This window comes from Oncorhynchus clarkii, chromosome 20 (assembly GCF_045791955.1).
Source record: "Oncorhynchus clarkii lewisi isolate Uvic-CL-2024 chromosome 20, UVic_Ocla_1.0, whole genome shotgun sequence".
NCBI lineage: Eukaryota > Metazoa > Chordata > Actinopteri > Salmoniformes > Salmonidae > Oncorhynchus > Oncorhynchus clarkii.
In genome coordinates, this window is record NC_092166.1 from 48647194 (window position 1) to 48791372 (window position 144179).

Below are 144179 nucleotides of genomic sequence, written 5' to 3' on the forward strand. Positions count from 1 at the left end.
TGACTGTGCCTTTAAACAGCTTGGAAAATTCCAGAAAATGATGTCATGGCTTTAGAAGCTTCTGATAGGCTAATTGAGTCAATTGGAGGTGTATCTGTGGATGTATTTCAAGCCCTACCTTCAAACTCAGTGCCTCTTTGCTTGACATCATGGGAAAATCCAAAGAAATCAGCTAAGACCTCAGAAACAAATTGTAGACCTCCACAAGTCTGGTTCATCCTTGGGAGCAATTTGCAAATGCCTGAAGATACCACGTTCATCTGTACAATCAATTGTACGCAGGTATAAACACCATGGGACACGCAGCCGTTATACCGCTCAGGAAGGAGACGCATTCTGTCTCCTAGAGATGAACGTACTTTGGTGTGAAAAGTGCAAATCAATCCCAGAACAACAGCAAAGGACCTTGTGAAGATGCTGGAGGAAACCGGTACAAAAGTATCTATATCCACAGTAAAACGAGTCCTATATCGATATAACCTGAAAGGCCGCTCTGCAAGGAAGAAGCCACTGCTCCAAAACCAGACTACGCAGTGCTAGCTGTGCCACCAGAGACTCTGGGTTTGTGCCCAGGCTCTGTCGCAGCTGGCCGCGACCGGGAGGTCCATGGGGCGACACACAATTGGCCTAGCGTCGTCCGGGTTAGTGAGGGTTTGGCCGGTAGGGATATCCTTGTCTCATCGCGCACTATCGACTCCTGTGGCGGGCTGGGCGCAGTGCACGCTAACCAAGGTCGCCAGGTGCACAGTGTTTCCTCCGACACATTGGTGCGGCTGGCTTCCGGGTTGGATACACGCTGTGTTAAGAAGCAGTGCGGCTTGGTTGGGTTGTGTTTCGGAGGACGCATGGCTTTCGACCTTCGTCTCTCCCGAGCCCGTATGGGAGTTGTAGCGATAAGACAATATAGTAACTACTAACAATTGGATACCACGAAATTGGGGAGATAAGGGGGTAAAATAAAAAAATATATATATATATTTTTTTTTAAAGACAGACTACGGTTTGCAACTGCACACGGGGACAAAGATTGTACTTTTTGGAGGAATGTCCTATGGTCTGAAGAAACAAAAATAGAACTGTTTGGCCATAATGACCATCGTTATGTTTGGAGGAAAAAGGGGGAGGCTTGCACGCCGAGGAACACCATCCCAATCGTGAAGAACGGGGGTGGCAGCATCATGTTGTGGGGGTGCTTTGCTGCAGGAGGGACTAGTGCACTTCACAAAATAAATTGCATCAGAGGTAGGAAAATAATGTGGATATATTGAAACAACATCTCAAGACATCAGTCAGGAAATTAAAGCTTGGTCGCAAATGGGTCTTCCAAATGGACAATGACCTCAAGCATACTTCCAAAGTTGTGGCAAAATGGCTTAAGGACAACAAAGTCAAGGTATTGGAGTGGCCATCACAAAGCCCTAACCTCAATCCTATTGAAAATTTGTTGGCAGAACTGAAAAAGCGTGTGCGAGCAAGGAGGCCTACAAACCTGATTCAGTTACACAAGCTCTGTCAGGAGGAATGTGTCACAATTCACCCAACTGATTGTGGGAAGCTTGTGGAAGGCTACCCGAAACGTTTGACCCAAGTTAAAAAATGTAAAGGCAATGCTACTAAATAATAATTGACCGTATGTGAACTTCTGACCCACTGAGTATGTGATGAAAGAAATATAAGTCAAAATAAATCGCTACTATTATTCTGACATTTCACAGGTTGGATGGGGAGCATCGCTGCACAGCTAATTTCAGGTCTCTCCTGAGATGTTCGATTGGGCTGGGCCAATCAAGGACATTCAGAGACTTGTCCCAAAGCCACTCCTTTGATGTTGTGGCTGTGTGCTTACGGTCATTTTCCAATTGGAAGGTGTACGTTCGCCCCGGTCTGAGGTCCTGATAGCTTGGAGCAGGTTTTCCTCAAGGATCTCTCTCTACTTTGCTCTGTTCACCTTTATCTTGAACCTGACTAGTCTCCCAGTCCCTGCTGGAGGGACTGCTCCCAGACCCTTCAGCTCTAGGAAGAGTCTCGGTGGTTCCTGACATCTTCCATTTATGGATAATGGAGGCCACTTTGTTTTTGGGGACCTTCAATGCTGCAGAAATGTTTTGTTACCCTTCCCCAGATCTGTGCCTCGTCACAATCCTGTCTCAGAGCTCTACTGACAATTCATTCAACTTCATGGTTTGGTTTTTGATCTGAAATCCACTATCAACTGTGGAACCTTATATAGACAGGTGTGTGCCTTTCCAAATCATGTCCAATGAACTGAATTTACCACAGATATTCTCCAGTCAACTTGTAGAAACATTTCAAGGATGATCAATGGAAGGATCATCCTTGAGGATCGCCCTGAGCTCAATTCCGAGTCTCATTGCAAAAGGTCTGGATATATTTTTTAAATATTTGCTAAAATGTTTAAAAACCTGTTTCGATTTGTCATGATAGGGTACTGTGTGTGTATATTGAGGGAAAAATGAATTTAATCAATTGTAGAAGGCTGGAACGTAACAAAATGTGAAAAAAGTCAGGGGTCTGAATAATTTCTGAAAGGAACTCTATACACATTAACAGTCAAATGTTTGGACACACCTACTCATTCAAGGGTTTCTTTCTACACTGTAGAATAATAGTGAAGACGGCAAAACTATGAAGTAATCAAAAAAGTCTCTAATAAATCAAAATATTTGACATTTGACATTCTTCAAAATAGCCAACCTTTGCCTTGATGACAGCTTTGCACACTCCTGGCATTCTCTCAACCAGCTTCATGAGGTCGTCACCTGAAATGCATTTCAATTAACAGGTGTGCCTTGTTGTAAGTGTATTTGTGGAATTTCTTTCCTTCTTAATGAGTTTGAGACAATCAGTTATTTTGTGACAAGGTATGGGTGGTATACAGAAGATAGCCCTTTTTGGTGGAAAAACCAAGTCCATTAAGAAGGAAAGAAATTCCACAAATGTGACCTGTTTGAGGAAACTAGACATATGTCGTGGTTCACTACTTCACAGGAGACTTTTGTACTCAAAACACGTTTTTTTGGCAGAAATGCCTTCTCAAACATGTGAACTTTAATGTGCCTTAATAACACACTTGTAAGCCATTTGTAAATAGAAATAAAATGGTTAAATTACGAGCCTAGTTGGTTTAGACACAGAAAAAGTGAACAACCTTCCTGGTAGCCTAGATTGGCTGAGGTAATGAGTGGGCTGGAAATGCCGAGCGATGAGTTTGGATTGGTCTGCCATATAGCACTTTTCTGTCTGTATGAGCTGTTCAGTATGTGTAATGCAGCTTTTTTTTAAATGTATCATGTAGTAAATCTGAATAAGTGTTGCTCTCCACTTTCTGGAGGACCGAGTTTTCGAGTATTATAGCTAAGGAGATGGAGAAAACACCTGGATTACATCTTCAAACTAAGGTCAACCATGGCATCCGACAGGAGACACGTCTATCCATGAATGATATATACAGGTAAGATAGTCTAGCTAGCTACATTTTCACATATTACACGTTTCTAATTCTGACAGAAAGTGGTTTAATTTCAAGTTAAAGTGTATTAGTAGCTAGCTAGCTAACATTAGCTGGCTGGATCGCTAGCTAACAATATGTGTATGATTTTATTATTCGTACCTCAGAGACATTTGCTTGGCTAGCTATTGCCTAATGTTAGCTAGCTAACATTGAACCTGGTTGGTTAGCTACCTGCAGATTCATGCAGGGTAGTAACGTCATGAGTTGGGATTATGGTTCATTGTTTACCTAGCTATCTATCTGCATGTCTTAACAAAAGACTCTACTATGCATGTAACTATTTTGGGTCCGTTCGTAACTTCAGTCTCGCCATCTACTCCAATTTCAGAAAACTCTCATCTGAGTGTGCCAGAGTGCAAAATAACTGATCTATGAGCAAGGTAGGCAATGTTAGCCAGTTAGCTTGGGTGCTTGACTGCCAGGTCAGAACTTTCGGATCAACCCAACTCATCGGCCAGAGTGTCCAGTGTGCGCTTTGAACGCGAAACGCTCTGAATATACGAACGGAGAACCTGACAGCATAGTTGCAGTCACCAACGCTCTGGATAACATAACAGCCTAACCAGCTCTGCTAGGGTGAGTAATGTTCAGTGAGCTGTTCTCTCATTTGTGTCTGGAAGTAACCAGCAAGTTAGCTTGGGGGCTGCGCTGCTGTTGTTAGTACAGAACGCTCGGATCAATTAATTAAAGAGATGGGTGGGGCTAAAGATTGAGATGGTGTGAATGATGCTGAATGTGTCTAGACAAAGAAGGGCTCTCCAGTAGTAGTACCAAACATTCATAGGCCATTTTCTCAAAAGTGAGTTTAGAAGTTTATTAACTTTCAAAGCAGAATTACTTTCCCATTGTCCCTCAACTATAGTGTATGATATACCATTTTGTAGCTCCGAGTCTCTACTTTTATTTAATGTAAAAAACACAACTTCAAATTTTGCTACATAAGTCCAATTTGAGCCGGTCGGTCACAAATTAACTTTGAACAAGGCACACCTTTTAATTTAAATGCATTCCACTACCCCATGAAGCTGGTTGAGAGAATGCCAAGAGTGTGTAAAGCTGTCATCAAGGCAAAGGTTGGCTACTTTGAAGAAACTCATATATAAAATATATGGTTACTGCATGATTCCATTTGTGTTATTTTATAGTTTTGATGTCTTCACTATTATTCTAAAATGTAGAAAATAGTAAAAAGAAAGAAAAACCCTTGAATGTTCCCAAACTTTTTACTGGTACTGTATATACATTTATACACCGGACTCCGACATTGCTCGTCCTAATACTTATTATTTTACTTTTAGATCTGTGTGTATTGTTGTGAATTGTTAGATATTACTTCACTGCTGGAGCTAGGAACACAGGCATTTCACTACACCCGTAATAACATCTGTGTTGTTATTTTGCTGAACACTTGATGGTTACATTTTTTTTGGGGCAGTGAAACAAGGCTACTCAGGCGAGAAAAAATCTCACCCAAATGTATAGCCCCGTTGGAAAATATGAATGGACTGTTTGAAAATGTGAATATTTTTGTTGTTGTTGTTAAGTACTAAATATTTTTTTTCATTTTTTAAAATGTGAATCACATTTTTATTTCACCTACCCCAGTTTGGGAATACCTGGTCTAGATCAATCAGTGCAGAATTGATTACATCACAGAGTTTTCCAAATGTGCCATTTCATTTCACCAAAACGCCTTGACCTCAAGATGCATAGTTATCTCACCATGCAATTGTTTTTATTGTGTACATTAGAAGCTTCTAAGCACCAGCTAGGCGATTGCCTAAAGTATAGCATTTTACCCCACTAACCCCATGTTTTATCTTTTCTATATCTCAACTGTCTGAGGGGGCCCTCTTCCCAACACCTGAATGTATGAGGCCACCCCCTCCCACCTGCTGCTTCTTCTTCTTCTTCTTCTTCTTTAGAGATTGGCAACCAACTTTAAGACACATTACCACCACTAACTGGATTGGAGTGTGAACCGAAATCCTACCTAATATTCTTCTCTCCCTAAGGAAACTAAATACATAATTAAGTATTTTATCCCCTGAAGATTTCCCCAGCAGTTCCCTTAATCCTGGCTCTTCAACACCATTATTCCTCAAATCTAATAACATTCACTCCCTTTCCCTCGCATATTTCTGGCACTGAAATATAACGTTTCACTGTCCCTGTCTCCTCCTGACAATGATCACATCTCCCAGTCGGATGTGTCCCCACCAACATCAGTGTACTATTGAACATTGTGTGTCCCAGTCTCAGCCTTGTGATTACAATTTCCTCCCTTCTCTCTCGGACTGAGGGCCTCCCTGCCTCCACTTTTTCCTGGATCTTATACAGGTGTCTTCCCTTTCTCTCCCTGTTCCACAACTTTTGCCATTTGCTTTTATTAAACCCTTGGATTCTGCTTTACTAATTGATAATTCCATCTTAACATTAGCATGTTCAGGAACCTGCTTGGTGATAAAATCCACCTCCCCTTTCCCCTCTACTTCCACATGAGCTGGTACCCAGAGGAACATCACAAATACCCCTACCAGTTTCACCCTATACAAGCACTGCTCTGAGACACACATGAATTTAAGCTCGTCAGTGCTGCACAGGAGTCAGAGCAGAAGACTACTCTGTCTGGCCTCACCTCCTCCACCCACTCCGCAGCCAATAGTATGGCCAACAACTCCATTGTGTAAACAGATACATTATCAGTTGCTCTTTTCGTCACTGCCACCTTACACTCAGGAACAATAAAAGCTGCACCTGTCCTCCCTGTTTAACGGTCCTTAGATCCATCTGTGAATATATTCAAGAAAGAACAGTATTGTATTCTTAAATGTTCACTTACAACTAAATATACTCCTTCCTCAACATCTCTTACCCTCTCAAGCAACCCTAGATCTACCACTGCAGGCCTTTCTAATCGACCTGGGAGGATATTGACCTCATCAAGGCAGTAGAGGATGCCTGGTCGTTCTTTAAAAGTCATTTCCTCACCATCTTAAATAAGAATGCCCCGTTCAAAAAATGTTGAAGTAAGAACAGATATAGCCCTTGGTTCACTCCAGACCTGACTGCCCTCAACCAGCACAAAAACATCCTGTGGAGGACTGCAATAGCATCAAATAGTCCCAGCGATATTCAACTTTTCAGGGAAGTCAGGAACCAATACTCGCAGTCAGTCAGGAAAGCAAAGGCTAGCTTTTTCAAACAGAAATTTGCATTCTGTAGCTCTTAACTCCAAAATGTTTTTGGACACTGTAAAGTCCATGGAGAATAAGAGCACCTCCTCCTAGCTGCCAACTGCACCGAGGCTAGGAAACACTGTCACCAACCGATAAATCCACTATAATTGAGAATTTCAATAAGCATTTTTCTACGGCTGGCCATGCTTTCCACCTGGCTACCCCAACCCCGGTCAATTGCCCTGCACCCCCCACAGCAAGCCCCAAGGTTCCCCATTTCTCCTTCACCCAAATCCAGATAGTAGATATTCTGAAAGAGCTGCAAAATCTGTACCCCTACAAATCAGCCGGGCAAGACAATCTGGACCCTTTCTTTCTAAAATGATCTGCCAATATTGTTTCAACACATGTTAGGAGCCTTTTCAACCTCTTTTCGTATTTTTTGAGATTCCCAAAGATTGGAAAGCTGCTGCGTTCATCCCCCGCTTCAAAGTGGTAGACACTCTAGACCCAAACTGCTACAGACCTATATCTATCCTATCCTGCCCTTCTAAGGTCTTTGAAAGCCAAGTTAACAAACAGATCACCGATCATTTCGAATCCCACCGTACCTTCTCCGCTATGCAATCTGGTTTCAGAGCTGGTCACGGGTGCACCTCAGCCACGCTCAAGGTCCTAAATGATATCATAACCACCATCGATAAGATACATTACTGTGCAGCCGTATTCATCGACCTGGCCAAGGCTTTCGACTCTGTCAATCACCACAAACTTTTCGGCAGACTCAACTGTCAGAGCAGCTCACAGATCACTGCACCTGTACATAGCCCATCTGTAAATTTCCCATCCAACTACCTCATCCCAATACTGTATTTATTTATTCATCTTGCTCCTTTGCACCCCAGTAGTTGGCACATCCATCACTCCATTGTTTAATTCGTATATTGTAATTACTTCACCACCAAGGCATATGTTTTGCTTTACCTCCCTTATCTTACCTCATTTGCACACACTGTATATAGACTTTTTCTACTGTATGTTTGTTTATTCCATGTGTAACTCTTTGTGTTTTATGTGTTGAACTGCTTTGCTTTATCTTGGCCAGGCCGCAGTTGTAAATGAGAACATGTTCTCAACTAGCCTACCTGGTTAAATAAAGATGATATATATGTATTTTTTTAAATGCTGCCCCTCTTCTGTCAGCTTTTATGAGCTGTGAACCTTCACAAATGCCTGGACTAACATCTATGCCTTCTTCATAACTCTTACAGCAACAATCTCCCAACTTTTCAGAACAGGGAGACCCCAATCTCATCTGACCCCACTCACCCTCTTAATCATCCCCATACCTCTCCCACAGAACCGGCATCAATACACAATCTTAGCTGTCCTAATGATCCTCCTCACTACTGCTTGTGCTTGTAAATACTGAATCATGTGCTGGTAATTATGGGACCTTTTCAGCATTCTGTAAGTCCTGATCCTACACTTCACTGCTTCTCTACACTCTACAGTCCACCAGAGAAATGCGTTACTCTTTCTCCCCCCTGTACCCATACAAATCACCTACCTTGTGGCCAATACTATTGCTCATCATTCCCTGTTTCTATATCTGAATTGCAATCAACCTAAAACAGCTCCTGTTCATGCAACTCCTGAAACTGATGTATGTATGATGGAGCTGAAGAACATGGCTGACGTTTTACATTCTCCCAACCATTTGTGCTATCTTATTTTTTTCCTTATTGTGTACATAATGTTGCTTCTACCATCTCTTATGACCGAAAATAACTTCTGGACATAAGAACAGCTATTACTAATAGCTGGAAGAAACTTTTTCCTTTAACAAGTCCGACGAGAAGGATATCCTGCTTTCACTGGAACAGATCCAGATCCCGGCCTTTTGTGTGAAGAAAAGATGCAGGAAAAGGGGCCGCAGATCAGGCATCCTTCTGACAATCCGTAGGCGAGCGAGTAAACTCCCACTGCCATACTTTCTTCTTGCTAACGTGCATTCATTATAAAATCAAATTGATGATCTACGGTTAGATTATCCTACCAACGAAACATTAAAAACTGTAACATCTTATGTTTCACCGAGAAGTGGCTGAAAGACGATACGGACAACATAGAGCTAGCGGGATTTTCCATTACCTCTGGTAAGACGAGGGGTAGGGGTGTGTGTCTATTTGTCAATAACAGCTGGTGCGCAAGCAAAAACTAAAGCAGGATGTACCAGTGACTGGCTCAATACGGAAGTGGTCAGATGATGCGGATGCTACAATACAGGACTGTTTTGCAAGCACAGACTGGAATATGTTCCCGGGATTCATCCAATGGCATTGAGAAGTGCACCACCTCAGTCATCGGCTTCATCAAAAAGTGCATTGACGACGTCGTCCCCACAATGACTGTATGTACATATCCCAACCAGAAGCCATGGATTACAGGCAACATCTGCATCGAGCTAAAGGCTAGAGCTGCCGCTTTCAAGGAGCGGGAGACTAATCCGGAAGCTTACAAGAAATCCTGCTATGCCCTCAGACAAACCATCAAACAAGCAAGGCGTCAATACAGGATAAAGATTGAATCCTACTACACCGGCTCTGACGCTCGTTGGCTGTGGCAGGGCTTGAAAACTATTTCGGACAACAAAGGGAAAATCAGACGCTATCTGCCAAGTGACGCGAGCCTACCAGACAAGCTAATTGCCTTTAATGCTCGCTTCAAGTCAAGCAACACTGAAGCATGCACAAGGGCACCAGCTGTTCTGGATGACTGTGATATCGCTCTCGGTAGCTGATGTGAACAAAACCTTTAAACAGGTCAACATTCACAAAGACCAACTGTCAAGTGTCTTCACTGACATTTTCAACCTCTCCCTGACTAAGTCTGTAATATCTACATGTTTCAAGCAGACCACCATAGTCCCTGTGCCCAAGCAAGCGAAGGTAATCTGCCTAAATGATTATCGCCCCGTGGCACTCACGTCGGTAGCCATGAAGTGCTTTGAAAGGCTGGTCATGGCTCACATCAACAGCATCCTCCCAGACACCCTAGACCCACTCCAATTCGCATACCGCCCCAACACATCCACAGATGACGCAATCTCAAATCGCACACCACACTGCCATTTCTCACCTGGACAAAAGGAACACCTATGTGAGAATGCTGTTCCTTGACTACCGCCAACGTTCAACACCATAGTGCCCACGAAGCTCATCACTAAGCTAAGGACTCTGGGACTAAACACCTCCCTCTGCAACTGGATCCTGGACTTCCTGACGGGCCGCACCCAGGTGGTAAGAGAAGGCAAGAACACATCTGCCACACTAATCCTTAACACTGGGGCCCCTCAGGGGTGTGTACTTATTCCCCTCCTGTATTCCCTGTTTATCCACGACTGTGTGGTCAAACATGACTCCAACAGCATCATTGAGTTTGCTGACGACACATCAGTGGTAGGCCTGATCACTGACAATGATGAGATGGCCTTAGGGAGGAGGTCAGAGAACTGGCAGTGTGGTGCCAGGACAAGAACCTCTCCCTCAATGTGAGCAAGACAAAGGAGCTGATTGTGAACTACAGGAAAAGGCATACCAAACAGGCCCCCATTAACATTGACGGGGCTGTAGCGGAGAGGGTTGAGAGTTTCAAGTTCCTTGGTGTCCACATCACCAACGACTTATCATTGTCCAAACATACCAAGAGAGTTGTGAAAATGGCACGACAAAACCTATTCCCCCCCAGGAGACTGAAAAGATTTGGCATAGGTCCTCAGATTCTCAAAAGGATCTACAGCTGCACCATCGAGAGCATCCTGACTGGTTGCATCACTGCCTGGTATGGCAACTGCTCAGCCTTCAACCGCAAGGCACTACAGACGGTAGTGCGTACGGCCCAGGACCAGCACTGGGGCCAAGGTTCCTGCCATCCAGGAAGTCTGTACCAGGCGGTGTCAGAGGAAGTCCCCATTGTGAAATACTACAGCCACAATAGTCATAGACTGTTCTCTCGGCTTCAACGTGGCAAGCGGTACTGGAGTGCCACGAGGCTTCTAAGAGGCTTCTAAACAGCTTCTATCCCCAAGCCATAAGACTCCTGAACATCTAATCAAATGGCTACCCAGACTATTTGCATTGCCCCCCCCCCCCTTGACACTGCTGCTACTCTCTGTTATAATCTATGCATAGTCACTTTAATAACTTTACCTCCATGTACATATTACCTCAATTACCTAGACTAACTGGTGTGCCCGCACATTGACTCTGTATCGGTACCCCCTGTATATATAGTGGGGAGAACAAGTATTTGATACACTGCCGATTTTGCAGGTTTTCCTACTTACAAAGCATGTAGAGGTCTGTAATTTTTTATCATAGGTACACTTCAACTGTGAGAGACGGAATCTAAAACAAAAATCCAGAAAATCACATTGTATGATTTTTAAGTAATTAAAAATCATACAACAAAGTACGATCTTTGTCCCCATGTGCAGTTGCAAACCGTAGTCTGGCTTTTCCTTGGCGGTTTTGGAGCAGTGGCTTCTTCCTTGCTGAGCGGCCTTTCAGGTCATGTCGATAAAGGACTCGTTTTACTGTGGATATAGATACTTTTGTACCGGTTTCCTCCAGCATCTTCACAAAGTACTCTCCTGTTGTTCTGGTATTAATTTGCACTTTTCGCACCAAAGTACGTTCATCTCTATGAGACAGAACGCGTCTACTACAAGTCTGGTTCATCCACCAGACTTGTGGAGGTCTACAATTTTGTTTCTGAGGTCTTGGCTGATTTCCCCATGATGTCAAGCAAGGAGGCATGGAGTTTAAAGGTATGCCTTGAAATACATCCACAGGTACACCTCCAATTGACTCAAATTATGTCAATTAGTCTATTAGAAGCTTCTAAAGCCATAAGCCATAATTTTCTGGAATTTTCCAGGCTGTTTAAAGGCACAGTCAACTTAATGTATGTAAACTTCTTACCCACTGGAATTGTGATAAAGTGAATTATAAATTAAATAATCTGACTGTAAACAATCATTGGAAAAATTACTTTTGTCATCCACAAAGTAGATGTCCTAACCGACTTGCCAAAACGATAGTTTGTTAACAAGAAATTATGTGGAGTGGTTGAAAAACAAGTTTTAATGATTCCAACCTACGTGTATGTAAACTTCCGACCTCAACTGTAGATCAATTCTCTAGTAAGAGGTGCTGCCCAGCCTGTAGTTTTTTTCTGATAGTGGATATAACGTTGAAGATTTGACGTTGTTTCAAAAAGGTACAAATTCAACATATTTTATACAAGGTTTGTCTATGTTGAAAAATTGGTTACAATGATGACATAATCCTGTGATTGAAAAAACAATTTATGTTGATGACGTTTTCAAATCCAATGTAGATTCCACATCACAATATGTTGACCAATTACGTTGATTCAACCAATTTGTGCCCAGTGGGAACCTGATACGAGGGAAGGATCAAAAGAAAAATCAAGAACACATCAAGTAACTGTTCCTGTTGACCTTCCATAGGAAGGATTACATAACCTTATTTGGAAGAGGAATTATAATGTGGATCAAAACATTTCAAACACTTAGTTTCCATCCATTATACAGGTATTTTTTAATTACAGCTTTTACAATCATTATCATTGTTATATTACTTTCAATTATCATCACTACTCTTCATTAATTTAAATCATAAGTTGTTTTTAAAATGTACATATACAAGTATATCTTAAATGTCCATAATTTAAAATGCATTTACTTTTTAAACAAAAATTACAGTCAGTCTCAACTAAGTACGATATTAACATACAGTTCAGACACACACACCATAAAAAAATGATACAAATAAAACACACACAATTTACAAATTACCCGTACCCAAGGTTTCATCATTGCATGATTGATATCATTAATCTCACTCTAAAATGGTTTTGTTTTGGCATGCATATTAACAAATTTGTTGTTGGAACAGGATTTTGTCATAATGCACTTCACTCATTGTCCTTCTCATTGTGCACCTCATGGTGTATGTTATGGCTTAAGAACATGATTCCATTCCCTCACACACTCTCCCTTCATAACCCTTATAACTTATTTCGTAACCTCCCTCTCCCTCTGTCCTAACACAGTGTTCCTCAAACCTCTGGTCCATGGACCGACCAGTTCCTTGGATGATGCTGACTGGTCCCTCAGATGGTTAGCTGTACCTGATTTAGTCAGTTCTCAAGTGCTCATTTTAATGTAAATGGTTCCCCAAGAGAGAAGGACCATAACTTGTGGGTCCTTAGTAAAGGAAAGACCTTATCTTGCCTGTCCACATTACAAAAAGGTTGAGAAACACGATCTCAATACCCTGTTCTGAAATTTTAACAGATAGGGTATGCATGTTCTCTCGACAGTCCAAAACAATCTGGGTTATCATTCTCTTGATCAGAATGGGAATGCAGTTTTACGTCTCAAAGAAAAACAAGAAGAGTCATTATGTCGTCTTTTCACACTCACAACTGAAGATGAACTTAACAATGGGCGATGGAGTCACTTTCTACAGCATCAAACAACTTCATGCCACAACTGTGGACAGAGACAGAGGCAGAGAGACAGAGAGAGAGATGGACATTCACTCTATTTTAGCATCTTTTCATTCTCTCACATTGCCCTTGTTTCTTGAAGGATTCCAGTTGAATTCTTGTTGTTTGTGTTCTATTCTCCATTTTGTTGATGATCTTCATCTTATTGTTCTAAAAACTGTGTAGATTTTTTTTGGAATCTAAAACAAACACAGGGTTGATATATAATGAAGCAACCAAAAAATAACTACAATTCAGTATGGGTCAGCTCTTTTCTGAAATGTGTTTGGATGACTGAGATGACTGAAATGACAAATGGGTTCTGATGACAGTACTGAATGTTTAGTGAGTCTGCCAGATCAGAGGCAGTAGGGATGACCGGGGATGTTCTCTTGATAAGTGTGTGAATTAGACAATTTTCCTGTCCTGCTAATAAGCATTCCAAATGTAGTGTGTACTTTCAGGTGTCAGGGAAAACGTACTGAGTAAAAAGTACATACTTTCGATAAGAATGTAGTGAAATAAAAGTTGTCAAAAATATAAATAGTAAAGTACAGATACCCCAAAAAACTACTTAAGTAGTACTTGCAAGTATTTTTACTTCAGTACTACACAACTATTTACAACTTTGTACACGTTTATGATATTTTTTTGGCAATTAAGTACTTTTCTCACCTGGTGTGCTTATTTCTAGCAGGAATATGTTCTCACTGACCCTGACTCACCCCTGGGCCCGGAGTTCACTGAAACAGATAGCATTACGATTTTAAAACACCAGTCAATGACACTAGATTTCCAGTCAATAACACTGAAATTATTGGTCAGCATGGAATCAATGACTCAAATAGCAGGTACCCAGGGGGAAGGAGATGAAAGAAACGACCACCTCACCTTCACTTTGGACTTTCCTCAGGGTGACGGAGGGCGTAGAGATGGCGGAGGCACGGAAGTTGGCGGGTAACGTTTCCGAGGAATCAGAGGTCACGCCCCGGAGGTCCTTCTCTCTGAACATCTTTCTCCACGAGGGTGAGCGAGTGAACGTCTTAGTGCCATCCTATCAAAGAGACAATATTGTATGATGATATTCATAAGGTTTACCAAGTGCTAGTTAAAGTTGAAGTCAGAAGTTTACATACACCTTAGCCAAAAAAATTTTAACTCAGTTTTTCATAATTCCTAATATTTAATCCAAGTAAAAATTCCCTGTCTTGGGTCAGTTAGGATCAACACTTTATTTTAAGAATGTGAACTGTCAGAATAATAGTAGAGAATTACTTATTTCAGCTTCTATTTCTTTCATCACATTCCCAGTGGGTCAGAAGTTTGCATACACTCAATTAGTATTTGGTAGCATTGTCTTTAAATTGTTTAACTTGGGTCAGATGTTTTGGGTAGCCTTCCACAAGCTTGCCACAATAAGGTGGGTGAATTTTGGCCCATTCCCACTGATAGAGCTGGTGTAACCGAGTCAGGTTTGTAGGCCTCCTTGCTCGCATGCACTTTTTCAGTTCTGCCCACACATTTTATATGGGAATGAGGTCAGGGCTTTGTGATGGTCACTCCAATATCTTGACTTTGTTGTCCTTAAGCATTTTGCAACAAATATGGAAGTATGATTGGGGTCATTGTCCATTTGGAAGACCCATTTGCGACCAACCGATAACTTCCTGACTGATGTCTTGAGATGTTGCTTGAATATATCCTCATGATGCCATCTATTTTGTGAAGTGCACCAGGCCCTCCTGCAGCAAAGCACCCCAACAACATAATGCTGCCACCGCCGTGCTTCACGGTTGGGATGGTTTTCTTTGGCTTGCAAGCCTCCCCCTTTTTCGTCCAAACATAACAATGGTCATTATGGCCAAACTGTTCTATTTTTGTTTCATCAGACGAAGACATTTCTCCAAAAAGTACGATCTTTGTCCAATGTGCAGTTGCAAACCGTAGTCTGGCTTTTCATGGCGGTTTTGGAGCAGTGGCTTCTTCCTTGCTGAGCGGCCTCTCAGGTTATGTCGATATAGGACTCGTTTTACTGTGGATATAGATACTGTTGTACCAGTTTCCTCCAGCATCTTCACAAGGTCCTTTGCTGTTGTTCTGGGTACGTTCATCTCTAGGAGACAACGTTCAAAGTACGTTCATCTCTAGGAGTGTCGTGGAAATGTCCTCTATTTACCAAATCATGAGCACAAACCACACACAAGTCAGAGTTATTTATCAAAGTTCATTTTTTAATTATATGAGCTCTATCACAACCCTGTGACTCTCAGGCAATTCAGTGTCTAACCATGAATTCTCTGAGAGCCCCCTTTCATTGCAGCTGAGTTCCTTTAATAGCAAAAAACACACATAGTCAGACAGCATAGACATAATAAATCGTTCAGCTTTGTCTCCTTACTCAAACCCAGAAACATAAACCAATCCTCCATATCAACAAGCATATATCAAATTGTCATTTAGATACAACCAACTCTAAATACAACCAATCCTGGACAAGCTCACGGAGAGGATAGAATGATTCCAGACACTGCCATTCTCCTTTCCCCGATGGGAAAAGTAGGGTGTGACTGGCACACAGACACAGTGGAGCAAAAGATATGTTTACACATGATGACACTTTGACCTCTCCCCGGACCATACAACTTAGTCTTGACATAGAACAGATAACTGCAACCCCGCCACAGTATTATACAAAAATAACATTCTGATGAGCAGTAACTTACAAACATATGATGAATATAAAACATCTTACCTATGTTACCAACCAATTCTGATTATTCCACAACAGGAGACAGAACGCATCTCCTTCCTGAGCAGTATATGACGGCTGCGTGGTCCCATGGTGTTTATACTTGCATACTATTGTTTGTACAGATGAATGTGGTACCTTCAGGTGTTTGGAAATTGCTCCCAAGGATGAACCAGACTTGTGGAGGTCTACAATTTTGTTTCTGAGGACTTGGCTGATTTCCTTTGGTTTTCACCTGGTGTCAAGCAAAGGGGCACTGAGTTTGAAGGTAAGCCTTGAAATACATCCACAGGAACACCTCCAATTGACTTACATTATGTCAATTAGCCTATCAGAAACTTCTAAAGCCATGACAATTTTCTGGAATTTTCCATGCTTTTTAAAGGCACAGTCAACTTAGTGTATGTCAACTTCTGACCCACTGGGATTGTGATACAGGGAATTATAATTGAAATAATCTGTCTGTAAACAACTGTTGGAAAAATTCCTTGTGTCATGCACAAAGTAGATGTCTTAACCAACTTGCCAAAACTATATATAGTTAACAAGAAATTTGTGGAGTGGTTGAAAAATGAGTTTTAATGACTCCAACCTAAGTGTATGTAAACTTCCGACTTCAACTGTAGGTATACTATAGAACAGCATGTGGGAAAAATACATGCACATGGTTCCCAGTTAATGTTCGTAGAAACAAACTGCCTTTCTTCATGATCAATAGCCTTCGGCAGGCAACTATCCACCTACCATTTCATTAAGATTGTAACGCTTGCTTGTACGAGTCATTAACATTGGGCATAACTTTATTGATGTTGTTTTCATTGGCATTCTTTTATTATTATTTCTACCTCATCTGGTCTTCTCTCAGTTCCCATGGTGATGAGAGCATTGTACTCCTTCTCCAGCATCTGCCTCGCCTGGGAGAGAAAGAATGAGTGTATTAAGATTATAATTAAGATTATCGAGGGAATTTATTGATTACATTGAATTACAAAACAGTTGTAAATTAAGTGGGTTGGTGATTGTGGTGAATGATGGTTGTTCTGATTAGACTATGATAGTAGAATGGGGAATGCCTGTCCTCTGATTGGATAGTGGTCAGCCCGTCGGCATGGCTGGATTTTAGAGAACCTTTTAGAGGACCCCATCTTGGCGGTGTAGAGACTTTTTTTTTTTAATTTAAGGAAATTTTTTGCAATTCTACAAGTTTCTAAATGGAGTTGAAATAAATTGTGTCACTTTTAAAGGTGTGATATGCAGAACTCGCATCGCCATTTCCTGGTTAAATTTTTTTAAATTGTTTGCCTAATTTAAATTTGTGTGACAAAATAAGCAACAAAAACAAGTAGAGAATCATGGTACCATTTACTGTAAATCGTTGTGAAATATATTTTTACGAAAAATATTGTATTTTCAGCTTGTTTGAAGTTGGTGTACAAAAGTATCAAAGTACAAGAGTAAAAGATACGCTCACATCTACCGCTTCTTAGACTTGCTTTCAATGAGAATGACAGATCTATAACCCACATATGAATTTGGTCAGGTCACCCATAAAGTTACATATTGCAGCTTTAAAGTAAATATCTTAGCTTTTATTTTTCAGACTGTTCAGATATTATTACAATATATAGGTCTGTTATTATCTTTATGTCTGGTTTTAGTCATTTAAGTTTACACCGAAAGCATTTTTCCATCATAAAATAAATATGAAAAAAAACTTAGACGGCCCGTCCAAGGATTTCCATGACAGAAAAATCCCTGGTGGTGAGCATGTTCTGATTGGACTACAGTACACAGAAATATGCTGGGTTGTTTGGATGATCCAACTGCTGGGTTGCAGGCATTGGGCCACTTAGTTGGGTTGTTAACTTTAAAAAGAGCAAGGTTGGGTTGTTGATGCTGATAGACCGTAGGCGTGGCTTAGTAGGGGCGTGGCTTTCAGGTAGTTTTTGGCGTGCAAATGTCATTCCGATTAATCTGTTCTGTTGTTGTATTGTTATCACATGAAGGTTGAACGCTAATGATTTTATAGCTTTAATAAGGGTTATTCAAGTGTATGAGTCAAAAGCCTATGCATATCCAAATGTTGGGATATATACCACTTTGTTACAATATTAAAAATACTATTGTTATTCATTTCATATTAGAATATGGAAAGATTTAAAATATTAAAGGAAAATTTAAATTTGCAGTGTACAAACTTAACATGATGAACAGGAATGACATTTACTCTCACGGGTGGGCAAAAATAACTATCTGAAAGCCACGCCTGCAAATTACCTATGGATTAGAATAAAAAAGTGTTTGTGCTATCCTTGGGATGTCCCTACCCTAAACCCTACCCTATCCCTACCCTTAACTGTTTTAAATTTCAACTTCAACGGGGTGATGTCACCTTGGGATGTCCCAAGGATTCCTGATAGCAAAGGTCAATAAAAATGTGAATAGCAGCAGTCTTACCCCTAACCTGATCAATTCTGCCATTGTGGTTTTTTTTACACTCTTTTTTTGTACATAATGTCTCCACCATCATTTCCTATGACCAAAAACAGCTTATAATTCACTGTGTATTTATTCCTCGAGTCTATTTTAAATTCTCTTTTTTATCTTTAACTCTGCATTGTAGGAAAATAACCGTAAGTAAGCATTTTATGGTTAGTCTACATCTGTTGTTTACAAAGCTTGTGACAAATACAATTTGATTTGAATGGATAAAGCCATCGTGACACCATTCATCGTGACACCATTCATTCCTATGTGAAAACTCAATAGTGCATTGAAGCCAAATGAAGTCGGTTAAGATGGCGTCTCGGAGACATACCATGCACAGTTTGAGCTTCTCCAGGAAGTGATGTTGCAGACACTGACAGGCCAGTTTATTAGGTACACCATCCACGGTCACGGAAATGATTATTTTTACAGACAGTGAGTGACGTGGCTGTGTCTGGCTATACAAAGCAGGCAGATAGGCATCGAGCCATTCAGTTACTGTTCAATTGAATGGGCAAAATTAGTGATCTAAGCGACTTTGAGCGTGGTATGATCGACGATGCCAGGAGTGCCAGATCCAGTATCTCAGAAACAGCCACCCTCCTGGGCTTTTCAAGCACAACAGTGTCTAAGGTTTACAGAGAATGGTGTGACAAACAAATAAATAAACATCCAGTCAGCGGCAGTCCTGTGGGCGAAAACAGATCATTGATGAGTGAGGTCGAAAGAGAATGGCAAGAATTGTGCAAGCTAACAGGTGGGCCACGAACAGGCAGGCAAATAAATGAGCAACACAACAGTGGTTGGCAGAACGACATGTCAGAACGCACAACTGGTCGATCCTTTCTATGGATCAGCTATTGCAGCAGACGACCACAACGGGTTTCACCACTACCAGCTAAAAACAAGAAGAAGTGGCTCCAGTGGCCACACCATCACCAACACTGGACAATTGGACGGTTTCTGTTGTGTCATGTTGATGACAGAGTCATGTCTTGGCGTAAGCAGCATGAGTCCATTGTGTACCGGTGTGGGGAATGTTTTCCTGGAAGACATTAGGTCCCTTGATACCAATTGAGCAACGAATGTTTCCAACACATTGTAGAATCCATGCACCGAAGATTTCAGGCTATTCTGGAGGCAAAGGGTGATCTGACCCGGAAGCAGACGGGTGTACTTAATACACTGTCAGGTGACTGTAAATCTGGTCTATTGGAAGCTGTTATTGGTATCATGATTGTGTTCACAAACATTTACCACGAAGATTGCAATTTTTCCATTCACTATAACGAGGGATCCTGTTTCCTGCTAACAATTCCTGCAGTACCGCGGTTGGCTTTCAACTTGCGTGGCTTCAATGCGAGGGGGCAGTCATTCACCCCTGGGTCAACGCAGCATGAAAGTGATGGTTAAATGATGGTTAAATTAGCCAATGTTTGTGTAAGCCAAACAACCAAACATATTGGGTTATTCACACAACACAACTGGCTGGGCCAAAATAACCCTGTGTGTGTTCTGTCCAATATTTACCCGAATATCCGAACCGACATTATTATTCGATTACCTGTGAGAGTATATCATTTTTTATTTAAAAAATGTATTATACTTTTTATTTTGTATTAAAAGGCTTTGACTAAAATTGTATTATCTATGTGCCATTGCTACATGCAAGGACCATGACATTAAACATGTTTATAAAACAGTTTTATGACAGTTTTGATGACAGTTTTCATGAGTGTGCCCATAAAAAAAAGACTTACCGGCAGCCTACACACTTTTCACGCGTGTAGCTTGTTTTTGTCAGTCAATCAAAACAGCTTCACTGTCAGAGGCTCTATGTGTAGCAGTGACGTGGGAGAGTAGGCTACAATGATCATCCAATAGGTAGGCTGTTGTTTAATATGAATGGAGTTGTTGGACGGGGAGAGCAGCAAAATAGCCTCAATTAGCCTTGCTAGCTAGCTTCTTTACTTCAATTTGATGCAGATGTCATGATAAACTTGTTGCTGCAATAGGTTGTCTAACCGAGTTGGTCTGTCTACTTTCTCTCTCCCCCTCCATGTCAGACACTGTCCCTCCCACACCGTTCTGTGCGGAAACAGGCAGAGTACACCCCTTGAGTCGCACGAGCAAGTCCCCATTGAAGTTTCAAATGTATTTAGACTATCCGGACACCATGATGTTATTCGAATAGTGAAATTATTTCAAAAGCACATCCCTAGCGTTGGGTTAGCAAACCGGGTCGTTTTTAACCCAGCATTTCTTGGGAGTGTAGCAGGAAGGGAAGGTACCTGTGTGTACTGATTGGGCATCTGGAGGAGCAGGGCTAGGTCGGTGTAATCAAACGTGTCGTCCAGGGCTAGGAGGGCCCCATGGACCCCACTCTCTGTGAGATTATCTGCAAACTCCTTTAGCCCAATGGCCTGGACCCAACACATCACTCGATCATTGGACCATACCATCACATCTAGGGAGCGGGCAGAAAGAGGCAGCTACTGTAGTACAATCGTGTGGGGTTACAAATACAGTGAACATTTGCATTTGAGAGACAAAGAATATGGCGATGTTATAGCCCAAGTTACCCGGTTTATTTGCAAGACAAGTTACCTGTACGTATGCTCACCTTGGTTCTGATGTTGGTTCTCATCCCTCCTCCTTTCAAGCTCCTTCCTGTCATAGTTCAAACGCTTCAAGCACATGATGCCATAATGTAGACTGACCCTGAGAGAGAGAGAGAGAGAGAGAGAGAGAGAGAGAGAGAGAGAGAGAGAGAGAGAGAGAGAATCACACAGAGGAGACCTGTGATACTGGGAGAGGGGCTGGTGATGTCCTCACAACCAAACACATTAAAAACCCTGATGCAGAGAAACTGGAGAAAATAAAACTATTGAGTAGGGGAGACCAGGGTTGGTTGTCACAGTGCTAATTACTCCCAATCTAAATGGCACTCTGTCATATTTTTAAGGTTAAAATATGTGAATTCTTTGAAAGAACTCAGACACCTGGTCAACATGACATGCATCCATCCGGGGAGGGTGCAAACACTCACAAATGTCCTAAAAAGGTACTTTGTTATTCTCATGGCCTAAAATGCTGTTAGGAATATCATTCGAACAAAGAAAGGCTATTTTTTGTATGCTATATTGCTTTATTTCCTGTAGCAAAAGGTATACGCTTCTAGCAAAAACCAACCCCATACTGTGTGACATCCATCCCACAATGGGGCTGGTTGTCACAAGTGGACAGAGTGTTTGATGGCTTATGGAATAAGATATGAGGATAAAAATGGTCCCCATTTCAAACCAAGTCCTTGGTCTTTCTCCTGATATTGAAAAAATGATTGTAAGATACACTACATAACCAAAAGTATGTGGACACCTGCTTGCCGATAGATCTCATTCCAAAATATCATTCCACTAGATGTTGGAACATTGCTGCGGGGACTTGCTTCAATTCAGCCACAAGAGCATTAGTGAAGTCGGGCACTGATGTTGGGAAATTAGGACTGTCTCACAGTTGCCGTTCCAATTCATCCCAAAGGTGTTTAATGAGGTTGAGGGCAGGGCTCTGTGCAGGCCAGTCAAGTTCTTCCACACCAATCTCAACAAATCATTTCTGTATGGACCTCGCTTAGTGCACGGGGGCATTGTCATGCTGAAAGAGGACTGGGCCTTCCCCAAACTGTTGGCACAAAGATGGAAGCACAGAATCATCTAGAATGTCATTATATGCTGTAGCGTTAAGATTTCCCTTCACTGGAACTAAGGTGCCTGGCCCGAAACATGAAGAATAGCTGCTCCAGAGTTCAATGGCGACAAGCTTTACACAACTCCAGCCGACGCTTGGCATTGTGCATGGTGAGGCTTTTTCATGAAAACCCATTTCATGATGCTCCCGACGAACAGTTCTTGTGCTGACGTTCCAAACTGCCTCTGGAAGTAACTCGGTAGTGAGTGTTGCAACCGAGGACAGACCATTTAAACGCGTTACGCACTTCAGCACTCGGGCAGTCCCATTCTGTGAGCTTGTCTGGCCTATCACTTCTCTGCAAAGCCATTGTTGCTCCTAGACATTTACACTTCACAATACCAACACAGTTGACCGGGGCAGCAGAAATTTGACGAACTGACTTGTTGGAAAGGTGGCATCCTATGACGGTGCCACGTTGAAAGTCAATGAGCTCTTCAGTAAGGCCATTCTACTGCCAATGTTTGTCTATGGAGATTGCATGGCAGTGTGCTCAATTTTATACACCTGTCAGCAAAAGGTTTGGCTGAAGTAGCCGAATCCACTAATTTGAAGGGTGTGTCCACATACGTTTGTATATATAGTGTATACTGGTGCTAAGAAATACACACAAGAGTAAAACGTGTGACAACCAACCCCTTCTCCTCTAGAGAAGAGGAACGAAAGAGATGATGATAAGAAATACATGTAAAAACCATTGAAATATGTAACTAAGCAGAGGACACTAGATAAGATGCCCTTTGGTACTGTACATTTAATATTCCCATCCCACTACTCCTCTTTGCTGTTGATGATCAGTATTTTATTTGTTTTCATGCAGCACATAAATTAAGGAAGCAGATTTGTGCCAAATCAATACCAAGATTTTGGCATGAATCTGCTTCCATACATGGAATGCCCTTCGATGACAGCAAATATTGATTGAAACTATTTGAATCCAACCTATGGAAGCTGTCCACCATTTTAAGCTGTCCCCTAAGCTCCTTCTTGGTGAGGTGGTCCAGCATGCGAGCATCCACCAGAGACTCCATGAAGTAGGAACGGTACTGGGGCAGACCCAGGCTAGGCAACCACTCATTCCCTACCCACTCATGATTCATGTCCCCGTAGGCCAGGATCTAGATGGGGGGGAAAGAGGGAGGGAGAGAGGAGGGGTGTTGGGATACAAAACATAGGGGGGAAAGAGGGAGGTGGGATATAAAAACGAGAGAAAAAGTGTGTGAAAGAGCACTAGACAGTGAGAATCGATGTCCTCTGAGAGACAATTTATTTCAATTTCCTAAATTTCCTTCCAAAATCTTCTCTGAGAATAGATCAAATAATTTAAAGGAACATTTGGATTTGGGATATACAGTTGAAGTCAAAGTTTATATACACTTAGGTTGGAGTCATTAAAACTCATTTTTCAACCACTCCACCAATTTCTTGTTAACAAACTATAGTTTTGGCAACTCCACTTCGTGCATGACAAGTAATTTTCCCAAAAATTGTTTACAGACAGATTTATTTAATTTATAATTCACTGTATCACAATTCCAGTGGGTCAGAAGTTTACATACACACAGTTGACTGTGCCTTTAAACAGTTTGGAAAATTCCAAAAATGATGTCATGGCTTTAGAAGCTTCTGATAGGCTAATTGACATCATTTGAGTCAATTGGAGGTGTACCTGTGGATGTATTTCAAAGCCTACCTAAAAAACTCGGGATCTCTTTGCTTGACATTATGGGAAAATCAAAAGAAATCAGCCAGGACTTCAGAAAAAAAAATTGTAGACCTCCACAAGTCTGGTTCATCCTTGGGAGCAATTTCCAAATGCCTGAAGGTACCACGTTCATCTGTACAAACAATAGTACGCAAGTATAAACACCATAGGACCTCGCAGCCATCATACCGTTCAGGAAGGAGACACATTCTGTCTCCTAGAGATGAACGTACTTTGGTGCAAAAAGTGCAAATCAATCCCAGAACAACAACAAAGGATCTGGTGAAGATGCTGGAGGAAACAAGTACAAAAGTATCTACATCCACAGTAAAACGAGTCCTATATCGACATAAGCTGAAAGGCCGCTCAGCAAGGAAGAAGTCACTGCTCCAAAACCGCCATAACAAAAGCCAGACTACGGTTTGCAACTGCACATGGGGACAAAGATGGTACTTTTTGGAGAAATGTCCTCTGGTCTGATGAAACAAAAAATAAATCTGTTTGGCCATAATGACCAGGAGGAAAAAGGAGGAGGAAAAAGGAGGAGGCTTGCAAGCCCAAGAACACCATCCCAACCATGAAGCATCGGGGGTGGCAGCATCATGTTGTGGGGGTGCTTTACTGCAGGAGGGACTGGTGCACTTCACAAAATAGATGGCATCATGAGCTAGGAAAATTATGTGGATATATTGAAGCAACATCTCAAGACATCAGTCAGGAAGTTAAAGCTTGGTCGCAAATGGATCTTCTAAATGGATAATGACCCCAAGCATACTTCCAAAGTTGTGGCAAAATGGCTTAAGGACAACAAAGTCAAGGTATTGGAGTGGCCATCACAAAACCCTGACCTCAATCCTATAGAAAAATTGTGGGCAGAGCTGAAAAAGCATGTGCGAGCAAGGAGGCCTACAAACCTGACTCAGTTACACCAGCTCTGTCAGAAGTAATGGGCCAAAAATCACCCAACTTATTGTGGGAAGCTTGTGGAAGGCTACCCAAAACGTTTGACCCAAGTTAAATAATTTAAAGGCAATGCTACCAAATACTAATTGAGTGTATGTAAACTTCTGACCAACTGGGAATGTGATCAAATAAATAAAAGCTGAAATAAATCATTCTCTCTACTATTATTCTGACATTTCACATTCTTAAAATAAAGTGGTCATCCTAACTGACCTAAAACAGGGCATTTTTACATGGATTAAATGTCAGGAATTGTGAAAAACTGAGTTTAAATGTTTTTGGCTCAGGTGTATATAAACTTCAGACTTCAACTGTATGGTCTGTTTGCAATGTGATATAATCACTTGTCACGCCCTGACCTGAGATAGCTCTGTTTTCTTTATATTTTGGTTAGGTCAGGGTGTGACTACGGTGGGTACACTAGTTTTGTTTTGTCTAGGGAGTTTGTATGTCTAGGGTTTCGTAGGTCTAGGGATTTTTGTAATTCTATGTTGGCCTGATATGGTTCCCAATCAGAGACAGCTGTTTATCGTTGTCTCTGATTGGGGATCATATTTAGGTATCCATTTCCCTTTGGTGTCTGTGGGATCTTGTTCTATATTTAGTTGCCTGTCTGCACTCTTCATTATAGTTGCCCGTTTCGTTTGTGCTTGTTTGTTTTGTTTTGCTGAGTTTAGATTTTATTATAAACATGTGGAACTCCACTCACGCTGAGCCTTGGTCTCATTTTTATAACGAACGTGGCAGAAGATCCCACCAACAAAGGACCAAGCAGCATGTTCAGGAGGAATGGACCTGGGAAGAGATTCTGGATGAAGCAGGACCCTGGACGCAGGCGGGGGAGTATCGCCGTCCGAAAGAAGAAATCGAGGCAGCGAAAGCGGAACGGAGATATTACGAGGAGTTATACAAACGAGGTGAGCACCAGAGGCAACACCCCCAAAATATTGGAGGGTGCACACGGGGAGATTGGCTGAGTCAGGTTGGAGACCTGAGCCAACTCCTCGTGCTTACTGTGGGGAGCGTGTGACTGGTCAGACACCGGGTTACCCAGTGATGCGCACGGTGTCTCCAGTTCACATTCATAGCCCGGTGCGCTCTAATTCCAGCTCCTCGCATTTGCCGGGCTAGAATGGGCATCCAGCCAGGATGGATGGTGCCGGCTCACGCTCCTGGTCTCCAGTACACCTCCTTGGGCCAGGATATCCTGCGCAGGCTCTGCGTACTGTGTCTCCGGTGCGTCTGCACAGCCCAGTGCGTCCTGTGCAGGCGCCCCGCACTTGCCGGGCTCAAGTGAGCTTCCAGCCAGGACGCATTGTGCCAGCTCTACGCTCCAGATATCCAGTGTGCCTCCACAGTCCAGTACGTCCTGTGCCTGCTCCCCGCACTTGCCCTGAGGTGCGTGTCACCAGCCTGGTACCACCAGTGCCGGCACCACGCATCAGACCTCCAGTGTGCCTCCACAGTCCAGAGCTTTCGGCGACAGTTCCCAGTCCGGAACCTCCAACGACGGGCCGCAGTCCGGGGTCTCCGGCGACGGGCCGCAGTCCGGGGTCTCCGGCGACGGGCCGCAGTCCGGGGTCTCCGGCGACGGGCCGCAGTCCGGGGTCTCCGGCGACGGGCCGCAGTCCGGGGTCTCCGGCGACGGGCCGCAGTCCGGGGTCTCCGGCGACGGGCCGCAGTCCGGGGTCTCCGGCGACGGGCCGCAGTCCGGGGTCTCCGGCGACGGGCCGCAGTCCGGGGTCTCCGGCGACATTTCGCAGTCCGGGGTCTCCGGCGACGTTTCGCAGTCCAGAGCCTCCAGCGATGATCCACGGTCTGGTTTGACAAAGGTGGAGGGATCAGTGTAAAGAGGGGCGGGGCTGCTTCCAGAACCGGAGCCGCCACCGAGGGTAGATGCCCACCCAGACCCTCCCATATAGGTTCAGATTTGCGGCCTGGAGTCCGCACCTTTGGAGGGGGGGGGCGTGGTATGTCACGCCCTGACCTGAGATCTCTGTTTTCCTTATATTTTGGTTAGGTCAGGGTGTGACTAGGGTGGGTACGCTAGTTTTTGTATTGTCTAGGGTTTTTGTATGTCAAGTGTTTGTAGGTCTAGGGGGTTTTGTAATTCTATGTTGGCCTGATATGATTCCCATTCAGAGACAGCTGTTTATTGTTGTCTCTAATTGAGACAGCTGTTTATCGTTGTCTCTGATTGGGGATCATATTTAGGTAGCCATTTCCCTTTGGTGTTTGTGGGATCTTGTTCTATGTTTAGTTGCCTGTCTGCATTATTCATTACAGCTGCACATTTCTTTTGTTCTGCTGAGTTTTGGTTTTATTATAAGCATGTGGAACTCTACTCACGCTGCGCCTTGGTCTGATCTTTATAACGAACATGACATCAATATAGTTTTCCCGATCATTACAATAATATTAATGACAAAAAACAAGTCACCTGGTCCCAGCTGAACTCCTTCACTTCCTTCAGTAGAGGCAAAGGAAAGGGAAAGAGGAAAAAAAGGATAGATATGGAGGGAGAAGGAACGATTGCCAGAACGGTAAATGGCAGGAGGCATTATGGAGAGGAGAAGATATAAGGAAGGAGGGGCAGAAGGAGGAACAGTTTGTTGGTGAAGGAAAATTAGTTGGAGAAACACTACATTCAAAGAGAAATTGGGGGAGTAGTGGGGGAAAGGTGCAGCAATACATGCCTAATCAGAGACAAAGACAAAGAAAACAAATGATAAATGGCATTTCATTCAGCATAGTCTCAAGTTGCCAGACGATTTTAAGCCAATTAAATGTGTACCATACAATCTTATACAGTTTCAAATTAATACACTATCGTTAGACAATTGAGTTGCACGAAATGTCTTTTAATTTGCTGAAAAAAGATTTAATCACTTTTGAAATAAGATACTTTCTAGGAGAACTTAAAGCAAATAGAAACAGCTTACTGGTTTTATGGCAGCGGTCAGTGACTCCATTTCTGCATGAGTCATCCAGATATTACTGGTCGACTGTGATGTCATTGAGGACGATTAGAATTTGGAAAAGAATAAATAATTACAGTTGGAACACATTTTCACTCAGACACATTCAAACTTCTGGATGTGTGGCAAGTATGTTACTGAACATATGCTAATGTTTGTGTGCAGGTTATTACGTATTGTTTCACTTACAGAGTGTGTGCTGGCCGGTGCCGAGGGGCTGGTGAGGGACACCATCTCCTGAATGGCCAGGCGTAGTTTAAGGCGATGCAGGGGGTTACTGATGCCAATCTCCCGCTGGATCTCTGTGTCCGACAGGTTGGCCATAATGGCACCGCTCTTCACATTGGCACGACACGCAGCCACATACCAGGCAGGCATGCCCACCCACAACTAAGACGAGGGAGACCGAATATGGAATATGGGAATATTTACACACATTACCTGCCAATAAGGCTGAATTGAATTAAAGAATATCATTATGTACAATAACAGTAAAGAAGTTGACACCTACTCATTCAGTGGTTTTTCTTTATTTTTACTATTTTCCACACTGCAGAATTATAGTGAAGACATCAAAACTATGAAATAACACATATGGAATCATGTAGTAACCTAAAAGGCATTAAGTAAAAAAGTAGCCACCCTTGGGCCAAAATACCAGCAACAGTGTGTGTGAAAACCTTGTGAAGACTTACAGAAAACGTTTGACCTCTGTCATTGGCAACAAAGGGTATATGACAAAGTATTGAGATAAACTTTTGTTATTGACCAAATACTTATTCTCCACCATAATTTGCAAATAAATTCATTAAAAATCCTACAATGTGATTTTCTGGATTTTTTTTCTCATTTTGTCTGTCATAGTTGAAGTGTACTTATGATGAAAATTACAGGCCTCTCTCATCTTTTTAAGTGGGAGAACATTCACAATTGGTGGCTGACAAAATACTTTTTTGCCCCACTGTATATGTCAAGGCTAAGAAATGCTTGTTCTTCCAACAATTGTCTCCTTCCTAGGGCATCAGATTTCCACGCCAGGAGTGGAGATGGAGAGAGACCGCATTGCAGCCGTGCGTAATTGGCCGACTCCCACCACGGTAAAGGAGGTGCAGCGATTCTTAGGGTTTGCCAACTACTACCGGAGGTTTATCCCATTACCTCACTGCTAAATGGGGGCCCGGTGCGCTTGCTGTGGTCGGTTGAGGTGAACAGGGCGTTTAGGCACAGGAAGGCTCTGTTTACCTCGGTTCCTGTGTTGGCTCATCCGGATCCCTCTTTGCCATTCATAGTGGAGGTGGACCCATCCGAAGCTGGGATAGGAGCAGTGCTCTCTCAGCGCTCGGGTACGCCACTGAAGCTCGAAACTATGATGCGGGGGACCGGGATTTGTTGGCTCTCGTAAAAGCCTTGAAGGTGTGGAGACATTAGCTTGAGGGGGCTAAACACCCTTTTCTCATCTGGACTGACCATCGCAATCTGTAGTACAGCCGGGAGGCAAGGTGGGCCATGTTTTTCACTCGTTTTGTGTTTACTCTCTCTTACAGACAGGCTCCCAGAACGTTAAGGCAGACGCATTGTCCCGGCTGTATGACACAGAGGAGCAGTCCATGGATCCCACTCCCATACTCCCAGCTTCTTGTTTGGTGGCGCCGGTAGTGTGGGAGCTGGCCGCGGACATTGAGCGGGCGTCACGTGCAGTTCCCTCTCCCCCTCAGTGTCCAGCTGGGTGTCTGTACGTTCCGTCTGCTGTCCGTGACCGACTGATCTATTGGGCCAGCACGTCACCCTCCTCTTGTCATCCTGGGATAGGTCGGACGGTGCACTGTCTTGATGGGAGGTACTGGTGGCCCACTTTAGCTAAGGACGTGAGGTTTTATGTTTCCTCCTGCTCAGTGTGCGCCCAGTGCAAAGCTCCTAGACACCTGCCCAGAGGCAAGTTACAACCCTTACCCGTTCCACAACGGCCGTGGTCGCACCTGTCGGTGGATTTCAGGAAACAGCAAAGGGAACAGCCCCCTATCCACATCGACGGGACAGTAGTGGAGAAGGTGGAAAGCTTTAAGTTCTTCGGCGTACACATTACGGACAAACTGAAATGGTCCACCCACACAGACAGCGTGGTGAAGAAGGCGCAGCAGCGCCTCTTCAACCTCAGCAGGCTGAAGAAATTTGGCTTGTCACCAAAAACATTCAAACTTTTACAGATGCACAATCAAGAGCATCCTGTCGGGCTGTATCACCGCCTGTTACGGCAACTGCTCCGCCCACAACCGTAAGGCTCTCCAGAGGGTAGTGAGGTCTGCACAACGCATCATCGGGGGCAAACTACCTGCCCTCCAGGACACCTACACCACCCGATGTCACAGGAAGGCCAAAAAGATCATCAAGAACAACAACCACCCGAGCCACTGCCTGTTCATCCCACTATCATCCAGAAGGCGAGGTCAGTGCAGGTGCATCAAAGCGGGGACCGAGAGACTGAAAAATAGCTTCTATCTCAAGGCCATCAGACTGTTTAACAGCCATCACTGACTCTGAGTGGCTGCTGCCAACATACTGACTCATCTCTAGCCACTTTAATAATTAAAAATGGATGTAATAAATGTATCACTAGCCACTTTAAACAATGCCACTTTATATAATGTTTACATACCCTACATTACTCATCTCATATGTATATACTGTTATATACTATACTCTTGCCTATGCCGTTTGGCCATCGCTCATTCATATATCTATGTACATATTCTTATTCATTCCTGTACACTTGTGTGTATAAGGTAGTTGTTGTGAAATTGTTAGATTATTGTTTGATATTACTGCATGGTCGGAACTAGAAGCACAAGCATTTCGCAACACTCGCATTAACATCTGCTAACTATGTGTATGTAACAAATTTGATTTGATTTGTCCCTCAGATATGCAAGGAGAGCTTCCCATATAATTGGTGCTCAACAAATATGTCTACATGAGTGTTCAGAAATGTTACACGTGAGATTATTTAGTAAGTATGTGCCAAACCTCCATCTTCTTGAGGGTGGCTGTGCTCTACTGACTGGTACTGAAGCCAGCCGGGCAGAATGATCTGATTGTCACGAATCCCGCTTCCTGAGTCTGTGTTTGCCTGTGTTTCTGTCCTGGAGTGTGTTTCCGGTGTCCTGGAACGCACCCTGTCTGGTTGCCGGGCGAATTAGCTTGTTGGGAGATCGATGTTCACCCGCAGCTGTATCCCATCAGTAATCTGCACACCTGTCCTGATCATCACCTCTCCCCTTCAAAAGCTCTGACCTGACATCCATTCCCTGCCGGATCGTTAGCCATGAACAGTATGTTGTGCCATAGTATCAGCCTCAAGTTGGATAGAATTTGTTTTGTTGTTTTTTACGTATTGCTTGCCTTAAACTTACCTCCGTTTGTTCTGTCTTCAGTTACTCACCCGGATCATTTACCCCATTCCCGCCTGGTCGTCGGAAAATTCTGCTACCCCATTGGATCCACCTATTTACTCCCATCAACTCACCACCGCTGCCCGCTACGCCACCTGGATATATCTACCCATTCACATTCACTTGTAAATAAATACTCACCTTCTTCCTACTCGCCTTGTCCTGGTCTGCTTCTGGGTTCGATTTTGAAAGAACGTGACAGAACGATCCGGCCAAGGATGAACCCAGCGAACCTGGACTCCGTTTGCCATGCCATTACCCAGCAGGGGAAGACATTGGGACAACACAAGACGGCGCTACAGGCGATAGCGGGTTCAATCCAGAACTTATCTGCTAGCTTGACACAAATCCAGGATCAGCTCAGTTTGCCGGCGATTCATTCACCACCTGTTTCACCCATCTCACCTGCCGTGTCTGGTGCGGTTTCCTTCCGTGAACCCAAGGTACCGATGCCTGATAAATATGAAGGGGATTTGGGAAGATGCCGTTCTTTTCTTATGCAGTGTGGGTTAGTGTTTGATCTGCAGCCCCATTCTTACGCCACTGACAAGGCTAGGATAGCCTTTGTTATTGAACTGCTGTGTGGAAGAGCTCTGGAATGGGCTTCAGCCGTTTGGGAACGACAGGAGACCTGCATGGCTTCATACCAGGAGTTCACGGGAGAGATGAGAAAGCTTTTTGACCATCCAGTCCGAGGTAAGGACGCAGCTAAACGTTTGTTCACTCTTCGCCAAGGAGCTCGCAGTGTGGCAGACTTTATGATCGAGTTCAGGACATTGTCTGTGGAGAGTGGTTGGAATGAGGAGTCACTACAAGTGGCTTTTTACCAGGGGTTGTCGGAGCAACTCAAGGACGAGCTGATATCCTATCCAGATTCTAGTGATCTAGACAGCTTGGTCACCTTAGCTATTCGGGTAGATAATAGAGTCCGAGAGAGAAGGAGAGAGAAGCAGTGGGGTCCATCTAATCAATCTGAGACTCGGTTACCATTCGGGTCAGGAAGTGGACCAGAACGGGTTGATCATTTTCCTTCACACGGGATTAGTGGAGGAGTCCTGCCGCCAGATCCTGAACCTATGCAAGTGGGGCGGCTCGGGTTAACTAAGGACGAGCGCCAATGTAGACGTGAGACCAACAGCTGCCTCTACTGGGGTAGCTCGGGACATTACATCTCCGTTTGTCCTCAGCGCCCGTTAAACTGCTCGGCTCGTTAAGTTTGGGAGGTTTGTTAGCGAGCCAGTTTCAACCTCTCAGGAGCCCTGTCATACCTCGTTTTCCTGCTACCCTCATAAATAAGAATCAGAGTTTAGCGATTAACGCTTTCATCGATTCAGGTGCCGATGACAGCTTCATTGATGCCGACTTAGTGGAACAGCTGGGGCTTTCCAAGGAGCAATTACCGGAAGCCATTGAAGCAACCACTCTGAACGGCAGTATTCTGGCATGGATCACTATGAGGACTGAACCGGTTAAGATGTTGTTGTCGGGGAATCATTCAGAGGTTTTTTCTTTTTTCATTTTGCCTTCCCCCCATGTTCCTCTGGTTCTTGGATACCCCTGGCTAAGAGAACACAATCCTTTGTTCGATTGGGTGACTGGTAAGGCAATTAGTTGGAGCATAGAGTGCCATGCTAACTGCCTCAGGACTGCCTGTTCTCATGCTGTCCCCAGTCGGGTCAGTGAGTCTGCTCCTCCTGATTTGTCCTTGGTTCCTGAAACATATCACGAGTTGGGTGAGGTGTTCAGTAAGCAGAAAGCTCAGTCACTTCCTCCCCACCGACCTTATGATTGTACAATTAAGCTGTTCCCTGGAGCTGCCTTTCCCAAGGGACGGTTATACAGTATTTTTCGACCTGAGCGGGAAGCCCTGGAGACCTACATAAAGGAGTCTCTTGCTGCAGGTCTCATTCGTCCCTCGTCATCACCCCTGGGAGCTGGATTTTTTTTTTGGAGTAAGAAGGATGGCTCTCTTCGACCGTGTATTGATTATCGGGGGTTGGATGAGATTACGGTCAAGAACAAGTACCCCTTGCCCTTGATGAGCTCCGCTTTCGATTCTTTACAGGGTGCTACTGTGTTTACGAAGCTTGATCTACGCAATGCGTATCATCTGGTTCGGATCAAAGAGGGGGACGAGTGGTTGACTGGATTTAATACACCTATGGGACATTTCGAGTACCAGGTGATGCCGTTTGGACTTTCTGATTTTCTCCAAGGAGCTTTCCAGCCACATCCAGCATGTTAAGCAGGTCCTGCAGCGGTTATCGGAGAACCGTCTGTTTGTGAAGGCAGAGAAGTGTGATTTTCACGCCCACACTACATCCTTCCTCGGGTACATCATCTCCAGGGGTGAGATCAAGATGGACCAAGAGAAGGTTCGGGCGGTTCGGGATTGGGCCCGGCCCGGTACGAGATTGCAGCTCCAGAGATTCCTGGGATTTGCGAACTTCTATCGGAGGTTTATCCGTGATTACAGCCGGGCGGCCGCCCCTTTAACTGCTCTGACGTCTTGCACCAGAATTTTCTGTTGGACTCCTGAGGCAGACCGAGCATTTCTGAACTTGAAGAGCCGATTCACCAACGCGCCGATTCTCTCTCAACCTGACACTTCCCGTCAGTTTGTTGTTGAGGTGGACGCGTCTGATGTGGGGGTGGGCGCCATCCTGTCCCAGCGTAGCTCCACTGACGGTAAACTCCATCCCTGCGCCTTCTACTCTTGTCGTCTTTCACCAGCTGAGAGAAACTACGATGTGGGTAACCGGGAGCTTCTCGCTGTGAAGCTTGCCTTGGAGGAGTGGCGTCACTGGTTGGAGGGAGCGGAGCAACCGTTTGTGGTCTGGACTGACCACAAGAATCTGGCTTACGTGCAATCGGCTAAACGTCTCAACTCCCGTCAGGCCAGGTGGGCTTTGTTTTTTGGACGCTTCAATATTTCCCTGACATTCCAACCTGGGTCGAAGAACGGCAAAGCGGACGCCTTGTCCCGGATGTTCTCCAAGACGGATGAGAGTGGGGCCAAGACTGAGACGATTCTTCCCCAGAACCTTGTCGTGGGAGCCGTTACATGGAGGATTGAGGAGGATGTGATGGCGGCCCTTCGGACGCAGCCCGGCCCCAGTAACGGTCCACCCGGTCGGTTGTTCGTGCCTGAGTCGGTCCGTTCTGCTGTTCTTCAGTGGTCCCACGCCAGCAAGATAGCTTGTCACCCTGGCGTTGCTCGGACTATGGCGCTACTGCGCAGACGATTTTGGTGGCCTGCCATGGGAGAAGATACCCGGAGGTTTGTTGCCGCATGTCCTGTTTGTGCTCAGAACAAAAGTACCAATCGGCCCAGCTCTGGGCTTCTTCACCCCCTACCTATTCCTCGGCGACCTTGGTCGCATCTGACCCTGGATTTTGTCACGGGATTGCCCCCTTCTGTTGGGAACACGGTCATTCTGACCATTGTGGACAGATTCAGCAAGTTTGCTCATTTTGTCCCTCTCTCCAAGCTTCCATCTGCCACGGAGACGTCCGAGATCCTGGTTAGGGAGGTTTTCAGGGTCCACGGATTGCCCAGTGACATTGTTTCTGACCGTGGTCCTCAGTTTACCTCTGCTGTCTGGAGATCCTTCTGTTTGGCCATTGGAGCTACAGTCAGTCTCACTTCTGGATTTCACCCACAATCTAATGGTCAGGCGGAGAGAGCCAACCAGAAGATGGAGTCCACGCTGCATTGTCTTGTCTCCTCTGATCCCACCTCTTGGTCATCTCAATTACCCTGGGTTGAGTATGCTCATAATACCCTTCCTTCATCTGCCACTGGGATGTCCCCGTTCCAATGCCTGTACGGATACCAACCTCCCTTGTTTCCTTCTCAGGAGAGGGATCTTTCTGTTCCTTCTGTCCAGGTCCACATTCGTCGTTGCCACCGGACCTGGCATCGGGCCAGGAAGGTCCTCCTTAGAGTTTCTGACCGGTATCAGATCCAGGCGAATCGTCGCCGTATTCCTGCTCCCGCTTATACCATCGGAGATAAGGTTTGGTTGGCTACACGGGATCTTCCTCTACGGACTGATTCGAGGAAACTGTCACCAAAGTTCATTGGTCCGTTTGTGATGGAGAGAATCATTAACCCTGTTGTGGTCCGACTCAAATTGCCGACAACGCTTCGAGTACACCCCACCTTTCATGTCTCCTGCCTCAAGACGGTTCTCCTCAGTCCTCTGTTGCCCCCTCCTCCTCGTCCTCCTCCTCGGATGATCAGAGGTGGTCCTGCCTACACGGTGCGCCGCATAATGGATTCCAGACGGCGGGGTCGAGGTTTCCAATATCTCGTGGATTGGGAAGGATATGGTCCAGAGGAGAGGAGTTGGATTCCTCGGCGTCAGATCCTTGATGACGACCTGCTTCGTGACTTCTACCGCCTCCACCCTGGCGCTCCAGGTAGTCCGCCCGGTGGCGTTCGTCGGAGGGGGGGTACTGTCACGAATCCCGCTTCCTGAGTCTGTGTTTGCCTGTGTTTCTGTCCTGGAGTGTGTTTCCGGTGTCCTGGAACGCACCCTGTCTGGTTGCCGGGCGAATTAGCTTGTTGGGAGATCGATGTTGACCCGCAGCTGTATCAGTAATCTGCACACCTGTCCTGATCATCACCTCTCCCCTTCAAAAGCTCTGACCTGACATCCATTCCCTGCCGGATCGTTAGCCATGAACAGTATGTTGTGCCATAGTATCAGCCTCAAGTTGGATAGAATTTGTTTTGTTGTTTTTTACGTATTGCTTGCCTTAAACTTACCTCCGTTTGTTCTGTCTTCAGTTACTCACCCGGATCATTTACCCCATTCCCGCCTGGTCGTCGGAGGATTCTGCTACCCCATTGGATCCACCTATTTACTCCCATCAACTCACCACCGCTGCCCGCTACGCCACCTGGATATATCTACCCATTCACATTCACTTGTAAATAAATACTCACCTTCTTCCTACTCTCCTTGTCCTGGTCTGCTTCTGGGTTCGATTTTGAAAGAATGTGACACTGATATACACCTTGGTAAGTACTTACAGCCAGTAGTTAAACTTCCCTTGGCTGCAGGAAAAATAAATAAGTAAATTCTATAGTAACTGTTATGGACAGGGGAGTAAAATTAGTATTCTTGAACCTTTCAGTTGTGAAATCTCCATGTCTACAAGTCCAAAATGTTTCATTTCTGCCTTTTAACATTTTAGCTGCCTGTGTGAGGTTGATATTATTAGAGGAAGATCTATCACTGGAAGGGTCCAGGTTAACATACTCTGATGATGGGCATGTTAACTTCAAAAAGATGTCTTGGTCAAATTTAGGCCCATACACATTCACAATGGTAATGGGCTCAGTGTTACTGAAACCTTGAAATGGTCACAAACCTACCCCCTTGGTCTTTAATCTGAGATTGTATCTGAAAGGGGCAATGCTTATGGCCACCCCTCCTCCCGAGAGGTGAAAGATGAATAGTACACTTGACCCACCCACTCTCTCTTCAGTTTATCATGCTCAGAGTCCCAGGTGTGTCTCCTGAAGAAGATCTATATCAACCTTACGCTGCTTTAGATCATTCAGAATGTGTTTGCGCTTGACTGGGCATTTAGTACCCATAATGTTAAGTGACTGGGCATTTAGTACCCATAATGTTAAGTGGCATAAATGTATAGTTATTAGGTGCCGACATCTTTAAAGAAAATAAGAAATAGGGAAAAGGAAAGAAACAAAATTGCGTTGAGTGTATACAACTTGGACAAAATGAAATTATGAAAGTATAAAGTAGTAAACATCTCATTAACTAATAGCCTGACCCTACCACAAACCCACCCAACCCCCTCCCCAACTGAGGGAGTTAAAGAACCCATATCCTTAGACACTAGTCTTTAAACTAGATGTACCTGCTATGCATATGCATAGAATTGGTCGAATTATTAATTAATTCTAAATTATATGTATATGGAATTAGAAGTACACTGCTCAAAAAAATAAAGGGAACACTAAAATAACACATCCTAGACCTGAATGAGTGAAATATTCTTATTAAATACTTTTTTCTTTACATAGTTGAATGTGCTGACAACAAAATCACACAAAAATTATCAATGTATATCAAATGTATCAACCCATGGAGGTCTGGATTTGGCGTCACACTCAAAATTAAAGTGAAAAACCACACTACAGGCTGATCCAACTTTGATGTAATGTCCTTAAAACAAGTCAAAATGAGGCTCAGTAGTGTGTGTGGCCTCCACGTGCCTGTATGACCTCGCTACAACGCCTGGGCATGCTCCTGATGAGGTGGCGGATGGTCTCCTTAGGGATCTCCTCCCAGACCTAGACTAAAGCATCCGCCAACTCCTGGACAGTCTGTGGTGCAACGTGGCGTTGGTGGATGGAGCGAGACATGATGTCCCAGATCAATTGGATTCAGGTTTTGGGAACAGGCGGACCAGTCCATAGCATCAATGCCTTCCTCTTGCAGGAACTGCTGACACACTCCAGCCACATGAGGTCTAGCATTGTCTTGCATTAGGAGGAATCCAGGGCCAACCGCACCAGCATATGGTCTCACAAGTGGTCTGAGGATCTCATCTCAGTACCTAATGGCAGTCAGGCTACCTCTGGCGAGCACATGGAGGGCTGTGCGGCCCCCCAAAGAAATGCCACCCCACACCATGACTGACCCACCGCCAAACCGGTCATGCTGAAGGATGTTGCAGGCAGCAGAACGTTCTCCACGGCGTCTCCAGACTCTGTCACGTCTGTCACGTGCTCAGAGTGAACCTGCTTTCATCTGTGAAGAGCACAGGGCGCCAGTGACAAATTTGCCAATCTTGGTGTTCTCTGGCAAATGCCAAACGTCCTGCACGGTGTTGGGCTGTAAGCACAACCCCCACCTGTGGACGTCGGGCCCTCATACCACCCTCATGGAGTCTGTTTCTGACCGTTTGAGCAGAAACATGCACATTTGTGGCCTGCTGGAGGTAATTTTGCAGGGCTCTGGCAGTGCTCCTCCTGCTCCTCCTTGCACAAAGGCGGAGGTAGCGGTCCTGCTGCTTGGTTGTTGCCCTCCTACGGCCTCCTCCAAGTCTCCTGATGTACTGGCCTGTCTCCTGGTAGCGCCTCCATGCTCTGGACACTACGCTGACAGACACAGCAAACCTTCTTGCCACAGCTCGCATTGATGTGCCATCCTGGATGAGCTGCACTACCTGAGCCACTTTTGTGGGTTGTAGACTCCGTCTCATGCTACCACTAGAGTGAAAGCACCGCCAGCATTCAAAAGTGACCAAAACATCAGCCAGGAAGCATAGGAACTGAGAAGTGGTCTGTGGTCCCCACCTGCAGAACGACTCCTTTATTGGGGGCGTCTTGCTAATTGCCTATAATTTCCACCTGTTGTCTATTCCATTTGCACAACAGCATGTGAAATGTATTGTCAATCAGTGTTGCTTCCTAAGTGGGCAGTTTGATTTCACAGAAGTGTGATTGACTTGGGGTTACATTGTGTTGTTTAAGTGTTCCCTTTATTTTTTTGAGCAGTGTACATTGACTGTTCCTTGTAGCATGAAAATATTGTTTGTCAAGTAAGAAAAGACAATTTGATTACAACAATAATGACCGTAATATTTAACCCCACTTGAGCATGTCTCAACAACAACAAAAAACTTGGGTGCATCCATAGTCACCAACAGAGCCTACCCTGCCTCAGTATCACTAGCATACATCTCTAACAGTAAACAAGCAAACGTAATAGTAGCTAAAATTCCCCAAAGTAATAACATAGTTTGGCTTGAAACCCAGTCAAAAGCCACATAACTATTTAACGAAATCCGACCTCTCTGCGTAAAATAAAAGTGTACAGCAAAAATGTAACTACCTGGCATAGTGTGGATGTTTAGTAGTTATAGTTACACCCTTGTAAACCTAGCGAGCTGGCTAAATAGCACAGCCAGCATTAGCTATGATCCAACTTTACCTCTTCAGTCAATATCACGCTAGCCATCTAGCCAGCCGTTTCCTGGAGGGGGTAGATCCAGAATTTTGGGAATCCATTCCTGTAGAAAGGAGATTGCTTCTCTTCCCTCCACGGCCTCCGGGAAACCTTGAAGTCTCGTAAAAATAAAATGTGTCCTCGAGTTTAGAGATGGCGTCTTCCAACCTCTTGTATTTTTAGTCCATTTCCTCGCGGACGTCCAGATTGGCAGCCTGGTGGTCAGCATGGTCTTTTTCTAACTTTGTCACTCGTCCCTTTGTGACTTTCTGGTCTTCGTGGAGTTTATCGACCAGTACATCAATTTCGCTGAGGCGTTCAGAAAGTGCCTCTTGGATTTTTCTTTTACCTTTGTCCATCTCCATTCTGAAGCTGGTGCTTCTTCCAAGCTAGCATCCTCTGAGGCCAAAGAAGGGCTGTCAGAGAGAGGCATTTTTCCATGCTTCATCTGAGGCTTTGACATATTGGGCATCTTTTGCTTTGGCGATACAGTAGATGTTTTAACTTCCAACTCACTATTAACGAACAGGGAAACCGTGTCAAAATGCCTTCATTTTTTGAAAGTTCGAGGACGCTACGCAGACACGTCTTGTTAGAGCTTCGCCATTTCGTCGGAAGTCCCATGAAGACACAGTCTTGAAAATCTGTGTCATCGCATGTCACTGAAATTGCGCACCTGCTAAAATTGGTTTCCTATTGAACATACTTCTTTCCGAAAGATTTATTATAGTTTGATTTCATTTTAGGGTTTCTGAGGAGTAAATACAAATGTCTTTTGACTTGTTGAAACTAAGTTCAGGGGTAGATTTTTGGATTTCTTTCTCTGCATGTTGAACGAGTGGATTACTCAAATTGATGGCGCCAACTATACAGACTTTTTGGGATATAAAAAATAATTTTATCTAACAGAACAACACTACATGTTATCTCTGGATTTTTTTTTTATGTGGGGCGCCATCCTCAAACAATCGCATGGCATGTTTTCACTGTAATAGCTACTGTATATTGAACAGTGCAGTTAGATTAACAAACTTTCAGCCTATATAAGACACTTATGTACCTAAATGTTTAACCGCTATAATAACTATTAGAATTTATTTGAGCCAGTGGTACACTAATCCCGATTTTTTTTTTTTAAACATCTGCTAACCATGTGTATGTGACCAATAACATTTTATTTGATTTGGCATTAACTGTTCAGATGAGACGTAAATCAGGCCATAATGGTCAAATCGCTGCAACAACAAAAAAACTACTAAAGGACACCAATAATAAGAAGATTACTTCTTAATCTGTCTTTGGTCTGATGAGTCCAAATCTGAGATTGTTGGTTTCAACCGCCATGTCTTAGTGAGATGCAGAGTAGGTGAACGGATGATCTCTGCATGTGTGGTTCCCACCGTGAAGCATGGAGGAGGTGGTGTGATGGTGTGGGGGTGCTTTGCGGGTGACACTGTCTGTGATTTATTTAGAATTCATGGCACACTTAACCAGCATGGCTACCACAGCATTCTGCAGCGATAATAAATAGTAAAAAATAGATAAAAAATAGTAAAAAAATAAAGAAGAACCCTTGACTGAAAAGGTGTGTCCAAACTTTTGACTGGTACTGTACTCATAATTAAATGGAACACCTTCAGGTAAAACACTGCACATCATTAATGATTTCCTCCCAGATAATTAACCAACGTACCTCAAGCCATGTGACCACGGTGGGGCCATCCCATGAGGCAAAAGGCAGACCCTGACGACAGGCTTGTTCTAGCAGGTCTTGTTTCTTCCTGCTGCGGCGATCTTTCTCCACGGTGCCAGTTCCCATCTTGGCAAGGCCCAGGGGGTCGGCTGATCCCAGGTCATCAGAGGGCGTGGAGGCTGAGGTCAAAGGTCACTGCTTAAACCACAGGTGTCAACTCATTCCACGGAGGGCAGAGTGTCTGGGTTTTCACTCCTCCCTTGTACTTGATTGATGAATTAAGGTCACTAATTAGTAAGGAACTCCCCACACCTGGTTATCTAGGGCTTAGTTGAAAGGAAAAAACCTACAGACACTAGGCCCTCCATTGAATTAATGAGTTTGACACTGGCTTAAACCACCTCTGTCTAGGACAATGTTCACCATCCCTGTTCCTGGAGAGCTACCCTCCTGTAGGTTTTCGCTCCAACCCCAGTTGTAACTCTCCTGATTCAGCTTATCAACCAGCTAATTATTAGAATCAGGTGTGCTATATTAGGGTGGAGTGAAAACCTACAGGACTGTAGCTCTAAAGGAAAAGGGTTGGAGACCATGTCTAGGAATACTCCACATGATTACTGGAAAATCGGTTTTGCCATCGGTTTTTCTTCTCAAAACTGAAAGTAGCTGACCTTGTTGTATATGTCTTTAGGGTAAATGATATTACTGTTATATTGTGAATAATAGTGTATACTGTATAAGTGTGCAGGCAACCTTACATTGTTTCTAACCCTCATAATACACACATGGTTAACACTCTATATTTACTTACCCAGAGAGGCAGACTGACTCCCAGGTCCTCCAATCCTCCCTTTCTCCTTCTTTCCAAACAGGCGTCCAATGGAGGACTTGATGCTCTTCTTCTTGCTGGCTTTGTGGAGAGAGTCCTGACTACTGGTGGTTGGACCATCAGCAGACAGACGGACAAATTAATCTCAGAACATCACTGGTGACACATTACTGATCTAGTTGGTAATCTATTCTATATGTATTCTATTGGCTAGCTATTTTATATATATATTTTTTTCTTTATTTCAACGGGAAGTGAATTATATTACCTAGCTTCCTAACAAACACCACACTAAAGTCATTTCTGTACCTGCAGAATTCGCGGTGATCATCCAGCCCTGCACCTGGGTGTGTGTGAGTCATTCTGTCTAATCGTAGAGCGCAAGGAACTGGAGGGGTAGAGTCAATCAGGGCAAGCGCCCGGCAGTCGTCGCTCTCTTTGCTGTTCTGTATTGACAGAGAATGAGTTCAATTGAGTCACTGTAGACAACTCTAATACATTTTAATTGCTGTAGGAATATGTGTTCATTCAAGTAACTGTGCTAGTTTAATTCATTTGGAACCCTATAGACAGTTCAACCCATTTAAATCACATTAGAAAACTATTTTTATTTGTTGTACTGTAAACAATTCAGCTCATTTAAGTCACAGCACACTTGAGACTTGCAGCAACAATAATACCAGATTGACATAATTGTTTTTCTCGTGCAGCCACATGAGAATATATTTAGAAGACCAAACACACAAACAAACACAGTGTAGAAATAAAGAAGAGGCTCCTTTACCCAGCGGGTAAAACTATTGAAATGATGTTACAACTAGGCTATAACCAGTTCTGATTGTAAACTGACATATGTCATTTCAACTAGCCTGACCCGTTGGGGAGCAACAACCAATAAGCGCACATTGAAATGCTAGATGTGTCCAAACACAGACAGCCACCAGCAGTACGGTACTGTACCTGTCTGTCTGACTCTCGGGCAGGGGAATGTGACAGTTGGGGGGTGGAATGTCCAGAGCTAGGGGGAGACGGGGAGGCCAAGGTGGAGGAAGTGAGGGAGGAGGCCATGTAGCCCCTCCCCACACTCTCCCTGCCCCCGCCCAGTGAGGAGGGGGGGAGAGGGTTGGAGTCCATGGCCACGCTGCTCACCCGGCTCTCAATCTCCTCCGCCCTCAGCTCAGTGCTCTCCTTCTCCTCCTGGATCAGCCTGAGAGGAGAGTGGAGGAGAAAGGGGAGGAAAGGAAGAGTGATGAGACAGAAAGGGGCAAGTGGAGGGCATTGGAGAAGTGAGGAAATGAGAAAAGAGGAGAAGAAAGAGAAGGGAGAAAAATAGGAAAATTACTTCTGAGGATAGCTCAAAGAGATGTTTGCGGTATCACTATTTTATAATATGCATGTGCAATAAACCTCTAGCTTGAGTAAAGCAAGGGAGTGTGAGTTTTTCCATCTGTATCGGTGTTATTATTCACTCCTGGTTTAGACAAAGCAGAGTGGAAAAGCAAAGAGAGGTCGATATTTAGAAATTGTTTTGACCTCTGGATCACCCATTGAATGGGACAGAGGATATAGTAAGAGTGTAGTTTATTGACGTATTTCTGAGGCAATTTTAGGTCCGTTAGGAATTCAGTCAAATCCTGTTTGTGTTGTACCAGAAGACTTACTTGATCTCCTTGTTGATGGCCTCCAGTTGCTCCTGCAGCATGATGGCGAGGGTCTGCACATCCGTCTGTCCACTGGGCGAGAGCAGCTCCGAGCCAAACAGGGTCTCCCTGTCCTCCTCGTCGTCTGAGCAGACCCCCTCAGTTCCCCCCTCAAACCTGGGACCCAGCATGGTGCCACTGTCCCTTTCTCCATACTGCAGAGAGATCGAGGAGGAGAGAAAAAGAAAGAAAGAAAGAAAGGGAAAAGAAGAGATGACTTGGAATGCTGTTAGCTACACTGTAAAATATTTATTGTAAAATGTACAGTAAGACAGGGTTTCCCAAACAAAGCTGATGAGTTGGTTATTTGAAAACCCGCTGTGAAACGTTTCACTTAAATTGGCACAGGACTCTCACTAACGGGTGCAACAAATATAGCCACTTCAAGGCATGCCTTAAAATATGTTAATGAGCCAGCGATTATTTCCCTCCCACAATGCACCATAATTTACATTACGCTACATCAAATATACAGCAAAACAGTACTTTATTGTTGAATTGCATTGAAAAACTATTCATAAATTGCTGATAGGGAATATGTAATTATATATTACAGCATGCCAATTGATATTTGGTGTTTTATATCACTTGCACTTTAGGCCTCAACAAAGGCTTCTAAACTGACAAGTGATTACAGGGCAAAACAGATCAAAAGGACATGGCTAGCCAATCAACCATTAACGGTTTGAGACTAGACGCCACACTGATCTGTCCCCTATATTACTTAAATTATTAGGGACCCACTTCCACATATCAGCTAAATTCCAAAAACATTCTCACTAACAGGTACAACAAATATAGCCTCTTACAAGACACCCCTAAAAATATGTTAATGAGTCAGAAACAACAATACTATGCACCCACTAGTGTACAAATGGTTTTTGGAGCTCCAAAAATACATTATTGTACTGTATTCTGAATTATTGTAAATTACTGGCAGAAAATAGTAAGTTACTGAAAATATTTGTAGAAATTCTTCTAATACAGTCTATTACTGTATTCTGTGGGGGTACTGTCACATTCCCCTGCCCGAGAGTCAGACAGGTACAGTACCGTACTGCTGGTGGCTGTCTGTTAATTCTGTAAAACACATTTATGGTATTTTACTGTGCATTCAACAGTGTTTTACTGTTGAAATTAAATGTCTTACAGTGTACTTTTATCCTTGCATGTCAAATCAAGACTCAAACGAAATGACCCCAATGTGTAGGAGTGACAGGTCACTCAGTCAATCATAAATCAATAAAACACAAAATTGGGCGCCACCCAGAGAGCTAGACTGATCCAAGACTGTACATTGTGGGACAGGAGTTGAAACCCTTACAAAGGCAGCAAAGCTGTTGAAATGTTGGTATTTATTTAATTGCATTGGACCACATACAGTGCCTTCGGAAAGTATTCAGACCCCTTGACATTTCCCACATTTTATTACGTTAAAACCTTATTCTGAAATGTATTAAATAGTTTTTTCCCCTCATCAATATACACACAATAGCCGATACTGACGAAGCAAAAACAAATATTTTTTAACATTTTTGCTAATGAATAAAAAAAAAATGAAATATAGAATTTACACAAGTATTCAGACCCTTTATTCAGTACTTTGTTGAATCACCTTTGGCAGCGATTATAGCATTGAGTCTTCTTGGGTATGACGCTACAAGCTTGGTACACCTATATTTGGGGAGTTTCTTCCATTCTTCTCTGCGAATCCTCTCAAGCTTTATCACAGCTGCTGCACAGCTATTTTCCGCTCTCTCCAGAGATGTTCGATCAGGTTGAGGTGCAGGCTCTGGCTTGGGCCACTCAAGGCATTCAGAGTCTTGTCCCAAAGCCACTCCTGCATTGTCTTGGCTGTGTGTTTAGGGTCGTTGTCCTGTTGGAAGGTGAATCGTTACGCCAGTCTGGGGCCCTGAGCACTTTAGAGCAGGTTTTCATGAATGATCTCTCTGTACTTGGCTACGTTCATCTTTGCCTCGATGCTTACTAGTCTCCCAGTCCCTGAAAAACATCCCCAAGCATGTTGCTGTCACTACCATGCTTCACTGTAGGGATGGTGGCAGGTCTCTTCCAGACGTGACGCTTGGCATTCAGGCCAAAGAGTTCAATCTTGGTTTCATCAGACCAGAGAATCTTGTTTCTCATGGGATGAGTGTCCTTTAGGTGCCTTTTGGCAAACTCCAAGCGGGCTGTCATGTGCCTTTTACTGAAAAGTGGCTTCTGTCTGGCAACTCTACCATAAAGGCCTGATTGGTGGAGTGCTGCAGAGATGGGTGTCCTTCTGGAAGGTTCTCCCATCTCCACAGAGGGCGGCCAGCTCCAGAAAGACTCTTGGTGGTTCCAAATGTCTTCCATTCAAGAATGATGGAGGCCACACTGTGTTCTTGTGTACCTTCAATGCTGCAGAAATTTTTTGGTACCCCTTCCCAGATCTGTGCCTCAACACAATCTAGTCTCGGAGCTCTACGGACAGTTCCTTCGACCTTATGCCTTGGTTTTTGCTCTGACATGCACTGTCAACTGTGGGACCTTACATTGACAGATGTGTGCCTTTCCAAATCATGTCAAATCAATTGAGTTTACCACAGGTGGACTCCAATCAAGTTGTAGAAACATCTCAAGGATGATCAACGGAAACAGGAGGCACCGGAGCTCAATTTCGAGTCTCATAGCAAAGGGTCTGAATAATAATGTAAATAAGGTGTTTCAGTTTTTTTATTTAGCAGAAATGTAAAAAAAAACAGTTTTCGCTTTGTTATTATGGGGTATTGTGTGTAGATTGCTGAGAATTGTTATTTATTTAATCCATTTTAGAATAAGGCTGTAACTTAACAAAATGTGGAAAAAGTCAAGGTCTGAATACTTTACGAAGGCACTGTAAATGCGCAGCCTTTCTTTTCTAGGAGTTGGCTATAGCCAATACGTTATGGGACCAGGCTACTAGGGAGCTACAGTACTGTAGATAGTCCATGAGATCCTCACCTTGTTGCTTTCATCCCTAGGGGAAGCCCATCGGCCACGGTGTGCCCTCCAGACCACCACACCACAGGAGGAGCTGCCATAGCCGGCTGGGAGGGAGCCACCACCCTGGGGGTACCGGAGCTCTGAGGCACTCCCTGAAAGAGATCTTCAAAATAGATTGGAAGGAAGTGAGCTCACATTGCTCGCCCTACAGCATTGGTCACAAACAGTCGATCGCAATAGAATGGTCGATCTCCAAGGCATTCCTAGTTAATGGAGAAGCATTTCTATAATAAAGCCTTGCATTCCTACTTTTTTCTGTCTTGCGTTGTTGGCAGTAGGTGCATTTGTTTCCGTTGCCCTGAACACCGGGTAGGTGAAGTATTCCCATTTTGAACCATTTCATGTGTCTGAAGGTACAAACTCTGCCTACTCGGCATGCTCGGAGAGCAAATCAAGTGCACCTATAGACTTTCTTGTTGATACTGTGATTCCAAAATATCTAAAACCATGACTAGAAAGAGACTGCCAACAAATACAGCAGTGCTGTTTTTTATGAGTGAGTTCATGTTTGTTTCATTCAGCACAGTCAATACTTTTTATTCAACACTTTATAAGCCATGAAAGGCGCTGCTCCACTTGCGCTGCAACCAGTACTGCAGCTTCAATTAATGAGTAGCAAAGTGTATCGATAGGCTTGCGTAGTTATTATTAGCGGGTGTGTTTTTTAATATCGTGGAATATTTCAATATTTTTTATGGATAAAAATGCTAAAAATGTTTTTTTTTTCTCTCATGTCAAACTACCAGGAAGTCTGAAAAGACAGGTTGAGTGGGCGGGAGCTAGTAGGATGTTAGGGTGGGGGGGAGCTCACCTTGACTGGCGATTCTTTGAAAACATCTACAGTACAGTACCAGTCAAAAGTTTGGACACACCCACTCATTCAAGGGTTTTTCTTATTTTTACTATTTTTTACATTGTAGAATAATAGTGAAGACATCAAAACTATGAAATAACACATATGGAATCATGTAGTAACCAAAAAAGTGTTAAACAAATCAAAATATATATTATATTTGTGACCCGATTCAGGAAACTAGGTGTATGTCTCAAGTCACAACTTCACAGGAGAGCCGGTTGATGGTAAAAAAATATATATTTTTATCAAAATACGTTTTTTGGCAGAAATGCCTTCTCGAACATGTGAACTTTCCTGTGCCTTAAAAAAACGTGTATGCCATCTGTAAATACGAATAAAATTGTGAAATTACGAGCCTTGTTGGTTAAGCCACATAAAAAGATAGCAATTTTTCCACTAGCCATGATTGGCTGAGATAATGAGTGGGCTGGACATGCTGAGAGAGGACTTCGGATTGGCCATATTCAAGATTTATGTCTATTTTAGCTCATCAGTCTGTGTTGGTAATCCAGTCGAACACGGCATTTAAAAAATATATATTGTGTAGTGGAGCTGCATAAGTGTTGTTCTCCACTTTCTGGAGGATCAAGTTTTGAAATCAGTGGAATTTGAGTCTGATAGCTAAAGAGATGGCGATAACACCTGTCTCCGGATTAAATCTTCAAACTAAGGGCAACCGTGGCATGGCATTCCTGACAGGTAGACACGTCCATCATGCATAATGATGTATACAGGTAAGATAGTCTAGCGTTAATTAGCTCCATTTTCACATATTATACGTTTCTAATTTTGACAGAAAGTGGTTTTATTTCAAGCTAAAGTGTACTGTTAGCTAGCTAGCTAATGTTAGCTGGCTGGCTCCCTAGCTGATATTATTATTTGTTTCCCAGAGCCGCTTGCTTTTCTAGTTAGAGCCTAGAGTTAGCTAGCTAACATTGAACCTGGTTGGTTAGCTCCCAGCACTGTGGTATTGTTGTAACTTTGTTTATTGTTGTTTAACTAGCTAATGATAGCTAGCTGGCTCGTTAGCTAACGTTACGTGACATGTGTGATCTTAAATGTTGTTTACCTTGCTAGCTATATGTCTTAAACTGAAGTGTACTGTTAGCTACCTAGCTACCATTAGCTGGCTGGCTCCTTAGTGGAGGTTATAATTCGTTTCTCAGAGCTGTTTGCTTTTCTAGTTAGAGCCTAACATTAGACATTGTTGGGACTTTGTTCATTGTCGTTAAACTAGCTAACGTTAGCTGGCTGGCTCGTTAGCTAACGATACGTGACGTGTGTACAACACCCGTTGAATATCGCGGGTGTCAGTAAACGTCTGCAAAAAAGAGTAATGAAAATGTTGCCAGCAGAGCTGGTTAGGCTGTTTTCATGTTATCCATAGGCAAACAAATCATCGGCCAGAACGTCAAGTGTGCGCTCCGAGAGCGAAAGGAGATGGGTGGGGCTAAAGCTTAAGAGGGTGTGAACGATGCTGAATGGGTGTAGATAAAGAAGAGCTCTTCACTAGATACCAAAACATTTAAGTGCATTTTTCTCAAAAGTGAGTTTACAAGTTGATCAACTTTCAAAGAAGAGTTACTTTCCCATTGTTCCTCAAATGCAGTGTATGATATGCCATTTTGTAGCTCTTGAGTTTCTACTTTTATCCAATGTAAAAAATAACATTTCCCATTTTGCTACATAAGAACGAATCCAAGTTGTAGAAACATCTCAAGGATGATCAATGGAAACAGGATGCACCTGAGCTCAATTTTGAGTCTCATAGCAAAGAGTCCCGAATACTTATGTAAATAAGGTGTTTCTGTTTTTTTTAAATTACACATTTGCAAACATTTCTAAAAAAACTGTTTTTTGCTTTGTCATTATGGGTTATTGTGTGTGTGTGTGTATTGATGAGGACAATAATTAATTTAATCCATTTTAGAATAACATTACATAACATTACAAATACTTTCCGAATGGCTTGTATGTAAACCACGCCCCTCAGCAAACCTTTGTCCTGCGATGTTGGTTACAAGGTTTAACTTATTTAAATTCGGTAAGAGAATAAGATTTTACCATTGATGTATTCAAATGAGTATTTTTGTGATGTCACAAAAAGCCCTTAATAATCTTGCCTCCATCCAGCCTCCTGACTCCAAGTGTTTGACATGGGGGAGGGGACCAGTAACTTTATGATACAATTTTATCAATGTAGAAGCAACAGTCATTTTTCATACTTTGGTAGTCCTACTTTGATCTGGTTTCATCCAATTATCATCCAATTTCATGAAAAACATGATTTTGACTGTTCAGGATCTTAAAAATCAGTGACTTGTCACCAACCATTATTTTCGTTGGTTTTGAGGGTATTAGGACAAAACATATTGATAATATCTCTGCTCTAAACTCTTTGCTTTGGTCGTCTTAGCAAAATGATAAACAAATGTAGAAAGTCTATCATTTAGGAGTGGTAACGTGTTCATAACATGATCCTCTGACAAGGGGTGGATTACTTTTCCCTCGAGAGAACAAATGTGTTTATTTTATGCTTTTATCAAATGTATTTATAAATACCCTTGCAGCTCAATTGTGGCTAACCTGGAATAAGAAGAGCCAGGCCTCCCCCTCAGTTGATCCACCTCCAGCTGAATCCTCTCCAGCTCGGCTATGAGCTGGTCCTGGGAGAGAGAGATGGGAGCACAGTACAGGATAACATTATATTCCAGTAAAGAAAAGTGCGTACTTGTTTACATGCATCTATTTCCATACTAAAATAACAAAACAAAGAACACATAAGAATAACTAAAGAACAGACAGAACTGACAAAACTACAAGATCACAGAAGTCTTTGTCTGTTGGCAAAACCAACATATTGTTATCAGTGCAGAGCAGTGTGACTGGTCTCCAGTTCTCACAGCGAAACAGACAAACCCTTGCGATGATAGATTCAATGGCATATTGAGACTGGGGAGGGTAAACTATCCACACTAGTATCCCAAAAAGGGTTTGCAAAAGTCAGTGTATAGCCCTAAAAACAACCGATGAGTAAGACCCGAGTCCAAAGTTCTAAATCAGTATAAAGTACTGCTGATGTCCTCATTCCATGTATCAACAGATGTAAAATACAACAACAATGTACATATTGAAATCTGATCAACTGGATACAATAAGGGGAAGATATGTACCTTGTTCGCTAAAAGATCATCTTGGACTTTCTTCATGTTTGCTAACTCCTCTGACAGTGCATTCTAGAAGAGTAGAGGAGTGATTATGCCACGTTTACTCATGTTTGCCATTCATTGTGTTGATAAAAAAATACTTAGGATTATTGATGGCAATATTAGCTAAATTTAGCATATGGTTAACAATGCTTTATAGTACCTTCTCCTCTAGGGCAGCCATTCTCTCTTTGAGGTGAAGCTGCAGTCGCTCGTTGGACTCAGACAGTAGCTTGTTCACCGTATCCGAGAGGCGTTTGTTGTGTTCGTCATTCATTTTCTCTCTCTGCCTTGCCTGAAACAGATGAAATGACGTAGTGAGGGTCAAGGTAGAGAAGAGAAAAAGCTGAAGAAACCGTGAGCTTTTGGGTAAGAGGTCATACAGTTCATAAAATTGATTGGCCAAAATGAAGGGTAAGGAACACTTGTAACACATGACCACTTTAGCAGGTAAAGTATAGCAGGTATAATGCTTTGTAACTTGTTATAAGCATGTATGAGACTTCATAATAGACCACTGTAAACCCCAAGGCATTTTTTTATCAAATAATTATAGTAAGTTGAACTCAAAGTTAAGTTGTGATAACAAATGAACTTTTTTTCCCAGCTTGTTCTACTGCAGGTGAATTTTCTAAAATGGTTTTTAATACCTGTGTTTTGCATGTACATTGAGTGATTGATTAATCTTATGCTACACAGAACATAAATAACATACATTTAGTTAGAATGTTTGCCCCCTTGACTGAAATGTATGTTCCAGTTTAAAAGGCTTATGCAATCTCCTCTCACTGTTCCTAACCCTGGCAGTCATTATGAATGCAGGTTGCTGCTGAATTAAAATGTCAACTGATATCTTAACTCTGGCTGAATTCCAATAGGAATTGCACATCACTTTGCAAGCCATCATAATGTGGCCTGCAGGTAGTGTTGTAGTGATGGGAAACTAACGCTTTCGGAAGGCTTCGGGGCTTTCACCAAATTGTGCCAAAAAACGGTTCATTAGTCAGAGCTTCATTATCTGTTCACAATGCACATAAGTGACATCTGCTGGTTAGCAATAAAAAGCAGCGTGTTGTAGTGAAACGCCAAATGGATCTCCCTCCTGTCCCTCTCCCATTACCCCGCCCACCCATAGCCATGGTCGAACTGACTGCACCTCAAGAGCTACCTGATTGGGCGACATCATCAGATGACGAATCAACCCAACCAACTGCTGAGAATGAATGGCACCAGGAAGAACCAGCCTCTGTTGCCAGCGATGCTTCTGATTGGGATCAATTGCTAGAGTCATTGCTGTTAGAGTGAGAGCACCGCCATAAGCGGATGCCCATATACAGTGCCTTGCAAAAGTATTCGGCCCCCTTGAACTTTGCGACCTTTTGCCACATTTCAGGCTTCAAACATAAAGATACAAAACTGTATTTTTTGTGAAGAATCAACAACAAGTGGGACACAATCAATTCTTTCCACAAATTTTCGATTGGATTCAGGTCTGGACTTTGACTTGGCCATTCTAACACCTGGATATGTTTATTTTTGAACCATTCCATTGTAGATTTTTTAAACAACACTTTTTATGGATATCTTTAAGAAATGGCTTTAAGAAATGGCTTTCTTCTTGCCACTCTTCCATAAAGGCCAGATTTGTGCAATATACGACTGATTGTTGTCCTATGGACAGAGTCTCCCACCTCAGCTGTAGATCTCTGCAGTTCATCCAGAGTGATCATGGGCCTCTTGGCTGCATCTCTGATCAGTCTTCTCCTTGTATGAGCTGAAAGTTTAGAGGGACGGCCAGGTCTTGGTAGATTTGCAGTGGTCTGATACTCCTTCCATTTCAATATTATCGCTTGCACAGTGCTCCTTGGGATGTTTAAAGCTTGGGAAATCTTTTTGTATCCAAATCCGGCTTTAAACTTCTTCACAACAGTATCTCGGACCTGCCTGGTGTGTTCCATGTTCTTCATGATGCTCTCTGCGCTTTTAACGGACCTCTGAGACTATCACAGTGCAGGTGCATTTATACGGAGACTTGATTACACACAGGTGGATTGTATTTATCATCATTAGTCATTTAGGTCAACATTGGATCATTCAGAGATCCTCACTGAACTTCTGGAGAGAGTTTGCTGCACTGAAAGTAAAGGGTCTGAATAATTTTGCACGCCCAATTTTTCAGTTTTTGATTTGTTAAAAAAGTTTGAAATATCCAATAAATGTCGTTCCACTTCATGATTGTGTCCCACTTGTTGTTGATTCTTCACAAAAAAATACAGTTTTATATCTTTATGTTTGAAGCCTGAAATGTGGCAAAAGGTCGCAAAGTTCAAGGGGGCCGAATACTTTCGCAAGGCACTGTATGTACTGACAAGAAATGTTTCCTGTTTTAGTAAAGCAGAATGTGTTTCCTGTTATAGCTCAGCAAGGGAGATTTCCTGTTGCTGAGATTTCCTGTTTCTATGGCTGAGGACACCTAGGAGATTTTGGACGGTGAAAAAGGTATAAATAGGGAAATTGCCGATACTTCGGCGCTGACTTCTTGAATTCTGAATTCATAGAGACAACCATTTGAACCAGGTATTGGTGCCTGACTCAAATCTTCTAAGATTCTAACATTGACTAACATCTGACTAAAGGAACTCTTGCATAGGCCTTTGATTTTTGGTGTATTCTATTGACTGCCAACCACTTTGTCGTTGACTGTGTGAAACTCCTGAGGAAACTTCAGTTAACTCTGACGTTATTCTTCTTGTAGGATTAACTCTCAGTCCCTTCAATTTAGTTGTGTACCATAGAACCTCCTGTAGATCATCAGGGCCAGAGATCTCTCTAGTACTCTCATCCAGTATAAACTTGAATCGAAATTTAGTGAACAAACGACTCCAATTCAACCTCTCGGCAGTTAGAGGGGAGTCGCTAAATAACTAAATTATCAATATCTGAACGATTAAACACCGCTCCTGATCTCGTGGGTCTCCCTGTCATCTTTTAAAGGTAATTAAGTTGAAATATTATATTTTATTAGCGATAAGTGTTATCATTGTACCAGGCATTAAGAACATAAGGCATTTGCATGTTTTGAGTAACGCTGTATGTAACCGAGTAACAAATTGTGTAAATTGATGTTGTTGATTGTAAAAGACAAAAAACAGAGTGTTTCAAAATCAACAGTAGTTTATTTTGTTTCGAGTACCCGCCCTCTTAAGGCAGTTAACGGCACGGGAGATAACAACTTTGACACTCCCCTCTACCGGGACATTGCAAACAGAGACCAATACTCTATAACAGAATAGCTACCACTAAAAGACAAGTTATTGTGTCCGGTGTGAACATTAATGTCTTATAGATCTATCTAGTTTTATTATCCAAGAGACAATTCTCACTTAGATACATCACAGGAAGGAAATACTCAACCATATTAAGGGAATAATAGATCCTAGTAGAGTTAGGCATAATACCAACCAGGAACAATAGCGGGTAAATAGTCTACGAGGAAAAAGTGGGGTTCGCACATCTCTGCTAGAGTTAGGCCAGTGGGAGTGACAAGGCAAAAGGCTTCTCTACGCGGACAACCATTGATAAAGAAAGAGAAGCAGGGCTACGCGAGCGGTCCTGATTATACCGACATAATCTAAAGCATCTATAGTGCCCTGCCTATCCAGGGAACGGAGCGCTAGCACCCCGCTGCCGGCCAAGGGGCGGGGCTGAAGGTTTCGTATCGCGACACTGTGATTATCAGAAAAAAAGTTTTTCTCTCCACTGTTTTCATCTAAGCGTCTTGATGCAATGGTAAGTTGCTGGCTATAATAGCCTATAATCAGTTGGAATGTTTCCTTGTTTTTCCTTCAAGTTTACTATCTTTCAAAAACTGTATCTATGGCACTATATAGGATTCTTAACACAGATGCACACGATACTAAATAGAAAAACAAATATTTTAACTACAGTGCAGAAATTGTGGTTTCACCTAAATCAAATCAAATGTTATTGGTCACATACACGTGTCTAGTAGATGTTATTGCCGGTGTAGCGAAATGCTTGTGCAGCGAAATTCAACTTCATTCGACCTCATACCCCTCACATCCCTGAATGTTCCATAGTTCACTACTCTACCTGCTAAGCTACCGGTCAGGTGACTACACTGAAGAAAAATATAAATGCAACAATTTTGAAGGGTACTTGCTTCCATTCAGTCACGAGCATTAGTTAGAACTGGGCACTGATGGGCAATTAGGCCTGACTTGTAGTTGGTGCTCCAATGCATCCCAAAGGTGTTCAATTGGGTTGAGGTCAGGGCTCTTTGCAGGCCAGTCAAGTTCTTCCACACCGATCTCAACAAACCATGTCTCTATGGACCTCGCTTTGTGCACGGGGACATTGTCATGCCGAAACAGGAAAGGACATTCCCCGAACTGTTAGCATAAAGTGGAAGCACAGAATCATCTACAATATCATTGTATGCTGTAGCGTTAAGATTTCCCTTCACTGGAACTAAGAGGCCTAGCCCGAACCATGAAAAACAGCCTGTACAGTTGCCACTATGCATTCGGGTAGGTAGCGTTCTCCTGGTATCCGCCAAATCCAGATTCGTCCGTTGGACTGCAAGATGGTGAAGCGTGATTCATCACTCCAGAGAACTAATTTCCACTGCTCAAATCAAATGTTATTTGTTACATGCGCCGAATACAACAGGTGTTGTGAAAAGCTTACTTACAAGCCCTTAACCAACAATGCAGTTAAGGAAAACAAATATTTACTAAAATATATATTTACTAAAATAAACTGTTGTAAAAAATACAAAAACACAATTCAAAAGAGAAAAATAACAAATAATTAAGGAGCAACAATAACATAACAGTAGCGAGGTTATATACTGGGGGTACCGGTACAGAGTCAATGTGCGGGGGCAATGATTAGTCGAGGTAATTGAGGTAATATGTACAGTACCAGTCAAAAGTTTGGACACACCTACTCATTCAAGGTTTTATCTTTATTTTTACTATTTTCTACATTGTAGAATAATAGTGAAGACATAAACTATAAAATAGCACATAAGGAATCATGTAGTAAACAAAAAATTGTTAAACAAATCAAAATATATTTTAGATTCTTCAAAGTAGCCACCCTTTTCCTTGAAGACAGCTTTGCACACTTTTGGCATTCTCTCAACGAGCTTCCCCTGGAATGCTTTGCCAACAGTTTTGAAGGAGTTCCCACATATGCTGAGCACTTGTTGGCTGCTTTTCCTTCACTCTGCGGTCCAACTCATCCCAATCCATCTCAATTGGGTTGAGACCAGGTGATTATGGAGGCCAGGTCATCTGATGCAGCACTCCATCACTCTCCTTCTTGGTCAAATAGCCCTTACACAGCCTGGAGGTGTGTTGGATCATTGTCCTGTTGAAAACAAATTATAGTCCCATTAAGAGCAAACCAGATGGGATGACATATCGCTGCAGAATGCTGTGGTATTCTGGTATGCTGTAGCTTAACCATGCTGGTTAAGTGTGCCTTGAATTCTAAATAAATCACAGACAGTGTCACCAGCAAAAAGCACCCCCACACCATCACGCCTCCTCCTCCATGCTTCACCGTGGGAACCACATGGGTGGAGATCATTCCATTCACCTACTCTGCATCTCACAGACACAGCGGTTAGAACTAAAAATAAACAATTTGGACTCATCAGACCAAAGGACAGCTTTCCGGTGGCCCAATGTCCATTGCTTGAGTTTCTTGGCCCAAGAAAGTCTCTTCTTATTATTTGCTAGTGGTTTCTTTGCAGCAATTCAACCATGAAGGCCTGATTCACGCAGTCTCCTCTGAACAGTTGATTTTGAGATGTCTCTGTGAAGCATTTATTTGAGCTGCAATCTGAGGCTGGTAACTACTGAATTTATCCTCTGAAGCAGAGGTAACTCTGGGTCTTCCTTTCCTGTTGACGGTCCTCATGAGAGCCAGTTTCATCATAGCGCTTGATGGTTTTTGCGACTGCACTTGAAGAAACTGTCAAAGCACTTGAAGAAACTGTCAAAGCACTTGAAGAAACTGTCAAACTGTCAAAGACCTTCATGTCTTAAAGGAGTGATGGACTGTCGTTTCTCGTTGCTTATTTGAGCTGTTCTTGCCATAATATGGAATTGGTCTTTTAGCAAATAGGGCTATATTCTGTATGCCACCCCTACTTTATTACAACACAACTGATTCACTCAAACACATTAAGAAGGAAAGAAATTCACAAATTAACTTTTAACAAGGCACACATGTTAATTTAAATTATTCCAGGTGACTACCTCATGACGCTGTCTGAGAGAATGCCAAGAGTGTACAAAGTTGTCATCAAGGCAGAGGGTGTCTACCTTGAAGAATCTCAAATACTAAACATATTTTGATTTGGTAAATACTTTCTTGGTTACTACATGATTCCATATGTGTTATTTCATAGTTTTGATGTCTTCAGGTATTCTACCATGTAGAAAATAGTAAAAGTTAAGAAAAACTCTGGAATGAGTAAGTGTGTACAAACTTTTGACTGGGACTGTACATGTATGTAGAGGGGCGGCAGGTAGCCAAGTGGTTGGAGCATTGGGCCAGTAACCAAAATGTTGCTAGTTCTAAATCCCCTAGCTGACAAGGTAAGAATCTGTCATGCTGCCTCTGAACAAGGCAGTTAACCCACTGTTCCTAGGCCATCATTGTAAATAAGAATTTGTTCTTAAATGCCTTGCCAACTTAAATAAAAAACAAAAAAAGAAATAGAGGTAAAGTGACTATGCATGTATAATAAACAAAGAGTAGCAGCAGTGTAAAAATGCCTTCAGCTCAGTGCGGATGTTGCCTGTAATCCATGGCTTCTGGTTGGGGTATGTACGTACGGTCACTGTGGGGATGACGTCATCGATGCACTTATTGATGACGCCAGTGACTGATGTGGTGTGCTCCTCACTGCCATTGGAAGAATCCTGGAACATATTCCAGTCTGTGCTAGCAAAACAGTCCTGTAGCTTAGCATCTGCTTCATCTGACCACTGGTACTTCCTGCTTTAGTTTTTGCTTGTTAGCAGGAATAAGGAGGATAGAGTTATGGTCAGATTTGCCAAATGGATGGCGAGGAAGAGCTTTGTACGCGTGTAGAATAAAGGTGGTCTAGAGTTTCCACCCCTCTGGTTGCATGTTTAACATGCTGGTAGAAATGAGGTAAAACGGATTTAAGTTTCCCTACATTAAAGTCCCTGGCCACTAGGAGCACCGCCTCTGGATGAGCATTTTCTTGTTTGCTTTTGGCCTTATAGAGCTCTTTGAGTGCCATCTTAGTGCCAGTATCAGTTTGTGGTGGTAGATAGACAGCTACAAAAAAATACAGATGAAAACTCTCTTGGGATACTCTACCTTAGGCTAGCAAAACCTTGAGACTTCCTTAATATTAGATTTTGTACACCAGCTGTTATTGACAAATAGACACAGACCGCCACCCCATGTCTTACCGGAGGCAGCTGTTCTGTCTTGCCGATGGACCGAAAACCCCGCCAGCTGTATGTTATCCATGCCGTTGTTCAGCCACGACTCGGTGAAACATAAGATATTACAATTTTTAATGTCCTGTTGGTAGGATAGCCTTGATCGGAGCTCATCCATTTTGTTATTCAATGATTACACGTTCGCTAATAGGACTGACGGTAGAGGGGGATTACTCACTCGTCGTTGAATCCTTACAAGGCCCCCCGACTTGTTGGAAAGGTTGCATCCTATGACGGTGCAACGTTGAATGTCACTGAGCTCTTCAGTATGGGCCATTCTACTGCCAATGCTTGTCTATGGAGATTGCATGGCTGTGTACTCGATTTTATACACCTGTCAGAGATGGGTGTGGCTGAAATAGCCAAATCCACTAATATGAAGGACTTTTGGCTTTAGCAGCGCGGATCAGAAAACCAGTCAGTATCTGGTGTGACCACCATTTGCATCATGCAGCTCGACACATCTTCTTCACGTAGAGTTGATCAGGCTGTTGATTGTGGCCTGTGGAATGTTGTCCCACTCCTCCTCAATGGCTGTGCGAAATAGCTGGATATTGGCAGGAACTGAAACCCGCTGTCGATGCAGAGCACCCCAAACATGCTCTGTCTGGTAAGTATGCAGGCCATGGCAGAACTGGGACATTTTTAGCTTCCAGGAATTGTGTACAGATCCTTGCGACATGGGGCCGTGAATTATCATGCTGAAACACGAGGCGATGGCGGTGGATGAATGGCACGACAATGGGCCTAAATCTTTTGATTTTTATTTAACCTTTATTTAACAAGGCAAGTCAGTTAATTAAGAACAAATTATTATTTACAATGACGGCCTACCCCAGACAAACCCTAACCTTGACGATGCTGAGCCAATTGTGCTCCGCCCTATGGGACTCCCAATCACGGCCGGTTGTGATAATGCCTGGAATCGAACCAGGGTCTGTAGTAACGCCTCTAGCACTGAGATGCAGTGCCTTAGACCGCCACTTGGGAGCCCCCCTTTCAGCTTATTTCAGCTCATGAAGCATGAGACCAACACTTCACATGTTGCGCTTATATTTTTGTTCTGTGTATATTTGTAAGTACGGTGTCCATTGGAGGTCTGTGTTTGAAAGTAGCTTGGAATCGAAGAAAGCACCGGAACCAAGGCAAAATCAGTGTGATCTCACATTTTGCAACACATGGTTTGAAAAAGAACGTGATCAATTGAAGCTTCAGATGTCATTGATGATGTACTTCTGATAAAGTGATACATGCATCGGCAAACTGCTTCGACGTTAGCTGCTTAGCGATTGCTACGCATACCTCTGAGCTCCGGTATCAAACGTAACATCATTAGTACATTTCCCTGGTTTTCCCGGAATCCCAGTTGGAAGATTCCAGGAATCCCAGTTGGAGGATTCCAGGAAACCCCTCAAACAGTATATGTATTTTTTTAAATCTGGGAATTTTATTAAAGTTACCAGTTTTGCAACCCCACTTGCAGGCGTGATGTAGCCGGTAAGCAATGATTTTCAGGCTATTGTATTAGGGTAAAGCTAGGCCTTATGAGATATGTATTTTCATAAAGAATTATAACATTCACGTAAAAACTATCGTGGTGAAGGCCACAGGACTGAAAATGAACGAATTCAACAACATGGGGCTCCCGAGTGGCACAGCGGTCTAAGGCACTGAATCTCAGTGCTAGAGGCGTCACTACAGACACCCTGGTTTGAATCCAAGTTGTATCACAACCGGCTGTGATTGGGAGTCCCATAGGGCGGCGCACAATTGGCTAAGAATTTGTTCTTAACTGACTTGCCTAGTTAAATAATGGTTAAATAAAATAAAAAATGTCTGTCACTAACAATAAGTGGTAATTCTGCAATACACTCGAAAGGGCAAGCTGATTACCGTCCAACTCATATCTGGATCCCCCTATAGCATGTGTCAAACTCATTCCACGGAGAGTCAAGTGTCGGCGGGTTTTCCTTCCTCCATTGTACTTGGTTGATGAATTAGGTCACTGATTAGCAAGAACCCTACCTCACATGGTTGTCTAGGTCTTACCTGAAAGGAATAACCTAAAATCAGCAGACACTAGGCCCTCCATGGAATGAGTTTGACACCCCTGCCCTACAGGGTCACATCGACTCTATCGATTTGAGTAATGACTCCAAAATCACTTTAAGTAACTGTACTCAGATATATTTAGTGCAACAGGTTTCCTGAACATTTTTGAATAATGACAGCACATTCGGGTTTACAGTGTACAAACAAATACTGCATTATTACCCTCTGCAACTCCTGATTTTTCTCTTCAAGTTGTCCCTCGATCTGTCGTAGTCGCTCCTCAAAGTTTCCATGGCGTTCCTCTGCCTAAATAGAAAAGATAGCGTTTGTATATGAGATCAAATATAAACTCAGACTAACACACGGACAGATAGTTGGTTTGCCAATAGGAGGACAACTCAGGTCTTACAGACGGACCGACGGTAGAAAGTGGAAAGAGACAGACAGACACAACCAAGCAGTTTCACAGACAGTCAGAAATATCCACATGAGTAAACAGAGCAAACAGAATGCATCCAGTACAGTACCTTGTTGAGGGCAGCCATTCTCTGGGCGAGCTGGGCCTCAATCTCGGGCAGTGTTTCGGCCCGCTGCAGGGTCTGCTGGAGCTTCTGCTTGGCGTCCTCCAGACGCTCCTGGAACTGCCTGTTCTTCTCTTCACTCTGACAGCACACAGGACGAGAAAGAGGGAAGAAAGCAGATGAAGTCAGGGATATTTTTATAAAATCCAGGTCTGAGCCCGAGGGATGGTTTTCTGGACTCAGATTAAGCCTGGTCTTGGACTAACACACTTTTAATGGAGATACTCCATTGAGAATGACTTCAATCTAGGTACAGGAAATTGGCCGTAAGAATCTGGCCCTAAGTATTAAAAGACAATGCTACTCTGGATATAACCTACTCATTTTTACAGGGTTATTGTACATCTATGTAAGCCACCCTTGTAGTCGTGTGTTAACCATTACCTGTCTGTGCAGTGACTCCTTGCTGACCAGCTCATTCTCCAGCTTATCTTTGATGTCATGTAGAGAGGTTGCTTCCCTCTGAGCACTAAGGTACCTGCAAACAACATGGACACATTGTGATGTGATGGTAACAAAGGTGGATAACACCAACGGTGAACGTTGGTCGGGCCGATGACCGACAGCGAGTAATGTCAATGTTAACGCTAACAAAGCTTATTTGGCACAATAGGAGTGTAAATATTTTCTAAACAAAGTTTATGTTCATTTATGCTCCACTACATCCCTGACATTAGTTATGCACATCCACTCTTCACTGTATGTACAGTATGCAGACACAAGCCAACTATTGCAGTGTGCTGTAACGATTGAAAATACCCAGGCATTGAGATAAAGACGAAAGGTGTTGTGACACCTAGGTGATTGCTTTTCAGATAATGAGGGAAAAACCTGGTAGTTTGGCACCATTGTACTCGGTGTAAAAAATGGGAAATGAATAATCACACGAGTCAGTATCATTCTGCAAATAGAGGGTTACCTGCGTTCTAATGTAGTGATCCTCTCCTCCATATCCTCCCTCTGGCACAGAGCCTGAACGATGCAGAAATGTAGTAAAGCATGGTTAATCATCCAAATAACACATTACACATTGTGAATATCACAAACTGTATAAAATGGTAACCAAAACATTTGACAGAGAAATGTACACATTTACAGTGGGGCAAAAAAGTATTTAGTCGTCCACCAATTGTGCAAGTTCTCCCACTTAAAAAGATGAGAGAGGCCTGTAATTTTCATCATAGGTACACTTCAACTATGACAGACAAAATGAGAAAGAAAATCCAGAAAATCATATTGTAGGATTTTTAATGAATTTATTTGCAAATGATAATTATTTGGTCAATAACAAAAGTTTATCTTAATACTTTGACAATACCTTTTGTTGGCAATGACAGAGGTCAAACGTTTTCTGTAAGTCTTCACAAGGTTTTCACACACTGTTGCTGGTATTTTGGCCCATTCCTCCATGCAGATCTCCTCTAGAGCAGTGATGTTTTGGATCTGGAGACTGGCTAGGCCACTCCAGGACCTTGAAATTCTTCTTACGAAGCCACTCCTTCGTTGCCAGGGCGGTGTGTTTGGGATCATTGTCATGCTGAAAGACCCAGCCACGTTTCATCTTCAATGCCCTTGCTGATGGAAGGAGGTTTTCACTCAAAATCTCACGATACATGGCCCCATTCATTCTTTCCTTTACACAGATCAGTCGTCCTGGTCCCTTTGCAGAAAAACAGCCCCAAAGCATGATGTTTCCACCCCCATGCTTCACAGTAGGTATGGTGTTCTTTGGATGCAACTCAACATTCTTTGTCCTCCAAACACGACGAGCTGAGTTTTTACCAAAAAGTTATATTTTGGTTTCATCTGACCATATGACATTCCCCCAATTTTCTTCTGGATCATCCAAATGCTCTCTAGAAAACTTCAGACGGGCCTGGACATGTACTGACTTAAGCAGGGGGACACGTCTGGCACTGCAGGATTTGAGTCCCTGGCGGCGTAGTGTGTTACTGATAGTAGGCTTTGTTACTTTGGTCCCAGCTCTCTGCAGGTCATTCACTAAGTCCCCCCGTGTGGTTCTCGGATTTTTGCTCACCGTTCTTGTGATCATTTTGACCCCACGGGGTGAGATCTTGCCCCAGATCGAGGGAGATTATCAGTGTTCTTGTATGTCTTCCATTTCCTAATAATTGCTCCCACAGTTGATTTCTTCAAACCAAGCTGCTTACCTATTGCAGATTCAGTCTTCCCAGCCTGGTGCAGGTCTACAATTTTGTTTCTGGTGTCCTTTGACAGCTCTTTGGTCTTGGCCATAGTGGAGTTTGGAGTGTGACTGTTTGAGGTTGTGGACAGGTGTCTTTTATACTGATAACAAGTTCAAACAGGTGCCATTAATACAGGTAACGAGTGGAGGACAGAGGAGACTCTTAAAGAAGAAATTACAGGTCTGCGAGAGCCAGAAATCTTGCTTGTTTGTAGGTGACCAAATACTTATTTTCCACCATAATTTGCAAATAAATTCATTACAAATCCTACAATGTGATTTTCTGGATGTTTTTTTTCTAATTTTGTCTGTTATAGTTGAAGTGTACCTATGATGAAAATTACAGGCCTCTCTCATCTTTTTAAGTGGGAGAACTTGCACAATTGTTGGCTGACTAAATACTTTTTTGCCCCACTGTATATGAATTGACTATTCATTATCACATTTGTTCAGTCATTTAACATGTGCACAGCTCCTCTAGTCTTTCTTGTCACCTAGGGCTCGTCTTATAGCTACTCTTTCTTTCATATTCAATATTAATTTACATGTTTTAATAATATTATAAACTTTGTAGGGATAGCCCCCATTTTTTCATTTTTTGCTTAAATCTACCTGCCTGTAGCTCAGGCTCTGAAGCAAGTATATGCATATTCTTAGCACCGTTTGAAAGGAAACACTTTGAAGTGTAGATCTGGTAGATCAAATACAAAGAAAAAAACAGCCAGTTTTTTTTCTACCACCATCTTTGAAATGCAAGAGAAAGGTCCCAGTTCTAGCCATCACTCTGGTTGTAATTCTGATAGTGTCCACAAGATAGCAGCAGTGCACATGCAACGTTTCAGACGGATAACTTTAACTATGAGTGAATTACAAGACTTTTAGTGTGAAGTCCCCGGGTACATTTGGGCAAATCGTGAATACTATGAGGCTCCTGGTCGCAGTGCTTTAGACTGCTGCGCCACTCAGGAGCCACTCGGAAGCTAAATGATATATTGCAACTGATTCATGATAAATATAACTCATTAATGCATATTTTCCCGTAATTCATACTAGGCATTCTTATGCTCTGTGCTTTGAGATATTTGCATTGGCTGCACATAATGGGATAGAAAAGCAGCTTGAACAGAGAGGCTTCGGGAACTGATAGAATGTAAGGCATGGGGTGGGCAGCCTAATTACAATTTTTTTATGTGTGTGTGTAAAAATCGATGCTCCAGGCCTTACGTAAAAATAGATGCCCCAGGCCTTAGTTGAGCGTCTAAAACTGGATAGAAAGTACTGTATGTAGAAATTATAATTGACCTATATAATTTTGAAATAGCGGTCCTTTTTCTGTCACGCAAATTGATTTTGACAAACAAATAGGTTAAAAAAATTACTTCAGCCCTTCGTTGAATTTCGTAATACCGATGTGGCCCTCGAGCGAAAAAGGTTTCCCACCCCTGACCAAAGGCCTTGGCCAGGAACAGATTGGCCTGACTGACCTCCTTCACGTCCCTCTGGAGCTTCTGATTGGCCTCCTCCGACTTTGTCAACTCCCTCCTGGCGGCTGCAAGCTGTTCCTCTATTTCCCCAACCTGAAATGACACGAGGAAGAGCAATCAGATGATAAGGGACAATAAAGGACTATAACAGGATAGAGGGCCTTTATGTGTGAAGCCATCAAGCACTGGTTTGGGTAGAGGCAGGTTTATGGCAAATATATAGAAAAGAGTGTCATGTACAATGATCAGGCTGTGTGGGTTTTGTCAAACAGATGAAATGTTATGACTGTCCCCAACCTAATCTATTTTTCTTTATACTTCTTCTGTTTTCTCTCTCTTTCACTCTTGTTCTCTTTCACACTCTCACACAATAGTGTTGGGAATGGTTCATAACAGTATAGGTTGCATTAAGCCCATATTATTTAACGGGTGGGTCAAATCCTGAATGCTGATTGGTTAAAAACGCATTCCAGCTGGTGTCTATTCCACAAGTTACCACCAGCTAAATGACATTAAAATGCATATTTACTCTGTTCCATCTGACTGCGCAATCCACTGTCTCATCAGCCCAGGCAGGGAAGTTATAAACTTGATCTTCACTATAAAAATCATGCAGACATTCTCACATTCTTTTAGACTAACATTTAGTTTTCAACAGCAGAGATTTGTATAAACCTTGCGACATTTGCAACATTGTTTCAATATTAAAATATTCAGCTGTCCCATAGTAATGAACGTGTAGGGATCGGAAGTCAGGACGAGAGAGGCAGGCAGCGTTTCTCAGACAGTCGAAATCATGAATCAGCTGGCATATTTATGGATACATACAAAGAAATGTCAATTGAAAAAGGGTAAAACTAAAAGACGTGAGGCTAGCTTGTAGTCTTTCCAGCTTTAGTTTGAAGTTATTGTGATAGCTGTGTTGATGGCTAGCTCCTCTGAACAACAGTGTCCTGACGAGAGAGCACATTTTCTATGCCAGGTGAAATTGCACCTCATTAGCTCAATGTTATGGATGTATTCAAATAAATGTCACCAGAAAACAGCTTCAATAAATGCAGCTGCTGTTGTTATTCTGTCTGCACTGTTTGACGTGACTGTAAATTAGCCGTAGTTGGCTAGCAAGCAAGTCATAACGTTGCCAGCCAGTATGGCAATGGAACAAAAACACTGAACGACTGGGTCACGTCCATAGATACAGAACAAAAAGACTGAACGACTGGGTCACGTCCATAGACACAGAACAAAAAGACTGAACGACTGGGTCACGTCCATAGATACTGAACAAAAAGACTGAACGACTGGGTCACGTCCATAGATACAGAACAAAAAGACTGAACGACTGGGTCACGTCCATAGACACAGAACAAAAAGACTGAACGACTGGGTCACGTCCATAGATACTGAACAAAAAGACTGAACGACTGGGCCACGTCCATAGATACTGAACAAAAAGACTGAACGACTGGGTCACGTCCATAGATACAGAACAAAAAGACTGAACGACTGGATCACGTCCATAGATACAGATCAAAAAGACTGAACGACTGGGTCACGTCTCTGGCAACCGAACCAATAAAACGAACGACCAGCCGGCTTGGGTAGCAACCCTAGATTTGTTTCGGGACTATATCTTGTGGAAGGATTAAATAGTATGAATACATTCATCAAAATAACGTTTTTAATGAAAATATGTAAATTATTATTTGAATATGTTGGTTACCCGTTGTAGGGCATTGGTTACCCCTCGAAGGGCATTATATATCATCCAAACACCGGCTTCTTGGGCATTATCACTTAAATAAACTACACTGTAAAACTTTTAATGTAAATTTACAGTAACATTCTGGCAGCAATTGGCCAGTAAGTCACTTTCATTTATTTTACAGTACAGCTACTGTAATCCATTTTACGGTACCACAAATATGACTGTAATCTAATTTACAGAACCAATTACAATGACAGAATATTACTGTAATTACCCAGTGACATATTAACCAGTGGTCCAGTATTTCAGAAACGTCCGGCCTCCTGGGCTTTTCACGTACGACAGTGTCTATCTAGGGTTTACCAAGAATGGTGTGACAAACGCAAAACATCCAGTCAGTGGCAGTGCTGTGGGTGAAAACAGCTCGTTGATGAGAGGTCGAAGGAGAATGGCAAGAATTGTGCAAGCTAACAGGTTTGTCCACAAATGGCACAGTACAACCGTGGTGTGTAGAACGGCATCTCGGAACGCACAACTCGTCGGTCCTTTACACAGATGGGCTATTATAGCAGACCACACCGGGTTCCACTTCTATCAGCTAAAAACAGAAAGAAGCGGCTCCAGTGGGCACGAGATCACCAACACTGGATAATTGAGGAGTGGAAAAACATTGCCAGGTCTGACGAATCCAGGTTTCTGTTGTGTCATGCTGATGGCAGAGTCAGGATTTGGCGTAAGCAACTTGAGTCCATGGCCCCATCCGGCCTGGTGTCAACAGTACAGGCTAGTAGCGGTAATAGTGTGGGGAATGTTCTCCTGAAACATGTTAGGTCCCTTAATACCAATTCAGCAACGTTTCCATTCACCAAATAATTCAGGCTGTTCTGGAGGCAAAGGGGTGTCCGACTCAGTACCAGGTGGGTTTACTTTCCAACACACTAACTGATATGTGTTGCTTTATATCACTTGCACTCTGATCTGTTTCCTACATACATTTAATTGTTAGGGAACCACTACCACATATTAGCTATATTTGTACAGCATTCTCACTAACAGGTGCAACAAATATAACCTCTTACAAGACACCCCTCAGAATATATTAATGAGACACTAGTGTTCAAATGGTTTTTGTCGCTCAAAAAATAAAGTATGGTACTGTGTTCTGAATTACAGAAAATTACTAGCAGTGATATTCAGGACAAGGTTTGTAGAAATCCTTAAAATACAGTATATTACTGTTTTCTGTTGGGGTACAGCACTCTCACAGATACAACAAATATAGCCTCTTACAAGGCACGTCTTAAAATACATTAATGAGCCAGAGACTCTTTCATCGCCCACAACATTTTTCCCACAATGCACCATAATTCATTCTGTAAAACACATTTAAGGTATTTTACTGTGCATTCTACAGTGTTTTACAGTTGAAATGACAGAAAAGTCTTACAGAGTGCTGTAAAACACATTTACAGTATTTTACTGTGCATTTTAAACATGTTTACTGTTGAAATGACAGAAACATCTTACAGTGTAGGCAGTGCATACATGTACCAAAACATGTAGGGTAGGCTACATTCTCTCCTTCTCTAACCCACCTGTCGACACATCAGGGCCAGTCTCTCTTTCAGCTGGCAGAGCTCAGCTCTTAGGCGCTCTATCTCTGTTTCTCTCTGTCTGCCGATCTCCCCGTCCAATCCAGAAGACGGTCCATTGGGTAGGCGCTGATGTCACGGGCAACGATGGTTTTTGAGAGAGGAGAGGGACGGGAAATGAGATCAATTAGACCCATGTTGAATATCAAAGAGACACATCATAATACCCATATACTATGTACTGTTATTAACGTTTGGACGGTAACAAACTTAAATACTGGAACCAACGTGCATAAATCTTACATCTTTCCCGCCGTCCATCCCCTTTTGCCGTCTTTTAATTTGGTCTCTTAAAGAGATTACCTGCAAGAGAGGTAAATGACAAAAAAATAGTGAATGCATTTGTATCTTTCTTATTGTCAAGAAATTGAGATATAACATGCTCTAATAAAACATCTGTATCCCGTATGGCTTTTACCTCTTGTGCTGTTGCTTGTAGTTGATCCTCCAAAAGAGTCACTCTCTCAAGGGCCACCCGGAGTCGCTCTCGAACCTTAGGGCCAAAAATGAGAAATGAAAGAGAAACGCTGAGAAATGTGTCTGTCTGGATCCCTTCATCAAAACAATAAAGCGACTGTTGAGAGAAAGCTACAGTAGCTGCTTATGAGTGGGATGGAGACCCAAAATGGGAGCCTGGTGGCCTGGTCGCCCACCTTCTCATCCAAAGCCTTGTGGTGTTCAAACAGGGACTTGAGGGCCTTGAGGACCTCCACTTCACTGGAGACCCCTGCTGGGGACTGGGCCTGTCTCTTCACCACTGTCATCCTCAGACTGCGCTCGTGACGGGACACAAGACACTCCAGGTGCTCTAGTAACAACTATATATTGGAAGGGAGAGGGAAAGATGGAAAGAGAGAGAGAAGGGGGAAGAGTAGGAGAAAGAGACAGCCAGAAAGAGGCATATATAGAGATTGAGGTAGAGGGAGAGAGAGGCAGAAGAGTTAGAGACGCACAGAAGGAGATGGAGAGAGGCAAAGGAAAGGAGAGACAGGCAGAGTAGGAGGTGGAGAGGAAGGAAAAAGGAGGACAGAAGGTAAGAGAGGCACAGGAGGGGAGAGAGGGGGAGAGAGAGAGACAAGATGGCAGAATGACAGAGTTTATAGGGAGTAGACAGGAGTGGAAGAGCATAAGATAGCAGAAAGGGGGAGAAACATGGAGAAAAAGGAGAGGGACGGTAGGAGAAAATGTGAAAGTGTGTACTAGGGAGGAGAAGAGGGAGTAATATAATTAATCAATACCACAACTACAATGGGTGAGAAAGAACAAACACAACTGCTGGGGAAGTGCTAAGGAGTAAAATGGCTGATAAACATCTTACACGTGTGTTATTTCTCTCTGCCTTGAGCTCAGAAATCTCCTCTTCCCTCTCCAGTAGCTGCTCCCGGCAAACATTTAGTTCCTTAGACAGCACAGCAAACTCCTGCAAAACCCCCAAGCAACATAACATAACATTCGTGAACAATATGGACGACTTGTAACATGCTCACATATACTCAATCAATGTAGACACAATATTACAGGAAATATACTGTAATCAGCTAGGTGTGCAACCAACTCTGAAAACACACACGCATGTACAGTACACACATACGCATGTACACACGCATGCACACACACAGACAGACAAACAGGCACGCACACACACGCACACACGCACGCACGCACAGACATTGAAGCAGTAAGCAAGCATAATAATCATGTACTGATCCACTGACACAGATTACGCTGCAGTGACACTATCAGGCTCAGAGCCGCCTATGTCAACTGGTCTTCAAGGATTAAATCACTGAGTTACACCATGATACTGCACTGAAAGGTGAGAAACACAGCATTGATATGTCACTTACAATACTAACTCTAAACACTGTCAACAACAGTGTGAGTAAAATATCTGGCCATCAGAAGGTAATACAACATGCAACACTTTTGTAATTATTCCTTATGATCTGTACCCTTCCAAAAAAATTGAAAATTATCCCTATTATTTGGAAGAAAAAGGAAACCCCCAAATGAAGCTTGGTTTTGGCAGCACCATCTTTATAATGTTCATTTTGGAGGCACAAGCTTAGAACCTTTGTTTTTTCACTTGACTACCTTCAGACTGGAGGACTACAATGACAATGTAAATGCTGCAATGTAAGCCATAACAATTGCTGTCGTCAACATGGCCTAAGACACACAGAAACATACAGCATGAAATGCAATGGGACAGCGATGGGAGTCAGAGATAAGAGAAGGAGAGTATACAGATGGTGACACAGTAGGACTGTTGGCACTTTGCTTTCTGGGGTTGGTCCTTGTTCAGAATTTCACTTGGCATCACGGGTCATTTATTTTTATTCCATCTCTCTCTCATTCTCACTGTCTGTATGATCAAGGAGAGACGTTGGGCTCCATTCAGTAGAACTCTTATTTAAAGAGTAGCATACAAACATACCCTTTATCACACGGTCCAATTAGTAGTTGTGTGCTATATACTGTACAGTTCACGTTTGCTTTGTTTATTGTACAGAGTGTTTGTTGTGTACTTGTATGTACACTTACTAATTCTAATCTAAAATCACAGAATGGTACTGGGGTACCGTTCAAAAATCTTGTTTTCAGAATAAGCTGTGTGTGTGCAGTTGAGGCCCCGTAAACCAAGCATACATTTATTAAACTAAATAATAATAAAAACAAAACATAAACTGTGGCTGTCTGTAGGATCAGTAGTGTATGTAGTGTGTGGATGAGTGGAGAGGTTGTATGGTGAAAACAGATTTAAAAAACAAAGGTGGTGGAAGCCAGCCTGCCAGTCAGGGAAGACATTGTGTTGGCTGATGTGGCCACCCTTTATAGCCCACCTGCGCCACATCAGCTGACGATCCTCCCAGCTCTGCCCACTGGCCTCCTGCAACAAGCGAACTACCACACAGGAGATCACAGCAGACAGAGTGGGAGGGACATCACAAGCGCATAGATGCGATAAGGAATTATACAACAAGCAAAGTGATGATGCTGTTTGTATGTGGCTGCTATGAAAGTGAACTGTGTGTGCGTCACAGGAGATTGGTGGCACCTTAATTGGGGAGAACGGGCTCATGGTAATGGCTGGAGCAGAATTTGTGGAATGGTATCAAATGTTTTCCAGAAGTTTAATGCCATTCCATTTATTCCATTCCAGCCATTGTTATGAACCATCCTCCCCTAAGCAGCCTCCACTGGTGTTCGGGTGATCAGGGGTGTAGTCATTCCACCAATTCTGTTGAAAAACGTTTCTTAATAAAAGGAAGCTAACGGAATGAAATGGGAATAAGCCTACCTAAACTCTCATTTGCAACTGTCTGGACTAATGATTACACCTTAGATCAGCTAGATCAGGTGTGCCCAACATTCTTTGACATGAGATCTACTTTTTCATTTGCCAGCCTGATGAGATCTACCAGTCTCTAAATCTAAACCAACCAACAAAATGTATGAAACGCAACCCACCACTGAGTATGGACCTGCTGCTATGATACCTATTTGAAACCCAAATATAATGTGGACCGATAACATGTTTTCCACAAATAAGTGCAACTCATTTAATTTCCTACCTTAGTGTGACTTTTGGCATAGGGTGGAGGCAAGTCGTTTTTCATAGTCTGGGCTGCAGCAGCTTGTTGCAGGTCTCATGCAGGCCACAAGGTGGTCATCAGTCATAACAGATCTGTACTTCATGTGAGAAAAAGCTGACTCACAGTGGTAGGCTTATCCTAAAAGGGCTGATACGTTGAGAGGACGTCTTCTTATGTCGGGATACTTCTCCTCTAGCAGTAGCTCCCAGAACTCTTCCTTCATCTCAGTGGTTGCCCTGGAGTTCAGCCGAATGTCATTTTGAAGGGTGAGAATTTCCGTTTCTGCTATAGTTTTGTCCAACTGCAAAAGTGATCCCATTTTGGAGGCAATGACTTCCACATTTATGTCTGTGCCAAACGGAAAGCACATATAAGTGGCAATAGGCTCAAGTGATGCAAAGTCAGTGAAACGACTGTCAAACTCAGATAAGATGCTCTGGACTTGCTCCACGTAAGGTGCACTGTCAAGCAAGCTGTGCTGTATCCTTGCCCTGACGTTCAAGTTCTGAATGAATCGTGTTGACAGAAGTGCAGGTCCTTACGTTGCAGCTTTCTTGTGAGCAGTTGTAGTTTGCATTTAATAGTGTTCACAGAGCTGATCATTTCAATTACATGTTTGCCTTTTCCTTGCAGTTCTACATTCAGTTCATTAAGCATGTAAGTTAGGTCAGTGAGAAAAGATAAATCCAGGAGCCACTGTGTGTCCTGTAGGTGTACATATTCTGCATGTTTCGAGACCTTGAGAAACTCATTGATTTCAGGCAACAACTCACTGAAAAATGTTCCTCGGCTCAGCCACAACACATCCATGTGCAGCAGCAGGTCTGTGTGCTCCGCTTCAGTCTCGTCTAAGTGAGCACGAAATAGTCTCCCTGTAGGCTTCTTGCTCAAATAGAACACACAATCTTCATCGCAACATCCATCACCTCTTCCATGTTTAACATCTTTCCACACAAAGCTTGCCGCTGAATTACGCAGTGATAACTAAACTCAGCAAAAAAATAAATGTCCTCTCACTGTCAACTGCGTTTATTTTCATATTTGTATGAACATAACAAGATTCAACAACTGAGACATGAACTAAACAAGTTCCACAGACATGTGAATAACAGAAATGGAATAATGTGTCCCTGAACAAAGGGTGGTCAAAATCAAAAGTAACAGTCCGTATCTGGTGTGGCCACAAGCTGCATTAAGTACTGCAGTGCATCTCCTCCTCATGGACTGCACCAGATTTGCCAGTTCTTTCTGTGAGATGTTACCCCACTCTTCCACCAAGGCACCTGCAAGTTCCCAGACATTTCTGGGGGAATGACCCTACACCTCACCTTCCGATCCAACAGGCCCCAGACGTGCTCAATGGGATTGAGATACGGACTCTTCGCTGGCCATGGCAGAACACTGACATTCCTGTCTTGCAGGTAATCACGCACAGAACGAGCAGTATGGCTGGTGACATTGTCATGCTGGAGGGTCATGTCAGGATGAGCCTGCAGGAAGGGTACCACATGAGGGAGGAGGATGTCTTCCCTGTAACGCTCAGCGTTGAGATTTCCTGCAATGACAACAGGCTCAGTCCGATGATGCTGTGACACACATCCCCAGACCATGACGGACCCTCCACCTCCAAATCGATCCCGCTCCAAAGTACAGGCCTCGGTGTAATGCTCATTCCTTCGACGATAAACACGAATCCGACCATCACCCCTGGTGAGACAAAACCGTGACTCGTCAGTGAAGAACACTTTTTGCCAGTCCTGTCTGGTCCAGCGGCGGTGGGTTTGTGCCCATAGGCGACGTTGTTGCCGGTGATGTCTGGTAAGGACCTGCATTACAACAGGCCTACAATCCCTCAGTCCAGCCTCTCTCAGCCTATTGCGGACAGTCTGAGCACTGATGGAGGGATTGGGCGTTCCTGGTGTAACTCGGGCAGTTGTTGTTGCCATCCTGTACCTGTAGTGCAGGTGTGATGTTCGGATGTACCGATCCGGTGCAGGTGTTGTTACACGTGGTCTGCCACTGTGAGGACGATTAGCTGTCTGTCCTGTCTCCCTGTAGTGCTGTCTTAGACGTCTCACAGTACGGACATTGCAGATTATTGCCCTGGCCACATATGCAGTCCTCATGCCTCCTTGCAGCATTCCTAAGGCACGTTCACACAGATGAGCAGGGACCCTGGGCGTCTTTCTTTTGGTGTTTTTCAGTCAGTAGAAAGGCCTCTTTAGTGTCCTAAGTTTTAATAACTGTGACCTTAATTGCCTACCATTTGTAAGCTGTTAGTGTCTTAACGACCGTTCCACAGGTGCATGTTCATTAAATGTTTATGGTTCATTGAACAAGCATGGGAAACAGTGTTTAACCCATTCACAATTAAGATCTGTGAAGTTATTTGGATTTTTACAAATGATCTTTGAACGACAGGGCCCTGAAAAAGGACGTTTCTTTTTTTGCTTAGTTTAAGATAAGATAAGATAAGATGCTATGGTTGTCGCCTTCCCTTTGGTCACAGGCCTGTGAAAATTGACTGCTGCGCTTCCAGTAGATATTTTAGTTCTTGTACTTTCTCTTCTTCGTAATTCAGTCGTTGCTGGAAAATCTCTTTCCTGGGTTTTGTGTGTGGTTTTGAAATGTCGTTCTATGTTACCTTTCTTTGGGATAGCGATGCTATTATGGCAGATGAGGCACACACATTTTGAGTTTGACATGATGAAAAAATGATCCTCCTCCCATTCCTTGTGGAAATGATACGTTTTCTGTATCCTTCCCTTCACTCATTATTGCTTCTGTCGACCACACAACTTAAGAACAATTTAAGAGCGAATCTCAGTCTACAAAGTTAGTATATATACCCACTGAAGTAGATTAGCCTTCACCTACGGTGGCCATGAAGGTCAATCTAATGAAAAATATGAACACAGTACTACTGTATAATGTCCTTTCAGATCCATAGGCTATTACACCTATTACCAATGACTGTATGGTAATTACAGTGCTAAAAACAAACAAATGTTTCCCTCAATCTGAGATGAAAAATTCCTAAAAGAAAATGCAGACAGTAAGGGAGCAAAAAGACAAAAGGGAACACAAGCACAAATCCTCTCCATGTGTAAGTACAACACCGGTAATTCTAAAGAGGCAGGAATGGAATTAATTGATGTCCCGCTCTACAGTTGATAGTTTTTCTCTATATTGGGGAGCACACTGATCTGCCACTGCAGGGATTTATTGTGAGCCAGCTTTGCTCTGCAACTGACGCATACACAGACAAACACGCGCATGCATGAACACATGCGCACACACATGCAGTCGCACACACGCACACCTGCACCACACACACACACGCGTACGCACAAACACACAAATACACACTCAGACATGCCAATCACACCGACATACTCACTCACATGAAAATAGATTGACTGTACCGCCACTCATACATACTGTACCCCCCCCCCCACGCAAGCACGGGCACACACACACACTACTGTACCTGTGGCAGGGCGATGGACAATTGTCTCGAGAGGGAGTCCTTCTCATGGCCTAGCTCTCTGAGGCGTAGCTGGGCCGTCCCAAGGCTGTCCTGGGTCTCCTTCAGGCTCTCCAGCAGCCTCTCCCTCTCGGTCAGCATGTTTACCATCAGGGACTCCAGATTCCCTGTGCTGCCTCCCTCATCACCCCCACCCCTTGATTCTCCTCGGCCACCATAGTCCCCTTCCCCTATGGCACCACCAGGGCCCCCAGCCCCAACCCCAACCCCAGGAGAGGAGAGGCCTCCACCACGCCCGTCCTCCGAAATGGTGGGCATCACTTCGCACATCATCATGAGACTGGAGAGTGTCTGGCGGGTTCTGAGAGAAAACGTCTATGTTCGGAGTTTGTGTTTACCCAAAAGCCCTGTGTGCAGGTGGGTCAAAGTGTGTGTACGTGTGATTCGTTGACAGAATGTCTGTTACTTGAACGAGATCTTCTGTTTGAGTCTGTTCATCTCTGACTGAAATGACAGTGTATAAAAAAATATCAATTGTTCCTTTATTTCTTTGTAAAAAAAATAGCTTTCAATCACGTTTGACGCTTCCATTTCACTCCTTCTGATGCCATCTATTGCATTACTTCTTCTCTCCAAAACAACACTAACAAATAGACTTAGTGCACTTTTCTCTCTCGCTGCTTTTTTCTTTCTGTGCAACAACCTGGGTTTTGTTTACTAGGAAGGATATATGTCAGGGTTCCGCAACTGGAGGCCTGAGGGGCCGGGACAAATTTGGCCCTCTGGTGATATTATTTGGCCCCCCCAAGTTTGCCGAGCAAAGAAAATATTTATTTATTTATTTATTTTTGGACATAAAAGACTGTAAAAACACCAGCAAAACAGCTACGAGTGATTTTAATTTTGAAAATCTGTTCCAAAGTATTCTCACGCATAATAGAGAGATATATGTGATCATATACAAATGCAAGAAAGATTTGAAATGATTATGTTTTAGTCAAATGTTATATCTGTATGGGCTTCTTGCGGTCAGTTCCGGCCCCCTGACCATCCACTTAAGAAAAAAATCAGCCCGCAGTTGAATCTAGTTGATAATCCCTGATCTATATGCTCTTGAATGACCGAAGGAGGAAGTATCTTTGTGAAACTGGGCTGTGGTGGGAGTCTAGCATTGGCTGAGGAAAGGGAGGGGAGGAATGGATAGTGGAAGGCCCACCTTCCGACTGGATCCACAGGTTGGGTCTTCACAACACCCGGAGCGATAGCTGAAAGAAATAAAGATAGACAAAGCGTCACACTAGGCCCACCTCAGTTAATGCATTGTATACAACATAGGAAAAGACAAGCTAGGCCAGTACTACAACTACTGTAAGACAATTCCACAACATAAACCTGTACTGTAACTTGATGTACTGTAAGTGTAGTAATCTCAAGCATCTCAAACATGGACAGATAATGATACGAAATATGTAATGAAATATAGGTGTGGGACCTGGGCCCTGTTCAGCAGGGCACGTGTTTGTTTTGTTTTCCAGTGTTAAACATTTGCAATCTGTGTTCTTATTGGTAGTACCTCCCCATTACTATATGTTTTCTCCCTACTGAACATGACCCAGATATTGACCACATCTCGTGTGTTATACATTTTAGTGGATTCTCTGTGATTAAACAAACAAAGCGTGTGCAAGCTTTTTTTCTTGCAGCCCAGCACTAACACACCTGATTCAGCTAATCAAGTTTGGGAAAAATGGCTGATTATTTGATTCAATCCTGGTCCTGGTGAGACACAGAGTGTGCAGGCTTTTGAGACCACACAGACCTATGTAACCTAATCTAAATGCTGAAGACCCTCACCTCTCCAGATTGGGGAGCAGACCGGCACATAGTGGCTCTGTAGTCTTTTCTAGAGAGACTACTAGTGGTACAGTAACAACAAAGGGCTGCCCGGGAAGACTACAACTCCCAGCCTGTGTCCCAAGACTTTACAAACCCTTCCTTCCCTTATATTTATCTAATGATCACAGATCAATAAGGTGACTGGATGAAAAAGCTTGTTTCCCACACCTGTCCAATTTGTGAACAGAGAGGATAGGCCTAAAATAGAGATCTAAGGAAAGATCAGTGTTTTTCTTCAAGCCTGGTCCCGGGCACCCACAGGCTGTGCAGGCATTTGTCCCTGCCCCTTGTTAACACATACTTGATTTAAGAAATCGGGGTCTGGAAACTGGTGTGTTAGTGCTGTAATAGATGAAAAGCCTGGACACCATGTGAGTCCCCAGTCAGGACCAGTAAGGAATACCACTGGTCTAGGTGTTACATTTTATTACATGATGTGGTGGCTGTAGATAGGGCAAGTCAGGCCATCAGAACCATGAGTCAGTCTGGGTAACCACTATAGCATTCCCTCCATGACCTGCCAGGAAGAGGATGTCTGGCAAACTGTAACCCACCCAGCACCTACTGCACCTGGGTTACTCCTGCTGCTCTACCAGCATCTTCCATCTCATCCAGGAGAGCTAAGGAGGACCACCGAGGCTGTCTCTCATGCCATCCTTCTACTGGTACGGGCAGTGGTCTCCAACCCTGGTCCTGAAGAGCTACTAGGTGTGCAGGCTTTTGTTCCAGCCCAGCACTGACACACCTGATTCAGCTCTGAGGTAGGGGTACTTAGTGATGGCCAGTGTGCCTGTTCAGGGGACTAGAGATATTTACAGAAACACATTCAAAAGCAATGCAGAACACTGCCATATGATCAAAGCACAAACAGACTGGACAACCAGGCAATGTGACTCTTTAGTCCCTGCACTTCAGGACAAGTGCTAGATGTGGCCCAAGCCTTTCCACAAAATATAATACCAATAGTAATGCAGTAGTGTTTTCATTATCCTTGTGGGGTAGGCTATTCAAACATGTTAATGACAATACAAACAGTTGACACGAGGATACAAAGGCGACAAACCTCTCAAGACAAGCAAAGTTCCAAATTATAGACAAATTATTATATAGAGTCAAAGATGATTGGGCTTGTGATAACAATTCCACACGGACTAATATGCAATGGCTAATACTGCATCATTGAACAGCTACAAAATGATCTCTGTATACTATTTATCATCATACTTGCCATCACCCTCATCATCTCTGTCAACACCCCATAGCTGTCACATTCCTAGCATGGTTGTGGTTGTTCTTTCCAGCCCAGAGTAGTAGGCTATCTCATGGTTGCTCTCTATATGGCCAATTAGGAGCAGGCATCAATCTTGTACAGTATTGGGTTACTAAAATAGCAGCTATCCACAAATGGGGGTCTAATAAGGAAAATATGAAATGTTTGAGAGAGAGAGAGAGATTGATGAGGAAGGAAGGAACAAGGCAGCCTACACAGCGCTGTTCACCAGACATTGGGGCGGGGAGGGGAGTGTGGCTAAGCCTTTCGCTATTACCAACATTGGAAGAAAGTGGGGCATGATCTGTTCACCATAAATGCTGTCTTATATAGGCTACTCAGCATTTACGCACAAATTCAATTATTTATTTGACTACCGTCTCAGTCATTAATGATGACTGAGACGGCAGCGGTTTGTCCTGTTAGCCTATTTCCATCCATCTCATATCATGAAACGCATCATTGAAATCAATAACTGATTGTCGGCAGCTGGGCAGAGTGAGACAGAATCAAAGGAACGAAAGCCAATCAAACATGCCTTTAATCGCATCCCCAACAGTGTTTCAGTGCTGAAAACGAGGCGTTTGGAGATGGCATTTATAGTCTACTTCCATGTTTTAATGTATGGAAAGAAAAATATAATTTGATAAAGCACACACACAGCCCCACACAACTACAAACATTCCTGAATGTTCATAAAGACATCCACAGTTTGCAGGAAGATATCTCGGATGGTTAACTCTCATCATGCCATAGGATATAGGCTACTCATTTTATGGAGAACAGCACGTCAGAAATACACGGAACGGGATCCAAAATACATGTCACGCATTTTGGATACAATTTACTCCAGAGACAAACGAGATAAAATCATTAAAATAACGGTTATTCTTGGAAATCGTTGCTTAATAACAGTAGTTTATATGCTAGTGTATTAGTTTATTATAGGCGTATAATAACTTGGCAATGCATAGGCTACATATACCGTTATTTGTAGGCTACATTCTCTCTCTCTCTCGTGAGCGCCCTAAATAAATCGAGGTGTGTGTTGCTAACGCACCTGTAGGTTAAGTAATGTACAGGTGTCACGTTTATTTTATTGCATCGTTTATTGTATGTATTTACCTCCCTCCTATATTCCCCCTCCCTTCCTGACAACACAATAAACATAGGCTAACTGGTTATCGGCTACACACAAACCCACACATTTCCCCAGACTCTTCTCGTTTCATGCCATAAGAAAATGGGTTGCGAGGGGCGGTGGAAGTTACATCCTTACCACAGTCATCGCGCGATGCTCACACTGTCCAAATCTGACGTTAAATATTTTTCGGACACATCTCCGCGGATTATGCCTCCGTGTCTGTGCTGCTTTCAAATCCCCAGATATGTGGTTCCCCCTATCTCTCTCCTTTGCACATGTAAACGGCATAAGGGAGCGAGCGGGGAGCGGCGCTACACCACCTTACCATAGCCTCCCCCTCTGTCGGATTGGGAGGTAATGGGTCTTAAAGAAACATCCTCTCAGCATTCTCCACATCTCTCTGTGATTTCCGCGTGCGCGCACACACACACACACACACACACACTTACTAACTATACCTGATTTATAATGCGATTTACTTTCCTCATGAGAATGGAGAAAGACTATACCATATAGACATACTGACAAGCTGAATAAAATATATATATATATATATATATATATATATATATATATATATATATATATATATATATATATATATATATATATTTCACCTTTATTTAACCAGGTAGGCTAGTTTAGAACAAGTTCTCATTTACAACTGCGACCTGGCCAAGATAAAGAAAAGCAGTGCGACACAAACAACAACACAGAGTTACACATGGAATAAACAAGCATACAGTAAATTATACAATAGAGAAAGTCTATATATAGTGTGTGCAAATGAGGTAGGATAAGGGGGGTGAGGCAATAAATAGGCCATTGTGGTGAAATTATTTCAGTATGGCAAATTAAACACTGGGGTGATAGATGTGCAGAAGATGAGTGTGCAAGTAGCGGTACTGGGGTGCAAAGGAGCAAAATAAATAATAAATGAATGAATAAAACAAACTAAGTGACGAGGCTTCTAATGTTAACATGCATGAAACCAAGGCTTTTACGGTTACAGAAGTCAACAAATGAGAGCGCCTGGGGAGTGGGAGTGGAGCTAGGCACTGCAGGGCCTGGATTAATCTCCACATCACCAGAGAAAGAGAGGAGGAGTAGGATAAGGGTACGGCTAAAGGCTAAAAGAACTGGTCGTCTAGTACGTTCAGAACAGAGAGTAAATGGAGCAGATTTTTGGGCACGGTAGAATGGATTCAAGGCATAATATACAGACAAAGGTATGGTAGGATGTGGGTACAGTGGGGGTAAACCTGTGCATAGAGTGACGATGATACGATGATATCATTTAAACCAGGTGATGTCAGCGCATGTGTGGTAGTGTTAACTAAGGCGTATTGAGCAGGGCTAGAGGCTCTACAGTGAAATAAGGCAATAATTACTAACCAAAACAGCAATGGACAAGGCATGTTGACGTTAGGGAGAAGCATGCGTAGCCGAGTGATCATAGGAGTCCAGTGAGTGGCTTCAGGCAGCTAGCGGGTCCGGGCTAGCAAGCTAGCAGACGGAAGAAAGTCTGTTGCGGCCCCCTCGTGCTGTTACGTCGGCAGACAGATCAGCAGGGCTCCGTGTGGTAAACCAGGCCAATTGGAAAAATAGGTATAGTGGCCAAAGAATTTGTCCGATGGGCCTCTTAAGCTAACAGTCCAATGTGCTCTAGACAGCTAGCGTAATGTAAGGGAATGTGTGTACAATGTGCTTTGTACAGTTATACCAGCTCCAGTAAAGAGATCAGAGACTCGTTGACTTCTACATCCTTACTAGATTTGATTTGATTTGATTAGATTTTAGGATCTCTTTTAGTCCCCATTTGGACTAATCTTCCAAGAGTCCTTAACATTAAAATACAATTTATAATACAAACACACTTTCACATATAACACACTATTACAAACATACATAATACACTAGCATAATGTCCCAATAAATACTCAATCTAAAAAAATATTGATTCTTCATCTACTATAGTCCCACAACATTTCTATATACTATATTTAAATTGTTTTTAAATAATGTTTTTTTATTTATTTTTTTTATTTCACCTTTATTTAACCAGGTAGGCTAGTTGAGAACAAGTTCTCATTTGCAACTGCGACCTGGCCAAGATAAGGCATAGCAGTGTGAACAGACAACACAGAGTTACACATGGAGTAAACAATTAACAAGTCAATAACACAGTAGAAAAAAGGGGAGTCTATATATGCATTGTGTGCAAAAGGCATGAGAAGGTAGGCAGATAATTACAATTATGCAGATTAACACTGGAGTGATAAATGATCAGATGGTTATGTACAGGTAGAGATATTGGTGTGCAAAAGAGCAGAAAAATAAATAAATAAAAACAGTATGGGGATGAGGTAGGTGAAAATGGGTGGGCTATTTACCAATGGACTATGTACAGCTGCAGCGATCGGTTAGCTGCTCAGATAGCAGATGTTTGAAGTTGGTGAGGGAGATAAAAGTCTCCAACTTCAGCGATTTTTGCAATTCGTTCCAGTCACAGGCAGCAGAGAACTGGAACGAAAGGCGGCCAAAAGAGGTGTTGGCTTTAGGGATGATCAGTGAGATACACCTGCTGGAGCGCGTGCTACGGATGGGTGTTGCCATCGTAACCAGTGAACTGAGATAAGGCGGAGCTTTACCTAGCATGGACTTGTAGATGACCTGGAGCCAGTGGGTCTGGCGACGAATATGTAGCGAGGGCCAGCCGACTAGAGCATACAAGTCCCAGTGGTGGGTGGTATAAGGTGCTTTAGTGACAAAACGGATGGCACTGTGATAAACTGCATCCAGTTTGCTGAGTAGAGTGTTGGAAGCAATTTTGTAGATGACATCGCCGAAGTCGAGGATCGGTAGGATAGTCAGTTTTACTAGGGTAAGTTTGGCGGCGTGAGTGAAGGAGGCTTTGTTGCGGAATAGAAAGCCGACTCTTGATTTGATTTTCGATTGGAGATGTTTGATATGGGTCTGGAAGGAGAATTTAGAGTCTAGCCAGACACCTAGGTACTTATAGATGTCCACATATTCAAGGTCGGAACCATCCAGGGTGGTGATGCTGGTCAGGCGTGCGGGTGCAGGCAGCGAACGGTTGAAAAGCATGCATTTGGTTTTACTAGCGTTTAAGAGCAGTTGGAGGCCACGGAAGGAGTGCTGTATGGCATTGAAGCTCGTTTGGAGGTTAGATAGCACAGTGTCCAAGGACGGGCCGGAAGTATATAGAATGGTGTCGTCTGCGTAGAGGTGGATCAGGGAATCGCCCGCAGCATGAGAAATATCATTGATATATACAGAGAAAAGAGTCGGCCCGAGAATTGAACCCTGTGGCACCCCCATAGAGACTGCCAGAGGACCGGACAGCATGCCCTCCGATTTGACACACTGAACTCTGTCTGCAAAGTAATTGGTGAACCAGGCAAGGCAGTCATCCGAAAAACCGAGGCTACTGAGTCTGCCGATAAGAATACGGTGATTGACAGAGTCGAAAGCCTTGGCAAGGTCTATGAAGACGGCTGCACAGTACTGTCTTTTATCGATGGCGGTTATGATATCGTTTATTACCTTGAGCGTGGCTGAGGTACACCCGTGACCGGCTCGGAAACCAGATTGCACAGCGGAGAAGGTACGGTGGGATTCGAGATGGTCAGTGACCTGTTTGTTGACTTGGCTTTCGAAGACCTTAGATAGGCAGGGCAGGATGGATATAGGTCTGTAACAGTTTGGGTCCAGGGTGTCGCCCCCTTTGAAGAGGGGGATGACTGCGGCAGCTTTCCAATCCTTGGGGATCTCAGACGATATGAAAGAGAGGTTGAACAGGCTGGTAATAGGGGTTGCGACAATGGCGGCGGATAGTTTCAGGAATAGAGGGTCCAGATTGTCAAGCCCAGCTGATTTGTACGGGTCCAGTTTTTGCAGCTCTTTCAGAACATCTGCTATCTGGATTTGGGTAAAGGAGAACCTGGAGAGGCTTGGGCGAGTAGCTGCGGGGGGGGGGGGGGGAGCTGTTGGCCGAGGTTGGAGTAGCCAGGCGGAAGGCATGGCCAGCCGTTGAGAAATGCTTGTTGAAGTTTTCGATAATCATGGATTTATCGGTGGTGACCGTGTTACCTAGCCTCAGTGCAGTGGGCAGCTGGGAGGAGGTGCTCTTGTTCTCCATGGACTTCACAGTGTCCCAGAACTTTTTGGAGTTGGAGCTACAGGATGCAAACTTCTGCCTGAAGAAGTTGGCTTTAGCTTTCCTGACTGACTGTGTGTATTGGTTCCTGACTTCCCTGAACAGTTGCATATCGCGGGGACTATTCGATGTTAGTGCAGTCCGCCACAGGATGTTTTTGTGCTGGTCGAGGGCAGTCAGGTCTGGAGTGAACCAGGGGCTATATCTGTTCTTAGTTCTGCATTTTTTGAACGGAGCATGCTTATCTAAAATGGTGAGGAAGTTACTTTTAAAGAAAGACCAGGCATCCTCAACTGACGGGATGAGGTCAATGTCCTTCCAGGATACCCGGGCCAGGTCGATTAGAAAGGCCTGCTCACAGAAGTGTTTTAGGGAGCGTTTGACAGTGATGAGGGGTGGTCGTTTGACTGCGGCTCCGTAGCGGATACAGGCAATGAGGCAGTGATCGCTGAGATCCTGGTTGAAGACAGCGGAGGTGTATTTGGAGGGCCAGTTGGTCAGGATGACGTCTATGAGGGTGCCCTTGTTTACAGAGTTAGGGTTGTACCTGGTGGGTTCCTTGATGATTTGAGTGAGATTGAGGGCATCTAGCTTAGATTGTAGGACTGCCGGGGTGTTAAGCATATCCCGGTTTAGGTCACCTAACAGAACAAACTATGAAGCTAGATGGGGGGCGATCAATTCACAAATGGTGTCCAGGGCACAGCTGGGAGCTGAGGGGGGTCGGTAGCAGGCGGCAACAGTGAGAGACTTATTTCTGGAGAGAGTAATTTTCAAAATTAGTAGTTCGAACTGTTTGGGTACGGACCTGGAAAGTATGACATTACTTTGCAGGATATCTCTGCAGTAGACTGCAACTCCTCCCCCTTTGGCAGTTCTATCTTGACGGAAGATGTTATAGTTGGGTATGGAAATCTCAGAATTTTTGGTGGCCTTCCTGAGCCAGGATTCAGACACGGCAAGGACATCAGGGTTAGCAGAGTGTGCTAGAGCAGTGAGTAAGACAAACTTAGGGAGGAGGCTTCTGATGTTGACATGCATGAAACCAAGGCTTTTTCGATCACAGAAGTCATGAGTATGAGGGTGCGGCTGAAGGCTATCAAAACTGGTCGCCTAGGGCGTTGGGGACAGAGAATAAGAGGAGCAGGTTTCTGGGCATGGTAGAATATATTCAGGGCATAATGCGCAAACAGGGGTATGGTGGGGTGCGGGTACAGCGGAGGTAAGCCCAGGCACTGGGTGATGATGAGAGAGGTTGTATCTCTGGACATGCTGGTTGTAATGGGTGAGGTCACCGCATGTGTGGGGGGTGGGACAAAGGAGGTATCAGGGGTATAAAGAGTGGAACTAGGGGCTCCATTGTAAACTAAAACTATGATAACTAACCTGCACAACAGTATACAAGGCATATTGACATTTGAGAGAGACACACAGCGAGGCATACAGTAATCACAGGTGTTGAATTGGGAGAGCTAGCTTAAACTTATATATTGAAAGGTTTCTAGTTTGCTCAGTTAATTTATTCAATTTCTTTATTGCTCTAAATCGAAATGTTCTTTTGCCCATTTCTTTTTTCTGTCTGGTTAGCAATTAACACAGCAGACAAAAACAAGGTTTGACCTCTCCTCAAAAATGGCTTCACTCCTGCTCCTCAAAAGAGGCAAAGACAGTTATTTTCTTGTTGTCATCTGCCTCCACATAGAACATCTCATAATCTCTCTGAAACAGGAATGGTTCCTTGAGGAGAATATTTTCCTCTTCATCCAGGCCATCATACAACCGTAGTTCTTTAAGGGTTGTAATGCGGTCTTCCCCGTCCATCCCAATTACACTAGGGAGGGAAACGGTGCCTTTAAATGTTTGGAGTTCACACCACCTTGCTGCCTCTAGGGTGTCCCTGGGAAGAATATCTGCTTCCTTGAAGAAAAATAAATATTAAGAGTATTGCCTCGTTGGGGTGATCAAGTCAAATTACACCCCGCTTTCACAAAACCACCATGCAAACAAAAGCCACTACTACTAAAGGGGTTTTCAGTGATATCTATAACTACTCAACAAGTCATCACAACTAGTATATCTTGCCATGCATCAAGCCTTCAGCATTACACACAGTAGACTACATACCCAGTTCACAGCTCCCAGTTCGCCGTGCATTTTGTTTTCTGTATCGTCTAGAAAGAAAACAGATTGTGGTCATTAAGTAATGTAAGGGAACCTCTAGGGATGTATGTACAAGAATGCACTTTTAGCTAATAGCCTATACAGTACCTGATCCCGCGGAGCTGGGATGGGGGGCATGAAATATATTGGAGAAGTCTAAACATTGGTTTAAGACTATACCACTCATCATATGACACCTCCAACCTGTAGTGTGTTTTGTTTTTGCTTCCTTTTTTGATCTTTCAACCTCTCTTCTTCAGACCTTAGTGAATGAATGATATACATTCAATATGAAAATATATTCAGGTCAGTCTGGCTACAGTGAAACAAATGATTTTAAGGATGCGAATGAAAAGTTTTTATGATGTTCAAGACTTACTGCATGGGAAAGTTCTGCAGGAGAACTGGGTACCACCATCACCTAATTTGCTGCATGATTTCCTTTGAAAAAGAAAATCACACAATCGGATGGGTATCCAAAAAAACATTGTATCCACTAGTGATGAGAATTTCATAATTTATGCATACCACTGTGCTTCCATTGCAATGTACAGAGCGTACTGTAAGTTAATAAATAGTAGGTTGTTAGGTTTGATAGTTATGACGACAACAATAATGATAATAGTAAATCATAATAATAATAATAACCCGCCAGGAATATATTTCAGGATGTAGAAGACATCCCCTCCCCCAAGAAGTCACAGCATGTCACATCAGCATCCAGCTCTGCAGGAGTTTGATGTATGAATTGTGTATGTAGCGTAAAAACTGTAAGAAATTGGTCCCCAAAAGTGTCAAGAATAATAAACAATAAAAAGTATGAGCAATATCGACAGTGTGCTCTGCATGCTGCAAGCACAGAAATAATAATAACTTTTATCAATAACGATAGTGTGCTCTGCATGCTGCAAGCACAGAAATAATAATAACTTTTATCAATAACGACAGTGTGCTCTGCCTGCTGCAAGCACAGAAATAATAATCACTTTTATCAATAACGATAGTGTGCTCTGCATGCTGCAAGCACAGAAATAATAATAACTTTTATCAATAACGATAGTGTGCTCTGCATGCTGCAAGACCAGAAATAATAATAACTTTTATCAATAACGACAGTGTGCTCTGCATGCTGCAAGCACAGAAATAATAATCACTTTTATCAATAACGATAGTTTGCTCTGCATGCTGCAAGCACAGAAATAATAATAACTTTTATCAATAACGATAGTGTGCTCTGTATGCTGGATGCACATAAATAATAATAACTTTTATCAATAACGATAGTGTGCTCTGCATGCTGCAAGCACAGAAATAATAATAACTTTTTTCAATAACGACAGTGTGCTCTGCCTGCTGCAAGCACAGAAATAATAATAAGTTTTATCATTAACGATAGTGTGCTCTGCATGCTGCAAGCACAGAAATAAGAATAACTTTTATCAATAACGACAGTGTACTCTGCCTGCTGCAAGCACAGAAATAATAATAACTTTTATCAATAACGACAGTGTGCTCTGCATGCTGCAAGCACAGAAATTATAATCACTTTTATCAATAACGATAGTGTGCTCTGAATGCTGCAAGCACAGAAATAATACATTATTTTATCAATAACGATAGTGTGCTCTGCCTGCTGCAAGCACAGAAATAATAATAACTTTTATCAATAACGAGTGTGCTCTGCATGCTGCAAGCACAGAAATAATAATAACTTTTATCAATAACGACAGTGTGCTCTGCCTGCTGCAAGCACAGAAATAATAATAACTTTTATCAATAACGAGTGTGCTCTGCATGCTGCAAGCCCAGAAATAATAATAACTTTTATCAATAACGACAGTGTGCTCTGCCTGCTGCAAGCACAGAAATAATAATAACTTTAATCAATAACGATAGTGTGCTCTGCATGCTGCAAGCCCAGAAATAATAATAACTTTTATCAATAACGACAGTGTGCTCTGCCTGCTGCAAGCACAGAAATAATAAATTTTATCAATAACGATAGTTTGCTCTGCATGCTGCAAGCACAGAAATAATAATAACTTTTATCAATAACGACAGTGTGCTCTGCCTGCTGCAAGCACAGAAATAATAATAACTTTTATCAATAACGACAGTGTGCTCTGCATGCTGCAAGCACAGAAATAATAATAACTTGTATCAATAACGATAGTGTGCTCTGCATGCTGCAAGCAGAGAAATAATAATAACTTTTATCAATAACGACAGTGTGCTCTGCCTGCTGCAAGCAGAGAAATAATAATAACTTTTATCAATAACGACAGTGTGCTCTGCATGCTGCAAGCACAGAAATAATAATAACTTTTATCAATAACGACAGTGTGCTCTGCATGCTGCAAGCCCAGAAATAATAATAACTTTTATCAATAACGATAGTGTGCTCTGCATGCTGCAAGCCCAGAAATAATAATAACTTTTATCAATAACGATAGTGTGCTCTGCATGCTGCAAGCCCAGAAATAATAATAACTTTTATCAATAACGACAGTGTGCTCTGCCTGCTGCAAGCACAGATATAATAATAACTTTTATCAATAACGATAGAGTGCTCTGCATGCTGCAAGCACAGAAATAATAATAACTTTTATCAATAACGACAGTGTGCTCTGCATGCTGCAAGCACAGAAATAATAATAACTTTTATCAATAACGATAGTGTGCTCTGCATGCTGCAAGCAGAGAAATAATAATAACTTTTATCAATAACGACAGTGTGGTCTGCCTGCTGCAAGCAGAGAAATAATAATAACTTTTATCAATAACGACAGTGTGCTCTGCATGCTGCAAGCACAGAAATAATAATAACTTTTATCAATAACGACAGTGTGCTCTGCATGCTGCAAGCCCAGAAATAATAATAACTTTTATCAATAACGATAGTGTGCTCTGCATGCTGCAAACCCAGAAATAATAATAACTTTTATCAATAACGACAGTGTGCTCTGCATGCTGCAAGCCCAGAAATAATAATAACTTTTATCAATAACGACAGTGTGCTCTGCCTGCTGCAAGCACAGAAATAATAATAACTTTTATCAATAACGATAGAGTGCTCTGCATGCTGCAAGCACAGAAATAATAATAACTTTTATCAATAACGACAGTGTGCTCTGCATGCTGCAAGCACAGAAATAATAATAACTTTTATCAATAAAGATAGTGTGCTCTGCCTGCTGCAAGCACAGAAATAATAATAACTTTTATCAAAAACGATAGTGTGCTCTGCATGCTGCAAGCACAGAAATAATAAAAACGTTTCATATGTTATAACAGAAAAGAGGACAATATAATATACTGAATAGCATCTTACCATCAAAATAAACACTCCACAGTTGTTTGATAAACCTTGCTTTTCGAGGCCCTATGGTGTGTACAAGGTGCAATCGTCAATAAAGGAATGGCAATCAAATGGTACAGTTCAGTGGAATAATTTAAATGAATATCTAACCTGAACATCATCCACACCAAAAGTCCTCAAAGGTCCAGGGGACAAGATCACAGCAATGTTTCTGTGAACACAGTGTATGTGAAAGTAGAGAAAAGTAAAATTCAACAGCTTTTTACACTCCAGCATGCAAAACAGTTTTGATCACAGTTGGAACTGAATTAGCACAAATATTTTTCACAACATGTATGGGTGTTGCTGGACCAGAAAATGTATTTTCGACTGCAAACACACCATCTCACATCAATGCACTCACATGCCAAAAACCGTTCCTCGGACACTGTTCCAAAGCAATGTGTTTGCTTTCTTCGTAGATGTGTTTTGAAGTTTTTCTTTTTTACCTTCAGTTTGCAGTGTGGACAAGTTACAATGACTTTTCTTGACTTGCCATGTATGTTGGGACCAGGTGATTTAATTATTGTATATATTATGTGTAGGCTGTGTAGACTCGCTATGTGTAACTAAGGGAATGACATCAACGATACACATTTAGAGCAAAACACAACAAGGCATACATTGAAGAAACACAGAAAATCAACTATCAAATTGATTACATAACTGTACATGTAAACCTAGGCTTACTGCTCAAGAGGCAAATTTGTCCAAATAAGATTCCCTCATTGTGAGCAATTAGATAACTCACGTGCAAATAGGTGCTAATTAACGCTATGCTAACATTGGTGCGGTAGTTGGTCATATAAAAATGTACCACTGGTATAACATGAATATTACAAAGTACATTATGAATAATAACAGTCTCACCTACTTCCATGGTTTATATTTTTACCCATGTAGATTAGGTTTGATTAAGATTCGCGTTCGTTGACGTTGATACCTTAGACGTTTACCTCAACTTGGGTGACCTTGAAGGAGACGGGACGGGTTCGTGTTAAGCGCGCTTGACTCCGCCCACATTGAGCCCGGCCCCGGCGTTCGACTCTGCCCACATTGTGCCCGGCCCCGAACTGCACACTGAGGTCAGGAGCTTCTCTGAGAGACAGCTAGGCCATGTTGACAGACATACATATTAAACCATCATACCATGCATAATGCACACTGTAAGATGTTTCTGTCATTTCAACAGTAAAACACTGTAGAATGCACAGTAAAATACCGTAAATGTGTTTTACAGCACATAAGACTTTTCCGCAATTTCAAAAGTAAAGTAAAACACTGTAATACTGTGTTGCAGAGCATTGTAAGACTACTTTTCTGTCATTGCAACAGTAAACACTGTAAAATTACCTTAAATGAGTTTGATAGAATTAATGATGGTGCATTGAGGGCAATGTTGTGGGTGGGGAAAGTATCTTGCACATTTACATATTTTGAGGTGTGCCTTGTAAGAGTCTATATTTGTTGCACCCGTGAATGAGAATGCTGTACCCCCACAGAATACAGTAAAAATACAGTAATACAAACAAAAAATCTACAGCAGTTCAGAATACAGTACCATAATGTATTTTTGGAGCAGCAAAAACCTTTTGTACACTAGTGGGTGCATAGTATTGTTGTTTCTGACTCATTAACATATTTTTAGGGGTGTCTAAGAGGCTATATTTGTTGTACCTGTTAGTGAGAACACTGTATGTGAATTTAACTGATATGTGGTAGTGGTTCCCTAACAATTACATTTTTATAGGTGACAGATCAGAGTGGCAACAAGTCTCACACCTGAGTGGCTTGTCATGTCCTTTTAAATCTGTTTTGCCTTGTAGTTACTTGTCAGTTTATAAGCCTTTGCTGAGGCCTAAAGTGCAAGTGATATAAAACACCAAATATCAGTTGGTATGATGTGATATATAATTACATATTCACTATTAGCAGTTGATGAATAATTGTTCAATACAATTCAACAATAAAGTACTGTATTCTTTATTTAACTAGGCAAGTCAGTTAAGAACAAATTCTTAATTTCAATGATGGCCTAGGAACAGTGGGTTAACTGCCTTGTTCAGGGGCAGAAGGACAAATTATTATTTTATTTTAATTTACCTTGTCAGCTCGGGGATTCGATCTTGCAACGCTCTAACCACTAGGCTACCTGCCTCCCCATATTATGGTGCATTGTGGAAAATTATTGTGGGAGGGTAAATAATCACTGTCTCATTAACATATTTGAAGGTGTGTCTATAGCCGTGGGAAAATCTTGCTGTTTGGGGGTGGGGGTGCTGCGATTCTTTTCTGCTGACGGGAAGTTTGGAAGCCTTTGTTTAGGCCTCTAGAAGTGCAAGTAATATAACACTCCTCGTATTAATTCATATGCTGTAATATACAGTACAAATGCCTAGCATCCAACCTGCTTGCTCCAATCCCTTGAAATGTCTGTAAAATACTGTCAAAATATCTATCATACAGTTTATTAGTCACTTTTACAGTATTGTACTGTTTTTAATTGGTTTGGATATTGTCGTAATTTACAGGACGCTGGCATCAAGTTACTGTGAATAGCTTAGTACTGTATTGGCACTATCCAGAGATAGTCAGATATGTATATTCTGAAGGCCAGTGTATGCTTAACTACAACATTTTCAGTAATGGTTACAGAAATTTACTTGCTATGACTGATGTGTGTTTTTTAACAACCTTGATTGTAAGCACCGACTGTAAGTTGCTAAGGACAAGAGTGCCCACTAAATGACCAAAATGTAAAGGTAAATGTAAAAATAAAAACTTGCAAAGAACACTGGGTAATATGTCACTGGGTCATTACAGTAATATGATGTAACTGTAATTGGTACTGTAAATTAGATTACAGTAACTGGCTCGGTAATGTAAAGTAGATTACAGTAATATGTGTGGTAATGTACAATTTTACAGTAGCTCTACTGTAAAATAAATGACAGTAACTTACTGGAAAATGAATGCCAGTATGTTACTGTACATTTACAGGAAATGTTTTACAGTGCATAACATGATAAGAACCTAACAAACGAAAAGTGAATATAGTGTGCTTTAGGCTAGTTTGAATATAAACTCAGCAAAAAAAGAAACGTCCCTTTTTAAGGACCCTGTCTTTCAAATATAATTCGTAAAAATCCAAATAACTTCACAGATCTTCATTGTAAAGGGTTTAAACACTGTTTTCCATGCTTGTTCAATGAACCATAAACATTTAATGAACATGCACCTGTGCAACGGTCGTTAAGACACTAACAGCTTACAGACAGTAGGCAATTAAGGTCACAGTTATGAGAACTTAGGACACTAAAGAGGCCTTTCTACTGAGAAAGATGCCCAGGGTCCCTGCTCATCTGTGTGAACGCGCCTTAGGCATGCTGCAAGGAGGCATGAGGACTGCAGATGTGGACAGGGCAATAAATTGCAATGTCCATACTGTGAGATGCCTAAGACAGCGCTACAGGGAGACAGGACGGACAGCTGATTGTCCTCGCAGTGGCAGACCACGTGTAACAACATCTGCACAGTATCGGTACATCAAAACAGGATGGCAACAACAACTGCCAGAGTTACACCAGGAACGCACAATCCCTCCATCAGTGCTCAGACTGTCCACAATAGGCTGTGAGAGGCTGGACTGAGGGCTTGTAGGCCTGTTGTAGGCAGGTCACAAGACATCGCTGGCAACAACGTCACCTATGGGCACAAACCCACCGTCGCTGGACCAGACAGGACAGGCAAAAAGTGCTCTTCACTGACGAGTCACGGTTTTGTCTCACCAGGGGTGATGGTCGGATTTGCATTTGTCGTCAAAGGAATGAGCGTTACACCGAGGCCTGTACTCTGGAGCGGGATCGATTTGGAGGTGGAGGGTCCGTCATGGCCTGGGGCGGTGTGTCACAGCATCATCGGACTGAGCTTGTTGTCATTGCAGGCAATCTCAATGCTGTGCATTACAGGGAAGACATTCTCATCCCTCATGTGGTACCCATCCTGCAGGCTCATCCTGACATGACCCTCCAGCATGACAATGCCACCAGCCATACTGCTCGTTCTGTGCAGGATTTCCTGCAAGACAGGAATGTCAGTGTTCTGCCATGGCCAGTGAAGAGCCCGGATCTCAATCCCATTGAGCACGTCTGGGACCTGTTGGATCGGAGGGTGAGGTCTAGGGCCATTCCCCCCAGAAATGTACAGGAACTTGCAGGTGCCTTGTTGGAAGAGTGGGGTAACATCTCACAGCAAGAACTGGCAAATCTGGTGCAGTCCATGAGGAGGAGATGCACTGCAGTACTTAATGCAGCGTGTGGCCACACCAGTTACAGAGTCAATGTGAGGGGTGCACCGGTTAGTCACGGTAATTCAAGTTAATATATACACATATGAGCAGAATTATTAAAGTGACTTATGCATAGATAATAATAGAGACAGTAGCAGCAGCGAAAAAGAGGGGGGAGGAGGGGATGCAAATAGTCTGGGTAGCCATTTGATTAGATGTACAGTACTCTTATGGCTTGGGGGTAGAAGCTGTTTAGAAGCCTATTGGACCTAAACTTTGGTAGCAGAGAGAACAGTCTATGACTAGGGTGGCTGGAGTCTTTTAGGATGAATTTTTAGGGCCTTCTTCTGACACCGCCTGGTATAGATGTCCTGGGTGGCAGAAAGCTTGGCCCCAGTGATGTACTGGGCCATACGCAATACCCTCTGTAGTGCCTTGAGGTTGGAGGCAGAGAAGTTGCCATACCAGGCGGTGGTGCTCTCGATGGTGCAGCTGTAGAACCTTTTGAGGATCTGAGGATCCATGCCAAATCTTTTCAGTCTCCTGAGGGGAATAGGTTTTGTCGTGCCCTCTTCAAGACTGTCTTGGTGTGCTTGGACCATGTTAGTTTGTTGGTGATGTGGACACCAAGGAACTTGAAGCTCAACCTGTACTACAGCCCCATCGATGAGAATTGGGCCGTGCTCAATCATCTCCTTAGTGTTGGTCAAGTTGAGGGAGATGTTGTTGTCCTGGCACCACCCGGCCAGGTCTCTGACCTCCTCCCTACAGACTGTCTCGTTGTTTTTTGTGATCAGGCCTACCACTGTTGTATCATCTGTAAACTTAATGGTGGTGTTGGAGTCGTGCCTGGCTCTGCAGTCATGAGTGAACAGGGACTACAGGAGGGGACTGAGCATGCACACCTGAGAGGCCCCCGTGTTGAGGATCAGTGTGGCTGATATGTTGTTACCTACCCTTACCACCTGGGGGCGGCCCGTTAGGAAGTCCAGGGTCCAGAGGGAGGTGTTTAGTCCCAGGGTCCTTAAAATAGTGATGAGCTTTGAGGGCACTATGGTGTTGAACGCTGAGCTGTAGTCAATGAATAGCATTCTCACATTGGCGTTCCGTTTGTCCAGGTGCGAAAGGGCAGCGTGAAGTGCAATAGAGATTGCATCATCTGTGGATCTGTTGGGGCGGTATACAAATTGGAGTAGGTCTAGGTTTCTGTGATAATTGTGTTGATGTGAGCCATGACCAGACTTTCAAAGCACTTCATGGCTACAGACGTGATTGCTATGGGTCGGTAGTCATTTTGGCAGGTTACCTTAGTGTTCTTGGGCACAGGGACTATGGTGGTCTGCTTGAAACATGTTGGTTTTACAGACACAGACAGGGAGAGGTTGAAACTATACTTGTACAAATAACTTTTTTAGTTTGTAAAATTTTCCTCTGATGTTTGTAATTTCACTCACTGCACCAATCAGTGAATATTTAACAGAATGTACATTTCTACAGATGTGGGATATTCATTTGAACCAGCTTGCATCAGCAGGAAAATAATACTGCAACAACAGAAAATGTAAATTCTCAGCAACAAAAAAGTGATCAAATTAAGATCCTACATCTGTAAATAGTTGTTTGCATCTTTTATCTTTTATGTTACTCTATTATAACACGGGAGTCTTTTTTCTTTTAAGAAATGCATGACATAAAAGTAGGCTTCCGGGCTGAGTACGGTATTGTAATGACCATTATAGTCAATACAATATGACAATAATATTATTATATGTTTATTACATGCATTAGTGTGCAGTTTGTAAATGTAGTTGTCATGTTGTATTCTGAATATGTTGATGTGTGAGTAGTAGACCATGTACATACCGTATACTAGCCTATATTCAATTCCATTGCATTGAATGTTCTTTAAAATAAATAAACTAAGAAGACATTGTTTGATATAAATGTAGTTTTCATATAGGCTATACCGATATTGATAGCATATCTCAGGTAAACAGATAAGCTGGTTGAGTTTGGTACAGTCAATTCAGAAGGTAGGGCTGTTTTTAAGCTGCAAGAGAGCCCAGCAAGTGGTGATGTAATGTGTTCTCAGACAGTGATGTCATTGACTGAGACACAGCCAAAATTTAAAGTGACAAGGGCGTTTCAAAAAATAACAGTGCAATTCTGCATTAGGCCTGGTCAGAGAAGAGTTAACCAGAGGGAGTAGGAATCTAGAAGACCAGTGTTGAAGGAAAGAAAGCACTATTGACAAAACAAGAGCAAAAACATGCATTACTCCCACGTGTGTCATTAATGTTCCTAATTTTATAATAATAGTTTCAGTGCAACACACGGTAATGGCAAATATATGTTTGTTAATTAAGACATTTGAGATACAAATCACAAGTACAATTAATGTTAAACAGTAAGAATAATAATATGTGATTTGTGAATAATAAACCCCCATCCAACTGTGATACGTGTGTATTTGCTCAGTGTTAGATATGTAAACTGGGTGGAATGACTCTGTAACCTCAGACATTTGACATGTAGATTAGTTTATTGCTAGTACTGTAGCTTAAATTATATTCATACTACAAACGATCAAAATGTATACACATAGTATATACAGATTTTAGGGTGAATTCCATGTATGTACTTTTCTTTTGGTAGTAGTATATCCTGATCATAGATTTATTTTCTGATCAATTCTTGAGATGTTTAACTGTTTTTATTGGTAACCATCAATATCTCTCACTGAAACGTGATCCTATTGCATCATTCTCCCATTCCGACAACAGTCCCATTCCCCCAATTTCTCTCTTCTCTTCTCCTCAATACACTATTTCCCGCTATCACTTTTATACTCCCCCCCATCTTGCTCACGACTCTAGTCTCTCTTGTACTACATGTTTTGTCATCCTCAATTTTTGTGGTCTCTCTAGAAACTTGTCCGCCGTACTGTTACTCTCCCTCTTCCAAACGAGGCACTTCGACCCACGCTTTCACCCTCATATAGGCCTAAAGATTTGGTTTTGGATAGGCTACCTCTTTTTTTGGACCACCTCTCCACCTAAACTGATATTACCCACATTCAACTCTGAAGATCCCTCCTGTTCTACCTCCATATCTACTGTCTCAACTCTTCCACATTTTCCTTCTCCTGTTTTTGCCCTTCAACATGTATCCATAGAGGGAGCCTGTTTTGATTCATGATTATCCGACGATTCGGGATTAGGTTTCCTTGATTCCTTACTTTTCTTGATTTTCTCTTGACTCTCTTGACTGGGTTACTCAGTTGCTTTGGACAATGCGTCATTGTCCGGTATCTCTTCATAGAGGCATAGGTCATGTACTGGTTTGGTTGATGCACATGATGTTTGATTACCAGATAGTGTTAGTTGTGCGTTCAGGTCCATAGATGTTGAGTCTCGCTGCTCATTGGTTGTAGCGATGTCTCCACTATCGTCTGTGGCTGTACCATGACTTGTGGAGGATTCTGAATGGTGGCAACCTTCAATTTGTTGATATGTTGGTCTTACCACACTATAGGTCACTTCATCTGCTCTTGAAATCTCACTGGTTGCCCCTCCATCTTCTCTCCCTGATTGGATACTGATTGCCCATCAGTCATTGTAATGTCTGTGTCTGATAGATTGATGTCACTTGTGACTCTATAGAAGAGGGCATGATTTTCCAACATTTTCTCTGAACTTTCACTGACAGAAAATGTGTCGCCATTGGAATCAGTTCCTGCATCATGAGCTATTGGATCATTGTCCACATTCACGGTTTCCTCATGGCACAACGACTCTATTCCGTGGTCTCGTAAAGGTATGAACACTCGCCACTGATTGGTTAAGAGGACCCATTCTGCTCTCCGATTGGTGGACAGAGAACTGCTTTCCCCATGATTGGTTGAGAGTTCTTCTTGGTCCTCCTCGTGTTCTTCCTCCCTGCACCTACTCTTGAATCGCTGGCCTCCATCGGTCTGGTATACTGTCATCGAGGATATCTGATTGGAAGAAGTAGACAGTTTCTTTTCTTTGTTATGTTCTATGATACCCTTTTTCTTTCACTCTGACCTTCGTGTTGTGTTTTGTTCCTAATATGACGTTCATGGCCTTTCATATGTCCCTGTCCCTCATCTGCATAAAGTAGTGTCTCTCCAGGGGTGGGAGGTTCTCCTATACCTACATAGAACTACTATGGCACCAGCCTCCGCATACATCCTCATAAGGTCCAGAAACTGAAAAGTACAGAAAGTTCAGGAATTGTTGTGATTTTTTTGAATGTAGTAAAGTGTAGACTGTATATTAACGAGAGTAATGTAGCAGAAAGGACAAACTTTCAGCATACATTTAAAAAAATAGCTAATTGAGTGTTTGTACCTAAGCATTATGGCTAAATGAGTACCTGACATCTCCCTGCTATTTCTGGCCTTGACATAGGTTTGTGTAGAAGGGGTGTTGTGAAGCTCCTGTTTCTCCCTCCTGGTCAGTGGATGGCCGGTCGCCATGGTACTCTCTCTGACTGCACTGAGAAAGAGCGCGAACGAGAGCACGAGACATAGGGAGGAAGAGCAGAAAGAGGAGGTGGAAGAAAAGCCCTGAGATTAAAGCTAGATTTGTAGATGCATGCAAACGCATAGGAAAAACACATGACAAGAACATATTACATGGGAGTAAGAGTAATTGATTTCCCTTATAAGTGTCTCTCTACATAGTGAAACATATTGAGCTGTCACAGGAGAGATTTATCATGACCCAACTTTCTGAATGAAACACACACACACACACACACACACACACACACACACACACACACACACACACACACACACACACACACACACACACACACACACACACACACACAGGATGACTCTCTCCCTGATCCTCTCCACACATCTCAGTTTAGCCTCTCCGCTCAGGGGTGATGCAAAGGTCAGGGTCCGGGGCAGAGGTTAAGAGGGTCGCATGTCCCTCAACCTGTAACATGAAAGAGGTTTTGTCTGTGTTTCCTGAGGCATTCATAAGTTAAGTATTATTTTGGAATCAATGGATGTATATCACTAATCGAAAGGCAGTTCAATAGAAGGACATCTACCAGATTGTGACTTTGAGATATGTGGCATGCTTAATTGTACTAGAGTAAAAAGCCAGGTAAAACTGTGATAAGACCTAACGTGTAACAGTTGATTGGCGATCAGTAGCTAATTAGCTTGTAAAAGCCTTTAATAGAATATGACACGTTTTATAACTGATTTAAGAGATGAGATGAAATGACCTGTACTGAACAACAAGTCCACATCAACATCTCATCTTCTGTTCCTCCTTATGACCTCCTCCCAACACTCTTCTTGTAGAGTCATGACTCCCATCCTCCTGTCTTACCCTGGGAACAGAGGCCACACACCCATTTTCCACCACGGCCCAGTCACACGCCTGATGGGGCTTCAGGGCCTCCGCAGCAGTCTCTGCCTTTGTCCAGGGGTTGTCTCTGGAGGACTTGGTGGTGACATTGTGGCTCTGCTGCGCCCTAGTTGCATTGAGCCCAATGGACTTTTGTTCCTGCCTCTCTGAAGCTATCTCCTGTAGAGCCTTAGCCAACCGTTTGGCTGGTGGCTGCTCCTGGCTCATCTCCCTTATCTCTGCCTGGGACCAGTTGGAATTTTGATCAGGCGTCTCGAATAAATGCCTGGTCTCGAATAACAAAGCACCCCCTGGTGGTTTCTGGAGTATTTTCTTGCTCTTCTCTGTCAATCTGTGTTTCATCCCTGAAAGAATCTGCTCAGGCAGCGGAGTGGCCAGCTCATGAAGAGGCTCCTCCACAGAAACGGGTCGGGCAATCAGAAAGGGGGCCTGAAGAAAAAAGTGAGATTTCCCCTGAATGACTCATTCACGTGAAAAGGCTTGCAAATACAGGTAACTGTCAAAATAAAGGAAACAAATGAGTAAATGATGGCTAAAAAGTATAATGAAAGCATGCGCTTCACACAGGTGTGGTTACTGAATTAATTAAGCAATTAACATCCCATCATGCTGAGGGTCATGAATAAAAATTTGTCCATTATTGTGGCTACCTTGGCTCAGTGACTTTGAAAGAGAGGCCTCAAAAGAGGATAGGGGGGTTAAAGTTGTATGCATGTATGTACAGTTGAAGTCAGAAGTTTAAATACACCTTAGCCAGTTTTTCAAAATCCTGACATTTAATCCTAGTAACAATTCCCTGTTTTAGGTCATTTAGTATCACCACTTTATTTTAAGAATGTGACATATCTGACTAATAATAGAGAATGATTTATTTAGCTTTTATTTCTTTCATCACATTCCCAGTGGATCAGAAGTTTACATACACTCAATTAGTATTTGGTAGCATTGCCTTTAAATTGTTTAACTTGGGTCGAACATTTCGGGTAGCCTTGTACAAGCTTCCCACAATAAGTTGAGTGAATTTTGGCCCATTCCCACTGACAGAGCTGGTGTAACTGAGTCAGGTTTGTAGGCCTCCTTGCTCGCACACGCTTTTTCAGTTCTGCCCACAAATTTTCCATAGGATTGAGGTCAGGGCTTTGTGATGGCCACTCCAATACCTTGACTTTGTTGTCCTTAAGCCATTTTGCCACAACTTTGGAAGCATGCTTGTGGTCATTGTCTGTTTTTTAAGACCCATTTGTGACCAAGCCTTAACTTCCTGACTGATGTCATGAGATGTTGCATCAATATATCCACATAATTTTCCTAGCTCATGATGCCATCTATTTTGTGAAGTGCACCAGTCCCTCCTGCAGCAAAGCACCCCCACAACATGATGTTGCCAACCCCATGCTTCATGGTTGGGGTGGTGTTCTTCGGCTTGCAAGCTTCCCCTTTCTTCCTCCAAACATAATGAAGGTAATTATGGCCAAACAGTTCCATTTTTTTTTCATCAGACCAGAGGACATTTCTCCAAAAAGTATGATCTATGTCCCTGTGTGCAGTTGCAGTGGCTTCCTTCCTTGCTGAGCGGCCTTTCAGGTTATGTCGATATAGGACTCGATTTACTGTGGATATAGATTCTTTTGTACTTGTTTCCTCACATCTTCACAAGGTCCATTGCTGTTGTTCTGAGATTGATTGGCACTTTTCGCAGCAAAGTATGTTCATCTCTAGGAGACAGATCGCGTCTCCTTCTTGAGCGGTATGACAGCTGTGTGGTCCCATGGTGGTACCTTCAGGCGTTTGGAAATTGCTCCCAAGGATGAACCATACTTGTGGATGTCTACAATTTTTTTTCTGAGCTCTAGGCTGATTTCTTATGATTTTCCCATGATGTCATACAAAGAGGCACTGAGTTTGAAGGTAGGCCTTGAAATACATCCACAGGTACACCTCCAATGACTCAAATTATGTCAATTAGCCTATCAGAAACTTCTAAAGCTATGACATAGTTTTCTGGAATTTTCCAAGATGTTTAAAGGTACTGTCAACTTAGTGTATGTAAACTTCTGACCCACCGGAATTGTGATTCAGTGAATTATAAGTGAAAAAAATCTGTCTGTAAACAATTGTTCGAAAAAATACTTCTGTCATGCACAAAGTAGATGTCCTAAACGACTTGTCAAAACTATAGTTTGTTAACAAGAAATTTGTGGAGTGGTTGAAAAATGAGTTTTAATGACTCCAACCTAAGTATATGTAAACTTCCGAGTACAACTGTATTATTCGGGAGACAGACGCAGGAATGCGTAATACTTTTTTTTATTAAGCCCCACATTTTGGCGTGCAAATTACGGTTAGTCGAGGTAATTGAGGTAATATTTACATGTAGATAGAGTTAAAGTGACTATGCATAGATTATAAACAGAGAGAAGCAGCAACGTAAAAAAGGGGTTTGGGTAGCCCTTTAATTAGATGTTCAGGAGTCTTATGGCTTGGGGGTAGAAGCTGTTAAGAAGCCTTTTGGACATGGAGTTGGCGTTCTGGTACCACTTGCCGTGCAGTAGCGAAGAGAACAGTCTATGACTAGAGTGGCTGGAGTCTTTGAAAATGTTTAGGGCCTTCTCCTGACACCGCCTGATAAAGAGGTCCTGGGTGGCAGGAAGCTTGGCCCCAGTGATGTACTGGGCCATACACAATACCCTCTGTAGTGCCTTGCGGTTGCAGGCCAAGCAGTTGCCATACTAGGCAGTGATGCTGGTGCAGCTGTAGAACTTTTGGAGGATCTGAGGACCCATGCCAAATCCTTTCAGTCTCCTGATGGGGAATAGGCTTTGTCGTGCCCTCTTCATGACTGTCTTGATGTGCTTGTACCATGTTAGTTTATTGGTGATGTGGACACCAAGGAACTTGAAGCTCTCAACCTGTTCCACTACAGACCCTTCAATGAGAATGGGGGAGTGCTCGGTCCTGCTTTTCCTTTGTCTTGACCACGTTAATTAAGGGAGAGGTTGTTGTCCTGGCCCCACACGGCCAGGACTCTGACCTCCTCCCTAAAGGCTGTCTCATCGTTGTCGAGGATCAGGCCTATCACTGTTGTGTCATCTGCAAACTTGATGATGTTGTTGGAGTCGTGCTTGGTCATGCAGTCATGATTGAGCATAGTGGGTTTAGAGGGGAAGTACAGGAAGGGACTGAGCAGGCACCCCTGAGGGGCTTCCGTGTTGAGGATCATCGGGGTGGATGTGTTGTTCCCTACCCTTACCACCTGGGGGCAGCCCATTAGGAAGTCCAGGATCCAGTTGCAGAAGAAGGTGTTTAGTCCCAGGGTCCTTAGCTTAGTGATGAGCTTTGAGGGCACTATGGTGTTGAACGCTGAGCTGTAGTTAATGAATAGCATTCTCACATAGGTGTTCCTTTTGTTCAGTTGGGCAAGGGAAGTGTGGAGTGCATTAACGATTGCATCATCTGTGGATCTGTTGCGGCGGTATGGAAATTGAAGTGAGTCTAGGGTTTCTGGGATAATCATGTTGATGTGAGCCATGACCAGCCTTTCAAAGCACTTCATGGCTACATACGTGAGTGGTACGGGTCGGTAGTCATTTAGGCAGGTTACCTTAGTGTTCTTCGGCACAGGGACTATGGTGGTCTGCTTGAAACATCTTGGTATTACAGACACAGACAGGGAGAGGTTGAAACTATACTTGTACGAATAACTTTTTTAGACTTTTAGACTGTTTGAAAATGTCAGTGAAGAGACTTGCCAGTTGGCCAGCGCATGCTCGGAGTACAAGTCATGGTAATCCATCTGGCCCTGCGGCCTTATGAATGTTGACCTGTTTAAAGGTCTTACTCACAATGGCTACGGAGGGCGTGATCATACAGTCATCCGAAACAGCTGGTGCTCTCATGCGTGTTTCAGTGTTACTTGCCTCAAAGCAAGCATAGAAGTAATTTAGCTCGTCTGATAGTTTCGTGTCATTGGGCAGCTCGTGGTTGAGCTTTCCTTTGTAGTCTGTAATAGTTTGCAAGCCCTTCCACATCCGACGAGAATCGGAGCTGGTGTAGTACGATTTAATCTTAGTCCTGTATTGACGCTTTGCTTGTTTGATGAATCGTCGGATGGTATTTTTTCTAAGCGTCCGGGTTAGAGTCCCGCTTCTTGAAAGCGGCAGCTCTACTCTTTAGATCAGTGTGGATGTTGCCTGTAATCTGTGGCTTCTGGTTGGTGTATGTACGTGCGGTCATTGTGGGGACGACGTCATCGATGCACTTATTGATGAAGCCAGTGATTGATGTGGTGTACTCCTCAATGCATCGGAAGAATCCCGAACATATTCCAGTCTGTGCTAGCAAAACAGTAGGTTAGCATCTGCTTCACTTATGGGAGATTCTGGAGTGGCACCTGAGAGACCGTGTTTTCCACCACCATCAGCAACACAACAACATGGAATTTCTCATGGAAGAATGATGTCACATCCCTCCAATAGAGTTCCAGACACTTGTAGAACCTATGCCAAGGTGCATTGAAGCTGTTCTGGCGGCTCGTGGTGGCCCAACACCCTATCAAGACCCTTTATGTTGGTGTTTCCTTTATTTTGGCTCTTTTGGTACGTAGTTTGCATATGCAGTATGTGTATACCAATACAATGTTGGATCATATATTAATATATACATGCATCGTATTGGAAATCCATTACACACTCATCCTCCCGAGTGGCGCAGCGGTCTAAGGCACTGCATCTCAGTGCAAGAGGCGCCACTACAGTCCCTGGTTTGAATCTAGGCTTAATCACATCCGGCCGTGATTGGGAGTCCCATAGGGCGGCGCACAATTGGCCCTGCGTCTTCCAGGTTTGGCTGGGGTAGGCCGTCATTGTAAATAAGAATTTGTTCTTAACTGACTTGCCTAGTTAAATTTAAAAAATGTAACCAACCTCTTCTTTGGGATCTGAACTTTGACCCTGGGTTTGGGTCGTGAGACCCGGGAATGGGCGGTTTCCTCCGGCTGGCTAGTTTTTCCATCCGCTCCATCAGCTCCTCTTCACTCATCCTCTCCTCTTCACTCATCCTCTCCTCTTCACTCATCCTCTCCTTGAGGAAAGTTGATGCTTTAGTACAACGTGTATGACTCCAATGCACAGAATGAATGGAAGTCATGGATGTTGTGTGTGAAAAAAGGGAATGGTAGCAGGAAAGCTTGAGAATGCCAAAGTAGTAATAGTGACAATAGAAAATCTATGATATTGTGTGTGTGTGTGTGTGTGTGTGTTTGGTTTTACTATCCTTGTGGGGACCATAAGTCCTCACAATGATAGTAAAACCAGGAACATTCGGATAAGTGGGGACATTTCGCTCGTCCCCACAAGGAAAAAGACTATTTTAGGCTTAGGGGTTAGGTTACACTTAGAGACACATACAGTATTTCCCTCAGATTATTCAGACCCACAAAGAATTAAAAAACAAATCCAATTTTGATAAACTACCACATCTATTAGGTGACATACCACACACAGTGTGCCATCACAGCAGCAAGATTTGTGACTGGTTCTCACAAGAAAAGGGCAACCAGTGAAGAACAAACACCATTGTAAGTACAACCCATATTTATGTTTATTTATTTTTCCTTTTGCAATTGAACTTTTTGCAAATTGTTACAACACTGTACATAGCCATGGTATGACATTTGAAATGTCTATTCCTTTGAAACTTTTGTTGTAGTTTGTTGTAAACATTAAAGTTTACTGTTCATATTTTATTGCGTATTTCACTTTAATTTATTGCCTATTTCACTTGATTTGGCGATGTAAACATATGTTTCCCATGCCAGTAAAGCCCTTTGAATTGAATTGAATTGAGAGAGAAAGAGAGAGAGGGGTTTGGGTGTAACTACATCGAGAATCATAGAGCCATGTGTCTCTGTTTCCCTCTGTTGACTGTCAGAGATATTGAAACTAATTGTAAGGAATCAGATGAGAATCAAAACATTTGAATTTGGCTTTGATTGAAAGAAAACATAATTTAAAAAAATCTGTCAGTTATTTTTATTCCATCTAGTGATTTACATTTTAACAAGGTGCAGAATGTGGAGACTGTAAATAATTTGACAATTGTACCTTTTTTGTGGGATCTGGTGTGGACCATCTAGAACCTGACTGAGATTCTGAGGATGACAGAGATAGAGGGAAAATAAGTGTATAAGAAAGAGCAATTGATAACATGAACGTCTGACAAGGACAATATGGTACAGTGTAACACCATCAGAAGAGACGTTTGCTATAGTTATACCATACTGGTATTTGCCCAACTCTGGAAATCGATGATGCCAGTGACACTGTCAGTGATTTATTTAAAATTCAAGGCACAATTAATCAGCATGTCTACCACAGTTTTCTGCAACGATACACCATGCCATCTGGTTTGCATGTTATCATGGAGAAATTACAAGATTATGTTAATAATACTGTTATTGCATCAAATGGTTGTTTTATGCAACACAATAGGGTTCTTCGAACTCATTTGTGTCTGTGTGAACTGAGAGGAGCTTTTGAGATTTAACTCTAGCAACTGATTTATGATGGTCTTGTCTTCTCTCGGAGCCCGCATCCATAGAATGAGTTGGTGTTTGTAGCAGGTAGCAGGGTGGAGATCGCTCTGGTATGGATAATGATGAGAGGAACTTTGTGTTGGGGGCCTTACCCTGGTTTCTATACAATGAGAACAGCCTTTACAGCAGATAATGTCTGCTGTGAATTATTAGTATATTTTTACAAATCCTAACCTTGTGACCCATTCCATAGATCTGTTTGTCATGAACATTCAGGAGAATGTACTTTGCTATTCAATGCTGTGGCTCAAATCCGCTCGTTGGGCTCTCAATCATCTAGGTGTGGTTTGTCGACCAGCTTCATTATTGCAATAATTAATCGATGTTATTAATACGTTTTGAATAAATTATTGATTGGAGATTGACCTTGTCTCTCCTCATTATTGATTAGAATTTCCATGACAGCTTAGGGGGACTATAATTTATTTTTCAACAGTACAATGACCCAACACACCTGCAGGCTGTTTAAGGGCTATTTGACCAATAAGGAAAGTGATGGAGTGCTTCACCAGATGACCTTGCCTCCACAATCACCCGACCTCAACTCAATTGAGATGGTTTGGGATGAGTTAGACAGCAGACTGAAGGAAAAGCAGCCAGGAAGTGCACAGCATACAGTGGGGCAAAAAATTATTTAGTCAGCCACCAATTGTGCAAGTTCTCCCACTTAAAAAGATGAGAGAGGCACTTCAACTATGACAGACAAACTGAGAAAAAGAAATATCCAGAAAATCACATTGTAGGATTTTTAATACATTTATTTGCAAATTATGGTGGAAAATACAGTGCCTTGCGAAAGTATTCGGCCCCCTTGAACTTTGCGACCTTTTGCCACATTTCAGGCTTCAAACATAAAGATATAAAACTGTATTTTTTTGTGAAGAATCAACAACAAGTGGGACACAATCATGAAGTGGAATGACATTTATTGGATATTTCAAACTTTTTTAACAAACCAAAAACTGAAAAATTGGGCGTGCAAAATTATTCAGCCCCTTTACTTTCAGTGCAGCAAACTCTCTCCAGAAGTTCAGTGAGGATCTCTGAATGATCCAATGTTGACCTAAATGACTAATGATGATAAATACAATCCACCTGTGTGTAATCAAGTCTCCGTATAAATGCACCTGCACTGCGATAGTCTCAGAGGTCCGTTAAAAGCGCAGAGAGCATCATGAAGAACAAGAGCATCATGAAGAACAAGGAACACACCAGGCAGGTCCGAGATACTGTTGTGAAGAAGTTTAAAGCCGGATTTGGATACAAAAAGATTTCCCAAGCTTTAAACATCCCAAGGAGCACCGTGCAAGCGATAATATTGAAATGGAAGGAGTATCAGACCACTGCAAATCTACCAAGACCTGGCCGTCCCTCTAAACCACATATGTCAGAGTCAAGGCCCGCGGGCCACATCCGGCCCGCAAGAAGGTTTTTTACGGCCCCTGGGATGATCTTGATTTATTATTAGAACCGGCCCGCAGCAAGCCGGCAGCCCGCAGATCTTTTACACGCACCAATACTACATTTCCCACAATGCAAAGGTGACGCACCGAGCAGTAGGCTGCTTCATTTCAATATTTATTGGCACAGCAGTCGTCAGCATCACAGTAAAATTAACTTTCAGATACCCATCAAAAATGGCAAAACGGAAGGTGGATACTGAGAACCGGGGGTTTCAAACAAGGTGGGAGTCGGAGTATATGTTCACGAAGGTAGTTGGAAAACCTGTGTGTCTTCTGTGTGGAGAAAGTGTGGCGGTACTGAAAGAGTATAATCTGAGACGACATTATGAAACGAAACACGCGGACAAAAACAAGAATATGGACATGGAACAAAGGCTACAAAAGGCAGAGGAATTAAAACGAGGCCTCAAATCTCGACAGGCTCTGTTCAAAAAAGCCAAATCACAAGGCCAGGCTGCTGTCAAGGCCAGTTTTATTTTGGCAGAAGAGATCGCTAAATCAGCCCGGCCATTTACGGAGGGGGATTTCATCAAAAACTGCATGATTAAAGTTTGTGACGAAGTTTGCCCAGAAAAAAGGCAACTCTTTTTAAATGTGAGTCTGAGCAGAAACACCATTGCCGAGAGAGTAGACCAGTTGTCCATCAATCTAAAAGAGCAGCTTGTGAAAAAGGGAAAAGATTTTATTGCATATTCCTTGGCTGTGGATGAGAGCACCGACATTTCTGACATTGCCCAGTTGTCAATTTTCATCCGCGGAGTGGACTCCAACCTAAGCGTGACAGAGGAGTTTTTGGCTTTACGTCCTATGCATGGCACAACTACGGGGCATGATTTGTATGAAGAGGTGTCAAGATGTGTAAATGAGATGGAGCTGCCTTGGGAAAAACTCGTGGGTTTGACAACCGACGGAGCACCTGCGATGTGTGGACACAGGAGCGGACTGGTGGCGAAGATACGGGAAAAGATGCAAGAGGAAAACGCGACAGGTGAGCTGACAGCTTATCATTGTATCATACACCAGGAAGCGTTGTGCGGTAAAGCCTTGAAAATGGAGCATGTAATGAGCATCATCACGCGCACAGTTAACTTTATCAGAGCCAAAGGTTTGAATCACCGCCAGTTCAAGGCATTTCTGACGGAGTTAGAAACGGAGCATGGTGATTTGCCTTATCACACAGAGGTGCGATGGCTAAGCCAGGGAAAGGTGCTTCAAAGATGTTTCGAGCTTCGTGAGGAGATTTGTCTGTTCTTGGACAGCAAAGGGAAAGACACAACACAACTCCGAGACGAAATGTTTCTGTGTGAAATGGCTTTTCTGTGTGACATTACGAGTCATCTGAATGCAATAAACTTGCAGCTGCAGGGTCGGGATCGTGTCATCTCTGATATGTACAGTACAGTGAAGGCATTTAAAACCAAACTGACTCTGTGGGAGACGCAGATGCGGAAAGAAAATTTGAGCCACTTTCCCAGCTGCCAGACCATGAAAGAGAAGCTCTCTACCAGTGCGTTCCCGAGCACACAGTTGGCTGATAAAATAGGTATGCTTGCCGCTGACTTTCGACGCCGATTTGCTGACTTTGAAGCACAAAAAAGCAGGTTGGAACTGCTCGGTAACCCATTTGCTGTTGACGTGGAAAGCTCACCACCAAACCTCCAAATGGAGTTGATTGACCTCCAATGCAATGATGCACTGAGGGCAAAATATGCGGCAGTGGGTGCTGCGGAGTTCGCCCGTTTCCTCCCCGGCACAATGCCCCAGCTGCGCATCCAGGCTGCTCAAACGTTGTCTATGTTTGGCAGCACATACCTGTGTGAACAACTGTTTTCTTTGATGAACCTGAACAAAACATCACACAGAAGTCGACTTACTGCTGAACACCTCCACTCAATTCTGAGGATTTCTTCAGCTCAGAGCCTTACCCCGAACATTGATGAACTTGTGGAAAAGATGGGACACCACCAAGTATCACCCTCAACCTCAAACAAGTGAACATTACTGTGCAATCACATATTTAGAGTTTTTACTCAGTTCAAGTTTAAAAGTTAAAATGTAATATTTGTTTTCACTGCATGTTACTTCTCCTTAAACAAAGTGTTGTTTTTGATTAATAGATTTTTGCACTTTATTTTTTTGTATTTCAATCCAATTATATTTTAAAAATATTTCAGTTGAGTGGATGATAGAAAATTGCTATTATTGTTTTTTCTTTGAAGTAAATTTAGCCCACTTTTGCTAAAATAGAAAATATAGTCTACTGATGGTGCCTTGAATACCGGTTTCTTTCATTTAATGTTCATGTTATGGGGATATTTATATAAAGGAAATTTGTCTTTTGTGTCTGTTGAAAATTAAAGATTACTGACAGAGCCATAAGAAAATATTGCTTTATTTATCTGATCATATTGTAATATATTTGTTAGGTTTTCAGTAGGTTCAATTAGGTTCACTAGACTATATGCGTCATTTAAAAATTTTTCAATGAACATTCGAACAGTCCGGCCCTCGTCTTGTAGCTGATTTTTTTATTTGGCCCTCCGTCCATTTGACTTTGACACCCCTGCTCTAAACTTTCAGCTCATACAAGGAGAAGACTGATCAGAGATGCAGCCAAGAGGCCCATGATCACTCTGGATGAACTGCAGAGATCTACAGCTGAGGTGGGAGACTCTGTCCATAGGACAACAATCTATATTGCACAAATCTGGCCTTTATGGAAGAGTGGCAAGAAGAAAGCCATTTCGTAAAGATATCCATAAAAAGTGTCGTTTAAAGTTTGCCACAAGCCACCTGGGAGACACACCAAACATATGGAAGAAGGTGCTCTGGTCAGATGAAACCAAAATTGAACTTTTTGGCAACAATGCAAAACGTTATGTTTGGCGTAAAAGCAACACAGCTGAACACACCATCCCCACTGTCAAACATGGTGGTGGCAGCATCATGGTTTGGGCCTGCTTTTCTTCAGCAGGGACAGGGAAGATGGTTAAAATTGATGGGAAGATGGATGGAGCCAAATACAGGACCATTCTGGAAGAAAACCTGATGGAGTCTGCAAAAGACCTGAGACTGGGACGGAGATTTGTCTTCCAACAAGACAATGATCCAAAACATAAAGTAAAATCTACAATGGAATGGTTCAAAAATAAACATATCCAGGTGTTAGAATGGCCAAGTCAAAGTCCAGACCTGAATCCAATCGAGAATCTGTGGAAAGAACTGAAAACTGCTGTTCACAAATGCTCTCCATCCAACCTCACTGAGCTCGAGCTGTTTTGCAAGGAGGAATGGGAAATAAATGTCAGTCTCTCGATGTGCAAAACTGATAGAGACATACCCCAAGCGACTTACAGCTGTAATCGCAGCAAAAATGGCGCTACAAAGTATTAACTTAAGGGGGCTGAATAATTTTGCACGCCCAATTTTTCAGTTTTTGATTTGTTAAAAAAGTTTGAAATATCCAATAAATGTCGTTCCACTTCATGATTGTGTCCCACTTGTTGTTGATTCTTCACAAAAAAATACAGTTTTATATCTTTATGTTTGAAGCCTGAAATGTGGCAAAAGGTCGCAAAGTTCATGGGGGCCGAATACTTTCGCAAGGCACTGTAAGTATTTGGTCAATAACAAAAGTTTCTCAATACTTTGTTATATACCCTTTGTTGGCAATGACAGAGGTCAAACGTTTTCTGTAAGTCTTCACAAGGTTTTCACACACTGTTGCTGGTATTTTGGCCCAATCCTCCATGCAGATCTCCTCTAGAACAGTGATATTTTGGGGCTGTTGCTGGTCAACATGGTCTTTCAACTCCCTCCAAAGATTTTCTATGGGGTTGAGATCTGGAGACTGACTAGGCCACTCCAGGACCTTGAAATGCTTCTTATGAAGCCACTCCTTCGTTGCCCGGGCGGTGTGTTTGGGATCATTGTCATGCTGAAAGACCCAGCCACGTTTCATCTTCAATGCCCTTGCTGATGGAAGGAGGTTTTCACTCAAAATCTCACAATACATGGCCCCATTCATTCTTTCCTTTACACAGATCAGTCGTCCTGGTCCCTTTGCAGAAAAACAGCCCCAAAGCATGATGTTTCCACCCCTATGCTTCACAGTAGGTATGGTGTTCTTTGGATGCAACTCAGCATTCTTTGTCCTCCAAACACGACGAGTTGAGTTTTTACCAAAAAGTTATATTTTGGTTTCATCTGACCATATGACATTCTCCCAATCTTCTTCTGGAACATCCAAGTGCTCTCTAGCAAACTTCAGACGGGCCTGGACATGTACTGACTTAAGCAGGGGGACACGTCTGGCACTGCAGGATTTGAGTCCCTGGCGGCGTAGTGTGTTACTGATGGTAGGCTTTGTTACTTTGGTCCCAGCTCTCTGCAGGTCATTCACTAGGTCCCCTCGTGTGGTTCTGGGATTTTTGCTCACCGTTCTAGTGATCATTTTGACCCCACGGGGTGAGATCTTGCGTGGAGCCCCAGACCGAGGGAGATTATCAGCGGTCTTGTATGTCTTCCATTTCCTAATAATTGCTCCCACAGTTGATTTCTTCAAACCAAGCTGCTTACCTATTGCAGGTTCAGTCTTCCTAGCCTGGTGCAGGTCTACAATTTTGTTTCTGGTGTCCTTTGACAGCTCTTTGGTCTTGGCCATAGTGGAGTTTGGAGTGTGACTGTTTGAGGTTGTGGACAGGTGTCTATTATACTGATAACAAGTTCAAACAGGTGCCATTAATACAGGTAACGAGTGGAGGACAGAGGAGCCTCTTAAAGAAGAAGTTACAGGTCTGTGAGAGCCAGAAATCTTGCTTGTTTGTAGGTGACCAAATACTTATTTTCCACCATAATTTGCAAATAAAAAAAATAAAATAAAAAAATTTAAAAAAATCCTACAATGTGATTTTTCCTCATTTTGTCTGTCATAGTTGAAGTGTACCTATGATGACAATTACAGGCCTCTCTCGTCTTTATAAGTGGGAGAAATTGCACAATTGGTGGCTGACTAAATACTTTTTTGCCCCACTGTATGTGGAAACTGCTTCAAGACTGCTGGAAAAGCATTCCAGGTAAAGCTGGTTGAGATAATGCAACGAGTGTGCAAGCTGATATCATGGCTAAGGGAAGCTACTTTGAAGAATCTAAAATCTAAAATATTATTTTGACTTGTTTATTACATTTTTGGTTCCTCCATGATTCCATATGTGTTATTTCATAGTTTTGATGTCTTCACTATTATTCTACAATGTAGAAAATAGTAAAAATAAAGAAAAGTCCTTGAATGAGTACCTGTGACCAATCTTTTGACTGGTACTGTATGTTTCTGAAATTCTTACCTTTCAGGAAAGGGGTCATAATTGCCCCTGTTCCACCCCTGCTAGTAATATATCTTATGTTAAACTGACCATTATTGGTATTGGAAACATTTTATGAGTTGCAGTTACCTAAATTCAATTCAAGAACATTGTTTAAAATAAATGTTGTGAGAGCACAAGATAATCTGTGAAGTGTGATAAAACTGAGGAGTCTATACCTGTGGAATCCCGAAATTACAGTCGTGCTTTAGGTGTGAGCGAAACACAGATAGCTCACTCTCCATTCTCTCTCATACTGGCTCCACAATCTCTCCATTTCCTGTACCGAAAAGTACAAAAAACTGTTTCAATAGAGGTTAAGAATTTAGGAATTTAAATTTAGGTTCATAAGATGGTCTTCCTGATAAGGATATCAAAGTGATTTTTAATTTATCATACAATCATAAACAATTAGCAAAAAAAAAGTAGCAGAGCCATTAGCATTGTTACAACGTTCCTTCTATTACACTACAGAATGTATCCTTTTTGACAGAGCAAAATAATCATATGTTATCCACCAATGAGACGTCACAAATCCTTGCTCAGATAGTGACCAGTTTTTCCTGGAGCAAAGCCTTCTTGGTGAGCGCTTCTTCCTGTCCAATGAATCCTTGTCTCCTCCACTCGTTCAATTGCAGCCTGGTCATCTCTAAGGCGCACTGTACACTGTCCTATAAGACAGGGAGAGATGGGAAGGGTGAAAGTTTTAACAATACACTGTACACCATTGTAAGATGGAAAAGGATTGGAAAAAATGTTTTAATTATAGAAGATTCCAAAGGCAGACGTTTGCGGTGCTAAAAAGGGAACCTTTCACCAGACTAAGCCATTGAGTGAATAACACTATACAAGATTGTTGTCTAGTAGAAAAATGACAACAATGTGAAGCTGAAGGTACTGACCTTGTCCACCTGTAGCTGGGCCAGCTCTAGAGAACGAGACTGGAGAAGTTTGTCACACCTACACAGTCTAGTCAGCACAGCCTAACAGAATAAAACAACTCAGTTACACAATCAAAAACAGTTCAATTAGTGAAACAAATCAGATATAAAACAGTGAAACAAGAAAAAGGATATATTGGATAAGAAGTATAATAAGAAGGCACAAATACAATCTCTTACATCTCCGTCACTACTCTCAAGATGTCTGATGGGTGGTGAATTCTCTCTCTCTTTGAATAGCTCAGATTTGGCAGGCTGTAAGCAGAGAGTTCATGACAAGCTCATGATCTCACCACTCTGATTTTATCAACTTCCTTCTATAACTCAAATGAAATTCCAAATCGCACATGATATCACGCATGAGATACCACATATCATTACGCGCACCTGACATTCATCATTACGCAAACCTGTGCTTCATCATTAAGCACACCTGGACTCCATTACCTAGACTCACTCATTTCCTTTGTCTTTATCTGGCACTCCCTTAGGTTCTTTCTCCGGGCATTATTGGTTTTCATGTCTTGATGCTACTCCTACGTTGTATCGTTCTGTCATTTGTTATATTAAACTTACCACCTGCACCTGCTTCTTGACACCCTGCATCTACGTTACAGAATACTGCCTCACAAAATGGAAGCAGCAGGAAGTCAGAACATCTCCCAAACGATCGACGAGCAGAAATAACTACTTCATCAACACCACAACCAGCTGGCACAACTGGGGACGGCTATAGAAGAGGTTCTTCACACAGTTTTCAACGTCTCGAACATACCCGAGATGCGTTGCCTTCAACTAGCGACCACCAGTTGACCCAGCGAGTCAGCACACCAGCCCATTCAGCAACCTACCCAGGTCAGCGATGACCATTTGTCCCTTCCGGATAAATATAACGGCATCCCGTCTAAATGCTGTGGCTTCCTAATAGAGTGCTCCCTCTACTTTGCACACCAGATGGGAGCTCCTACCATCGAGAGGTCCAAGTTTACCACGGTTATTTCTCTGCTGACTGGGTGGGTGTTGAAATGGGCCACGGCCATCTGGGAGAGAGGAGAGGAGGAGCTGGATTTCATATGAGGGGTTCATGGCTCGGTTCAGAGGTATCTTCAATCGTCCACCGGAGGTCATAAAGGGGGGTGAGCGCCTACTTCAACTATGGCAGGAGGACCAGACTGCTGCCGAGTACGCGCTCACCTTCTGGACAGTAGCAGCATTCAGCAGATGGTATGAGCCGACGCTTCTTACACTATTCAGAAGAGTCTCCCTCCAGTCCGGATCCGCCAGTCTCCCTCCAGTCCGGATCCGCCAGAATCTCCCTCCAATCCAGAGGCGCCACTCAATCCAGACTCGACCATCAGTCCAGTGGCGTCCGTGGTCGGAGGTGAGGGTTCCCGCTCCAGAGACATTAAGTAAGGGTGAAGTGGAGCGGGGTCCACGTCCTGAGCCAGAACCGCCACCTCGGAGTCATGCCCACCCACACCCTCCCATATAGGTTTAGGTGTGCGGCCGGGAGTCCACATCTTTGGGGGGGATACTGTCATGCCCTGACCTTAGTATTCTTTGTTTTCTTTATTGTTTTGGTTAGGTCAGGGTGTGACATGGGTGATGTATGTGTTTTTGTACTGTCTAGGGGTTTTGTAGGTTTATGGGGTCATTTACTATCTAGGTGTTTATGTATGTCTATGGTTGCCTGGATTGGTTCTCAATTGGTTCTCAGTTGTCTCTAATTGGGAACCATATTTAGGCAGCCATCTTCTTTGGGTATTTCGTGGATTATTATCTATGTCTCTGTGTAGTTGCCTGTGCCTGCACTTGTTGTCATAGCGTCACGTTTGTTTTTTTGATTAAGTGTTCTTCATTCATTAAAAGAAGATGTATTCACATCACGCTGCGTGCGCTTTGGTCTCCTCACTACGACGATCGTGACAATGTTAATAGATTATATTTATCAATTAACTAAATGCAGTGAGTGAACAGAAGAAAAATCTAAATCAAATCCATATTTGGTGTGACCACCCTTGGCCTTCAAAATAGTATAAATTCTTGTAGCTACACTTGCACAAAGTCAGGGATTTGTTGGCATTTACTGTAGTCAGGTGTATGATTAACCAATTATACCAAACAGGTGCTAATGATCCTCAATTCCATATGTAGGTTGGAACACAATCATTAACTGAAACAGAAACAGATATGTAGGAGGAATAAAACTGTGTGAGGAACAGCGAAACTCATCTAACAAGGTGAGGTTGCTGAAGACAGTTTACTGTCAAAAGTTATACACCCTGGCAATACTGAGCACAGCAACGAGACACAAGTTGCCTCATCAAGGTCTCTCTCGGGCAGAAATGTCAAGGCAGACGGGTTTCCAGATGTGCTGTCGAAGCTTTTTTGAAGAAACACAAAAAAGCAGGCAATATTGAGGACCGTAGACGCAGTGGTCGGCCAAGGAAACTCACTGCAGCAGATTAAAGACACATCATGCTTACTTCCCTCTGCAATCGGAAGATGTCCAGCAGTGCCATCAGCTCAGAATTGGCAGAAAACAGTGGGACCCTGGTACACCCATCTACTGTCCGGAGAAGTCTGGTCAGAAGTGGCATTCATGGAAGACTTGCGGCCAAAAAGCCATACCTCCGACGTGGAAACATGGCCAAGCAACTCAACTCTGCACAAAAACACAGGAACTGGGGTGCAGAAAAATGGCAGCAGGTGCTCTGGACTGAGGAGTCCAATATTTGCCTGTAGCTGAAGGCAGTTTGTTCGCCGAAGGGCTGGAGAGCAGTACACGAATGAGTGTGTGCAGGCAACAGTGAAGCATGGTGGAGGTTCCTTGCAAGTTTGGGGCTGCATTTCTGCAAATGGAGTTGGGTATTTGGTCAGAATTAATGGTCTCCTCAATGCTGAGAAGTACAGGCAGATACTTATCCATCATGCAATACTATCAGGGGGGCATCTGATTGGCCCCAAATGTATGCCTCAGCATGACAACAACCCCAAACATACAGCGAAAATCATTAAGAACTATCTTCAGCGTAAAAGAAGAACAAGGAGTCCTGAAAGTGATGGTATGGCCCCCACAGAGCCCTGATCACAACATCATCAAGTCTGTCTGGGATTACATGAAGACAGAGAAGCACCTGAGGCTGCATAAATCCACAGAAGAACTGTGGTTAGTTCTCCAAGATGTTTGGGCCAACTTACCTGCCGAGTTCCTTCAAACTGTGTGCAGGTGTACCTAGAGGAATTGATGCTGTTTTGAAGGGTGGTCACAACAAATAAAAATAAAGATTTTTCTCACTCACTCACTTTGCATTTTGTTAATTGATAAATATAATATATTAACATGTCTATTTTTGAAAGCCTTCTTACTTCACATCATTTTTTCACACCTGCCTAAAACTTTTGCATGTGTGTGTGTATATTATATTTAGTAACTTATTCCACATTTTGTTGTTACAGCTTGAATTCTAAATGCATAAAACATATTTTTTTATCTTATCAATCTACACACAATACCCGCTAATGACATAATGAAAGACATTTAGACATTTTTACAAATGCATTGAAAATGAAAAGCATATCTAATTATACATACAGTAAATTTTCACATCCCTGAGTCAATCCATGTTAGAATCACCTTTGGCAGCAATTACAGCTGTGAGACTTTCTGGGTAAGTCTGTAAGAGCTTTACACACCTGGATTGTACAATATTTGCATTATTCTTTTAAAAATTCTTTAAGCTCTGTCAAGTTGGTTGTTGATCATTGCTTGTCAGCAATAGATTTTCAATCCGATTTAAGTCAAAACTGTAACTAGGCCACTCAGGAACATTCAATGTCATCTTGGTAAGAAACTGAAGTGTATCTTTGGCCTTGTGTTTTAGGTTGTTGTCCAGCTTAAACGTGAATTTGTTTCCCAGTGTCTGTTGGAATGCAGACTGAACCATGTTTTCTTGGATTTTGCCTGTGCCCACCTGCTGGTTGTGCGGGATTGTTCGATGTACGTGTGTACACATCTGTGTGTCACGGTTTTCCCATGTGCTTGTTTTTTTTGCTGAACTGTTTAAGTCCCCCGTGTTTGGGGCATTTGTTTTGGTTGCCGTATGTTCACAGTTGTTGTGCATTAAAAGTTAGCACTACCCTGAACTCTCTGCTTCCTGCGCCTGACTTCTCACCCACTACACCCCGGGCGTTACAGAATCCCGCACCTTCCAATATGGAGTCAGCAGGAGCAGCTGCCAACCCCCTCCCATCGATGGAGCAACGTGTCCTCCATCATACCACCGTCCCCCATCGGATAGGATTGGCGATGGACCAGATGATGGAGAGAATGGACTGATGGGAGAGGAGTGGTCTCCTCTTTGCACCTTCGGTTCCTCCATCTCTGGATCCACCTTCTCCTCCCTCCTCCTCCGGCTCCGGCGTTCTCCGTCTTGCGCTCCCGAGGGATTATGATGGAGCGTCGGCTGGGTGTTAGGGGTTCTTGCTCCAACTTGAACTGTACCTGGCGACCGTGAGGCCCACTCCCTCGGGAGCGGAGAGGGTGAGTGTCCTCGTCTCCTGCCCGACGGGTTGTGCAGTGGAGTGGGCAAACGCGGTCTGGAATGGCCCAGACTCAGCGAAGAAGCACTACCCAGAATTCATCTGCCGCTTTCGTGCCGTGTTTGATCCCCCTCCAGAGGGCCGAGCGGCGGGTGAGCGACTGTTCCATCTTAGGCAGGAGAAGGGGAGCGCACAGTATTACGCATTGGAATTCCGGACCTTGGCCGCTGTGGCTGGGTGGAACGAAAGGGCCCTGATAGACCACTACCGGTGTAGTCTCCGGGAGGACGTCCGCAGGAAGCTAGCGTGTCGGGACTACGCTCGCTCCCTTGGTGAACTCATAGACATGTCTATCCGGCTGGACAATCTAGTGGCTGCTCGCGGGCGTTCGGAGAGGGTCCTGTTCGTTCCACCACCTAGGACTCCCGCTCCCATTCCTATGGAGTTAGGGGGTGCCGTGCCGAAGGGTACCGGAGGAGGAGGCTTCACCTGCACCAGCTGTGTTCGGAGAGGACACACGGCCGATCGGTGCTGGGGGGGGCCGTCTGGGAGTCGAGAGGGCAGGCGGAACACTTCTCGGTCACCACAGATGAGTCGGCACCAAACTCACCCAGAACCCCCTGTTGGTCACAAGTTTGTCTTGATTTTGTTTCTTGATTTTTTTCCCTCTTTCCAGCATAAGGCACTAGTCGATTCAGGCGCAGCTGGGCACTTTATGGATCGCGGACTCGCCATCAAACTGGGTGTTTCGCTAGTGCCGACAAATTCTCCCTTCCCCGTGCACTCCCTAGATAGCCGGCCATTAGGGTCAGGGTTGGTCAGGGAGGCCACGGTTCCACTGGACATGGTACTGTCACGACTCCTACCGAAGTTGGCTCCCCTTCCTGTTCGGGTGGCGGTCGTCGTCACCGGCCTACTAGCTGCCACTGATCCCTTTTCCCCCTTTTGTTTATTGGTTTCACCTGTGTTCATTTTAGGCTGATTGGTCGGGCTTTATTTACCAGCAGGCCCGCCTGCTAGTTGTGCAGGATTGTTCGATGTATGTGTGTACACATCTGTGTGTCACAGTTTTCCCATGTGCTTGGGTTTTTTGCTAGACTGTTTAAGTCCTGCGTGTTTGGGCATTTTTTTTGGTTGGCGTATGTTCACCGTTGTTGTGCATTAAAAGTTAGCACTACCCTGAACTCTCTGCTTCCTGCGCCTGACTTCGCACCCACTACACCCCGGGCGTTACACATGTGACTAACAGAAATGGAATAACGTGTCCCTGAACAATTTATTTTAATTTGATTTATTTCACCTTTATTTAACCAGGTAGGCAAGTTGAGAACAAGTTCTCATTTACAATTGCGACCTGGCCAAGATAAAGCAAAGCAGTTTGACACATACAACAACACAGAGTTACACATGGAGTAAAACAAACATACAGTCAATAATACAGTAGAAAAACAAGTCTATATACAATGTGAGTGAGCAAGTGAGGTGAGATAAGGGAGGTAAAGGCAAAAAAAGGCCATGTTGGCGAAGTAAATACAATATAGCAAGTAAAACACTGGAATGGTTAATTTGCAGTGGAAGAATGTGCAAAGTAGAGATAGAAATAATGGGGTGCAAAGGAGCAAAATAAATAAATAAATACAGTAGGGAAAGAGGTAGTTGTTTGGGCTAAATTATAGATGGGCTATGTACAGGTGCAGTAATCTGTGAGCTGCTCTGACAGCTGGTGCTTAAAGCTAGTGAGGGAGATAAGTGTTTCCAGTTTCAGAGATTTTTGTAGTTCGTTCCAGTCATTGGCAGCAGAGAACTGGAAGGAGAGGCGGCCAAAGAAATAATTGGTTTTGGGGGTGACTAGAGAGCTATACCTGCTGGAGCGCGTGCTACAGGTGGGTGCTGCTATGGTGACCAGCAAGCTGAGATAAGGGGGGACTTTACCTAGCAGGGTCTTGTAGATGACTTGGAGCCAGTGGGTTCAACGACGAGTATGAGGCGAGGGCCAGCCAACGAGAGCGTACAGGTCGCAGTGGTGGGTAGTATATGGGGCTTTGGTGACAAAACGGATGGCACTGTGATAGACTGCATCCAATTTATTGAGCAGGGTATTGGAGGCTATTTTGTAAATGACATCGCCGAAGTCGAGGATTGGTAGGATGGTCAGTTTTACAAGGGTATGGTTTGGCAGCATGAGTGAAGGATGCTTTGTTGCGAAACAGGAAGCCAATTCTAGATTTAACTTTGCATTGGAGATGTTTGATGTGAGTCTGGAAGGAGATTGTACAGTCTAACCAGACACCTAGGTATTTGTAGTTGTCCACATATTCTAAGTCAGCGCCATCCAGAGTAGTGATGTTGGACAGGCGGGCAGGTGCAGGCAGCGATCGGTTGAAGAGCAAGCATTTAGTTTTACTTGTATTCAAGAGCAATTGGAGGCCACGGAAGGAGAGTTGTATGGCATTGAAGCTCGCCTGAAGGGTTGTTAACACAGTGTCCAAAGAAGGGCCAGAAGTATACAGAATGGTGTCATCTGCGTAGAGTTGGATCAGAGACTCACCAGCAGCAAGAGCGACATCATTGATGTATACAGAGAAGAGAGTCGGTCCAATAATTGAACCCTGTGGCACCCCCTAAGAGACTGCCTGAGGCCCGGACAACAGACCCTCCGATTTGACACACTGAACTCTATCAGAGACATAGTTGGTGAACCAGGCGAGGCAATCATTTGAGAAACCAAGGCTATCGAGTATGCCGATGAGGATGTGGTGATTGACGGAGTCGAAAGCCTCAGGTCAATGAATACGGCTGCACAGTATTGTTTCTTATCGATGGCGGTAAAGATATCGTTTAGGACCTTGAGCGTGGCTGAGGTGCACCCATGACCAGCTCTGAAACCAGATCGCACAGTGGAGAAGGTATGGTGGGATTCGAAATGGTCGGTAATCTGTTTTGTTGACTTGGCTTTCGAAGACCTTAGAAAGGCAGGGTAGGATAGATATACAGTGGGGAGAACAAGTATTTGATACACTGCCGATTTTGCAGGTTTTCTTACTTACAAAGCATGTAGAGGTCTGTCATTTTTATCATAGGTTACATTTCAACTGTGAGAGATGGAATCTAAAAAAAATCCCCCCCCAAAAAAAGAAATCCAGAAAATCACATTGTATGATATTTAAGTAATTAATTTGCATTGTATTGCATGACGTAAGTATTTGATCACCTACCAACCAGTAAGAATTCCTAACAGACCTGTTAGGTTTTCTTTAAGAAGCCCTCCTGTTCTTCACTCATTACCTGTATTAACTGCACCTGTTTGAACTCGTTACCTGTATAAAAGACACCTGTCCACACACTCAATCAAACAGACTCTAACCTCTCCACAATGGCCAAGACCAGGGAGCTGTGTAAGGACATGAGGGATACAATTGTAGACCTGCACAAGGCTGGGATGGGCTACAGGACAATAGGCAAGCAGCTTGGTGAAAAGGCAACAACTGTTGGCGCAATTATTAGAAAATGGAAGAAGTTCAAGATGACAGTCAATCACCCTCGGTCTGGGGCTCCATGCAAGATCTCACCTCGTGGGGCATCAATGATCATGAGGAAGGTGAGGGATCAGCCCAGAACTACACAGCACTACCTGGTCAATGACCTGAAGAGAGCAGGGACCACAGTCTCAAAGAAAACCATTAGTAACACACTACTCCGTCATGGATTAGAATCCTGCAGTGCACGCAAGATCCCCCTGCTTAAGCCAGCGCATGTCCAGGCCCGTCTGAAGTTTACCAATGACCATCTGGATGATCCAGAGGACGAATGGGAGAAGGTCATGTGGTCTGATGAGACAAAAATAGAGCTTTTTGGTCTAAACTCCACTCGCCGTGTTTGGAGGAAGAAGAAGGATGATTACAACCCCAAGAACACCATCCCAACCGTGAAGCATGGAGGTGGAAACATCATTCTTTGGGGATGCTTTTCTGCAAAGGGGACAGGACGACTGCACCGTATTGAGCGGAGGATGGATGGGGCCATGTATCACGAGATCTTGGCCAACAACCTCCTTCCCTCAGTAAGAGCATTGAAGATGGGTCGTGGCTGGGTCTTCTAGCATGACAACGACCCGAAACACACAGCCAGGGCAACTAAGGAGTGGCTCTGTAAGAAGCATCTCAAGGTCCTGGAGTGGCCTAGCCAGTCTCCAGACCTGAACCCAATAGAAAATCTTAGGAGGGAGCTGAAAGTCCATATTGCCCAACGACAGCCCCGAAACCTGAAGGATCTGGAGAAGGTCTGTATGGAGGAGTGGGCCAAAATCCCTGCTGCAGTGTGTGCAAACCTGGTCAAGAACTACAGGAAACGTATGATCTCTGTAATTGCAAACAAAGGTTTCTGTACCAAATATTAAATTCTGCTTTTCTGATGTATCAAATACTTATGTCTTGCAATAAAATGCAAATGAATTACTTAAAAATCATACAATGTGATTTTTCTGGATTTTTGTTTTAGATTCCGTCTCTCACAGTTGAAGTGTACCTATGATAAAAAAATTACATACCTCTACATGCTTTGTAAGTAGGAAAACCTGCAAAATCGGCAGTGTATCAAATACTTGTTCTCCCCACTGTATCTAAACATATTTCAGAGAGAATAGCAACTCATTCTATTGAAACTATTCTTTCAAATTGGCTTATACTCCCCATCACACTGTCAACTCCATCGTAGAGCCAAGGATCAAGAAGTTAGACCTATACACCTCGGGAATAGAACAGAACAAACAACAGTACAATACACTCCTTCACATATCACTCAGGGTGTATAAACTTCAATTCAAAACCTCAAATAACTGAATCCTCCCCCATCCTCCTGAATCCTCACCCATCTCTCAGTATGAGAGTAATGTATAAAACAAAACTACTACTGTTACAAAAGATAAAACAACATTTCAAATAACCTAATCAAATAAAAATCACTACTCTGAAAATGATTTTACCCATATGGTCATAGGAAAATAGAATTAAAGCAGCATACCCTTAGTTAAATGCAATGCCCTCTCCTTCTTCACATTGGTCCAAATTACAAATATGGCTAAGAACTATAAACTCAAACATATTTATCAATTATACAAATTATCTTGAAATCAGTATTACAAATGACCATAAATTCATTATCCAAATGGCTTTCCAATGAGGGTGATCAAGCCACAATGGAAAGTCATGATATAGGTCATACAAAACCCTTCAAAGAAGTATTTTTTTTACTATATTAGACAAATTATTTAAACTCCAACAAATAGTCGCAACAAATGTTTTGTGTGATGGGTGTTTGCAAACCTTAATGGAAAAACTCACAACTTACATACTTTAGATAACTTCCATCCATCCCGGAAGAAAGAATCCTACTCAAACACATGAGATAATACAATGTTTAATTAAATCAAATCAACACCTAAAAAAAACAGTAAACAAATAAACAAACCCATAACCTCTTTAATCAGCTACCTGTTTTATTTTTTTTTTTAACAAATCAAAAATCTTTCAAAAGTTGGCGCTGTCTCAACAGCATAAAAATCAAAGCTAACTTTTTTCCACTCATATCCACAATGTTCCAAAGGTCAAAACTGTTCAGCTCGTACATTAATGATGTTCCTTCTGTCTTTACAGGGTCTGAAGTTCCAAGGTATGCAGATGATAGTGATAAATGCATGCAAATAACAAACAACAAACTTCACAAGAACACACTACTATCATGGTTCAGATGACAAACTTGCTCAGAGGCTCATGTTTGCATCTCAATAAAAAAAGTCAATGTTTCTCACAAAGAAAACAACTGATGCACCTGAGACAGATCTCTGTGTATCAAGTGAAAAGCTCCAGGTAGTATCTGATTTTAAGTACCACGGCATCTTACTTGATTCCGACCTCTTTTAAAAAGCAAATAAAAAAGGTAACTCAAATAACCAAATTCAACCTAGCTAATTTCCCAAACACATATGCAATTGTTTTGACTATAGAGGTAACCCAACTATAATTCAAATCTATGATACTCCCCCACTTAACATACTACCTTACTAGTTTGGCCCAAGCTTGCTCTTCAACATCAATACCCATTCAGTCTTCAGCAAACCGGCTCTCAAAGTACTTGTTAGGAAACCCAATAGCTATAGAAAGCATAAGCTCCTGAGTTGGAAAAAAACGTATGCAATACACTGACGCCTATCTTGTATTCATTGATTCTAAATCTCCAGGCTTCCCCCTCTACTCAGTACTTTTATTGAACAGAAAACCCAAACCTTATTGCAACAGATCCACAAGCTCTGCCATAAGAAATGACTGTATAGTTCCATTGAGGAAAAGTACCTTTAGTCAATCTGCTTTCAGTGTGAGAGTTAACCATGTCTGGAATACTCTGCCATTAGACACACACAACTGTGATTAATGATGCACTGTCCCTGTAAAAATAAAAACTACTCAAACTGCAATCAACTTTAATGACCTGACATTGTTCCACGTAATGGAAACAGATTACAATGTTAGACTACATGAACTTTCTTGCTCAAATTTACTGGTGTAAACTAAACAATGTAACCAAGAATCAATAACCATCAGAATACATTATCACAATATTACTCACACCTGAATCACTTTCAGCTTAACATATCCTACTTTTTTTCCCCCAGTGGGCAAAAAAATATAACCCCTCTCATTTCAATGTTTTTCCTTACCTCTATCGTAAGATTAAAACCAAACTTTACAACTTTCTCTTCTCTTTCCTCTTATGAAATGTCCAAGACTTTAAAAATAACATGCACAGTGCCAAATTTATAACATATGTCAGTCAATCCATAAGAATTAAAAACATTTCGGTGGGCACTGTTTCAGTATGATATGTTGGATAAAGAAATAAAGACAGACACCAATGTCAGGTTCAATAGCCTTGTTTGTGCATTGTACAAATCCCTACACATGGAGTCCGGGGAACAGTCCGGCTAGTCGAATACCTATCAACTAGACTCCGTAACATCATCCTTTTCAATAGAAAGTGCAAACATAAAGGCATAACATTAAGTTCTTAACAGTCAGGTCATAACAACAGAAAAAGCATGACATTTTCATTTTACTTCAGTTGTCATCTTCCTTTTTTAATTACAATTTATTATTTAAGAAAATATATGTATTTTAATTAACAGAGGGCAAATTAACAGTCCCTTGCTTACAGAGTAAGCCTGTCCGGTGGCTTGCACAGCCGACCCACCCGTGAGTAAGTATTGGCTCTGACAGGGGTAGGATTAGGGGCACGAGCTGGAGAGCTTGGTGTGGTAGAAGCCTCACCTTCAGTTGGCCCATTTCTCAATTCTGCGCCCCTTACCCTTAGGCCTGGACTGTGAACCAGCTCATCTAGGTGAGTGTATGGCGTGTTCTGGTTTGTCTGCTCTGCTACGCGCAGATCCACCCGATTGCGACGATAGAGGGAGCCACCAACATCCACCAGGTAAGAACGTGGTGCAACTCTCTGCAGGCATGTGCCCAGCCTCCAAAGTTCTGTGTGGTCTCCCGGCAGCGGTTTCATCCTTATCGTTTCACCCACCTCCAGCTCTGGTAGGTCTCGAGCAGTCCGGTCGTAGAAGCACTTAGCGAGCTGCTTTCTGTGACGCAGTTTGTCCGTGACGCCAACCATGACGCAGGGCTCAAGGAGCTTGTTAGCTACGGGGATGGTAGTCTTCAGACGTCTGGACAGAAGGCATTGTGCTGGGCTGCTGTCCATGTTTTCGGTGGGTGTGTTCCTCCACTGTAAGATCGCTTTCCATGGGTCGTTGCTGTCGCGCAAGGCCCTGCTTAACAGGTTTTTTTTGCAATCTTGACAGCTGATTCTGCCTTGCCATTTGCTTTTGGGTGTCTTGGAGAGGAGGTCACGTGGCCAAACTCCCATTCTGAGGCGAAACGCTTGAACTGTGCAGTGAATTGTGGGCCATTGTCCGTGATTACCTTGTCAGGCTGACCTTGCCTTGCAAATTGCGCCTTGCAGCGCTTTATGACCGTCTCTGCAGACAAGTCAGGGAGCAGTTCAATTTCCCAAAAGTCAGAGTAGTGATCAACGATGAAAAGATAGCCCTTTTGTCTGTGGCTGAATAAGAACATGCTGACGATTTGCCAGGCCCTTGTGGACAGTTCGTGTGACATCATGGTTAACTTTTGCTATTCATGAGCGTACTCGTTGCATGTGGTACAGTTGCTGACAAAGTCTTTAATTTCTGCTTGCATGTTTGGCCAGTATAATGTTTCACGAGCCTGGCGGTAGCATCCGTCACCTCCAACGTGACTGGAGTGTATGCGGGTAAGCATCTCTGGACGTAGTGATTTGGGAATAATGACCTTCTGACCTCTTAACAAGACGCCATTTTGCACGCTGATCTCATCTCGAAAGGTCCAGTATTCTCTCACTGTGAAAGGTGTCTCCTCTTTCAGGTATGGCCAACCTGCGAGAGCCATGGACTTCAGTGACTGTAGGTGTTCGTCCTTGTCAGTGTGTTGCCTTATCTGGGCTAGGCGGTGATCTGTGACATTTAAGTAGTCTGCCTGATTGATCTGTTGAACATCTTGTTGTTCCTGCTGTAGCGAACAGATGGCCTGCCGCTGATAGACAGTACCTCTGATTGTACATTGTGTTGTTGCCCTGCTCAGTGTGTCGCTGATGTACATCTCTGGTCCTGGCTTGTAAATGACCTTCAGGCTGTAGTTTGGCAGAGTCAGGAGCATGCTTTGAAGCCTCTTGGGCGCGTTGAGAAGTTTACTGAATATAGCAATGAGTGGTTTGTGGTCAGTTTCAGCGGTGACCAGCTCTCGCCCATATAAGTAGTGATGGAATCGCTGGCAGGAGAAGACGATGCTGACGCACTCTTTCTCAATTTGTGCATAGTTTTGTTTGGTGGGGGTGAGCGCTCTCGAGGCAAACGCAACGGGCTGGCCTTCCTGCATAAGGCAGCATCCAAGTCCCCTTTGGCTGGAGTCGACAGGCTTCATGACGTCGTAGTAGAGCAACACTGGCATGGATGAAGCCAGAGTTTATCTCCTGCACTGCGGCCTCGTGCTTGGGTAGCCAGTGCCATGGTGTGTCTTTGTCCAGCAACCGGCGCAGAGGCTCACAGACTGCTGATAGGTGTGGCATGAACTTTGCAAGATAGTTTGCAAAGCCAATAAGACGCTGTACTCCTTTTGCATCAGACGGGTTTGGCATGTCGAGGATCGCTCTGACCTTGTCTGGGTCCGGCTTCAGGCCTTTTCCCGAGAGAATGTGGCCATGGAAGTGGACGACTTTCACCTTGAACTGCAGCTTCTTCAGGCCAAGGCGAAGCTTAACTGATCGGCAGCGCTCCATCAATGCTAGGAGCTTCACATCGTGGTCGCGTTCTGCTTCTTCGTCTGTGTCACCACAGCCTACGATCAGGACATCATCGGCGATGGGTTCAATGCCCTTGAGCCCAGCCAGTAACTCGTGCTGCTTGCGTTGGTATATCTCAGGCGCCACAGACACCCCAAACGGGAGATTGAGCCAGCGTTTCCGACCCCAGGGGGTCCAGAAGATAGTCATGAAGCTGCTTTCTTCGTCCAGCTTGCATTGAAGGAATGCATCTCGGGCATCCACCAAGGTGAAAATCCTGGCCTTGGGAAGCTTATAGCGGACATCCTCTAGTGTCGGCATGATGTAGTGGGATCGTTTCAGTGCTTGGTTCAGATGCTTTGGGTCGATGCAGACCCTCAGCTTCTCTGTTTTTTTCACTATGACCATATTGCTGATCCAGTCAGCTGGTTCAGTCACAGATGGCATGTGGCCATCGGCCTCATACTTGTCCAGCTGGGCCTTCACAGCCACTTTCATTGCAATGGGCACATTGCGAGGAGCACACTGGACTGGAGTGATGCTCTCATCCACTTCAAAGTGTACCTCCCCAGGCACAGATTCAACGGGCATGTTGAATACATTGTCATATCTGCTGAGTAGTTGTTCTTTGGACAGGGGTCCATGCTGGACATGATCCACAATGTGCAGGTCATTTGGTACAGTGAACTGCATCAGTCCCAGGCGTTCGCATGTAGAGCCTGAGAGGAGAGGATGTTGACTGGTTTTTACAATCTCAAACTCCAGCTTGTGTTCGCGTCCCCGAATAACACATTCGGTCTCAAATGTGCCCATAGAGCTCATTAGCTCTCCTGAGTACAGCTTTAGTCTAGAATCGCTGGGCAATAGATGTGTGTCAGGTGCCATATTGATGTTGTCTTTGTAGCTCATTACGTTGCATGTAGCAGCGGAATCCAGTTGACATTGCTGTTGCTTGTTGTGTAATCGTAGTGTCACAAACCATTTCTTCCCTCTTGAGTGTACAGCCCCAATGGATTCATGCATGTAAATGTCCCTTTCACTGTTCAGCTCTGAACATTGAGTGACATCATCAACACAGTGAATCTTGCCCTCACTCACCCTTCTTTTGCTTTTGAGACACACTTTGCAAAATGATTATTAGTTCCACAAGCTCTGCATGGTTTTCCGTTGGCAGGGTAGTGCTCTTTGCCACGTGTGTGTGTGTATTCCCATGCTACGGGGCTCTCTGTGTTCACTGTTCGTGGTGAATTGCTCTGCCTTGATTGGTTTAGTCTGAATGTCTGCCTAGCAACAGCATGAACAGTATCAACGTCGGAGCATGGGGTTTCGATTTCCATTGCTCTCATTCTCATGTCAGTGACTTCAGCAGTGTGGCACATTTCGATGGCAGTTTTAAGCCTCTCTCAGTAGACGCCGGCGTGTATCCTCATTTGCAATTCCCAGTACTATTTTGTCACGAGTCAATTCATCTTTCAATCCCCCGTATTCACAAGTGACGGATTTCTCTCTCAAACGGGTTACAAAGTTGTGTACTGACTCACCCTCTTCCTGTTTGCAGCTTCCGAAAACGAACCGCTCGTAAATGACGTTTCTGGTGGGTTTGAAGTAGTTCTCCAATGCATCCAATATAGCCTTTGCATCTCACTGTTGTCGTGCTGTGAGGATGAGATTGTGCCGGTAGATATGCCTGCTCAGCTATCACCATTGAGACCGTGTCTGTGCCTCGACCTAGGTTGGGCAAAACTAAACATGGCGGTGTTCGCCTTAGCAATCTCACTAGGATAAAGACCACCTCCATTCCTGTCATTATTGAAAGAGATCATGATACCTCACATCTCAAAATAGGGCTACTTAATGTTAGATCCCTTACTTCAAAGGCAATTATAGTCAATGAACTAATCACTGATCATAATCTTGATGTGATTTGCCTGACTGAAACATGGCTTAAGCCTGATGAATTTACTGTGTTAAATGAGGCCTCACCTCCTGGCTACACTAGTGACCATATCCCCCGTGCATCCTGCAAAGGCGGAGGTGTTGCTAACATTTACGATAGCAAATTTCAATTTACAAAAAAAAAAAATGACGTTTTCGTCTTTTGAGCTTCTATTCATGAAATCTATGCAGCCTACTCAATCACTTTTTATAGCTACTGTTTACAGGCCTCCTGGGCCATATACAGCGTTCCTCACTGAGTTCCCTGAATTCCTATCGGACCTTGTAGTCATAGCAGATAATATTCTAATCTTTGGTGACTTTAATATTCACATGGAAAAGTCCACAGACCCACTCCAAAAGGCTTTCGGAGCCATCATCGACTCAGTGGGTTTTGTCCAACATGTCTCTGGACCCACTCACTGTCACAGTCATACGCGGGACCTAGTTTTGTCCCATGGATCTTAATGTTTTTCCTCATAATCCTGGACTATCGGACCACCATTTTATTACGTTTGCAATTGCAACAAATAATCTGCTCAGACCCCAGCCAAGGAACATCAAAAGTCGTGCTATAAATTCACAGACAACACAAAGATTCCTTGATGTCCTTCCAGATTCCCTCTGTCTACCCAAGGACGACAGAGGACAAAAATCAGTTAACCACCTAACTGAGGAACTCAATTTAACCTTGCGCAATACCCTAGATGCAGTTGCACCCCTAAAAACTAAAAACATTTATCATAAGAAACTAGCTCCCTGGTACACAGAAAATACCCAAGCTCTGAAGCAAGCTTCCAGAAAATTGGAACGGAAATGGAGCCACACCAAACTGGAAGTCTTCCGACTAGCTTGGAAAGAAAGTACTGTGCAGTATCGAAGAGCCCTTACTGATGCTCGATCATCCTATTTTTTTTAACTTAATTGAGGAAAATAAGAACAATCCAAAATTCCTTTTTGATACTGTCGCAAAGCTAACTAAAAAGCAGCATTCCCCAAGAGAGAATGACTTTCACTTTAGCAGTGATAAATTCATGAACTTCTTTGAGGAAAAGATTATGATTATTAGAAAGCAAATTACGGACTCCTCTTTAAATCTGCGTATTCCTTCAAAGCTCAGTTGTCCTGAGTCTGCACAACTCTGCCAGGACCTAGGATCAAGGGAGACGCTCAAGTGTTTTAGTACTATATCTCTTGACACAATGATGAAAATAATCATGGCCTCTAAACCTTCAAGCTGCATACTGGACCCTATTCCAACTAAACTACTGAAAGAGCTGCTTCCTGTGCTTGGCCCTCTATGTTGAACATAATAAACAGCTCTCTATCCACCAGATGTGTACCAAACTCACTAAAAGTGGCAGTAATAAAGCCTCTCTTGATAAAGCCAAACCTTGACCCAGAAAATATAAAACACTATCGGCCCATATCGAATCTTCCATTCCTCTCAATTTTTTTTAGAAAAGGCTATTGCGCAGCAACTCACTGCCTTCCTGAAGACAAACAATGTATACGAAATGCTTCAGTCTGGTTTTAGACCCCATCATAGCACTGAGACGGCACTTGTGAAGGTGGTAAATGACATTTTAATGGCATCGGACCGAGGCTCTGCATCTGTCCTCGTGCTCCTAGACCTTAGTGCTGCTTTTGATACCATCGATCACCACATTCTTTTGGAGAGATTGGAAACCCAAATTGGTCTACACGGACAAGTTCTGGCCTGGTTTAAATCTTATCTGTTGGAAAGATATCAGTTTGTCTCTGTGAATGGTTTGTCCTCTGACAAATCAACTGTAAATTTCGGTGTTCCTCAAGGTTCCGTTTTAGGACCACTATTGTTTTCACTATATATTTTACCTCTTGGGGATGTTATTCGAAAACATAATGTTAAATTTCACTGCTATGCGGATGACACACAGCTGTACATTTCAATGAAACATTGTGAAGCCCCAAAATTGCCCTTGCTAGAAGCATGTGTTTCAGACATAAGGAAGTGGATGGCTGCAAACTTTCTACTTTTAAACTCAGAAAAAACAGAGATGCTTGTTCTAGGTCCCAAGAAACAAAGAGATCTTCTGTTGAATCTGACAATTAATCTTAATGGTTGTACAGTCGTCTCAAATAAAACTGTGAAGGACCTCGGCGTTACTCTGGACCCTGATCTCTCTTTTGAAGAACATATCAAGACCATTTCAAGGACAGCTTTTTTCCATCTACGTAACATTGCAAAAATCAGAAACTTTCTGTCCAGAAATGATGCAGAAAAATTAATCCATGCTTTTGTCACTTCTAGGTTAGACTACTGCAATGCTCTACTTTCCGGCTACCCGGATAAAGCACTAAATAAACTTCAGTTAGTGCTAAATACGGCTGCTAGAATCCTGACTAGAACCAAAAAAATTGATCATATTACTCCAGTGCTAGCCTCTCTACACTGGCTTCCTGTCAAAGCAAGGGCTGATTTCAAGGTTTTACTGCTAACCTACAAAGCATTACATGGGCTTGCTCCTACCTATCTCTCTGATTTGGTCCTGCCGTACATACCTACACGTACGCTACGGTCACAAGACGCAGGCCTCCTAATTGTCCCTAGAATTTCTAAGCAAACAGCTGGAGGCAGGGCTTTCTCCTATAGAGCTCTATTTTTATGGAACGGTCTGCCTACCCATGTCAGAGACGCAAACTCGGTCTCAACCTTTAAGTCTTTACTGATGACTCATCTCTTCAGTGGGTCATATGATTGAGTGTAGTCTGGCCCAGGAGTGGGAAGGTGAACGGAAAGGCTCTGGAGCAACGAACCGCCCTTGCTGTCTCTGCCTGGCCGGTTCCCCTCTTTCCACTGGGATTCTCTGCCTCTAACCCTATTACAGGGGCTGAGTCACTGGCTTACTGGGGCTCTCTCATGCCGTCCCTGGAGGGGGTGCGTCACCTGAGTGGGTTGATTCACTGATGTGGTCATCCTGTCTGGGTTGGCGCCTTCCCCCCCCCCCCTTGGGTTGTGCCATGGCGGAGATCTTTGTGGGCTATACTCAGCCTTTTCTCAGGATGGTAAGTTGGTGGTTGAAGATATCCCTCTAGTGGTGTGGGGGCTGTGCTTTGGCAAAGTGGGTGGGGTTATATCCTTCCTGTTTGGCCCTGTCCGGGGGTGTCCTCGGATGGGGCCACAGTGTCTCCTGACCCCTCCTGTCTCAGCCTCCAGTATTTATACTGCAGTAGTTTATGTGTCTGGGGGCTAGGGTCAGTTTGTTATATCTGGAGTACTTCTCCTGTCCTATTCGGTGTCCTGTGTGAATCTAAGTGTGCGTTCTCTAATTCTCTCCTTCTCTCTTTCTTTCTCTCTCTCGGAGGATCTGAGCCCTAGGACCATGCCCCAGGACTACCTGACATGATGACTACTTGCTGGCCCCAGTCCACCTGGCTGTGCTGCTGCTCCAGTTTCAACTGACCTGAACCCTAGGACCATGCCCCAGGACTACCTGACATGATGACTCCTTGCTGTCCCCAGTCCACCTGACCGTGCTGCTGCTCCAGTTTCAACTGTTCTGCCTTATTATTATTCGACCATGCTGGTCATTTATGAACATTTGAACATCTTGGCCATGTTCTGTTATAATCTCCACCCGGCACAGCCAGAAGAGGACTGGCCACCCCACATAGCCTGGTTCCTCTCTAGGTTTCTTCCTAGGTTTTGGCCTTTCTAGGGAGTTTTTCCTAGCCACCGTGCTTCTACACCTGCATTGCTTGCTGTTTGGGGTTTTAGGCTGGGTTTCTGTACAGCACTTTGAGATATCAGCGGATGTACGAAGGGCTATATAAATACATTTGATTTGATTTGATTTGCATTCGCTGCCCATTAAACTCCTCAGAGTTGCAGCTTGTACCTCGTTGGGTTTCTCATGTAGACCGGTCGCCAGCGCATCGTCCTCGAATTCATCCCTGAAGTTGTCCCAATTAGTATTCCAGTCCCCTGTGAGAACCATGGGATTTGGTGGCGGAATGTTCGCTGCCATAGCAATGGAATATGAGATTTCTTTGCTTTCAGTCATCGAAGTAGGTAGTGATGCTAGCTAGCCAACTAATAACGAGGTGATCAGTGTTGTGAGTAGGAAATGGCGTGTTTTCGCATATGGAACGTAGCTGCGCCTATACTGTACTTAGCTACAAAAATAACAAACGTGTGTTTTCCGAGCCACTTCTGATACCATGTTTCAGTATGATATGTTGGATAAAGGAATAAAGACCGATACCAATGTCAGGTTCAATAGCCTTGTTTGTGCATTGTACAAATCCCTACACATGGAGTCCGGGGAACAGTCCGGCTAGTCGAATACCTATCAACTAAACTCCGTAAAAGGCACCACCACTCTATCGCCATTATGTCTCCGCTATTATTTAGAATTTCTTTAATTTAGGTAACTGTATACTCTATGATACAGTAATGTAAATACGACTCAATACATTATTCCAGCAGATAATTTAATGAACAGACACCGTCTTGCATCAAAAATCAATTCGTTATTATTTTTGAATGAATTAGTCTCTCAATTTAACCTAAACAAACTATTAAAAAGTAAAATGTATCCCTTCTTTCAATTTGAACCAAACAAGCTATTCAAACGTTCAGTTTATATCTTATACAAACACTAGCGACCGTATCTTTCCAGGCAAAACATACAAATAGTTTAATTACAATCAAAAACTTTTAGTAAGTGCATTGACTGGGAACTGAACACAGGTCTCCAGCTTAGAAGGCAGCTATGCTCACCACTATACCACCAACACTATTTGAATGACAAAGACTCTCCGCAAATAAACCCACTTTACATTGTCTGTATTCGTAATATCAAGATACATCACTATCGAGACAATTCCCAGAAAAATAGCCCTAGTTTAAAGGTCCAAGCGATACTTCGGCTATGTTTCTCACATGCCAAATGAATAGATTAGCAATCAAAGAATAAAATCGACATTTATACACTAGGAAACAGATCTTGCGCCTTTTAATAAAAGTAGATTATGTTTACTCATGCAACGTATTTCAATTACTTTACGACATCACATTAATCACGCAATGATAATTCGTTTGATGGAAACCTTAGGCTTTGTACGACATTATGTCTAGATTCCCTCTTAATTCTCTCTAACTTTATGGAAAACAGTTTATTCAATAAATCCTGCAACGTCTCTCATACTGGAAAGGAAAAACAAAACATTTTCAGACCTTAAGGGCAGTTTTATTTCAAATGTTGTACCCAGATGGAGATAATCCAATAAGCGTTTTATAGTTCCATCGTTAGGGTAAGAACCAAAAGTGGACACAGTAATCAGTTTCTAGAGCTCAATTTTCCAGATTATGTAGACTAGTTTAATAGTGCTTAAAACCTCATCTTTATCAAATTATCCATTAAAGATACCAACTCAAAACCTATGTACGTCTACGAATGGGTGGTTTAAATTGTATCTAATTATATTCTCAGCATTACTTTATCAAATCTCTAGTAATTGATTATACACACATAAGAACACCATCCCAACTGTGAAGCACGGGGATGGCAGCATCATGTTGTGGGAGTGCATTGCTGCAGGAGGGACTGGTGCACTTCACAAAATAGATGGCATCATGAGGGAAGAAAATGTGGATATATTGAAGCAACATCAAGACATCAGTTAAAGTTTGGTCGCCAAATGGGTCTTCCAAATCGACAATGACCCCAAGCATACTTCCAAAGTAGTGGAAAAATGGCTTAAGGACAACAAAGTCAAGGGATTGGAGTGGCCATCACAAAGCCCTGACCTCAAACCTATAGACATTTTATGGGCAGAACTGAAAAAGCATGTGTGAGCAAAGAGGCCTACAAACCTGACTCAGTTACACAAGCTCTGTCAGGAGGAATGGGACAAAATTCACCCAACCTATTGTAGGAAGCTTGTGGAAGGCTACCTGAAATGTTTGACCCAAGTTAAAACAATTAAGGCAATTCTACCAAATACTAATTGAGTGTATATAAACTTCTGACCCACTGGGAATGTGAGGAAAGAAATAAAAGCTGAAATAAATAACTCTACTATTATTCTGATATTTCACATTCTTAAAATAAACTGGTGATCCTAACTGACTTAAGACAGGGAATGTTAACTTGGATTAAATGTCAAATTGTGAAAGACTGAGTTTAAATGTATTTGGCTAAGGTGTCTGTAAACTTCCGACTTCAACTGTATATACAGAGAACAGTCAGCCCAAGAATTTAACCCTGTGGCACCCCCCATAGAGACTGCTAGAGGTCCGGACAACAGGCCCTCCGATTTGACACACTGAACTCTATCTGAGAAGCAGTTGGCGAACCAGGCGAGGCAGTCTTTTGTGAGGCCAAGGCTATTGAGTCTGTCGATAAGAATGCAGTGATTGACAGAGTCGAAAGCCTTGGCCAGGTCGATGAAGATGGCTGCAAAGTACTGTCTTTAATCAATGGCCGATATGATATTGTTAATGACCTTGAGCTTTGCTTAGGTGCACCCATGACCAGCTCGGAAACCAGATTGCAAATGGTCGCTGATTTGTTTATTTACTTGGCTTTCAAAGATTTTAGAAAGGCAGGGCAGGATGGATATAGGTCTAACAGTTTGGGTCTAGAGTGTCTCCCCCTTTGAAGAGGGGGATAACCGCGGCAGCTTTCCAATATTTGGGGATTTCAGACTATTTCCTTCTCCCCCCACCTCGCTCTCTCTCTCCTATCTATCCATGTATCTTTCTCTTTCCCTCTCTCTAGGACTGGTTCAGTATTTATGAGCACAACAGAAGGACAAACTGCACAGCCTCAGACCTGATCATGGAGAACGAGTATACATTCCTTGTCTTCAGTGAGAACCTCAGACGTTATACCTTAGATAGGTAGGTGTGTATGTGCTGTACATGCTTACATACATTATATCAACAAGGCCTACAGTATGTGTTTCAGAGACATCCGTTACAGTATGAATTCATTACCAGTCCATATTAATTCACTATATAATAACCTCCTTTTCAATCAGGATTGCAAACTGCCCCCAGGTTCATAGTACAGCCCCTGCTTGACTGGTCTGTGGTGGCTACAGTACCACCGTCAGCGGTACTGGAGTCTGACCATTTCCCCCAGGGCTCATTCCATGCATTAAGTCACTCGGCTCTGTCATATCCTCACATGGCCTCTCCTATCATTGCAATGCAGATGGAACTCAACTACTTTTCTACTTCCCCCCCTTCTGCCACCCAGGTGGCGAGACGCATCTCAGCTTGGAAGTCTGCCCACCACCTCAAGCGCAACCTCGACAAAACAGAGCTGCTCTACCTCCCAGAGAAGGCCTGCCCCCTCCAAGACCTCTCCATCACGGTTGACAACTCCACGGTGTCCCCCTCCCAGAATGCAAATAACCTTGTCATCCTCTGCAGACATCAAAGCAGTGATTCAGTCCTGCAGGTTCATGCTCTACAACAGTACAACCTTTCCTCACACAGGAAGCGGGGCAGGTCCTAATCAAGGCACTTTTCATCTCCCGTCTAGACTACTGCAACTCTCTGTTGGCTGGGCTCTCTGCTTGTGCCATCAAACCCCTGCAACTTATCCAGAATGCCGCAGCCCCCCTGGTGTTCAACCTTCCTAAATTCTCCAATGTCACCCCACTCCTCCGCACACTCCTCTGGCTTCCAGTAGAAGCTTGCATCACCTTCAAGACCCTGGTGCTTACCCTCCTTACCTTCAGGCCATGCTCAAACCCTACATCTCAACCCGAGAACTCCGTTCCGCCACCTCTGGTCTTACGGGAGGGCAACTCACGCTCAGCCCAGTCAAAGCTCTCCCTCTGTCCTGGAACCCAAATGGTGGAAGTCAGGACAGTGGAGTACCTGCAATCTTCTGAAAACTTCTGAAACCCTTCCTCTTTTAAGAATATCTTAAAGCCCTGACGTAGTCTCACCTAGCTATCTTAATCCTTAAGAATCTGTTGATGCACCCGTGTGTTAATCTAAGGAACATAATAAAAACATCCCCTCAAATTCTGTCAGTTAAAGCTAGTGATATAAAACATGTGCGTGATCTGTGTCTAAATCCACCACATCCGCTTATTTCGGCATTCCGCATCTGTGGTGGAAGGTGGCTGAGCTGCAGCTGTGTTTGTCAGACCATAAAACATCCCGGAAATTGGTCTTCTCGCCAAAACATTTGTAGCGCTCGAACCGTTTGAGCTGCAAACTATTATGACCACTCAATGGAAAGGGGACTCTCATGAACACGATAATGTTCCCTGTGTTTCACCACCACAAGTGTCACGGGACTTGTCTGAAGGGAACTCATACTGTAACGGTTTTCTTCCTGGGAAGGAGAGGAGGACCAAAATGCAGCGTGGTTATTGTTAAGCATCTTTAATAAAGACGAAAACGTAAACACTATACAAATACAAAATAAGAAAACGTGGCAAAACCGAAACAGTCCTAACTGGTGCAGAGAACACAGAGACAGGAAACAATCACCCACAAGATACCTAAAGTATATGGCTGCCTAAATATGGTTCCCAATCAGAGACAACGATAAACACCTGCCTCTGATTGAGAACCACTCCAGGAAACCATAGACTTACCTAGAACACTCAACTGAACACAACCCCATAGACTACAAAACCCCTAGACAAAACAAGACACATAAATCACCCATGTCACACCCTGGCCTAACCAACATAATAAAGAAAACACAGAATACTAAGGCCGGGGCGTGACACATACAAACAAATGGGTATGGAGGTAATTTTGTGTCCCCCAAAATATTGTGTTAAATATGTGTCACAAATATATATATATTTACTGATGTTTATTTTATCTCCTTTCTTTTATCTCCTCCTCCTTTACTGTCTATGAATATCTTATTCAATGCATTTCTATGGGCTTTAGTAAAGGCAAAATTCAATATTTTATCAAAACATTTATTTTTTATTTATGGGGGATACCTAAAGTGGTCCTATAATGTCAAATCAAACTAAATGGTCCATGGTATGACCATCTTAAAACAATGCCATATGTTAGCTTAGAACCCCCCCCTCCCCCCAACGGCTTAGACTTTTAGAGGTTAAGATTAATGCACTCATTGTAAATCGCTCTGGATAAGAGCGTTTATCTCCATGCCATGATGTTTTAGGAAAACTTATTCAACACTCAGAGAGCCCTCCCATCCCTGGAGTACAGGTTTCTTCTCTGGTGGATCAGCATCGCTATGCTGGTCAACAGTGCCACCAATAGGAAAGCCACTGCCACTACAAGCGCCACACTGACACGTTGCAAAAGTCACGAGAGATGCAATGAAGTTTAGTAATCAGATTTGAGATTTCAATCTTAAAGAGAGTCCTATTTCAATGAGTAGTGGTAGTTTCAGAGTAAACATTGTGATAACTTTAACTTATCTGTGGTAATATTTAGGGTTATTCTGTTGTATAGAATGACAGAACAATGAGCTCCTCCGCCAAAGTAACAAAGCAAAACCTTTGAACCATGAGGAAGATATGGACTACCTCGCTTACCTGTGTTGGACCGTGACGGTGTGAGCCCACACTCAGTCCGTTGAGATTAAATCTTTAAGTCTAAAAATGTGCCAGTTTCAAGGACAAACTTATTCTTGTATTCAATGCTTTTTGTTATGTGTTTACAGAACATACTATATGTGATTAGTTAAAAGGGTCTATTGTGAAAAGGTGAGGGAGAAATTTTTCGGGTAACACTTTACTCCACAGATTCAGCATCATGACACATTATGGAACGGTCATAACCATGTCATAACACTGTCATGACACAAATATTTAGAGTGTTGTGACATTTTTCTCTTATTTTATGTCTGGTTATGACACCTACAGTTGAAGTCGGAAGTTTACATGCACTTAGGTTTGGGTCATTAAAACTTGTTTTTCAACCACTCCACAAATGTCTTCTTCACAAACTATAGTTTTGGCAAGTTGGTTAGGACATCTACTTTGTACACGACACAAGTAATATTTCCAACAATTGTTTACAGACAGATTATTTCACTTATAATTCACTGTATCACAATTCCAGTGGGTCAGAAGTTTACATACACTAAGTTGACTGTTCCTTTAAACAGATTGGAGAATTCCAGAAAAAGGTCTTTAGAAGCTACTGATAGGCTAATTGACATCATTTGAGTCAATTGGAGGTGTACCTGTGGATGCATTTCAAGGCCTACCTTCAAACTCTGTGCCCCTTTGCTTGACATCATGGGAACATCAAAGGAAATCAGCCAAGACCTCAGAAAAAAGATTGTAGACCTCCAGAAGTCTGGTTCATCCTTGGGAGCAATTTCCAAATGCCTGAAGTTACCACGTTCATCTGTACAAACTATAGTACGCAAGTATAAACACCATGGGACCACACAGCCATCATACCGCTCAGGAAGGAGACGCATTCTGTCTCCTAGAGATGAACGTACTTCGGTGAAAAAAGTTCATATCAATCCCAGAACAACAGAAAAGGACAGTGCGAAGCTGCTGTAGGAAACAGGTACAAAAGTATCTATGGCCACAGTAAAACGAGTCCTATATCGACATAAGCTGAAGGGCTGCTCAGCAAGGAAGAAGCCACTGCTCCAAAACCGACATAAAAAAAGCCAGATTACGGTTTGCAACTGCACATGGGGACAAAGATCGTACTTTTTGGAGAAATATCCTCTGGTCTGATGAAACAAAATAGAACTGTTTGGCCATAATGACCATCGTTATGTTTGGAGGAAAAAGGTTGGAGGCTTGCAAGCCAAAGAACACCATCCCAACCGTGAAGCACGGGGGTGGCAGCATCATGTTGTGGGGGTGCTTTTCAGCAGGAGGGACTGGTGCTCTTCACAGAATAGATGGTATCACGAGGGAAGAAAATGATGTGGATATATTGAAGCAACATCAGTCAGGAAGTTAAAGCTTGGTCGCAAATGTTCTCCAAATGGACAATGACCCCAAGCATACTTCCAAAGTTGTTGCAAAATGGCTTAGGGACAACAAAGTCAAGGTATTGGAGTGGCCCTCACAAAGCCCTGACCTCAATCCTAAAGAAATGAAAAAAGTGTGTGCGAGCAAGGAGGCCTACAAACCTGACTCAGTTACACCAGCTCTGTCAGGAGGAATCGGACAAAATTCACCCAACTTATTGTGGGAAGTTTGTGGAAGGCTACCCAAAACACTTGACCCAAGTTAAACAATTTAAAGGCAATGCTACCAAACATTAATTGAGTGTATATAAACTTCTGACCTACTGGGAATGTGATGAAAGAAATAAAAGCTGAAATAAATCATTCTCTCTACTATTATTCTGACATTTCACATTCTTAAAATAAAGTGGTGATCCTAACTGACCTAAGACAGGGAATTTTTACTAGGATTAAATGTCAGGAATTTTGAAAAACTGAGTTTAAATGTATTTGGCTAAGGTGTATGTAAACTTCCGACTTCAACTGTACATAAGAGTGTAAGAACCCACAAAACCTACCACACAAGGCAAAACATTACATTACACCATAGCCTTTTTGTAAACAGTTTGTTTAAGTTGTTTTATTTTTTTATCATAATGGATTATCATTGTAATTGCACACAAATTGATGGCAGACATGCACCTATCCCAATGCTCTGTTGCTGGTGACTGGGATGAATGCAGGAGCAGATTTCAAGAGCAGGACAAGACATCCTTGACTGATGACTGATATAAGTGTATGTATGTATGTGATAGGCCTATCTGGCTTATATAATTATGGTCATAATGATTCTTCAGGATCATAAAGTGTATTTTCTACAAGTTATTTGAAATATGATGAAAACATGACCGTAAAGAATTCATAACAAAGGATTTAAGAAAAACTTTCAAACGAAAGGGAACTTCTTGGCAGGAAAAAAAACGAATTAGAATAAATGTGGGTTTTGACACTCTTATGTAGGTGTCGTAACCAGCCATAAAATATCTAAATATATATGTCATAACAGGTATATATGGGTCATGACAGTGTTATGACAGTGTTATGACCATATTATGACAGGTTATGACAAGTTATGTCAGCTGTTATGACATTATGACATAGTTATGACTAGGGCTGTTACGGTGACCATATTACTGCCACACCGGCGGTCACGAGTCATGATGGCAGTCAAATTGTGACCGTTTAGTCATGGTAATTAGGCTTCTCCATACTCTGATGTTGCTGATGGTCATTAGTAGCCTACCAAACTTGCTAACTGCCTGGTACTCCGCTCTCTGTTGTCCCTCTAATCACTCTGACATCAATGTAAATGTAATCAAAAATCTAATCAAACACTTAATGAAGGCGCGAATGGACAACGCTTTTTTTGTGGTTACTTTTCATGCCAGCTAGGTAGGCTATACTCCTGTCTTAAAGAGAAGCAATGTGCTTAATTTTAGGAAGGTTGAGGAATAAATATAGTAGGCCGAGCCTCTAGAAAGCTGATAGAGGCCATCAATTGCATAGCCTGTAGAAATGTTGCGCAACATGAGCTCATGCTATTTAAAAAATAAAAAAACTTGCTGGCCCAGTTTCGAGACTGTTGCATGATAATGGTCCATCCTAAATCTAAACAAATTTCTCTCATTAATTATTTAGTATATGTAAAGACATGATTAAATCAAGAATAGTGTGATGGTGACAATATTAGCCTATCACTTGTGAATTATATATTATCACTTGTGAATGATTCATGCAAAAAGCGCATGATTTTTTGGGGCCACTTTTTCTAATCATAGTCCCACACAATATGTAGCCTAGCCCATAGGTCTATATTTTGATAAGGTTTGTATTACAACTAAAGTGGCCAAGTAACTTCTTAAAATTAAGCACATTAAAATCGCTTTACAACGTGTGTACAGACTAACTGGGATACATTCGCAACACGTGAGTTTCAAGTTTGGGGAAGATCATTTTTACCATAAAAATGCACCTTTATAATAAAAGCATTACATGCACAAAATCACGTTAATTTGTCGTCACTTTTGAGAATAGCCCACAGCCATATGGCATAACCAGATCACATAAGGGTAATGCAGAGTATGCTATTCTGTTTTTCTGAAAGACCATATTTTCTTCATATCATGTTTCTTTAGACCTGTCTAAAATATATAATAGATTTATTGTGATGGTGTAGAATATATTACATGCATTTATTATACTTTTTAAATGTAGAAGTTCCAAAGGTCTGCATCAGTGGCTTTTAGGCTGTGCATGGAACTAGGAGATGCTACATGTGTTTATGTTCATTAAAAAGGTCAATTACCGTGAGACCGGCGGTTATTTGACAATCACTAACTGACAAAGTTTCATGACTGCCACAGCCCTAGTTATGACCATGTCATAACATTTTATTACAGTGGGTGTCAAGTAAATTGATACCCATTTTTCTATGCTCCCATGCTGGAGGTTGTCTCCCTGTTGGAACGTGTACTAAACCAGACTTTTTATTTTCTTTGTCAACGACTGCTCTCCTTTTTGTTCACCTGGAATTTCCCTTTACAGATACAGGCATGTGTTATGCAGATTTATATAACACTTTAATACTCGTTTCACATATCACATACCATTTAGTTGTAATTTAAATCAAGAAGAAAATCTAAAATAACCTGTCCAGTTTATCGCACTAAAACATTAGCCTTGTACATACTGTATAATTTCTAGAGGTATTGCAACTAATACTACATTACCCACCATCCTCTTGGTAGAACTCAAAGAGCTGACAGACAGTGTAAGGAGGAAGGAGACTGTTGTACATGTCTAGGGCAGCCTGGAGCGTGATGAGGGTGGATTCATACTAGAGAGAGAGACTTACACATCAGGTCACATAGAATTAATTGGTGTCGTATAAATTGCATAATCACATCGCATAACCACTGTGTTTGTATGTACGGTCACGCGTGTGTGTGCTTGTGAATGTGTAAATATGAATACGGAGACATGCCAGTAGAGATCTGATTGCATAATATGAAGTGTGTGCATTTTGTGCGCACGTGCGTGTGCGCCATTGGCGTTCACAAACCTCTGAATACATGAACTTGCGCCTGCTCCATTGCCTTGGAGAAATTCCTCAGGATGGCATTCAAACAGAACTCCTAAACATTAAACAAACATTGGATCAACATTATAAAAACAATCACGGTGACACACAAGCAAACAGTTGACATAATCCAACCTTCTATTACCATAACATTCAGACCAACTCACAATGCCGAGCATATTCCACTACTCAACTTCTCAGCCCACAGCCACAACCTTAAAGCAACATTACTTCAACTCTTTTACAGCCCATAGCACCTCTGGCAACATTTGAACTACAACCTCTCACCTCCTGAGGGTCTTGTCCTTTCTCTTGTGTGTGACAACACTCAACACGACCTCAAATGAGGCTATTTCCTATATGGTTTTGAGTACTTCCTGTGTGGCACAGCCCGGAGTGGTTAGGTTGTGATTTCTCTAACAGGTACAATGACCATTAGCGTCATTCTGAACCGTAATCTTCCATAACACGAGTCACAACCAAGCCAATACCCATGTAATTACTGTGACTGCGTCACAAATGGCACCATATTCCCTTTGTGGTACGCAAATTTTGCCCGGGGCCCATAGGAGTCATGGTCAAAAGTAGTATACTATATAAAAGGTAATAGGGTGCTACTTGGGATGCATCATGTATTTCATGGTTTGTGTAAGTCTTTCCATTTATAGCCATCTCTAAAAATAAGAGATGTTGGAAGTACACTTTGTACTATTGCGAACGCGTATTACCATAATTATGGCCAAGTCTACCTCTTATATAATCATGAATATTTCTCAATTCAATGTGCTATTGTGGTATTAAGCCATAAGACGCAGATGATCACATGGCAGTGTTTCACCTAGATTGCCTATTCCCAGATGGGGAACACAGGTCCAAAAAGCAATATCCAGACTTTCTGGCACCAAAGTTGTGAATAAACACCAATAAAATACGAAATATTTTAGACACAGGGCAAGAGAGCTAGGTAGGAGGGACACCAGTGTTATGAAGTAACACAGACAACATGCAGGAAATGTGAGTTTACCGGGTAATAACCAAGTATATGTATGTAATGTATGCATTCGTCTCAAATGACACCCTATTCCCTATTTAGTGCACTACTTTTGACCAGACCACATTCTTGTAAGATGTTTTTGTTGTAAATCCAGTCAGTCAAATGTATTACTGTGACTGACGGATTCTTAAAAGCAATTAATATATTCTGTCACATTAGCGTTTTGCCTCCATAAACAGTTAATTATTAAAATCATATG

The 144179-nt window shown here is 42.9% G+C and overlaps 1 protein-coding gene across 2 annotated transcripts; it reads right to left on the minus strand.

Annotated features, from left to right (window-relative positions):
• Nucleotides 1-12010: 12010 nt before the first annotated feature.
• Nucleotides 12011-79550, minus strand: LOC139377471 (liprin-alpha-3-like). 2 transcript variants are annotated; one of them, XM_071120503.1, is made up of 33 exons: nt 79393-79539; nt 77414-77645; nt 76164-76212; nt 74951-75451; nt 69183-69284; nt 68518-68682; nt 68283-68357; nt 68108-68167; nt 67808-67933; nt 64505-64597; nt 61734-61786; nt 61199-61292; nt 60761-60895; nt 60456-60539; nt 50828-50959; nt 50632-50694; nt 50045-50124; nt 46561-46705; nt 43540-43733; nt 42839-43085; nt 42188-42324; nt 41861-41982; nt 41050-41228; nt 28109-28309; nt 27884-27946; nt 27382-27408; nt 23216-23391; nt 21150-21247; nt 20818-20993; nt 16885-16953; nt 14182-14344; nt 13966-14033; nt 12011-13490 (listed from the first exon to the last, which is right to left on the minus strand). In XM_071120503.1, the coding sequence occupies exons 4-32, from the start codon at nt 75281-75283 to the stop codon at nt 13981-13983; spliced, it is 3645 nt and encodes a 1214-aa protein (XP_070976604.1). In that variant the 5' UTR covers nt 75284-75451; nt 76164-76212; nt 77414-77645; nt 79393-79539; the 3' UTR covers nt 12011-13490; nt 13966-13980. The 2 variants fall into 2 exon arrangements, with proteins under 2 accessions (XP_070976604.1, XP_070976603.1); XM_071120502.1 differs by having other exon boundaries at nt 12314-13490; nt 74951-76212; nt 79393-79550.
• Nucleotides 79551-144179: the final 64629 nt, after the last annotated feature.

Excerpts from the sequence above, each read along its gene's own strand:
- LOC139377471 (XM_071120503.1), bottom strand. The coding sequence starts at position 75,283 with ATGATGATGTGCGAAGTGATGCCCACCATTTCGGAGGACGGGCGTGGT. Across the intron at positions 61,787-64,504 it reads TCCAGAGGGACGTGAAGGAG|GCTCTGTGCCAGAGGGAGGA; the intron begins GTCAGTCAGGCC and ends TGCATCGTTCAG. Across the intron at positions 27,409-27,883 it reads TGACCGCTGCCATAAAACCA|GAAGTGAAGGAGTTCAGCTG; the intron begins GTAAGCTGTTTC and ends CCTCTACTGAAG.